General features: G+C 40.5%; 2 protein-coding genes across 3 annotated transcripts; both read right to left on the reverse strand.

Moving 5' to 3' along the window:
* Positions 1-9,775: 9,775 nt before the first annotated feature.
* TRIL (TLR4 interactor with leucine rich repeats) lies at positions 9,776-18,968 on the reverse strand. The gene has a single exon (XM_075212286.1). The coding sequence runs from the start codon at positions 18,302-18,304 to the stop codon at positions 15,656-15,658; it is 2,649 nt and encodes an 882-aa protein (XP_075068387.1). The 5' UTR covers positions 18,305-18,968; the 3' UTR covers positions 9,776-15,655.
* Positions 18,969-20,842: 1,874 nt separating this feature from the next.
* CPVL (carboxypeptidase vitellogenic like) lies at positions 20,843-118,771 on the reverse strand. 2 transcript variants are annotated; one of them, XM_075212287.1, is made up of 13 exons: positions 118,604-118,771; positions 102,724-102,917; positions 101,149-101,267; positions 94,738-94,852; positions 91,712-91,770; positions 90,095-90,174; positions 87,879-87,945; positions 70,222-70,344; positions 69,807-69,938; positions 61,833-61,931; positions 59,575-59,748; positions 43,987-44,169; positions 20,843-21,372 (listed from the first exon to the last, which is right to left on the reverse strand). In XM_075212287.1, exons 2-13 carry the CDS (start codon positions 102,899-102,901, stop codon positions 21,367-21,369), a joined length of 1,335 nt encoding a protein of 444 aa, XP_075068388.1. In that variant the 5' UTR covers positions 102,902-102,917; positions 118,604-118,771; the 3' UTR covers positions 20,843-21,366. The 2 variants fall into 2 exon arrangements, with proteins under 2 accessions (XP_075068388.1, XP_075068389.1); XM_075212288.1 differs by lacking the exon at positions 20,843-21,372 and adding an exon at positions 26,384-26,878 and having other exon boundaries at positions 118,604-118,707.
* Positions 118,772-126,228: the final 7,457 nt, after the last annotated feature.

The raw sequence follows: 126,228 nt of genomic DNA on the forward strand, positions 1-126,228 counted from the left end.
CAAATTCCTATAATGCCTCTGGGAATAATAACACTCTGCCTTGTAATGCTATTCCATCTGGCAAAAAAAGACCAGCAGAAATGATGAGCAGAAAAACACTCTCACATTTTATTGACATACGTATGCACAAGCGGTCTGCTGTGCCCACATGGCCGCCAGTCTGCCAAGTCTTTCCTCTTATCAATGTTCATAAACTTCTCCCGCATGCCCTGGGTCAGTGAAGTCTCACAGCTCACAGATGCAAAGTGCCTTTATACAATGACGCATGTTCCAACTTCTTCTGGGACCAGATTACATTTTGTTTGGGACAAATGATGTAAGACAAGACAAGCCCCTAGGTTTCACCCAAAATGAATTGCTTATATAAGCTCAACATGAGCAAATTGTTCTGTACAAAAACTAAACATGTGCCACACATGGGACTCCATGTGAGAACATATTATTGTTATGTCAACAGATTACTCAGACCATTGTAGTACACGTGCTTAAATCTCATACGACCCAAACCCTAGAACTGAAATAATAAAATGTGTACAAAATACAACAACAAAAACATATTTTGTGTAATATATAATGATAATCTCATGCAATTCAATCCTCGTGAAATGCTGAAAAAAAATCCAGTAATTTACATTGATAGTGCAGGAAGTCATACTAGCTCAAGGTGAGCCATGCAAATTGGAACATGTTATTTTTTATTATTAAATCATTTTCCAAAGACCACAGAGTATTTGGTGTAATGCTCATTACTCATGTTCTGTATTTCCTTTGTTTTGGAGCAGTTCACTGACATATGGTAAAAATTAAGAAAAAGAAAAAAAAAAAAGGATAGATTAAAATACCGTATGCATTCTTGTAGTGTTGCATAGTTGCCAGCTGTCACTAACTTGCAGGTAAACTCTCAAGTTGCAAAATTTGTCTGTGGAAATGCCGGTGTTAGGCTGCCGGACTGATACTGATGGAAGAGGTCTTCACCTATAGCAGCCGCCTTTCCCGTAGAGCTTTATGTGCTCACAAGTACTCGGATGCTCCCAGGACTTTACTCTTAATGTAGTGTAAGTTCATTAACAACATCGCAGTGACAGGGGCCGGAGGAGGCTGTATAGATCAGTGTTGGCTAACCTGTGACACTCCAGGTGTTGTGAAACTACAAGTCCCAGCATGCTTTGCCAATATATAGCAACTTATTGCTGGAAGGGTATGCTGGGAATTGTAGTTTCACAACACCTGGAGTGTCACAGGTTAGCCAACACTGGTATAGATGGTAACGGATGGTCAGACATAAGCCGAGGTCAGGGGTCACAAGCAAGCAGAATAGTCAAACAACACGCCAAAAGGGTCAGGGTCACCAGCAGAATCCAGAAACAGAGCAATAAGGTCACAACAGGAGGTCCAATAGTAAACATTGGAGCTGTCAATTCGGCGTCCGGCGCTTGCTCTGGCCGAATACCGGAAGCGGCGTCCTGGTCGTCATGGAGACACCCGCGACGCCAGGAGGAGACTGGAGCGAGATGCGGCTCATGACAGTACCCCCCCCCCCCTTGAGGAGGGGTTAAGGAACCCCGACACACTGCTTTCCTAGGAAATTGTTTAGGAAACATTTCAATAAGCCTGTTAGTATGAAGGCGTCTTTGTGGAACCAGGGACCGTTCTTCCAAACATTGATTCTTCCACTGAATCAGAAGATGGACCTGTCCTTGAACTTTTTTTAGAATCGAAGATCTTTTCGACTACGAATTTCTGGGGTCCATCCAGATTCGGTGATCGAGCACTTGAGGGCTGAGGATATCTAAACTGATTTGAGTATAACACCGGTTTGAGAAGGGAGTAGTGAAAAGTGTTTGGAATTCTCAAGGAGCAAGGAAGTTTTAATATGAAGGCTACAGTATTAACTTGTTTGGTGATAGGCAACCCTGCAAAACACTTGGGCCAAAGTTTATTGGACCCTTCACTGAGTTTGATGTTGCGAGAAGAGAGCCAGACCTTCTGTACTACTTTAAAAGGAACAAGTCATACGATGGCGGTCAGCAAATTTTTTTAGACTGAAATGAGGCCTGCCTCAAAGAAGACGACTTTTTTTCCAAATAATCTTGAGATCTGCAGCTGTGGAATGTATTTCCGGGAGGCCAGAAGAACTGAGCGAATACAGAGAATTGGACCTAGGGTGAAACCCAAAATTACAATAGAATGGAGAAGTATGGGTAGAAGAATGATGAGTTATTGTATGCAAATTCTGCCCATGGTAATAGAGATGACAAATTGTCGTGGAATTCTGAAGTGTTTAAACATAAAAACTGTTCCAGGGATTGATTAACCCTCTCCGTCTGACCGTTATATTGAAGGTGGTATGCGGATGAGAGGCAGATATTGATCCCGAGTAAGGTACAGAAAGATTTCCAAAACTGCGCAAGAAGTTGGGAGCCACGATCAGAGACAATATCTGTAGGGAGCCCATGGAGCTGAAACACATGTTGAGCAAAAAGAATAGCTAGATCTCGTGCACTGGGAAGTCTAATTAACGGTATGAAATTAGACATTTTACTAAAATAGGTCCACAACCCCCCATATAGTGTTATGCCCTGCAGAAGATGGAAGATCAACGATAAAATCCATCGATAAGTGCGTCCAAGGTTTCGAAGGAGTGGATAAGGGAACAAGCTGGCCTGAAGGACAGTTCCTGGGGATCTTACTCCCTGCACAACTTTCACAAGACAGAACAAAGTTCCTGGCATTTGAGAAGAATGATGGCCACCACACGGAACGTGAAAGGATTCCCACTGTCTTAGAGAAGATACTGGGATGCCCGGCGGTCTTGCTGTCATGAGCTTCAGAAAGGACCGCTTTTCTTAAGTGAAGTGGAACAAACAAATGTTTTCACCAGAGTTTCTGCAGGTGCTATCTTTTGAAATCTACGGATAGTGACGGAGTGTTTTGGGAACCGGGACTGTAGGTAATAATGAACTTAAAACGGGTAAAGAAGAGTGCCCAGCGGGCCTGTCTGTGATTCAACCTTTTGGCAGACTGGATGAACAGAAGATTCTTGTGATCAGTTATCACAGAGATTACATGAATGGCTCCCTCCAGCCATTGACGCCATTCTTCGAAAAGGCCCATGTAAAAGGCCAAAAGTTCTCGGTTACCTACATTATAGTTAGTTTCAGCGACAGAATATTTACGGGAGAAATATGCACAAGGATGTAAACGGTGAGTATGAGGGTCTTTCTGGGAGAGGATAGCGCCAGCTCCTACAGCAGAGGCATCAACCTCTAGTACAAAGGGTATATTTGGATTAGGGTGTCTGAGAACCTGATCAGAGACAAATGCTTTATTGAGTGTTTAAAATGTGGTTACCGCCTGAAGGGGCCAATCAGTGACATCCATTCCCTTATGGGTAAGGGCGACGATAAGGGCCAACAGATCTGAGATTTAGCGGATAAATCTTCTATAATAGTTCGCGAAACCTAAGAATCTCTGGACAGCTTTGAGGTTTTTGGGTTGTACCCAATCTAGAATGGCTTGGAATTTAGTTGGTTCCATGAAAAAACCAGCAGAGGAGATTATGAACCCCAGGAATGACACCTTCTGTACCTCAAATTCGCATTTCTCCAACTTGGCGAAGAGATGGCGATCAAAGTTTTTGGAGGACCTGCTTAACCTGACACCAATGTAGAGACAATGACTGTGAATATATTAGGATGTCATCCAAATACACGACAATGCACTGACCGAGAAATTCACAGAGCACTTCATTAATTAGATCTTGAAAAACTGCAGGTGCGTTACAAAGACCAAACGGCATGACCAGGTACTCGTAGTGGCCAGAATGTGTGTTGAATGCCGTTTTCTATTCGTCCCCCTCTCTGATGCGGATGAGGTTGTATGCTCCACGGAGATCAATCTTGGTGAAGATGGTGGCAGTCTTTAGTTGATCAAAAAGCACAGAGATGAGGGGAAGAGGATAGGTGTTTTTAATCGTGATTTGATTAAGACCCTGGTAGTAGATGCAGGGCTGCAATCCACCGTCCTTTTTTGATACAAAGAAACATCTGGCTCCTACTGGAGATTTAGAAGGCCTAATAAAACCTTTTTCCAGATTTTCTTCTATATACTCCTGCATGGCCTTGGTCTCGGGACCAGAGAGAGAACAACTTCCCTTTGGGTAGTCTAGAACTAGGAATCAGATCAATGGCACAATCAAAGTCACGATGTGGAGGCAAACAGTCAGCCACATTTTTAGAGAACACATCCTGGAACTCATGATATTGAGGAGGAAGCTGTTCTGACACTGGTTGCAAGATCCGGAGGGGCAAGGTCAAGCAGGACTGCGAACAATAAGGACTCCATTGAGTAATCTCCCCTTTAACCCAATCCACTACAGGGTTGTGGAGGAAGAGCCAGGGATGGCCCAAAATTGATGAAACAGATGTGCAATCGATGAGGTAAAAGGACAGGGCTTCTGAGTGGAGAGCACCCATGGTTAACTGCAGCAGAGGAGTGTCAAACAATTTTACCGCCAGCAACGAACTACCATCCAGGCCACAAACAGTGATAGCAAAGTTAAGCTTCACCAAAGGAACCCCAGGGAATGAGCAAATCTGATGTCCAGAAAGTTGCCAGCGGCACCACTATCAATAAAGGCTGAAACAACCTCAGAACAGGCCCCATGTGTGCAGGTAATAGAACTGCATTTTTGGAGCAGATGATTTGCAGACCTAGGCAAACTTCCCCCTCGTTCCCTAGACACTCTCTTTTCCCGATTTATTAGGACAGGAGCAGGAAAAGTGGCCCTTGATGCCACAGGAGAGACAGAGACTTTGAGTCCGTCTTCTAATCTTTTCTTCAGACGAAAGACGGTATGCTCCTAATTGCTTCAAGGTCCGTTGATATGGGAACAAAGGCAGATGAAAAAGATGGTGACTACTTTTCCGCCTTCCACTCCTTGATTAGCTCACAGGTTGGTGGTGTGCGCGCCCGGCTGCCCTGTGAGTCCCGGAGGTGCCCGTGGCCGCCGCGGCTCATAACAGTCGGTCCCTAGAAATGTCCATATTGGTTAATATTGATCAATTGCCCAGTACATTTACGTGTATTCCCTATAGAGTATGTAAACCTTACCATCTGTTCTTATTCTCTGAACTTTGTTATTGTTTTAGAAGGATTATTTAATACGCACTAAAAATGTTATAACTAACATCAGTAAAGTAAGTGGTGCTAATTATTTCACCTGTCCTTCTGTAAGGAAACCTGGATAACATCCCCCAATGTACTACACCCAGAATTTGCTAGACCAAGCTTGGCCAACCTGTGGCTCTTCAGGTGTTGAGAAACTACAAGTCCCAGTATACCCTGCCAGCAATTGGCTGGTTATTAACTAGTAGAGTACAGGGTCTTGTCATTTCACAACACCTAGAGAGCCACAGGTTGGCCAGGCCTGCACTAGACCATTGTTTCTCAACCATAATCCTCAGAGACCACTGTGACAGGAAGGACCGCCTATGCCACCCTGTCTGTTGTTGCTGGGAACCGGCTGGGCTTCATCATCATCATCATCCTTTATATAGCGCCACTGATTCCGCAGCGCCGTACAGAGAATTCACTCACATCAGTCCCTGCCCCATTGGAGCTTACAGTCTAAATTTCCTAACACACAAACAGACAGAGAGAGACTAGGGTCAATTTGTTAGCAGCCAATTAACCTACCAGTATGTTTTTGGAGTGTGGGAGGAAACCGGAGCACCCGGAGGAAACCCACGCAAACACGGCGAGAACATACAAACTCCTCACAGATAAGGCCATGGTCGGGAATTGAACTCATGACCCCAGCGCTGTGAGGCAGAAGTGCTAACCACTTAGCCACCGTTCCCTTTCGTTATCCCAAATGCGCCCTCTTGCTGCAGTAGGAGGGTTTTATAATGTTGCCACCACTGAACTCCTTTATGGCGCTCAGAACCACGTTCCTTCTGGGTAATTGTCACTGCTAGTGTACTCCTGTGCTGGTACACTTGGGCTGGTAACTCCAAACCTCTTACTATGGATCCGGGTTGCTGTGGACGGATCCTCCCTGGCCTATCACCCTGACCAGAGCTGCAGCTAGCAGGCAGAGCGGTGGTACTGAAAAAGCTTGGGTCCAAACCTCAGACAGCCAGAGAACGGATTAGATTTTAGGGTCTAATCGGCATGTCAAAGGATTACAACAATATTGAAGAAGTTGTCAAGCAGGTCTTTGAAGCAGAGTGATGTTTTTTGCTCAAGTGTCCTGACAAGGACAGTCCCATTGATTTAAGGTATCAGTGGTCAGGTCAGATGGAACTTCAGAATGATACATTACATGCTCACACAGCTCATCTTTTATACAGTTCCGAAATAGTCTATTTTTAGAATCAGGATGTACTCTATTTACACAAACATGGATTTACTTGCTTTACAAAGGCACTAATATTTATACTTAGCTATGAAATTCTTAAAAACCTTGATGTAATATCCTGCATATTTGTTTGAGACGCAGGAAATGTAGCAGCACGTTTTAAATTAAACCTTCCTGTCTCCAAGTTGAACCTCACACATCAAAAAGGCTTGATTAGCATTAGACCTTTTTGTTCCGACAGTTGCAGAATATACATCCCAAAAACATGTTTAAACTTCTAACAGGTCATTTTCCCACATCACAATACACAGCAGACTTTCTAAACAAAGGCTCATTGTATCAGCTATATACATCAGAAATAAAGTGTTTGCTTTTGAAAGGTTACAACAGGAAAACTAAATTTTCTACCCTGGTCTCAAAAATAAGGAATTCCTATCTCAAAATATACACAATATCAAAAAATAAGTGTATTCGCAATTTATATAAATCAGCGGCCTGCGCTATTTGCTTTAAATAAATTTATACCAAAAGTTATTTAATAGTCATCCAGTAACAATCATCAACACTGTATTTTTTACATTTCCTGTCTGGAGCCCTGGTATATTATTAAATGATTGATCTATTTGTGTAGTACTAATTATTCACAGGTGATTCTCTGAGGAGAGCAGGAAACTTGCACCGTATGCAGCTGGGATCTTCGAACTCCTTATGCTAAGGCTACATGTACAAGTCACCAAGCAGGCAGGATGACTCCTTCTGTGCTTCGGTCTGATCTTATTTCTTTATGTGTATCCAAAAGTCACTATTTGTTCTGAATGAATTATTGCAGGAAGTACAAAAAGACATATGCACAAAGCACAGGTACTCAGTGTATGGTATTTGACTGAGGTGACTGACAAGTTGAAAAGATCAAATATAAGGCAGGGGGGACACTTCCTCTCCATCACTTATACTTTCACTCAGACTGTCAGTACTCTGGTTCCTAACACAGTGAGGTATACTTACTAAACTGCGGGTTTGATAAAGTGGAGATATTGCCTTTAGCAACCAATCAGATTCTAGTTATCATTTGTTTAGTACATCCTACAAAATGACAGATAGAATCTGATTGGTTGCTATAGACAACATCTGCACTTTTTCTAATCCGCAGTTTAGTAAATATACTCCATTGAGTGCAGGAGGAAGCGTGGATTGCTTGTGTACATCACATTGAGCAATTACTGAGCACAGTGACGGACTCCACACATAGAGGTGCTAGAGGTAATACCCAGAGGACATAGCAGAGAGGAGCTGAGTGCACAGCTGGTAGTCTCCAGTGCAGCTTCCACTCATACTAAACCAGTAGTTACACCTGCGGAATGATATATGTGTTATTGTCTTCTATATAGATTTACACTTCTTAAAAGTTACTGTATTTTTGGCTGCACAATTCTATAGCATAAAGTGTCATTTAGATGGTAATAAACTACAACTAAAAACATTTGTACTTTGCATTATTAGCATTGAGCAGCTGCATACCATTGCTTGTTTCTTTTTTTATGGAATGCTCAGTATATATATGAACCAACATACAGAGGAATTTAAATTACATTGATTACTAAACTTACCAAACATGATATAACCACCGAACGTGACCCTAATACAATTTTATTATACACTATGCATATAAATGGATCTACAAAATGACCTGGTCATTGGACACAACCAGAACACAATTCTATTATACCCTATGCAAATTTAGGACATCACACATACCTAGCCTGGCAAGTCTACTGCATAGGATCATAATACATTAATTGTAGCTTGTAAAATGGAAAAAGAACAGATGTTGAGAATTAGACGTATAAACCTGGACACTTGTGAACCTAAGACGTGATTCTGTCTGATTGGCTTGATATTGGATTCAAGAATTCTTAGATATGTAAGACCAGGTCTAATTAATAGACATTTCGTATAAATTTTCAAATGCACTGTAGTCTATCTGATCGCAAAGAAGCCGGTAGTTCTAAAAGAGGTAACAGGAATCTGTGTTCAACAACAGCAAGGGAAGATACCGCCAACACACGCTACATATACCTGGCTGACTATGAAGCGAACTGGATGGTGGTAATTAATATTTTATAATTAAATGTACTATTGACACCCTTGAAACTGACTGGGGAAAATGAAAGATCTTTATTTTTTCTTGCCGATAACAGCCATTGATGATAACTGTGGTTTTGATATTTAACGTGGAGACTTCCCCCTATGTGCACTGAAGGGGAGGCGTTTTGGAGCAATACAAACAAGTGTCCTGGTTCTCATTTTTTCTATTGTTGGTAATAGTGTTTTCTTTTAGGTGTATGTTATATTTGTTTTTAATGTTTATTAAAATGTTTTAATTTAAAATCGCTGATGAGTATTATATGGTGGCACCCTAGAGTCTAAATAGATTGGATGCGCCTCTTAATTTTTATGTAGATGTTGAGAATTGCAACCAAAGTAACGTTGGCAATATAATAAAATCAGGTGACAGTGTGTGTGGGACACAACCTGGAAACGCCTAAAAATAAAAATCACCAACAGTTTGCAACTATTTATCTATGGAATCAGCCCAAATGTTAGCACATGCCAGAAGCACAACTCTACAACCTTTCACAAATAGCACTGCAATGCTTACACTAACTTGTGGTGCCCATCAACACATTGAAAGTATGGACCTGAATCAATGGACAAAAAGACCATTTGACAGCAATCAGTTAGGGCCACAATGTATATTTTTGAACACATATGTTTAAGTAACCTCTAAACACAAATATATATACAAAATAATATGAATATATAGTAGAGGCAAATATCCTATTGAGTTTACCTGGCCTATCCAGTCCAGCATTGGAAAACTTCTTCATCCTTCATAGTAAACAGGAAGAGATGCATCCCTCATCCAGCAGTGAAGAGGTTGCTGATATGAGTCAATAAGAAGGGAAAACATATCGCTCCAGTTGAAACCTCCTGTCCTATCATTGTTAATGTTTACAATAGTTAATGTTTACAAAAACCAACCTGTACTGAACATTTGTGTTACCTAAGAGACTGCAAGTCAATCACTGAAATGTATGAAGCTTTAAGTTATTGTGCACCGTGTTCCTTCTTTCTCCATAAAAGTAATGCAATACAAACAGCCCCTCCCTGCTACCCAACATTGAACTAGTGTATGGTGCAGAATTCATACTGGATAGATTCAGATCATTGTACACACTTGTCATATTTCAAGTATGTCATTTAAACTCAACTTTACATATGCTTTCACGTAGATTAACGACCATTAGTGATTGTATTGGCTTGTTCACACTCACACAAGCAGACAAAAAGCAGAAATCATACAAATTTCTTACAAAAGACATTTTATTTCACAGAAGAACAAAATAACTGCAATATTCAAGCACCATTTTATTGAACATTACAAACATGTTATTTAAGAAATACAAGTAAAAATATCATTTTCGCATCTCCCATTGGAAGAATATCCAGTGATATGATAACATGAAAAAATAATATCATACAATTTATTGCTAGTGGTTCTCTCTATGGTATTAGTCTTGGATATTAAAGAAGGGAATCGCTTCCACTAAGGCACCATTATTATGTACAAACGTGGAAGATCTAGAATAAAATGATTAAATAAAAAAAAAACATGAAATATGGCATAGAAACTAAAAGCACCAGTCTGCAGTACACATCTTACCAACTGTATACTTTATATAGGCAGTAACTCCTTGTAGAAGACCAACATTGTAGCTTGGGAAATGTAAGTTCAGAATAACTGAAAGATTGAGACTTAGAGATCTACTTATTAAAGGGTGAAATTCCCTATGTACTACTGATGTTTTTGTCAGAGATAGGGCTGCAGTAAGATTTGCCGGCTATAGCTTTCCCATGCAAACCATAAAGTACAAATACCAGCGCAATCCTTCTACTGTTATCGCCATGCTAGGATGGATATTTAAACAAGAAAACATTCATCCACGAACTGAAACTAAAAGCCCACGTCTGGGCTTTCATGTCCTCTGTGCATGGGCATATCAACGCTGACTGACCTGACAAAGTATCCAGTATTGCTCAGTTCCACTGGTGATCTTTTATTCATAGATTGCAGTGATAAGCGATTTTCGATCACCATAAGTGGTGATAGAAATTCAGCCCTTGCTAGATGTAAATCCCTATACCTGGGAAGTGAGTCCTTCTGATTTTAACCTCATCTTAATGCTGTTCGAAATATATACGTCAGTGTAGGACCTGCATATGAGGCGCCCTTGACGCAGAGATGCAGGCTTAAATGCTTTGATCAAAATATGAACCAATACCTCATCTTTTCATCTTGCTAGATACACAGATATGCAGTCTTCAGGATGAACGCTGACAACAACTGTCTTTTTGTTTTGAATACATATAGAGCATTTATATTGACAAGCAGTTTGTACCATGTATAATATGGGATTAACAGAGCATGGCCTTATTTCTTCTCTGATAGTTTTTAATTTGTTGGTACACGATTGCTGAAGCCCTCTTTCTGTAATGGTAACCTGCCTTTAAGCACTGAGTAGGTCACAGTTTTATCTACTAGAGGCCGATACTAGAGAGCATGGAATTGTGGGATTATGTTGGTCCACTAAAAGGAGTTACTTGCTACAATATGGTTTTCCTAAAATAGGACAACCAGCATATTATATACAAGACACATATGACACTTGCAAGCCTCTAAGTATTACAATCATATAGTAAATCTGACATCATAAATGACTGATACATATATTACACAAACATAAAAACCATATACAAAACACAATTAGTTTATCATATTTAATTAGTTCAATACTCAAAATATGTCTTACTTATTTCAAATTGGGACTTCTGATTATTATGTAATAAGCAGTATGTAATATGCCTTATTTATATTCATATGGGTCTTTACTACTATCAATTGCTGTATGTAATATTTACTTTATGGTCATACGGTAACAAGTTAGAGAATAAAATGATTGTATAGAGAATAAACATATTGTATTTTTAGGAGAGTGTATTTGTTAATAACGCTAAACATGAACACAGGTTAGTTTCACAGCAGCAAAGCAAATGTAACAATCATAGCTGAAGGCATCTATGTTTACAGATCAAGTCACTCAATGAAACAAGTAAAGTTCCATGATGTTTATAAACATTGACGGAATCTTGAGATAACATTTTCATGTACTGTTAAATATCAGGTATTCCATTCCACCTGAAATCTGATACATGGGAAGTGAGCTTATCATATTAGGCAGTAACAAACTTGCAACACATGCCTTGTAATCTATGACCCAAATGATTTCACTTTTTGATTGGAGGTAATCATAACCATTGTGTTCTAGATCAGCATAGCCAACTAAGCAAATAAATACTGCACAATTGCATTTTGTTAGCCAGGTTTTCAGAACAAATGTCTGGAATCTATTAATACAACAAGTAAAATGGTCAGCCATTCTCCATTATGTGGGCCGAACCAACATTCTTGAAAATAAAGCCGGTCAATTCACTATGAACTTGTGATATCACTAAAGAATGAGGCACCTAGTGAAATGAGAGTGTGCCTCTCGCTTCCACACCATGTAGTCGGCCATTTTGGACCAGTGACAATGGTGAGTCATAACACATAAACCAAGCTTTATTGACAAGTAATCCCTGCCACTACAGATACGTTTTGTCTAAGAGCATAAATCGTTCTTAAACTCATTCAGATGGCAACCAAAAGCAAACAAAAGTTTTACAGTTACTCAGGAACATAGCAAAGACAAATATAATACTTTAGATAACCAAAAATGACAAATAAGATGGGAAATTAGTCAAAAAAGTAGCAAGTAAAGTTACATTAATAAAAAAAATCCTAGTTGAATTAAATGGTAGTTGAGTAAATGTCAGGAGTTATTTACCAATATAAGAGTAGTAAGAGTAGCCCATAGCAGCCAATCAGATAGCGTAGTCAGTGTAGTGCTAGTTAAACTAGGAAAGCAGACATTCTATTGCCTGATATGGGTTACTGTTCTTGTGTCCCTATTACAGTCAATGAAATCAATGGCAATGCACATGTCACATAGCCTAATGAGCGTTTTGCAACATGGGACTTCCATACATTTTGTAAACATTGCTTCTCCTTGTGCATGTCAGAGTGACCAATAGGTCAAAGCATTCTAAAAACACTCAACGTGTTACATAACAGCACTCTACTACACTCTTGCTATATATATTATTGTGCATGTATCCCCAAATAATTAAAAAGACAATAAAACTACAAGTTGCTATCAAAACAAACAGACTCATAACACACTTTAGTGACAAGCTTTTTAAAATATTTTAAAACTAAAAAATTAAACTACTGAGGTATCAATAAGATTAAATTAGGAATAGGTGCAATTGAAGCTATTTAAATGCTTACTTTGCTTTTTTTATTCATATTAGTGTATTAATTTTGTTAGAATGTGCGTCATGCAGTGGTTAATTACAAAATGTTAGAACTTCTGATGACAGACAGCAGTACCTCCCTGCCACCTATAGGGGTGCTGTACACTGTTTTTGTCTAGGAAGTATCTAAGGCACAGGCTACCCATAGAGAAAAATAGGAGACAGTATAGCATCCTTTATGTACCTGTTTATCAATATAGGTCTAAAGTTAGAATAAATCTGTAAATCCATGTCACTGAATATTAAATTCCCTGTATACTATATTATCATCAAATGGCAAACTTATCTCACAGAACAACGCATGCATTGTGGATCAGCAAACTGAGAGCCCAATGTCTAAAATAGGGTTGTCCAACTTGAGGCCTTGGGTTGGGAAAGATACACCTAGGGCTAGATTTACTAAACTGCGGGTTTGAAAAAGTGGAGATGTTGACTATAGCAACCAATCAGATTCTAGCTTTCACTTATTTAGTGCATTCTACAAAGTGACAGGTACAATATGATTGGTTGCTATAGGCAACATCTGCACTTTTTCAAACCCACTGTTTAGTAAATATACCCCCAAGGCTTTTTGTGGTCCCTGAAAAGCTCAACTGCTTGTTTCACTGTTAAGAAATAACTATTATAGTACAATTTTGTTTAAGTGTGGTGTTCATGCAATACTTGGACAGCACTGGTTTAAAATATAATGCATCAGGTAACACTAACTATAGTTTTGTGATACATTGTATACAGTTTATCTTAAAATAGCCCCATAATTGTAAGTGGAAAGGCACAGCCACATAGACTTATACTGTGCCTAACAACACAGTAATACCAAACTTCTCAATAGGAGGCTGTATATTATAAGCATTTGGTAGTGCAATAACTGGGCAGTGAAGTCATTTCTGTGATTGCACTGTGAAAGAATCTGGTGATACGTAGATTGGCTCAGTGAACAATGCAGGAACTAGAGCACTGGGGACTATGTAAAAACTAGAGGGTGTTAACCCCCCAAATCAATTACATTAATAGCCACACATGCATAAAATGTTATAATATTGTGCATTGTAATATTCTTCCACACATTATACAGTGTGCATGAACAGAAATGTAAGTTTCTTCCCTCTGTCTATCCAGCTACTGTGGTATTATAAATCAAATTATTATTAGCCACCCGTGAAGGGTAACTTACAGTAATCTTTGTGTGTGCATGTGTGCTCACTCCAGATGCGGCCATCTTGGTCTTGTCAACCTTCACTGAAAGGTGAAGTATATTGGGTATTAAAACTTAACAACCGCTGAAGAGCCAATAGTTTTCCCTGGCATACACTATTACCACCATGATTGATAACATGTTAAACTACTTCAGCAACATCAATGTTAAAGAACAATTTCTAAAACCACAGAATTTTATACAAGGAGAAGTTGTCGCTATCTCTTAAAAAAATAAAAAAAAATTAGGAGTATACTTTCTAAACTGCGGGTTTAAAAAAGTGGAGATGTTGCCTGTAGCAACCAATCAGATTCTAGCTGTCATTTTGTAGTATGCACTAAACAAATGATTGGTTGCTAGAATCTGATTTGTTGCTATAGGCAACATCTCCACGTTTTAAACCCACAGTTTAGTAAATATACCCCTTAGACTTTGTTTTGGAAAAGTTTATAAAACATTTGTAAAGAAGGTGGAGTATTTATTTCGGCTCAGTTCAGGTTCTCTAATGTCCCTAAGATATCCAGTTTGCAGCTCTGTTCCTCATAAGATCCCTGAAACAGTGAGAATGCACTTTCCTCGATGACTGTGGGGTCAAGAGGTTTTTTGTGTGTGTGTGTGTGTGTGTGTGTGTGTGTTGTGTGTGTGTAATCCTTAAAGTGTACGCATCACTCACACACATTGGAGACAGACATTTTGGTGGCTGAACAAATATATTAGTGAGAACGCAGCTCACTAGGAACTAATGATATCACTGAATCCTGAGGCACTATGAGTTCTCACAGATGCTACTAGTAAATGGAATGTAGATTTAAAATTGAAGCCAGCAGCCTCATATGAACAGAAAGAGAAATACAATGAGTTTTTAAACAGTATAGGACTCTTTGAACAAACGTACCAATTTTCTGAATGTACTTTACCTCTTTGCAATATAACAAAACAATTGTCATTTGTTTAAAGCAGTTTATCAGGATACCACCACTGAACACAATCGGTACCAGAAGACTTCTGACTGTAATCCTATTAAAGGGTCTTATAGTGGGAGGATCAGTCTAATATGGAACCTACATGTCATATATGCAAATAATTCAGTTGTCAGCTGACAGAAGAGGCTGAGAATTCAACAACTGCTGAGGAGCTAATTATTCTTAAGCACCATATACATTTTGATAAGGACTTTGACGGTTATAGAATGCTCACTGTAATCATTATTTCTATATTCCCTCCCTAATGTATTACAATGGTAAAACATCCACAACATGCTATTATTTACTGTGGTTACAAGTGTTGTGACCAATAGTAACCAATCACAGTGGCTGTCATAAGTTTAACTAAGTGGGTCAAACAAAATGGCATTGATTGCTTTGGGTGTACAGCACATTTCATTATAAGCACCAGGTTAATTAAATAAGTCTGGTAGTGCTCACTTATAGGTATTGTAAACAAGTGATTTTATTAATAGCATGATATGCACCTTTACTTGTAATCATACATTTGATCATAAATAATGTCTAATTCCTGCCGATAACAAGGACTGGGGTCAACTACCCAATCATAATTGCAGCAGAAACCATGCTGTGTGTTTGGTTGCCAGTCAGTGACAGATTCTGGCCTGATATATGAAATGGTCAGTCTGTGAATCTCTGCAGCAGATCCTCTCTGTGTATATTCCCCACCTCTCTGAAGCGGTCACAACCGGGAAACTCAATAAGATCTGCTTCTCCCAGAGCACACATTGCGGTGCGGGGACGATGTGACTGAAAACCTGAGAAATCAGTGGACACTCCAGTACCTATAGACCTATGGGGACGACGTGTAGAGTACATCTGCCGAACATGGACTGGAGCCCTCCTCCGCCTCCATTTCCTGCGGGCCATTCTAGAACCCCAAGCAACCAACCCTACGAAAAGCAACAGAGCATTGAGGGCAAGGAGTCCTAAGGCCAACATTTGGTAATTTAGCAAAGGTCGTTCAGCTTCTGAAGGCAAGGTCACAAGACCTACACAATGGTCCCTTGGGGCCACAGGACAAGCTCGTCCACCAATTATGCTCTCAACACATACTAAATATGGAGTATCTCCAGTGAGCTCCTGCAAAGTTAATGATTCAGCCTGGCCCCGAGGATAGACAAAACGTTGAAAGCGTCCACCCTGCCCAAAGCGTTCATACAGCACCCTGAATAGGACAGGACCACGGGTGTGATGGACCAAGGTCTGCCAACGTACCCGAGCTGTGCTGATCCCTACAGACTCCACAGACAGATTCAGTAAATACAGCTTGTTAAATTCACATGGGTCAAACAGGGCTGAAGGATAAGGAGCTACTTGGTGCAAGGTCTCACTTTGTCCGTGATGAACAGAATCCAATGATGGATGCAGGGAGTCAACATGACTTTGGTGCAAGGTCTCTGCTGCTGAGCTGTCCTGGTGCAATGTTTTTATTTCAGGATGCAAATCACCAGTATGTGACATTTCAGATGGAGACTGCAAGGTACCAGTGACCTCTAATTGCTCAGATTCAGAGGGACCCTGTAAGGGATCAAGTAAAGTTTTAAGTACTGGGACAGTATGATGCAAGTTGTTGGATGCTGGGACAAGAGTCTCAGATTGCTTGAGATGCAGCTGTTTAATTGGCTCAGTTGCTGGCTGGAATGTGCCAGTTTGTTGCTTTGCAGTCACTGGGTGCTGTTGGCTGGAGCTCAGCTTAGTTTCAGATGTATTCCTAGTTCCACCAGAAGTCTTTATGTTTTTGCTTTTACCTGTTTGTAGCATCTTTTGATGTGCATCAAAACTTTTTCTTTTTGTGTCCAGTGGCCATTTTGTAGCTGGTGCTTTTTGCACCGATGCCAAAGTTTGAAGTAAAGAGGGGGCTGCTGATGGAGGGGTTGATACAGGCAGCGACAAATGTGATTTGGGATCTTTCAATGTCTGTTCCACAGGTTGAATACTTGGTTTACTTTTCACTTTTTCTCTATAATGTTGCAAAACCAGATCCTTATCTATTATGGTGCTTGCCAGTCCTGCAGGAGTGGTACTGAGAATACAACCTCCTACTCCTTGTAAATATTCATCTTCCAAGTAGTCTAAATACTTTCCTGCAACTTCCTGAGGCTCTTTGCACTGTACAAACACAGTTAGCAACCGACTACGTGTGTGCAAGGTTCCCAGAATCCAGTGCTTAAGCCCCAACAGGTGACAGTCACAGCTCCAACGATTTCCATCCAGCTGCAGCCGGTAAAGGGCTGGGTTCCCGGATAAAATATCCCCGGGCAGGAAACTCAACATGTTATGCTGCAAATCCAGCACCCTCAACCGGTTTAATCCATTGAATGTTCCTTGGTGCAAATTGGACAAGGCATTAAGGCTCAGGTTCAGCACCTCCAAGCTATGTAGTGATGCCAGTAGGCCTTCAGGGAGCGTGCCCAGTGTGTTCCCATCCAGATGTAGTTCTTGCAGCATCCCAAGTCCCTGAAATGTCTTGCTATGTAGCAGAGAAATCCTGTTTGAGCTTAGAATGAGCTTGGAAAGCCGCTGTAATCCATGGAAAACACCTGGTCCCAGTTGTTGTAGATTATTTCCAGCCATGGTTAGTGTGCTCAGAGACCGCAATGGTAAAAACGTAGGATGTCGTAAGGAATTCAAGGGGTTCCCTGACAGGCTGAGTAAACGCAATTTTACAAGCCCTACAAAGGCATTTTTACTGACATTACTAATTTTATTGTTTTCCAGGTGCAAGTAAAGCAAATTAGAGAGACCCAAGAAAGGAGAACCTTGCAGGGTCTGGATGCTATTACTATCCAGTCTCAGTTTAATCAGTGATATCAAGCTGGAGAAGCTGGCACGACTGATATTATGAAGCCGGTTACTATTCACATTGAGAACTTTCAGTTTTTTAAGCGGCGACAAAGCACCAGGAGCAAGTGTAGAAAGCAAATTGTTACCAAGGTACAGCTCTTCCAGGTGAAGGAGCCTCTCAAAGCCTTTGGGATGAATAAAATGTATCCGATTGTACTGCAGATCCAACCTCTGCAAATTATAGTAGTTTGAAAAGTCTATGGCACTTATGTTGGAAATAAAATTGCCTCCCAAGCTGTAGGTTTTAGTTCCAGATGGGCTCAGAATGTGGCTGGATTTGGGAACTGAAACCAGTCCTCTGTTGGAGCACAAAACATGTAGGTGATGCTGACAGTCACATGGTTCTGGGCACTTCTCCTCCACACTCCAGCAGAGACTGCAAGTCACCAACATCAGCAGCTCTATCAGGACAGTCTTCTCCATCTCACCTGGAGCAATGTACAAATGATCCCAGCTCTGTGCATTCCCTCCCAGCCTTCAAGCTTGTTATCAAATCCCGACTAGCAAGGTTAACATTCAGCTGAACAGGTATGCAGCAGCTCCAATGTATTAGCATCTCGTTCAATCCTACATTACTATCTGACTCACTTTCAAAAGTAGCAGCTCAAGAAAATAAATGTATTCTTCTTACTGGTTGCGGGAGCACATAGTCGGTATAGTCATCTACAGCATGAACACTCACTGTGCAATGCAGACTTGCTGTGTCCGGGGGTCTCTGTTAGTGATCAGGAGGGGCTGAGAGTACAAACTGCTGGTGTCCCCTCTCTTCTTGCAGCATTGAACACCAGAGTGACCAGATGTTGCTGGAAGATCTGCAGCTCGTTAACAGTCACTCATACATCCAGGGCAACCTGCGTCTTTACTGTTGGTCTAGAAATCCGTCCAAGTTTGCACAGCTTCTCTTTAAAGTTCATACAGGGATCCAGGTGGCCATGTGACTCCTAAAACAGCACAAATCCCCCTGACCTCTTCTCAAACACAACTCTAGGAAATCCAAGGTTGCAGCAAGTTTTGTGTAGAGAACATCCCGTGCCAGGGAAGGTTTATGCATCGGAGGAAGAGGCGGAAATACGCGCTTCCCACACTGCGTCCCTGGAGATTGTGAGCGAGGAAAGACGATCCAAGTGAGGCAGCTCAGAGCTGCTAGTAGGAGGAGGAAACATGTGTGAGAGAGAGCGCACTCTAATAGGGGAACAACATGCCCCTCAGAACAAAGGGGGAGATCTGAGCCAAAGGCAAATGATCTGCTCAGAGTCTGAACCAATAATCCTTCAGTCCTGGGTTGCTATTGTGTTCTTGCATATTGATTTCATTAAAGAACGTCAATTCAGGTTGAAAGACTACCTCTAACTTGGTGACCAGAAAATGCCTGGAGATCCTCTCTCCTCCATTCACGTACATCAGGCTTAGGCAACATGGTGGATCTGCAGCAGTTGTGGAACTAGAAGTGTCAGCATGCCCTCATTCTGGTACTTTTAGTTCCACAACAGCTGGGAAGCAACCATGTCGCCTCCTTTTGCATGTAATAGCTTTATATGGGTATTCGAGTTCATCTGATGATTAAGTTTGAACGGTCACAGAGATGCTGCTTGTTTTCATCTTTTATTAGCCCAATTCTTACCTGACATTACTGGACACCATTCTGTTCACCATAGTTTGCAGCCATGCAATTTATTAAACGTCAGCAATAACCTGTCATTCCAGCAGCATATGCGGCAATGGTGTTGCACAATGTGAGAAAAGATGCCCAAGTGAAACCTATATTATTTACACACACTTATTTGGAATATTAATTTTAATGGGATTGGGTAGTGCAATTTTTAATTTGCAATGGAGTTTATTCAACTAAAGCTGAAAACAGAATACAGGTTTTTCATCCAATTATTGTACCAATCACACAATAAACAACTATATGGTCCACTCCACTATTGCATTATTGTGTACTCTCCCACAATCATGTTATTGTATCAAAGCACATTGTATCGTTTCTTTTGATTTTATAACTAGATTAAAAATCACTATAAACGATGGAACAATGTCAGGCAAATTCTACTCAGCAGTGTGTATGCACTCACAACCAGCAGTGTAGGCAGATCTCCATAGAGTTTAGTCAAAATCTTTTCCGTCGATGGTTATGACAGATAAAGAACACAGATCTGAAGACAAATCATGTAAATGTGTACACATGAATCAGCATGCTGATCTGGACGTTGAGTCGTTAGTAAAATCATTAACAATATTGCATTGGGAAACATTTTCTATAGTGAATTCACGAGAATTCAGGACACAACTGTCAATGATTTCAATAGTTTAGTTGTGAAAGGCCCAAAGAGAACCACTATTTAATGAACCACAAAATGACAAAATTACATTTTCACATTCTATTTTATTTGTGCTTGCTTTGCTTTTATTGGTACAAACCGATCAAGGTTAAGAAAAACAAGTCTCGCGTAGAGAATCAAATTAAATGTATAGTTTAAATGCCATTTGATTCAATCATCCATCATCATGATCATCAGCTATTTATATAGTGCCACTATTCCCACAGCACTGTACAGAGAGCTCACTCACATCAGTCCCTGCCCCATTGGAGCTTACAGTTTAAATTCCCCAAAATACACACAGACAGAGAGCGACTAGGGTCAATTTGATAGAAGCCAATTAATGTTTTTGGAGTGGGGGAGGAAACCTGAGCACAACCACGCAAACACAGGGAGAACATACAAACTCCACACATGATCGGGAATCAAACTCATTACCCCAGGTCTGTGAGGCAGAAGTGCTAACCACTAGGGCACTGTGCTGCCCATAAACCCCTAATCAGTTTTACCAGCAGATTTTAAGTTCATTTTCTTGCAGTTTATACTACGCTAAGAAATAAGAATCATCACCCAATCTCTGTTATCACCCAACAACATTGGAAAGAGCCGTTTCATTTGTAGCATTAAAATCAAAGACACATTCTCAAATTCTAAAAGACAGTCCGTTTTATTAGCATTCCTTCATGACAGTTTGGTCTTAGTCATTCTTATGTCTTCGAGGACACCAGGAAAAGCCTTAATGACAACCTGGAAAAAAGTAGTATAATCTGCTGACACTATATAGAAAGGCTGCAGCATATGGTTGCTAAACATTGCACAATTATATTCATCGGTGTTCAAACAAATATGTTAATACAATTTGACAAGTTGTCCTAAAATACCTACTTTTGTAAGTTTAGAATGCAGGAAATCCAATTTACAATCATCGTAGGCTGGTAGTATGAGAACACATGATGAGTGTTAGATCACTAACATGAATTGACACTATACGATCTGAAATAAATCCTTGATAAATGTTCATATGAACGCCACATCTACTATACGAACCGTTCAGTTCAGCTATCACACGTTGTGCCTGGTTTAGAATTAGGGGTAAATCCAGCTTTACACCTTGACAAAACATCTTAAACTGCAGTGGGGCACATTTAAAATGTGCCGACGGATTTAGAGCTGGGAAGAGGGGGAGGGAAGGAGTCAATCTTGAATTGTGGTGTCAAAATAAAGTTGCCCAGTATTTTATAATAATAATTGTATTATTTATAGGGTCCATTTTTGTCAAAAGCCAATTCATCTAACAGAATGATTTTGGGCTGTGGGTAGGCAACTGGAGTATCTAGAGGAATCACACGCAAGCACAGAGAGAACATATAAACTCTACAGTTGCCAAAAAAATATACTATTTACATTTCCAATACCTATGTAAAAGTTCAAGCACTTTGGATACAAATTTTTAAATATGGGTAAGGAGATTTTCTTTACACATCATATGCAGTGTTTGTTTACTGAAAGATATAGACAGTGGCTTATAAAAGAACAAGTGATTGCATTAACAAATATAAATACAATGTCAGACATCTGTAGTACTACTATGGTATTAGGAATTATACAACTAGATTAGTTGATGCTATTATCAGCTATTTTTATATAGGACAACTTGATTTTTGGTATAGGTCTGTTGCTGTACTGCTGTACTGTAGGTATGTCATAATTTGTAAGTGAGCATAATCCGTAATGGAATTCGGAGGAAATAAAGGGCAGACCTGTACCTACACCATAATACTATGATAAAGTCAAACAAAAGCCAGCTCTCATTATACAGTATTTATATAGTATGGCTGCAGATCGTACTGTCAGCCCAAGGCGTTACTAGAGCCTAGCACCAGCTGTCCATGCCCCATCTCATGCACAGTGCCCTTCATCATTATTAAATATATTTTTCCAATTCTAGTTCACCTATAATAAAATTATTTGTTAGGCTTAAATGTTGTGCAGATTCAAAACCATTATAGTTATAATATTAGTGCGACTTGTAACCTCAAGTCCAGGGGCAGAACTATAGCGGGTAAAGGGGGCAGGGCAGCTAGAGCCATGAAGTGCTGGGTCCCCCCCACCACTGTGGCCACTGCACCCCCTTCAGGCAGAAGTGCAGAGAGGACGCCTCTTCTGAGCAGGTACCGGTTCTGTGCAAGTGCAGAAGAGGCCCCAGCTCTATTGAGAGCAGAGAGTGGGGCCGGGGAGAGAAAGGCCTCATCTGGCTCATACCCAAATTTTGCCATGGTGCCTGGCTATGCAATATTCTGCCCCTGCTTATACATAAAGCTGGTTGTGGGTCTAGGGTTAAGGGATTTCATCTCTTGCTGCAGCAATGTCCTTTCACGTACTTCCTTTCACCAGTAGGGATGAGCAGTCCACCACCCATTACTCACTCCTGAGCGTTCTGCATGTTACTGCAGCAGCATATAAAATGCTACATGCATCATTTTTTGTGCCAGAACCTACAATTTTCTATAGGGATATGCTCACATGTGTTTGAGTGTTTATATTTAGGTAGCCATTCGGGAGAATAGAGATGTGTTTCAGCAGCAGACACTTTATATATGCTCCAAACCCTTGTGCCCTTATAAAGTATTCTCTTCAAAAACATTCTGATAGACCAATTTAATAGCAGTCAATTAACCTGTGTGTCTGGGGATTAAGATTGCAAACTCCAATGGGGCAGGGATTGATGTGAGCGAGTTCTCTGTACAGCGCTGCAGAATCAGTGGTGCCATATAAATAGATGATGATGATGGGATGCTAAATCCCCATGCGCATTCATCCTTTTTTCCCGCTAAATCCCATGTGACATAAGGAATAGTGCAGTGTTTTTCAACTCTAGTCCTCCAGCCACTCACTCCCCCAACCCCCTAACAATGATGAGCTGTAGGCAGCCCTGTGAGCCTTCCCCTGCACCGCCCCCCCAACTCCTTCTGTTTGTTTCCAGATTTGTTTGTTATAGCTTGTAACAATTGTTTACAATGCCTGCTGATGTTATTACAGTTAGGTGTCTCTTTCTTTGATAACATGTATTGTTTTATCTTATTACTGAGATTAAGGGTGATGTGAGGCCTTATTGAAGGATTGAGGGCTGCATCCTGCTGCCCCCAAAGTGTTTCTCTAGGGTATCTGGGCTTCCATACAGGTGACAACTAGCGCTGCAGACATCTTCATCCAATCACCAGTGCAGGGATATTTTTAAAACCTGGACTGTTGGAGCAGCAGTGTTTGAGGACTTGTGTTGGCCACCTCTGTAGTAGATTTAATAACTTGACTATAGAGATAATTTATTATATGAGCCATACAATTGTTACCTCCACATAAGAATAATAAGCGAGATGAAATGGTGAAATGACAGGATTCTAACATTAAACCGCTGAATGTGGAACATGGCAGCAAATGCTGGTGAATAATTATGTACAAAAATTCCCAAACACTTAATAGGATATGAATGTATCCCAGAATATACTAGAGATGCTGCACGTTACACATACATCATATGCAATATATTTATAGGTTACTGAGTGGCTTGTCTAGAACATGGTATTATCCCTCATACACCTGGAAATTTATTACCATTCTGTTTTACACAGTGAATCATTTATCTAGCTTCCCTAACTGGTAATGCTCACAGAACACACTTTGTTCTTATCAAGGGTTTGTTAATCAGATGCAAACGGTATTTCCTAAGAGGTGTTTGATAAGGAATGAATGGTAAGGGAGCTGTTGATTGACAAAAAGGTAGTAAAGATAAAAAGGAGCCGAACAAACATTAAGCAACTCAGCAAATGGTGAAAATCAGACAAATGTTCCAAGTGAAGCAATACAATACAATTTCAATTAGACCTATACTCAATTACAGGTAGTGCTTTATACAATGTATATTCTCCCTTTGCATCCAACATCATCTGCTACTATATGGAGTTACGAAGCCTGCACAGTGGGATTGCCCTATCCTCATCATCATCATCTATTTATATCACTATATTGCAGAAATATGTTCTTATCAAAGTAGCATAGCCTACGGGCACAGGTAAAGCTAATAGAAACTTATGCAAGTATGATATAAATCAGAAGGTGGCCTCACATCCATCTTCCCATGCCTTATTTAAATGTAAACTACAAGACAATCTGGAATGCAAAAGGTGTCTTGTCGTATTCCCCAAGGCATGTGTAAAAACACAGGAACTGGTTTATTTGGCATTACATTTACACCCACAAGTTCTCCCCACATTTAAAATAGCCAAAGGGGGATTTGTAATGAAAATACAAAAAGAAAAAGCCCTTTTCTCTTGCTTTCACAGGCCTTTGTTTGGGTTACATCATAGCATTCAGCTAACAATACACAACTGCAAAACACGCAAAAGTGCTAAAATATATAATAAAATAAAGTGTTTGACTGAATTAAAAAAGAAAAAAAGACAACACACAAGCTCTATTAGATGGGTTTTGTCCCTACACATTTATATACAAGGAAAGTGGGAATTTGGGGTTGGAAAGATGAAAAGATGAAAAGATGAGCCATTAGTTACACATCCACGTTAAGCACGGCTTGGCTTCGAGCAGTGGCCTTCAATAGACTTACTGACAGGAAGTGTCCTATACATAGGATAAAAAAATATATATAAAAAAAAAAAATCTCCCATGATTAAAGCTGTAGCCGAAATATTTTAGTCCGGTTAAGAAAATTGTTTACATTTGTGAATGTTATTAGCAGTTCTTTTATATAAAAAAAAATTGCATGTTTAGATGAAGTGGTCCTTTAAAATTAGTCATAAACTGGTAATTTAATATATACCCAAAGCTTTGAGGCTTACCCCTTTTCACCCTTTGATGGTACATGGGGGGTCCTTTTGCAGCGGGGCCCACAAATGTCTATCTTAGCCCATGTATATAGCGCACTTCCAGCATACATCAGTAAAGTCTTACACAGAAGCAGCAAACGTTTAAAACACTTCATGCTCACAAAATAAAACAAAGTTTTTAAAATTGATAGAATAGAACCAATGTGGACGTCTATGCTGGGCTGTGAGGGGGTAGGTCAGCAAGGCTTGCTCTCATGCTGCTTCTTACTGAAATTAGAATTTATGTCTGAAGGAAGAATGCAACCTTAGTATGCAGAGTTCAGGAGGACAAGTAAACAGACAGAGTTAGGGGGAAAGGGAGCTGTATAGACAAGAATAGTAAAAGCCTATGGAATGGAGCGATATACGGATTTAAAAAAAAAATAATCCTGAAATATGAAGTTTTATATTCAATGGAACTAAAGAGAACAATGTATGAAGCAAAGCAGCAAATAAAGAAGAAACTATAAAGGAAGACTATTGAAGTTATAAGAAAGAAGAAAAAAGTGAAACCAAGTACAGGACTGGGATGTCTTCAACTATAAAAAAATAAATAAGAAGTATGCGATATTCCATAAAATCTATATACACATCATAGCATACTGACTGATCACCCACAATAAATACTCAAAGTATTGGTGAGGTGGGTTGCATCTTAAAATTGCAATTATACTTGGGCAAGTTTTTTTTTTATTATTTTTTTTTTTTTTTTTTTTAACATCTGCAGTTGGGGAAATAATATACATATGGTATACAATATATAAACCCAAGTGTTTTGGAAAGAACGGAATAATTTAGTTTTTAACATGTATAAAAATATCTATGGATGATATTGAATATCCTATTTAGTATATACAAATAGGATACAATGATAATTGAAATACCCTATCTTCTGTGAAACGCTGGCCACACACACAGCCACATTGACAAATAGGCCTGATATCATCACATGCGTCTCCAAAGTGATTGACATGTACATAAATAAGACATTCCAGCTTGTGTGTATGGTCATCTTTGGACTAACAGGCCCGTTGGTGATCTGGCTGCTTGCTGAGCAGTTGGTTCTGTCCAATGTGATTACCAAAGTATTTGGCCAAAATGGAAAAGAATCCTGTTTGGACCGACTGGCAGGACCAGCCCAAGTAAAGTCAGCATAACATGGATTATAAAGCTTTTGCTTCTTCTTTGGTACAGAGTGTAAGTTTATTGTACAAGTTTGCAAACTAATGATAACATAGTTGGTCTTTACACACGTGAATCACACAATGTTAATTCATGATGAGAGATGGAGCAGTCATATGCATGAGAATGGATGAAATTACTTTGTTATAATGACCGGCTTCTTATGAATTTTGTTTCACACCAACAGATGGCTGCATGAACTGTAAAATAGGTGCGCTTTTACGGGCTAATGGCACACACATACTATGCCTTGTTACATACTATGTACATATTAGGAAAAAAGCAGTTTTCTTCTTCTTCACAAGAGAGGATAAAGTATAACCTCTATCCCACCATCCATAAAGATCATGAATATGTTCCTTGATCCCCAGACTAACAAAAAAACACTTTTCCTTTCACTTTTACAACAAGACTTTATTAACAAAAACTCTTTAAATCAATACTTAAAGCAAAGGCCATTTCATTTAAAAAATTAGATTTTAATCAAAGTGTCAAAACTAGAAACTGGTCTCACAGTTCAAGGCCTTACATTTACTTATAAACCTGTCAATCAACACAAAAGATCTTTCAGGCTGGTCATATGGAAGGATGTGTCCACCTCCTCTGACTATTACCTAGAAGAAGCAAGGATAACAAGTTATAATCATGTGTAACATATTAATCATCATAGGTTTAACTGTGCTCTAGTCACCAACATACATATAATTCATTAGGAACCAGTGACACTGATCCTCAATGAAAGATTAATATCTTTCACAAAATGTCTCAGTGATGTTACAGAACTATTGAATGATAACAGTACTATAAAGTATAGTTAGTTTATTACAAACTATATTTATACATAATCACATATCATACTGAATAGGTTATGCTGGTCTGACACAGTGTGATTATCTGAAGGTATGTCAGACAATTGGCCCTCTATCACACCGGACGTTGTCCCAAAATGACCCCATGCCAGATAATAATCCACCTGAAATTATAACACTGGTGTGCAAAAATCCCAAATCATCTAAATCACACTTAGAGCCACTAAACCCAAAAATGTTAATAAATTCAGATCTGGTTTATGAAAGTAAAATAAATTGTTCATTGTTAACCAAACATTCCACTGCAGTTCAGATAAGTTTTACCTCCCCAGTCCATTGCAAGCAAAGATAAAAAAGAGACTGCATGTGCGATGACCCTAACTCTTTCCGAAAACATATCTCCCCCTCTGCTATAGGCTCAACACACCCTAGTTATCCTCTAAATACTTACAGTGCTTATCTTTGTGGTCCTACCCCCTCCTACCTCCCCCACAATCCCTTTTGTTCCTACACCCATTTTATATTACTCTTTAGACAAAAATGACCGGTTTTTACATTTTTAAAGGTTTCCTAATATGCGATACACCACAATAACTGTTGTGATTTTACTGTGTATGCTACACAGTGTTATCGTTTTGCTGTCTGTATTTTCTTGATTGACCACTGAAAATAAAAAAAAAATAAAAAAAATAAAAAAAAAAGAGACTGCAGTCATTTGAGCTGCTGTGAAATGAGTGGCCCAGCTCTACTATTACCACTGCACATTTCTGCAGCGTAAGTCTGCAAACCTGTCAGGTGATTTACTCTCTAAGCAGAAAGTCATTTTCTCCTAACAAGGCAACCGGCTGCAGAAGGGTGAAACAGTGGACATAGGTAAAAATATAAATATTTCATATACATTATTCAGCTCTGTAATACTCTATCTATTAATGACAAAGAGTGGCTTTATGTGCTCTTTAAATCCATGTACCATGTTCGTTCACCAGTACTATGGGTCCAATATATAAAAAGATAGCAGAAACATTTACATTTAGAAAGGCAACAGAAATTCATTAAAAACAAATGTGCATTTTGCAGATCACAATGTAAAAGTGTACCTATAAAACATAGTAACTAAAATCAGGCAAAATGTCCACCTCTCCATATACTGGGTTTCTATACACTAGAGCAGAGGTGCTCAAACTCAGTCCTCAAGAGCTACCAACAGTTCATGTTCTCAGGATTGCTTTAATAAAGCACAGGTGTGAATGTATTTTTCTAGGTCAGTAATTATACCACCTGTTTCTTCAGACAGTAATCCTGAAGACATGACCTGTTGGTGGCTCTTGAGGACTGCGTTCGAGCACCTCTGCACTAGAATATTGTGTTGAAAATAAATAAAGTCAGCACAATATTGTGGTCCCAGCACCACAACTGTTTGAATAGATATTTTAAATCGGCTAAATTTAGAAAGCTGGAGAGATGAGGGTCAATTCAAGGACATATCGCTAGATCGCCATAACCCTGCTCTGGAGGGCCCAGCTCACCTCTTTTGAGGGTGCAGTGAAGCCAAAAACAGGCACCTCTCACTGCCAGGCCCCGTAGCATTGCATGGGCTTCTCCAGCACTAGCTTAGACACTAGGTCAATTTAATATTATAACCAATCAATGCCTGTATTACACTGGGCCATGCTCCCTCCAGTGGAATGAGTAGGGTGGGAACCACACTGAATACTGCATTGGGACTGGAAACCTCCTTTGCCAGCTCTTGCATGATATTATTTGTGACTGTTCTCAGATGCTCGCTCCTAATTCATGTAAAATACCTGGAGCCCCAATAGTGTGTCACTTCTTCTGCCTGCCCTTTCCCCTGCTGGCATGGATCACACAGCATGGCAGCAGGGCAGAGAGCAACATAGAAAAAAAAAAAAACCCTCACTGGATGGAAAGCACAGTGGAGATGATGCAGAGTTGGTCAAAAAATAGGAGTAAAAACGAACAAAAACAAAGAAAAATAGCAGACTCCTACCAATATGCAGAGCCGTACGCAACTGGAGATGCATCCGTCTCTGCATCGGCAGCATATACGCCTGGTTTGCTATAAGTCATCACCTCCCAACAGACATATATACACGTTTTTCTGCATTACCGTATGAGCTACAAATGTGTAAATACACATTCACTGTACTTATCCCACGTGCCACCTCTACAAGCAATTGCAGGTGCAAGTGCAATAGCATCCAATGCCTGGGCAAGCACAAAGCAATTTCATGCACAATACGCCACGCAAAGTGGCATATGTCTGCATCAGCTCCAGTGTCTGCAAGGCTATCTGGGGGAGATGAGGGAGTCTATTTGTAGTGAAATCATGATGAAAGTAGGTTAGGAGATTTAGAATGGGATGAAAATACTATGATTGGGGGTGCCAAGAGAGCCAAAATGGTGATGGAGTAGAATTATGATGGGGTGAAATGCCTGTGGTGCAGACCCTAATGAAATGTGCTGCACACCTATGACATGAGAATACAATGCTACTCAATTCTAACTTCTATTTTTTACTAAAGCAGACATTATTGACCTCCGATTGGAAGTGCTGTCGTTTAAGAATACCTGAAAAATCAGACTAATGACACAGTAGCACTGCAATGACTATTACCGTTATTACTGTAAATTTAACCCAGCTTTCTGTTCACAGCTCAGGAAACTGCAAGCAAAAAGCCGGTATTGAAACTACCGTTATAACGGTATATAGGCGCACTATTACTAGAATGGTAATAGTGCGCAGGCCACGTTACTTTTTACAGTAACGCGGCCAATTGAATTCCCCCAGTATGTGGTTATCAAACATTCATACTAGCTGGTCCCCCAAGTGATCCAGTCACATGACAGGAGTGCCAAGCAACCCAATCTATCTGGGGGGTAGAAAGCCTTTCAAGCAGTTGGCGTTTGGCTCTCTGTGAACCAGTAGGCTAATCCAGTGACTAATGTGCATTGAATGGCTACATATTTGTTTTTTGTTGATAATCTGGCTACTGAGGATAAGTCATCACCTCCCAACAGACACATATACACGTTTTTCTGCATTACCGTATGAGCTACAATTGGGTTAATACCGGCTTTTTGCTCGCAGTTTCCTGAGCTGTGAACAGAAAGCTGGGTTAAATTTACCGTAATAGTCATTGCGGTGCTACTGTGTCATTAGTCTGATTTTCAGGTAGTCTTAAACGACAGCACTTCCAATCGGAGGTCAATAATGTCGGCTTTAGTAAAAAAAATAGAAGTTAGAATTGAGTAGCATTGTATTCCACTGAAGTAATTTCAGGTTAACCCAAATTGGTTGAATTGAAAATACACATAACAAATGTACAGGTTTTTGTAGAAAGACCTGTTGTGTAGCAACAGATGGCTGGGCTGTGACCCCATATGCAGCCATCTGACAGAGGTTCTAGGTGTATTCATCATGGCACCTTACTCAAACCCCTCTACCCTACATTTACAAAGTCCTGCGCTGTGGTGCCCACTACTACCGCCATGTGACTATCTGGAGATCTCAGGCATATTCACAGTTAAGAGACTCTCTAGAGCAGCCCTAAACAACCTGTGGCTCTTCAGGTGTTAAAGTACAAACCCGGGCAAGCTTTGATAGTAGATAACAAGTTGATAGCTGACACGGTATGCTGGGACTTTTAGTTTCACAACACCTGGAGAGTCACGGGTTGCCCAGGCCTGCTCTAGAGCATCATGGTTCCCGGTAGAAGTAAACTGCTCCATTGTCCAAGTAAAGTGGTGGAGCGACGGCTGGGAACTGAGCATTACATGTTTAAAGGAGATGGTACAAGGTAGAATGGTCTATAATGCATTTTATATTGCCCAGAATGTTACAATCTACATTATATAATGGGCAACAAAAGGGGTACATGCGGGTTAGTGGGACATCACGGTATAATACTATACGCTACTGACCACTGTGTTTTTCTGGATATACATAGAAAGTGAACATACACTTTGCTTTTAACTAGGATATTCTCTCTTTACAAAAAAAGGACTGTTAAAAAAATAAGTATCATCTAAAGCAGAAGATTAGAAAGAAGGAAAAGTAAAGTAGAACGAAGGTATTTTTTAATAGTTTCACCATACATGCCCACTTTTGAGATTTCTCTCCCGAGAGATCCGGGGAAGAAGTGATGTGACATGGGGTAGGAGGAGGGCGGCGTGGTAACATTTTGCATCACCATAGCCACCCACTATAAAAAGCCGAAAAATAGCGGCATTGAATGGAGGGGGTGGGGCTTATTGACATGATTAAGCTCCACCCCTCCATTCACCGTCGTGAATTTCGCCAAATTTCGGGAGTTCTGCCTACTCTTCCGGGAGTCCGTGAGGACTCCCTGAAATTCGGGAGCCTCCTGGGAATTCCGGGAGAGTAGGCAGGTATGCTTTACACTAATCCCTTCCATTTTAAGGTCTTGTACACATTTGAAAAACAGCTTGTTTAATCTTGTACTTTATCCTGGACTTTAACAGTGTTCAAAGCGTTTTCTAAAAACCTCCCTGCAGTATAGAGTACTAAATATACTAAGTACTGAGCATTAACACGTTGAAACTGATGTGAGGCAATAACACATTTGTGCGTACAGGTCTATTTACTTACATTACTTTTGTACTATCAGCAGTAAAGAGCGTTTTGCAGGCTTTATGATGGTGCCATGTGTACAAGCCCTAATCATTGACCAGTTTCGATGTACAGCTTATTCATCTTTTTGAATACTTAATACAAATATATCCAGAAATCTACATTAATGCAAGTTTGTCTTCCCTGATGAAGAAAGTAAATATTGAGAATTGGCTACATTTAAACAGCTGCGGAAGTTCTTGATATTGTGCCAAAACATACTAGACAGAGGGGCCTCAGTACAATGAGGGCAGCAGTCGTTTCTCCAGGACCCAGACAGACATGGAGATCCAGAACAAACTAGTTCCAGCACCTGTGTGAAAATCAACAGCAAACTGCAATGACATTAGCACGCACGTGACAGGGGCATCCAATTAACTCAAATACAGACAGAAGAAAGATCAATTAGATAAACCTATCACCAGGTTCCACCTTATACACGGAGGACTGCTGGCAGATATGTATTCTACACGGAGGACTGCTGGCAGATATGTATTCTACACGGAGGACTGCTGGCAGATATGCATTCTACACGGGGGACTGCTGGCAGATATGCATTCGACACGGGGGACTGCTGGCAGATATGCATTCGACACGGAGGACTGCTGGCAGATATGTATTCTACACGGAGGACTGCTGGCAGATATGTATTCTACACGGAGGACTGCTGGCAGATATGTATTCTACACGGAGGACTGCTGGCAGATATGTATTCTACACGGAGGACTGCTGGCAGATATATATTCTACACGGAGGACTGCTGGCAGATATGTATTCTACACGGAGGACTGCTGGCAGATATGTATTCTACACGGAGGACTGCTGGCAGATATGTATTCTACACGGAGGACTGCTGGCAGATATATATTCTACACGGAGGACTGCTGGCAGATATGTATTCTACACGGAGGACTGCTGGCAGATATGTATTCTACACGGAGGACTGCTGGCAGATATGTATTCTACACGGAGGACTGCTGGCAGATATGTATTCTACACGGAGGACTGCTGGCAGATATGTATTCTACACGGAGGACTGCTGGCAGATATGTATTCTACACGGAGGACTGCTGGCAGATATGTATTATTCTGCAGAGGTTACATCCAACAACAGATTTTTAAAAAAATTTCAAAACCACTCCACAAAATATTTTCCTCATTTCACACTTGGCGCAAAAAAACTTTCCACGTTTCACGGGTGGAATTTGGACATAAACGTCCCCAGTCCTATTCCACCTACACCATAATGACATCACTGCTCTATACCTAGACAGTAACTTCCACAGAATTCAGTAGCATAATGTAATAAAAGTGGAATTCTAAGACCCTTGAATCTCACCCATCTATGTAACGGCCTGATCTGTCACAAAACTGGATTCACACAAAACTTCACTCTAAGGGGGGAAATCAATTGGCCACATTACTCATGAGATTACCGCTGCCCGTGCACTATTACCGTTACTACAGTAATAATGCGCATTACCGTAAATACAGTAATGTCAACAATGATTTTTTCTCGCAGTTCTGAGTCGTGGGCAGAAATCCACATTTGTATGGTAATTTTAATGGTAACAGCGCGCAGTACTGTAGTAACGGTAATAGTGCGCTGGCCGAGTTACTCTCACGAGTAATGCGGCCACCTGAATTCCCACCTAAATGTAACAAAATACCAGAATGGAGGCAGCATGTCAAAAGACATGAAAAAAAAAATAAGATACCCCTTTCTAGAAAAGCTATATTTTATTCTCCTATATGAACATGACACATAGTTGCCTACTCTCCTGAAATGTCCTGGAGACTCACAAATTTCTGGGAGTTCTCCTGGATTCCCGGGAGAGCAGTGCAACCTTGTGTATCCTGCCCACTTTATTGTAATACAAAATTGGTGTAACCCTTTTTCTTACATTGATGCTTTGATTACAAAATTGGAAGCCTATTTTATATACTTATGTATCCTACTTACAGGGAGCCCATTTTCATAATAAACTTCATTACAATTATTAATATTTTTTAACTCTGCTGATTTTCGTACTGTATTCTTATTGTGCCTGTTTCTCAGACATTCCACTTTTTGTTCATTGTTTGTTTCTATTTGAATATTCCAAAATAAAAAAAAATATTTTGTTCTTGGTGACATATTCAAAATGATTTTTAGAGCTTTCAGTCAGTTACCAAAGGTGGTGCACAAACAATGATTTGTAATGAAGTGTACAATTTAGAAACTTAACATTACATCCTACTTAATAAAAACAGACTTTTTTCATTTAAGTTTCTTTGCACAGTTAAAAAAAAAAAAAAAAAAAAAAAAAAAAAGGAGCCAGGCAAAGCAAACCAGCTTTTTAACACCTAAACCCCACAAAATGTCTGAAGAGTCTGCACTGATTGTAATCAGCTACTTGTGGTAAGAGAATTTTATGTGCACTCAACTTGTAAAATGACAAAACAAAAGTTAACATGGCTAGAGGGAGCATATGTGTAACCACTGGCCTATTTAATCTCCACAAACACTGTACAGGAGGAGGAAGCAACATCTGCCAGTAAAATGGCCTGATCGCACACTAACATCCAGTGTTCAACAAATAACAAAGGTGAATGCAGACTGCGGACCTGGGGCCAATTAATCTGTGACCCTCATTTCCTGTCTGACCTGAGAACCAAAAGGTCAGATTAAAGCTGCCTGGACATTACCTTACTCACTGCCTAAATAAAAAAAAAAATGAAAAACAAAATATTTTAATAAATAGCCCTGTACAGTATTAAAGGTATATTAATTGTAAATAAAAATCTCTCATCTCTATTATCTTTGGACAAATACCAGAAACCAAGTCGCCAAAGAGCCTACAAAATAAATTTTGTGATATTTCAGCAGATCTTTCCTGGCTCCTGTATTGTACGTTATTTTGTCCACTAGTTTTTGGGATCCCACACGCTGCAATATTAAGTCATTGGACAACATCACCGGTGGTATTACAGCTTGTGGCCAGCATTGTTCCTTTATGACTGGCTGCTGGATCATTGTTTAACCAGTTGTCAAGGAAAGCCATTGCATTCTATAAATCGTCCCGGTGCCGTCTCATTCAGATGGACATCACAAACCCCCAGTGCAAAGAGCTTGCCATTTTGTGTAACCGAAACTCGGCATTGGGGGGATGGTGGTGTGCAGGGGAGAAGACGACAGATTTCACACCAAACATTCAGTTATCTCAGACTGGCTTTGTCTAATGCCACATTTTTTAAAACCGTTCGTTCTGTGGATGATTTGCCTCACTCTGCATGTGGCTGCAAAATGTTGCACATTTCATCAGCAGAAAAGACTCTTAAATGATCACAAGCCCACACCAAGCACATCACACAGAATACTGAATGACCGTCAGCCCAACTCCAGGCACAGACTATAAAATACACGAAATAAAGTGAGAAATGATCATTCTGTAGCATGGTGTAACAAATGGCTGCTCCACCTCAAAATTACACTGCACCTTTACTTATCTCTAGTCTACATAACTATACCTATCAGCAGTACTTTCCCTTTTAAAAGTAGTATTTAATAGGTAAACCCATCTTTCTCCCTTTTTTTCAGACCAAATAATAGTTCATCGCTTCCTCCCTCTTAATATCTATTTATAAAAAAAACCAGCATAAAATCCTTGGGAAAGATCTAAAAGTGCATCTAATCTGCTTTCTAAAATATATTGCATGCGAGTCTAGAACTATTAAAAATATATAGGTCTCATTTGTCATTATGAATATGTCTCGCATGAAAACCAGTATCCTCTAAAACACAAAAACGTACTATATACAAACTAAACCCACAACACATACAAGAATCCAAACCACTGAGAAACTTCTAAAAGAATGTGGCTCTGCTAATGGCGCTTTAAGACACATGGTTACAATATAGGCCAAGGAAGCTCTCCTGGGGATGATTTCTAAGAAAAGCTGTCAATAAAATAATAGCATGACAAAAGATGAACAGACCTACAAGCAGCTCACATATAAAAAAAAAACAAAAAAAAAACGGTTAGTAAAATACAAAACAAAAAATCAAACGATTGTATTGGGAGGCACGATTGTAAGGATGAATGATCAGATGAGGCGCTTTAAAGTGCCCATGATACCACAGACTTGAATAACTGAGAGACTGTGGAGGAGAGAGAGGGTTTCTAAACAATGTACCTGAAGCTGATCTTGCTGTGATCAGCTTGTCCATTCTGTACTAGAGAAATGAACGTACCAATGTCTATAGTATAGAGTTGAAACTACTATGTCCTCCTCCTTTGCAAATGCACTACGAGAACAGCCTACAGCGCCAGAAGAAAGTGTGTGCGCAAGAAGAGTACCCCTATTTGCTACATGAAGCGCTGCTAATACAGAGGGGTTTCAAAAACTGGTTTCTAGGTAAAAAGATTTTACCAAGATGCCCCTATCTCCAGCTGATGCTACATGTAGACTGTTCTCTTAAGGGACTAGCAGCTCTTTATTACAGGATCGGCAAGTTAATAAAGCTAACAAACTTTACATGTTGGTGATGGCAGAGGGAGCAGGTAGACTATTCGCAGCCTTTGTATTTTGGCCTGTAGGGGGAATGGAGAGGGCCTGGAAAAAAAAGCCTGCATCTTTGCAAAATCTTACATTAGGTGGTTGAGATTCCTGCAAATTTTAAATTTGCTCTAAGTCAACTCATTTATGAAATCTGGAAGAAACTAACCAGTTTGCATTATACAAGTTTCTTGGTAATTCTGCAACTAAATTATCTATCAAATCTGATCACAAGAATGTGTATTTTAATATTTACATTCTTGTAATTAGGTGCTGGGTAGTCAACCCAGTCTGCCTCCCCATTAGATCAGACCAAACTTCAGAAAATACATCCAGAACACTAAAGCAGCAGACAGACTCGTCCCTTAGCAAAGTAGGGTTTAAATCTAGGATTTGCTCAATGTAAAAGGAATAAAATAAATAAACATCCTTTTGCAGTCAATTAAGATTATAGCTGTCCAAAATGTTTTGGCTCTTTGAATATCCCCCTACACCTCTTACAGTTTATATTACGCCTACTCAACCTGAGGAAATACAATCTCAGAATGGATATAAACACTGCAAAGCGAGCACAAAGTGAATGAATGCTACAGCTGGACTACACCAAATTGGAACAAATTGAGACATTTTCCACTTTATGTGTTCCCCTAACCACAGTCATTTGTTTGTTCTGATTAATCTATCATATATCTCAGCAAGATGAAAACAAAGACATTCTCTAGTACAAATTAGATTTCCATCCAGGTCATAAAGTCTCCTGGGACACTAGAAGGAAGGAATAATAGGGATATATAAAATATAGCTATATCTGAAACCACAGACAAACAAAGTATTCATTGTTCAAATGAAGAGAAACCCTCATCTGCATTTAAAGGATAAAAACAGAAGTCGCAGCGTGAACAACATGAAAAACACTCCGTCCCCAGCTCCCCAGTGTAGACCCGCACCTTTCCTATTTTACTGTACTCATTAAATAATCACACTTTAATTTTAAGTCTCTCCTAACAGCACATTCACAAGTCACAGCCAACAAATCCTCAAACCACCCGAACAATGAGTGTTGTGTAGCCAGAATGTCCATATGTGCCCATGGTAATCTGACCCTAAAGGCCGATCAATCACACAAAGGTCATCTTTTTTTCTGTAATTTAACTAGATTAATTGATAGACCACACATATTAAATTATTGCTGGGAACATCCGGTAGACAGCCATTTCTGTGTGCTACTGAAGCCACTGTCTTCTAGTCTTAACGGTATAGAGTGGGCTCAATTGCAATGATAATCATTGTGTGATCACAGAGTTAGCACTTTTGAGTCATCTTTTGTACAAATCGCACCTGCTTCTGCATTGTGTGCATACATAAATTGTCAATTTTAGCTAGAAGAACAGATTTATGTGGTGACCCTTTTGAGCCCTACAGATACACATGTGCAGTGTCGGATCTCAATAAGGGGTTGGCCAGGCGACCTTGCTAAGAGACTTTCGTAATGGAACAAAGACTTCTCGAAAGCAAAACTTAGCATTTTGTGCCGCACTGTACTTGTGTGTTAAATGTTACATTTACTCTTTAATGTCTGGTCATTTCATGCTTTTATTATTACTACTGGTCACTGTCCAGATATCATCTAAAAGAGGATCACATCTCCCTACAATGAAAATTAAAATAATTATTTTAACTATCATCATTATTACCATTTATTTATATAGCGCCACTAATTCTGTAGCGCTGTACAGAGAACTCACTCACATCAGTCCCTGCCCCATTGGGGCTTACAGTCTAAATTCCGTAACACACACACACACAGACTAGGGTCAATTTGTTAGCAGCCAATAAACCTACCGGAATGTTTTTGGAGTGTGGGAGGACCCCAGTGCTGTAAGGCAGAAGTGCTAACCACTTAGCCACCGTGCTGCCCACCTATGTTTATTGCTACTTTTAACAGAAGCAGGATTACATTTAGACAATATGTAATTTGAAGATTGTTGATGTTCTAGTTTATGGGACAGATCATATATTGGGAGGGGTATCCTTTGTTCCTCCGAGATGATGGGAGGACATGAATAAGGGATAAGATGGGAAGAGTTTGTTCCAGGCTCAAATGGGGAATGATGGCGGAAAACATGACAATAAATGGTGAAACACATTAAGGACCCAGAGTATACATGTTTTGTTAACTAGTAACGTCCACACAGCTCTTCTCTTACTGGATAGACTACTCTGTGCAGGAAAGTCAGTATGCAAGAAGCAAAAGCTGCCATTAGGAATTGTCAACCTTCAGGCACCATATTCCCCAGACCACAGTTCAGGGATGTGGTGTGTGCTGTAATAGAACGCATTACATGGTCTTGTGTATACCAGGGCAGCCATGGTACTTCTCTGATTTGCTTTTACATTTCTTTCTAGCTTCTCCACCTACTTGTGTATGGATTCGCAGTAATGTAATTGTCATTTGAAGGGACAGCAGAGAGATGACATTTACTTTGGAAACTTTTTTTTAAAGAAAGGAGTAGCACAATACATTCAGATCTGTCAGTCTGCAGCATCACTTTAAGCATTATACACTGTTTCATCAATACGTTTTTTTACTGAGCTTGGCTACCAGTATCAGAGAACATTTACAGCGATTCAGTGCAGAGATGACATGTCACATCCATTCAGACCCAGGCTTTCTGCTTTGATTATTATGCTGGAAGATCTAGGACAGTGTTGTCTAATCTGTGACACTCCAGGTGTTTGTGAAACTACAAGTCCCAGCATATCCTTCCAGCAATAAACTACTATATATTGGCAAAGCATGCTGGGACTTGTAGTTTCACAGGTTAGCCAACACTGATCTAGGAGATGGGGGAAAACAGTGTTTTCTGTAGTAAATTATTTGCATGAATGGAGAACTCTTACCAATGACAGATGTTCAGTAGATAAGAAATTGGATAACTCCAATTTTTGGGCAATACCTAGTTAATATTAAATGCTCCGCAATATACATTAATACATAGGACGGTTTGGAAATAAGCAATGATCTCCAGGAGAATCTATATGAGTATAACAAACATGAAACTATCAAACACAGATTTAGTAAATATAATTTGGAAATCCCCAAAGAAAAATATGCTTGAAACCAGTGAAACCCTGAGAGGAGATCAAACTCGGCAAGATGACAAAGCATTGAGCCCATTCATGTCAATAGTGTTTCTACATGAGCCCCATTAACCCCACTGAAAAGCTAAGATTTTTGAACATCGCTGGTGAATTCACGTATTTTGAAATCAACAAAGAAATCTCATTTTGTGTGATTTCTAGCGATTTTAATAGAGTTAAAGCAAAAAGGTACAAAACCTTTATGAAACCACTTTCCCATTCAAAGTTAATACCAGACACTCTGATATGACACTTTGTATTAGATAATCTGAATAGAAAGTGTAATTACTTGGGCTGAATGAATTGACGAGAAGACTCTTAAACATGCAATATATCGGTGCAGATCACTGGAGCAGTAAATAAAGTAAGTTATTCAGGAATAGACCATTTATACCAGGTGCAAGGGGTGGAAGGGGTGATGTAAGACAGTCTGTGGTATGTTAAGTTCCTATGTGTACACAAACAACACGAAAAATAAGAATCTATTTCCAACCCTGGTGTAAGCTGGAGACTTTAAAGTCAGTGCTGTGGACAGTATGTGGATGCAATCAGCTATTTGTGTTTGTTCTTCTCATCACAGTCAAACAAAAAGCTCTCAATGTCACCACGCAGACCAGCAACAGCATCTAAACTGTGCAGCAGATGGAAACCGTAAATGTAGTTTCTCGTCATGCTTATAAATTAACTCTATGTTCACATGCATGGAAAACCCAGGAGGGTATATTACGGTGTCCTGAATCTCATATTTCAGGCAACAAATGCTCCTAAATTCCAGCAGTGAATTTATGTGCTGTAATATCAGAACAAATTGTGTGGAAAGAGATCTCTGTTTCTCCAGGCTTCTGGATTACAACCTCACTGATGTATTGACAGCACTCCTACGTTTACCTGGAACTCCTAGATTTTCTCAGTTTCAAACAAGAACACGTGGTTGAGAAGTATATATACTAAACTGCGGGTTTGAAAAAGTGGAGATGTTGCCTATAGCAACCAATCAGATTGTAACTGTCATTTTGTAGAATGCGCTAAATAAATGAAAACTAGAATCTGATTGGCTGCTATAGGCAACATCTCCACTTTTTCAAACCCGCAGTGTAGTAAATATACTCTTCGGAAAACAGAACTGTTGCAAGGGATCTTACAGAGCACAATGCAGACTATATAAAAGGTTTCCTTTATCAGATTATCTTTCCTTATGAAGTCAATCCCCAGCATATGGTATATATGAACGTTAGACGGTGGGCTTAAAAACATATATAATGATAAAATGTAGCACAGTATAAGAAAGGGGATTAAAAACTCCAACCAGGTAAATATCAATGATTTGAAAACAACAAACCCCCCCCCCCCCCCCAAAAAAAAAGCATTCTCAAATAAAATTTGCTTTACGCTTTATTTAAATAACCACATCCTCAGAATAATTAATGTTCTTGTGCAATTGCAAATAAATCATATACTTTGACTATTTTTACAGAGCTATACACACATGGTTACAGCTTATTGTCTATAGAGTGACCAGGCTGACGTTCGTTTATTATTCCAAAAACTTTATTTTTAAAGGATTAAATCAAGTTGGATCACTGATTTAAGATTAGATTAGCACAAACGGGTTCCTTACACAAATTGCAGTTGTATTTAGCCTGGCCCAATACAGGTTAGGACATGAAATCAAGTGGCAAAGTGGGCAGAGTCATCAAAGTTAGATCATTTTTAATAAGCATCTGAAGCTTTGCAAGGGTTAAATCACAATGGGCCACAAGTTTGACAGTGGGAAACACAGGGTGGCCTTCCCACTTTCTCCTCTCTTTCTCTGGCTCCCCTATTCTTTTTTCATTCATATAAGGAAAATTGTGAGGTTGATAAATATTTTTGTCACCGATTGTCTTAATGTACTGGTTACATTTGCTTGTTATCGCCTCAATAAAGAAAGATTAATAAACAAATCAAAACAAAAACAGAGGGTGGTCAGTTACATACAACCCACTTGTATTTTGCCTGGCCTAACAAGGTTATGGCCATGAAATCAAGGGACAAAGTGGGCACAGACATCATATTTTAGCATTTTTAATAAGTATCAATAGTTTTGCAAGGGTTGAATCATGTGCTCTACATCTGCATTCATACCCTTACCGACAGGGGCATAGCAAGGATCTATGCCACCTGAAGCATAGGATACTTCAGAAGGATTTCCCTGTCCTCCTCACAAAAGGACTTGAATCCTAAAGCTGGTGTGGGTTGCAGTGTTCTCCCCAGCACCTATTACCTGGGTGCTCCACCCGGCTGTTCTTACTTGCCACCTGACTCTTGGAGTCCAACAGAGCCCTATTATAGTAGAATAAACCATTGTTTCTCCTATTAGAACAGGCACTATGTGAGCACTACAGCCAGCAGTGCGTGTTAGACCATTGACCACCAGTCTAACCAGTCCTGACAGGTGTGGGCAATTCCCTCCAACATTTTTCATTAGTATTGTAAAGTATTACAACTGCCCCTAACCGACTGCTCCTTAATGCCACCTGACTGGCAACATTTTCTGGGGAGAACACTGGAGTGCTTAAAAAAAAAAAAAACATTCCTAAACTTTTAATTGGGTACCACCTTTGTACCTTCCAGTTCGTCCAGATTCAAAATACACCAAAGTAAAACATATAACAACCATCCCAATTTCCCCTTACACATAATTAAATACATAAATGAGGCTAAACAGAGCAGCACTTTGCGAGGACGACATAAAATGCTCAGATTAGTGAGCGGGTGTTGTCAGACTGCAGTTTCCACAATACACAGTATCCGGAGTATTCACAAATGTAGATACAAACTGATTTTATGGGATGATTCCAAAAGCCTAATACTCATAGGTTTGTGTCACCAAAACTTTCACCATAGCCCTGAGGGACAATGAGGCTATTTGAAAACAGAAGTATTTGACAGCAAACTGGTATGTAAAAGACAATACAGGTGATGTTTAATCTTTAAATCAGCAGGCAAGGGTAAAAAGAAAAAGAAAAATTTATACCTCCACCTTTCAGATACTCTTGGAAAACGGAGTATTATCTCCCCTCTAGATACGAGATTGACATAAAAAGTGCAGCTTCCATATCCTGTGAAATCACTATTGTTATAAATAACTGAATATTCCCAGAAAAGAATCAGTTTTATGCTGTGCCTCCACAGTGTTCAGTGTCAGCCCCCTATATTGTTTCCCTGATACACTTACAGATATACCCCCACTTTCTGGAATTTTGATCAGGTCCCTGCACTTATTTATTAATAAGATCAAGAGTAAAGCAGTCTTCTTTCCTATATGTAACCAGGGCGGACGTAACCACGAGGAGAAACCTGGCAGTAACCAACCACTGACACTGAGAAGGAGCAGCTGGCAGCTTCTTACCTGGAGGAAGGGGGGGGGGGGGAGGGGGTAGATTTGGGCTTGTTTCTGTTTTTTTGAGAAGTAATTGCAACCTTGTTTTTTTTTTTTACTTTGTTTTTTTATTGTGTTTATAAACTAAAACAAAAACAGGCACAACAATGTTTGCTGGATACAATCTGTAATCTCAAGAACATGAAAAATCAACATTTCTGACATGTAACAAAAACACCATACAGAAACATAAGACTTAAATCAGAAATAGGAGTGGGGGCATATCTAAAGACAAACAGCATGTTAGAAGGGCACATTCGAGAACAGCAGTACATTAGGGCCCAGAGATACTAAGGTTCCTGAGGGGCCGATGTTCCATGAAGGGCCGGATTAAGAGAATGGAGGCCCCTGGGCTAAGGTAGCCACCATTCCCCCTGTGAGGCCCCCCCCTGAGATCCGTCCCCCTGAGATCCACCCCCCCATGAGCTGCCCTTTCCCAAGCACTTACCTTTTTCTATTCTCCTCCTGTCATTGTAGTCCTTCTGCAGCGCGCTGTATGCTCCTTACTGAGGAGATCTCGTGAGATTGAGACTCACAAGATCTCCTCAGTAAGGAGATCACTGAGCACTGCGGAAGGACTACAGTGACAGTGCTCAGCAGCATCGATAGGCACAGGGGCGCCCCCACGCACCGATCAATAATGCCGCTGAGCACTGTCAAGGTCCCCCTGGATGCCCGAGGCCCCTGGGCTGCAGCCCAGTTAGATCAGTTTGCTGTCAAATCTCGGGTTAATCCGGCCCTGGTTCCATGTAGTATTCATACCACATGAACCACTTGATCAGCAGGGAGGACATGGCTGTAGAATATTTAAAACCATCTCATAACTACACTGAGTTTTGGCAATAATATTACAAAGGGGTGGAGGTAGTAGAGATTTCCAATGTAGGGCGGCGTTGAGTATATCCCGAGTGAAGTAGGGATTGTGACACGAAGGCCGAGGTGGGTAAAGCTATAAAAGTACCACAGCAGGACAAGGGAGGATGCAACCTTGTGCTTTATAATAAATAAAATACACATCTAAATGAAATACACCCAATGATACAGTATGATGATGCAGCTACTCTGGCACACACTATTCCACCTATGGGGGTGGGGGGTGGGGCAAAGATTAAATAAATATCCAGCCCTAATTGAAGAGACCATTATCTCTTCCTCTCTTACCTGAACAAATTCTCCTGCCACACGTACGTAACCCGCCACTTCTGTATCCGACGGCCTGATCTTCCAGACTACTCTCTCGGCCTTCTTGTACTCCTCTAGTCTGGTCCAAGGTACAGTTTGCAGAAATCTCTCGGTAAGAGGAGCAGCCACTATAACATCCAGCTGTCCACTGTACAGGAGAACCTGAAGACATGGAGAATGAACACTGATTAGTGTATGTTATCGTCCTAGACAACTGACTAAAAGTTACACATTCTTCATATCGCTAGTAATGACTCAAAATCACAAAGCAGAAATGAAATTAGTATTTATATATACACTGAACACACCCTTCATTTCTAAATGGATACTTTCAGCAGACTAAAATTGGTTGCTAGTAAAAACTAGTTTGTGTGACATTTGAACCAAAGGGTCTCTTTAAAGAGATTAGTGCTACCCCCTTGTAACACATGGAAAAACGTGTGCTTTGATGCGGTCATCAGCACTCAAATTCAATAGAGTCCTGCTGAATGCATGAAAATCGCACGTACTTTGCATTTTTTGTAACACTATTTCAGAATGTTTTTTATTGTATATATTAAAACAATTTCTGCTTTTAACAAAACGTATCTACAAAATCACTCAGAGAATCAGCATTGTTTATAAATTAAGTAATTAAGTAGAACCAAAACAAAAAACAATGGCGGTAGTCATTGCAGGCGAGTAACACAGTTCAAACCATCTTGGACCATAAAGGTCGATCCCAAGGCATCCAAACTTTACAAACCATATGTTTAGCCATTATTATTATTTATTATTATATATTGGTAATTATAAATCACCAATATATTACACAGTGCCTTACATTTAAGAGATCATGACACAAATGACATACAATAAAACAAGGTAGAGATGCCCTGTCCAAATAAGCTTACCACTAAAAGGTGTTGGGAATACTTCATATATAAGGTAATGGAATAACTATTGCAGCTGCTGGTAGGGAAAGTGTGCGTGGCTATTGTAAGGCAGCAATCAAGATAGTACTTAGGAAAAAAAAAAAAAAGGAGTATACAAGAATTATTACCATATTGATTTATGGCATGTACTACAGCTTGTAGTATTAATGGATACTGCTGAAATGCTCAGCTACACAAGTTGTATTAATATGTCCAAAAAGAAAAAAAAAGGCAAATGGAAAACTATAATAAGAAACACATTTGTATAATTCTGGTGAAACGTAAATACCTATGTTAGAGATTACATAATCAGCTTGTCTCTCTAAGTCTGCAGTTCCATAAGAAGGGAGCAGCACGGGGGGGGGGGGGGGGGGGGGGGGGGGGGGAGTGTCTTGTGTCCAGGTCAGGGACATAGCAGGGGAAAGTGCAGTGCTGGTGAGGGCTTTGAAGTAGTTTGAATAGGATTCTGGAGATTATGGGGAGCAGTGTGGTACAGAGGATGTGAAATGATACGAGAGGAAGACCATTCTTGTTGCAGCATTTAGGATGGATTTGAAAGATAGGAGGAAGTTGTAGAAGTCAAGGTTTGAGATAATGATAGAAAGGGTAAGGGTTTTAATAACGTCATGAGTGAGAAAGGGAATTATTGTGGCAATATTTCGAAAGAGGAGGCCACAAGACAGTTCAAGGGACTGGATGTGTAGAGTGAAGCCGAGGGCAGAGTCAGGGATGACACCAAGGCAGCCAGCCCAGGGGACTGGAAAGAGCGTGACGTCAATAGTAACATTGGGGAGGGCAGAAGATGGTTAGCTCAGTTTTGGACAAGTATCAATGGGACAGTCAAGTGGAGAGAGCAGAGAGGAAGTTGAACAGATGCATGGGCGGATCTAGACTTCTCTTATTTTTTTGGGTTTATCGGTTAATCCCAATTCCTCCCTCCATCCTACAACACTATGGGGTAAATGTACAAAGCTGCGGATTTCCAGTGGGTTTGAAACGTGGAGATGTTTCCTATAGCAATCACATTCTAGTTATCGTTTATTTAGTACATTGTTCAAAATGATAGCTAGAATCTGATATTCTATAGCCAACATCAGCACTTTTTAAACCCGCTGGAAACTTACAGCTTAATACATTTACCCAGTGGTAGGATTCAGCTGGTTCTCACCAGTTCGCGAGAACAGATACCTAATTTAGGCTTGGATCGGCGAACCGGTGACTATGGAGTCCACCCTCTTTGTTGGTGGGGGGAGCAGGCCCTGTAACAAAAACAAAAAAATACTCACCAGTCCGCAGCGTCGGCACTCCTCCTCTCTGTCCGCACTGAATGTCGGGGGTGACATCATCACGCCCGATGTTCAGTGAGGAGTGGCGCAGAGAGGAGTCGCCAAGAAGCAAGAAAAGAAGAATAGAAAGAAGCAGATAGAAAATGTAAGTGAAGGAACAGAAGCAAGGGGGGAGCACAGACAGCATGGCAGAGTGTGAAGGGGGAGCAAAGGCAGCATGGCAGAGTGTGAAGGGGGAGAAAAGCAGCATGGTACAAAACTATCTTATAACAATATAGTTTTGCGTACCTCTTTTATTGTTCTTATTTGAGCATCAAATATCAAACTACCTTTCGTTATATCTTTTTGTATACTTAAAAAACTCATTAGGGCAGTGAACCGGTTGTTAATTTGAATCCCATTACTGCATTTACCCCTATATGTCAAACTAATAAATGTATGTTCCCCCTTTCATCACACTGGGCCCCTTCTCACACTATTCTTTGCTCCTAGGACCTTATTTTCATTGGTCTTATTTTCTGTCAGCTGCTCCTCACTGATAGCATCGGCACGTGATGATGTCACACCCGAAAGTCAGTGAGGAGGAGAGAGGAGTGTCTCATCGTGCCTTGATCCGGCACTGGAGCTGGCAATGTGCTGGGGGCTATCATATGTACCAATCGCATCTCTCTGAATATGGCCCTGGACACATGCACGCAGAACAAAAAAAAAAAAGGAAAGGGGTCAGGGGAAAAAAGGTATATGTGGGTGTGCTCTGCATAGATGTTGTAGTGGAGGAAAAAAAGAGAAGTTACCCAAGAAAGATGCATTAGGTAACAATCACAGGGCCAAGAAGAAGAGAGTCTTGAGGACCCAGACATACAGTGGAAGTGTAGGGAGGATGTACCTGAAGTAGACACTGTAGAAATGGTCAGAAAGAGCCCCTGCACTGAAAAGCATATCATCATACAACATTCCATTGTTGTATTCTAGGTTTAGTACTCTTTTTGTCATATTTATCTGTCATTGCGCTGTTATATGTTTCCATGAAAACATAACTGGTAAAATTTACCAGGAACAGAATTCAATCAGCCGCAAGGACACATAAAAAAGGAACTCTCAGGAATTCTTTATACTCCACTGAAAGCTAAAATCCACATAAAAAGTCAAAGTGTTTGCAGATGCAGGATGAAAACATATTTTGGTCTATACTGTGCTTGCAAGAGTGGCAAAGTATAAAAACCACAGCCAGATACCACCAGGAACACAAGTGCTGCTGAAACCCTAATGTGTATGTGCCCTAAAAGGGAGTGCAATGGAGAACGTTTCACAAAAGTTATGCAGATAAAAGTAGCATCATCATTATAGCACTCTTAAGTATGTGAATAATTGAACCATGTAAGGCCGACCTTAGCCAGGAATCCGTATCTGATAAATTCATAAAGGAGAGGGATTGGGGAGAGCCAACTTGGTAGAAAGTAGCACTTCACTGGACTGAAGCTGAGGCCATCCAAAATCAGAATTGTTTTTATTTAATGTTATGAACCTCGCTTTGTGCACTGTCATGCTGAAACAGGAAAGGGCCTTCTTAGAACTATTGCCACAAAATTGATAGCATACAATTCAAACGGCGCTGCGGAATTAGTGGTGCTATATACATAATTGATGATAACACAATTCTCTAGATTGTTATTGTATGCTGTAGCATTAAGATTTCCCTTCCCTAGTACTAGGGGCCCATGTCAAACCATGAAAAAACAGCCCCATACAATTATTTCCTCTCCTAGTATCCACCAAACCCAGATTTCACTGTCAAACTGCCAGGTGGTGAAGTGCGATACGAATTTCCAGTGCGCCGGAGTCCAATGGCAGTGTGCTTTGTACCTCACCAGTTGACATGGCACTGTGCATAGTGATCTGAGGTTTATGTGTGGCTGGGCCATGGAAACCCAATCCATGGAGCCCCTGAACAGTTCTTGCACTGATGCTGCTTCCAGAGGCAGTTTGGAACTTGGTAGTAAGTGTTGCAACTGAGGACAGACTATTTTACATGCTACAAGAAAATTGTGGTCCTGCTCCGGGAGCTTGTGTGGCCTAACGCTTTGTGGCTTCTAGACTTTTCCACTTCCAAATAACAGCAATTACAGTTGACCAGGACAGCAATTTAATGAACTGACTTATTGGAACAGTGGCATCCTATGACAGTGCCACTTTGAAAGTCACTAAGCTCCTCCTCATTATGGACAACTCCACTGCTAATGTTTGATTATGGAGTTTGCATGGCTGTATGCCTGATATTATGCACTGGTTAGCAATTGGGGTGACTGGAATTACCAAATACACTAATTAAACGTCCACATACTTTCGGCCAAATAATCTATATGTCAAGGCTTGTACACATATAGAAAGCATATCGAAAAGACTAAAGGTACAACAGATCAGCTTAAATAATTCTATTAAGGTATACTTTTCAAAATATTTTCAGCTTCTTGCCCATCATTAGTACACATCTACAGAAAAACTAAATTACACATAACTCCCCTCACCACCAGCCAATCACATCGTGGCTAGCAAGGGAAAAAGTGCTTCTGATTGGCTGGGCAACTAAGGGGAGTCCTGGTGAATTCAGGACAATCGTTCTGTGGGGTAGCTCCTAGCGAGTTGTTCATGTCATCTCCTATGGTTTCATTTTTCTCGTCATTGGTTTACATGAAGACTGTTTCCCCATTGATTTGGAGAAGATCCCACTGGACCACTAATAAAAAGAAGTTTGTTGTTTTTATTAATAAATTGGTGAACAGGGGTTTGTGGTATTTTTATTTCACTAAAAGTTTACCAATCATGTGTGTGTGTTTTTTATATAACACATAGAGATATCTACTATTTTAGCATAATGAAACAATTTCTTACCATCACACAGGGACCATGTAGGTAGTTAAATGGCCACTCTAGGGGTACCATTATTCCTCATTTATCCAACCTCACAGCCCATGTGGGGGGGGGGGGGGGTCTGAAGAGCCCCAGTACAGCACAGACTGGAAGGGTAGCAGGCATGCTATTCTTTTTTGGTACATGCCACCCTCTATGTCCAGGACAGGAGGACACAGCAATTGAGGTCGGTCTGATAATAGTGGGAAGCAGCCCAGCCGGTCTACTGCTGGTTAAGGAATTGGGGGGTGGTGCATGCTGCCCACTATTTCACTATTTGATATAAATTGGAAACCTGCTCACATAAATAATTTAAAAGGTCCACTGAAAAGAATAGGACTGAATAAGGAAAACTTTGCATTACTACTTGCATTCTGTACATATTGTAGACACATGCAAATGCATCAAATATATGCCAACCACATCAAATAATGGATATATGCACAAATGCAGAGCTTTTACATGCATTTTCACATGCAGCTTGCACCTGCATTTTGTATAGAAATGCAATACCAGTGGGTTAAGACCCTAACATAGACACCGACAATAAATGTAACATTACAAGTAACCTAAGCATTGAAATCACAAAAAAAAAAAAGCACAAGATGAAAATATTTGCCATAGCGCCACTAATTCTGTAGCGCTGTACAGAGAACTCGCTCGCATCAGTCCCTGCCCCATTGGACGTTACAGTCTAAATTCCCTAACACACTCAGAGACACACAGACTAGGGTCAATTTAATAGCAGAAAATTAACCTACTAAAATATTTTTGGTGTGGGGAGGAAACCCACACAAACACAGGGAGAACATACAAACATTCACATACTCCAGACAGATAACGCCATGGTCGGGAATCGATTGTTAGATTTGTTTTGTTTTTTTATAGCTTGTAACACTTGTTTAAAATACGTGCTGATATGTAATCACAGATTGGTGTCTTTTCTTTGATCAAATGTATTGTTATAACTTATTACTGAGATTAAAAGGCACTGTGTGGCCCTTTTGAAGGTTAGAGTGTATTAGGTTGTACATCATTGGTCTAGAGCAGCAGCTCCCAAAGTGTGCGCTGCGGCTCCCTGTGGTGCCACGGCACTGTCACAGGGGTACTGCGATCGCCCTCACAAAAAAAAAATAAAAATACTAATCATCCAGCACTGGATCCTCTTCCTCACTGTTCTCACTGACTGCCGGGCATGGCGTCATCACGTCCGTCAGCCTCAGTGAGGAGCTGCAACAGAGAGGATGTCAGGAAAGAAGACAGCAGAAAATGAGGAAAAAAGGTAAGTAAAGGAACGGAGAGTGGGGGGGGGGGGGGGGGACACAGCGCGAGACGGCAAAGAGGGGGACACAGCGCGAGACGGCGAAGAGGGGGACAGAGTAATATAGTGATGGGGCGCAATAGTATGATAAAGGGGCCTAAATACATCTTACGTCATTTTGACCAAACTACTTAAAAAACTGGACTACCCGGTAATTATTTTGGCTTTGGGGTGCCTTGGAAAAAATATGGTGACCCTAAGGGTGCCTCGAACCGAAAAAGTTTGGGAACCAGTGGTCTAGAGGATGCACATTGTCTCTTGTTGGGGCAGTAGTAGATTATTTTATCCACCCTGTGTAAAGGGTTTAACCTAATCAGTGATCTGCAGGTATAGTTATTCAAAAGTTTTGCTGCAAGCAATTATCTTAATACTGAGGTATTCTATATAGTACAGGTATAGGTGCAAAATTTGTAATACATAATAATATGTTATGTCTAGATCAAGTGTGCCACGAGCATTTAAATGCATAGATGATGCGTGTGAACTCAGAACTTAAGTAGCTATTGGTGCAACTCCTGCTTTACTCAAGGATGATACGATCTTTAAAGAATGAAATACTCAATCCTATCAATGCTCAAAAGCATAATGCTAAATTTCTATGAGTACATGAATATTACAAACATAATAGAGCGTGTATATGTGGAAAGCAGGACCATTTACAGAGACGTTTATGTTGCAAGAACCCCAAGAGTGTTACTTCTGGTCCAGCGGGTACCCCAGCCACGTTTCCATTGTAGAACTTCAGATTCTTATTAATCATCTCTTACCTATTCACATTTGCGGTGACTGGTATTTGGATATATGCAGATTGCACCATATTGGATAAAATATTTTCAACTTGTGGTTTACTGCTGGCTTTTTGATGTTTTTGTTACAACTATTGTCAATGCACTACTTTTATGTAGCGCATTGATAATAAATGTAAGACGTTATGTGCAGTAATACAACAATCATAATATAATTACTTGATATTTAATATGCTATTTCTGTTATATGTAGAGTATTTGTAATCCTTTTCTGTACACTTCTTTTCAACGATGAGTAAAAGCCTGAAATATATTGTACAAGTGTACCTTAATAAAATAAATATTTTAGCTGGTTTGTTGTCCCGTCTTTCTTTTCATGATAAAATTAGATTGGTGAGCATTCCTATTCAATTCTAGCTTGAACCTACTTGGCATTTTTGCTACACATTTAGTAAACACAAAAGGCAAAAAAAAATAAATGCGTGTTGGATATATACAAACAAAAGTTTCCATGCCATAGTATATACAAGCCGCTTTACAAAATCGAGTGCATTTGATTTGCACCTATAAAGAAAAACTGCTGTAAAATTCAAGAAAACGTAAAGTGAGGAAAAAGTCTAAAAAACACCCCAAAGTTCAAGTAAAATAAAAGGAAAGCACACAAAGCAAAATTAGATTACCCAAAGAATCCATTGTGGACAAACTATTTTTTCCAGCATGCTCACTGTATACATGTGATAGACGTTTCATGAAAAAAACCCATTAACTGTACAAGGAAAGAAAATGTTAAACAAATAAGACTAAATAAAATGTAAATTCCAACAAACAAGGAATGTAAACTGGGATTCTGAATGATTATATAGATATATAGGGAACACAAAAGCTTTCAAAATATACACTTTAAGAAGATGCCTGTTCATGTGTAGTTATAGGTGGACTTTACATCATACTTGCCTACTTTCTCCTTGCTTTTTCCGGGAGAAGGGCGTGTCTGGAGGGCAGAGGGGGCGGGGCTTGGCCACTTGCGTCATTCGGGGGGGGGGGGGGAGAATGACGCGATTCACCGCAAATCACGTCATTTTGGGGTGCCAGGTGCGGGAGATTTGCCAGCTCTGCCGGGAGTCCGTGAGACCGACACAAATTTTGGGAGTCGCCCGGACATTCCGGAAGAGTTGGCAAGTATGCTTTACATTCAAAACAAGCCCCATTCAAGGTAAAACATAGGGGACAATTTACCTTCAATAAAGCTAATCCGTATTTGCAGATAGTGTTCAACTTGATATTTATTGAAAAAAAAAAAAAAAGAGAGAAAAGACGAAGAGGGACTGCAAACTTTCCTGAACTAAAACGAATCCATTGACACTGACATTTCTCTGGAAAATGCTATATTATATTATATGACTCAAATAACCTCCTACCATTTAATGTCAAGCTAGACTAATTATATATTTATGTAAATATTCTGTGTGGAAAAACAATAACTCACCCCACGCAAAAACGTCAAACCTGTTTTTGTCATCTGCAAGGTAACAAATGGTATCTTAATATCCGTTTCATGGCAAACAGGAGCCTATTTTCTTTTAGATCTGCCATCAGGGCAATAGTTCAGGCAAAAGGTAAACCGACACGTCTGCCAAAAGTGGCAGCAAATTATTTGCTACATTTGCATTTAACATGGTTACATTGGAACTTACAAAAGGGCTGTGATCCACCAAACTGCAGCAAGAGTGTGTCATGAATTATTCCATATATTCTTAAAGCCTATTAAATGTGATTTAACATGAACAGTCCAAAAATATGTAATGAATTGACTTTTTTTTGTTTGTTAAAATTTATTTATAAATGTAGCAGTTATAACAAAAAAAATTTTTTTTTTAATATACTTGAATTTTCAGATAACGTTTAACTAAAAAAAGAGGGGATAATCTACATATAGAACAAGATATAAAAAGTTAAAGGGAAATATTTTTATATTTTCATTTCCTTGATAAAAAAAACCCCCCAAAAAAAACACATAGGCTACAACGGTACCCAGAGATTAGATTTAGATCGCATCCCACTTAACAAAAAAAACTACTGATTGAGAACAAAAGACCTGGTTAAAAAGCACAGGAGCCAAAACGTTATAAAAATTAGTTTAAAAAATTATTAATTTTTAGTACAATTTGTACAAAACAAACTGTAATCATATTCTGATGAAAACCCTCTGAAAAAGGCCAGGTGAATGTTATTAAACACCATATTGGTTTGTAGATAACTTCCTTATCACATCACTACTCTGGCTGAAATAACGGTTTTTGTTTTGTTTTTTGTAAGTGAATGTCCCAACATACTAAATATTAACCTCTCTGAAAGATACCCTGAATAATACATTTGTATATTCCCTAAAATAATAATGTCTCTTGATATCAGGATTTAGAAAGGTTTTATAAACTGCCAAAAAAACATAAAACCACTAAAGAAGCAGAACAAGGATGCAATTAGTTGGGGTTTAACGAGCTGCAGATGAGAAAATGACAGTTTATACAGCTTTATGACCATCATTTCCTGGCTAGGTAATCTCTAAACAGCCTACTCCTGGTCCTAAGCTACATAAGCCAGCACATCGTGCCTACAATGTCATGAGCTACAAAGTCATCATTCACAATGGTGCAACAATCCTATTAGAATGATGAACATTTCATTTAGGATTCTGCCTACACTTAGAAGAACTGGACAGTAAATGGACACTTTTTCTCCAAATTTTAAGTGCTAAAATATGTACTATTTGGTAACTTTAGAAACATGTGAGATGGTCAAAAAACTTCTGCAAGTCTTGTAACTGCAGCTAAGATGTCACAAGACACCCATGTGCAAGTATTTATTGCCATCAATTATTTATTTATATAGCTACAGAATACTTCACAATTGAGAACAAATATGGTAGTAAAGCATGAATGTGAATTAAGCAGACAAAGAGGTAAGAGGATCCTGCTCACAAGCTTACAATCCATAGGAAAATAAAATATTGAAACATAACTGAATATTGTTCCACCCAGATCAATGAGAAAGTGTTTTGCAGTTATATTATCCAGCCACATAGCAATATTGGTTGGGGGGGGGGGGGGGGGGGTAGTCATAAGGCTGTTCGGGCAGAGTGCAAATATGTATTTTAAAAGTTTACAGTTCACTGAAAACCTTTCAGAGCAGCGGTCATCAGGTATGATAGCCTATGGAGGTTATTAATGTGGTTTGGGAATTTGAGAGGCTCGACTAAAGAGGGAAATTTTCAGGGAACAGCTGAAGCTTTGGTAGACAAGGGGACAATCTTGCAAAGGGAAGATAATTCCACATACTGGGTGGAGAATGGAAAAGTCCTGCATTCAGTAATGAGTGGATGAAAGGTGCAAATCTTGGGCCGCTCAGCTAATTTGTGGGTGGATCGCGAACATGTCAAGAGGTAGAAGAATAGGAGAAAAGAAGGGTAGAGATGTCATCATCATTTGTGGAATCAAATAGACAGAAGGTGCTAGAGGGCACAGGAACACTTTCGATCGTGTCAATCTAGTCCTTGAAGTAGGAAGCAAGTGATGGTGGTCAGAGGGGTTAATATTGGAGCCACTTGACCATGGGTTGTTGGTAGGGTGTTATTAAGATATGGTACTCAAGGACAATGGAGAAATGGAGAAGAAAGGTTGTTGCAGAAAAATGGAGAGTTGAAAATAATACAAAGATTTCTGTGGGTGTAAAGAGGCCTGGTTGAGTTAGAGGGCAGAGAGGTCAAAGTGGTGGAAGAGAGACTGCAGATGGTCAGGTCATTGTGTAGTCAGAGTATGTTCATTTAAATAAAAAAAAAAAAACCACATTGGTGACATTTTTAGCACTTCTGCCTCTCAGCACTTGGGTCATGAGTTCAATTCCTGACCATGGGCTTATCTGTGAGGAGTCTGTATGTTCTCCCCGTGTTCGGGAGGAAACTGGAGCACCCAGAGGAGACCCATGCACACTCCAAAATCATACCAGTAGGTTAATTGGCTGCTATTAAAATTGACCCTAGTCTCTCCTTCTCTGTCTGTGTGTGTGTTAGGGAATTTAGACTGTAAGCTCCAGTGGGGCAGGGACTGATGTGAGCGAGTTCTCTGTACAGCGCTGCAGAATCAGTGGCGCTATATAAATAAATGGCGATGATTTTCAGACCAAAAAAAATTAGCCTTATCGAACATATTCAAATATGTCCCTTGGACCAGGTTATTTTTCTAAAAATAATTTAGTTTGTGATTTCTGTGTTACTCCCTTTGATGACACAGGCTCGGATTCAGCCTTGGGTCCCATAGACCGCCCCTGGATGTTCCTTTATTTCTTAGAATTTGTTAATCTGTAGCATACAGAACAGCAGCCAAATTCAACTAGGCACAGTATCAATTGTAAAGATGGCTTACATTGTCAGTCTTATATTTTCTCCATGCAATATGCACCACTTCTTAAAAAAAAGGGTGGTTTACTTTTGGGCAACACCTTTTCTTTGAATTGTATCCTCCATTTAATGATTTGGCAGTGGTCTCCCCCCTAGTCTGAACCATCATCATCATTTAGCCAGCAAATTCCGTAGTGCTTTACAATTGGGAACAAACATTAATAAAAAACAATACTGGGCAATACATACAGACAGAGAGGTAAGAGAACCCTGCTCGCAAGCTTACAGTCTATGGGACCAAAGAATATTGCTGCTAGCAAGAATGCACCTAAATCAACCATTTATCGGATCATCAAGGACTTCAAGGAGAGAGGTTCAATAGTTGTGAAGAAGGCTTCAGTGCGCCCAAGAACATCCAGCACACGCCAGGACAGTCTCCTAAAGTTGATTCAGTTGCGGAATAGAGGCACCACCAGTGCAGAGCTTGCTCAGGAATTGCAGCAGGCAGGTGTGAGTGCATCTGCACGCACAGTGGGGCGAAGACTTTTGGAGGATGACCTGGTGACAAGAAGGCCAGTAAAGAAGCCACTTCTCTCAAAGAAAAATATCAGGGACAGACTGTCCTTGCCGCAGTCCAATCCCTGTACCTTTTGCAGAATATTTTCTCTGATGAATCCCATTTCAGGTTGTTTGGGACATCTAGAAAAACGCTTGTCCGGAGAAGGAAAGGTGATCGCTACCATCAGTCCTGTGTCATGCCAACAGTATAGCATCCTGAGACCATTCATGTGTGGGGTTGCTTCTCAGCCAATGGAGTGGGCTCACTCACAATTTTGCCTAAGAACACAGCCGCGAATAACGAATGGTACCAAAACATCCTCCAAGAGCAACTTCTCACAACCATCCAAGAACAGTTTGGTGAAGAACAATGCCTTCCCATAAGGCAAAAGTGATAACCAAGTGCCTCAGGGATCAACGCATCAAAATTTTGGGTCCATGGCGAGGAAACTCCCCAGACATTAATTCCATTGAGAACTTGTGGTCAATCCTCAAGAAGCGGGTGGACAAACAAAAACCCACAAATTCCTGACAAACTCCAAGCATTGATTAGGCAAGAACGGGTTAGTCAGTCAGTATGTGGCCCAGAAGTTGAGTGACAGCATGCCAGGGCGAATTGCAGAGGTCTTTCAAAAAGAAGGGTCAACACTGCAAATATTGACTATTTGCATAAACCTAATGTAATTGCCAATAAAAGCCTTTGACACTTATGAAATGCTTGTAATATTACTTCAGTATACCATAGCAACATCTGACAAAAAACTTCTAAAAACACTGAAGCAGCAAACTTTGTGAAAACCAATATTTGTGTCATTCTCAAAACTTTTGGCCATACCTGTAAGACTGGCCTTATCTAACCTATTCATGTCATATGTGTGCATTCAACTGAATTACCAAGGATTTATTGTAGGCAGTAATCAACAGTCACAGCCGATTGAAATTCTCTATGAAGCTTCCTTAGGACAGCAACTGATCAGACGTTTTGATACAGAAATCTGTCACTTGTTTTCTTTAAACTATATAATTTGTTACATTTAAGAAGCCAGGTCACTTTATAGGCTGTGGTAATTACCAATGGCATCAACTTCATTGGAAGGAGGCAAAGGCTTTCTTTTGACAGCTGGAAGTAAATGTAATTACTGTTCGTTGCTGAATGGCCGTCTGCTGGGAAACTCACAACCATAAATCACATTTGGATCAAATAGCCTCAATAAAAGTAGAGTCACTGACTTTAAAATGTTTTTCTTTTAATAATTATTTCAAAGAACAGAAAACACTAGCAGTCTGTAGAAACTAAGATGGGATGGCCATATGTTCACCCAAGCTTTGAAAACTATCAACACAAATGAGCAAGAACAGAAAACAGCGGGCTTGTAAACCCTAGTCATTTCTATTCAGAGCTGGCTTTTATTTGCCATTTTCTTGCAGCTGACATTTGTAGACTAGGAAACTGCTCTACATGCATTGTAAAGTGTATTGGTCACCTAGTCACAGTGGAGGCGCTCATTCTGTGAGCAGAACCAATATTCAGCCTGGCTGGGAACTAGTTTCATTACTACGGCAAGAGGCAAAGGTGCTCATACCTGTGGGTCCTAGTGATAAGAACTTCTCATGAACATTGGTCATGAAAAAAGGCTGGTAACATTCAAAAGCTAAGACTTAGAGGTATGAACCTTCATAGCAAGCTGCATCTCAAACAGCGAGTTTACAGGAGGCATTTTACTATCTTTTAGTCAGTGGCCTCTATTTGCTTCCCAACATAATGAAACAACTACACATGAGGACAGATCACTGGCACCTAGCCTGTGCTATGGTGAAATTTCCTAAGAACTGATTGGCTACAGACATTTACCTCACAATTGGGAATACGGGATAACTGGAGATCAATGATTCTAAAAAAGAAAAAAAAAAAAAAAAAAAAGTGTTTGACCTCTAATTAGAAACACATTAATAAAATAAAATAAAAACATGCCACAGTTGGCAAGATTCCAGGGGGCGATTTACCCTGGGTCGTGGTCAGGCATATCTTTCCTTACTATAGCTGTTATTGAGTGTTGGATTTACTCTAGATGTTTACTAAACCTCTGAAGTCCATGCTAGCAGTCTTATATCCTAATTTCCACATGACGTTAATCCTGGCACTACCTATTTTACCTTATGCAGTAAGCTGGTGGCTCAACTTTTGGCCAGATAAACAAGTACATACTTTTAAGGGATTGAGAAACATGCCAACCTCCCTCTGGAGAGCATCCACCATTAATTTACTGATTTAGCCACAGTGTGGCGAAATTCCATTATTTTATTTACCCCTCTTGCTGCTGTTCCAGACAAAGCATATTCCTTGCTGTAATAACAGAGAAACAGTAAGACCAGAGCCCTAAATCCTATAAGGCCAAGTAAGAATCTCATCACAGGTGGAACTGTCCTGGGGGCGCCACTGTCTAGATGCTCATCTCACCTACTGACCTCCAGCATTCCTCCCCCACTCCTCACGCTAGTCACTAGCAGCTCCCTGCAGGAGTGAGTACACTAATGCCAGCAAAAGAGGAGTAGTGACAAGAGGGAGAGGATATATTCTCACAGTGTTAGTCCTCGTGCTCACTAGTGCAGTAACCAAAGTAATGAGAGTATGGGGGGTGAGGAAGCACAGTACAAACACCAGGAGGCAGAAGGCATGGCCCTAAGTCAGTCATGTCTATCTGACTGGGGCTTCTGTTTGTAATAATGTTCAGAGTTTGTTAGCGAGGTCCAACTAATGAATACGTGTTACAAGTGTATTACACAATACAATAGACAAATTGCTGACTGGCGCTACACTCCAACAAATTTATATCTGCTGCTGAAGCTGCGCAGGGGCACAAAACTCCAATGCCCAACTATCAGGTAAGACGAAGACAAGTGTGTGCATGGGGCCTACAGAAATTCTATTAGCGGAACACCTAGAGCCCTATACAAAAATTAAACTGCTAATAATATCAACATTTATTTTTACAGCACCAACATACTCTGCAGCATCTTACGTTTATCCCACACATTTATAAATTCTGGTAACAAAATAATCATCACAAGACTTGGGCATCCTGTGACTCCCCAGCTGTTGTGGTCCTACAAGAATGTCAGTACATGCTGGTACCTGTAGTTCCACAACAGCTGCAGGGCTATTTATTGTTCAGCCTAATTGCTACTGTTAACATCATTACTTTCCAATTCAAAAGTAACTTACCATCTCGTCTATTCAATGTCTCCAGCAAAATTGCAATAATTAAATCAGCCATTCTCCAATTTGTGCAGAACCCTTTTCCTGTTGTGGTAATTGGGGAGCAGTTGAACATTTTGCTTTCATCTTATTTTAAAGGCTGTTAAACACCCAAGCTTTAAAGCAATGCGGCCACCTCTTGATGGTTACTGTGAGTAATGAGATTTGAAGCTGTAGGACACTTACCCTGTAATTATTCATTAGCACAACTAACCAGGGCTTTATGGTCTTCATCACATCTGAAAGCAAATGTTTTTCAACTTCAGATCCATTATTAAAGGTCAGGTTACCCACATGGATTGCTTTCCTTACTTCTGAGAGTGCCAAAAAAGAGCCAAAGTACTCCTGGTCTGCTGGCTCCTGTAATAAACACAAGAGATGCAATAGTGTCAGAGTAATACCAACATACAATATACACTTTGACAGGTTAGCTGTACTTACATAGGGTCCAATAATCTTAAACCCATAAAAAAAATAATAAAAAATAAATAAATAAATAAAATACAATAAATGTAATAAATTCAACTAGGAGATATTTACAGATTATTTATCATCTTGTTGGTGCCATTTAATGCATCACTGAGAGCTGAACACTACATTGTTTGTACCACAAGATGTTGCTTATATCTAGATGCATTTGTTTTCACAGGTTCAGTAATGCACATCACAATTTAACATTTTTGGGAATGGTCATGAAAATAGGTAACCTGGTTATGTGATGGCTGTAGCAAAAACTACAAAGACCAGTTTTAATTACAGGGAACCCATTAAAGTATAGCAGGGTCATAACCCTTGAACATAATACGTGAAGTAAATGAGTTGGTTAAAATTCAGATTACAAATAACTAGTAAGTGGTTTCTATTTAATTCAAATTTAAAATATATCACATTTTATACATTACATAGGAAGTACATACTTAATTTGCAGCCACTTTCATGTTTGAGAATGCAATTAAATTTAATAAGCATGTCAAATGGTTTTACGTAAAAAGGGAGACTTTCATACAGATAGAGAACGTGTCATTTGGAGATTCAGAGCAATCTGCCGCTACATAATGCAAGGACGATGAGCCCAAACTAACTCCAGTGAGTGCAGAGTTAGACGCCTAGTGGAACTTTGCATCTAAATTAAAAGTGCTTCATCTGTAATTAAACAGATTTTCAGGTAGCAGCATTACTGTAATTCATCAATAATAAAATAAAATAATGCTAGGCCTATAAAAGTCACAGGCGAGTATACTGCAGCATGCAAATCATGTTGTGGAAATGTAATAAGAGCGGCCATACAAATTAGTGGAATCATGACGGTGACTAGGGTCTAGTTGCAGTACAGTTGGCTGTAGCATGAAAATGAAAATATACAAAATGATCAGAGTTTAAACATTAACATAGAAATAGAAAACTGTCAATATAATGTCACATATCCCAACACACAAAACAAGATAAGGGGCACTAGGGCCAGCTCAGCGAAATGCAGTCAGAAGTTTCGACAACCAATATAAGAATGGTCATATAAATATATTATGTGTTACTTTACATCTGTAATTTCAGCAGTGGTTGGCAATATCCTACCCATTGGTTGAAAGGAAATTTGCCCACGTGTCCTGTTTTACGTAAAGTACATAAAGTACTAGCCCAAAGCAGTCACACAGCCTATGCAGTTGGAATGCTATGATATCAAAGTATTAGGAGTATTGCTAGGCACATAGTATATAGTTACAAGTGTAACAAATTAAAGCATATAATTATGTATGTTATGGCTATACTTGTCATGTATGAAATTAAGTTTATAAAATAAGTTTCTTTAGCAGTGATGGGCAACCAGATATACTTCAAGGGCCGCATGTGCAGCACTCTAACCTCCAGAAGGGCCGCGCATTACGCTTAATTTCAAAACAACTTCGGCAACCACATATCACTCATATCAAAATTCCCCCACGCTCTAAAATTCCCCCACATGCCACTCAGATCTGCCACTTGCTCCAAAATATCACCACATGCCACAGACTCCCACTTGTCACAAAATGTTCCCACATGCCACTCTACACGTCTCCCCTCACACCTCCCTACATAGGAAGGAGGCGGAGGATGTAGTATAGAATACACTGCACTAACTCCTTCCCCTTCTCTGATTGGCTGTGCTGCTGGACCTTCCTGCAGTGTGCAGAGCAGGCGACACGATGAGGAAGCAAACTGCTAAGGGATCTTGGGCTCCGCGGGCTGGGAGCCACAGGTGAAGGCTCCGCGGGTCGCCTTTTGCCCATCAATGTTCTATAAAGTCAAGAAAAAAACCAAAACACACCAATGTTAGCAACAACCTGGCGCAATGTGCTTCAGAACAAGAGCGTGGAACCTTGGTGACATAACCTACCAACAGCCCTGGTCTTACTGCACCTTATACAATCAAATAGAGAACATTATAGGCTCAATCTGATGACCTTTACCTGGCATTGGAGAAAGTTGAAGTAATTGCTGCAACCTGTAACATTTTGATAAAAAGAAGGGTATGATGTTCTATCGCCATTCAGCAAGGAATCAAACACCTATGAAAATAGAGGGAACAAAAAAAAAAAAAAAAAAAAAAAAAAAAAAAGTCACACTGGTTCCACATAAATCTGTATAAAAGGAAAATATATTTTTAAGTATACATTTACAATGCCATTTACAATGCATAAAATATAAAGTGTTTCAAAATTCTATCCTAAGATTATACTTTCCAACATTTATTAACTGTAGAGCTTTTGGATGGGTGATGGTGATGATGTTTAGTCATGGATGTTACAGGGGCGGGCTGGGCCGGCCAGGTCAGACAAACAGACAAAGTCTGTTTTGGGCCGTTCGTCTTGGTGGCTGGCCACTCCTCCAGGACTAGCCACCTTCCTTCATTGGCCGCGGTGGGGTGTCGGGGGTGTCAGAGTGTGTGTGTGTGTGTGTGTGTATGTGTGTGTGTGTGTGTGTATGTGTGTGTATGTGTGTGTATGTGTGTGTATGTGTGTGTGTATGTATGTGTGTATGTGTGTGTATGTATGTATGTATGTATGTATGTGTGTATGTGTGTATGTGTGTGTGTGTATGTATGTGTATGTGTGTGTATGTATGATAATATAGTGTGTGAGGAACAGGGGATTTAATATAGTGTCTGAAGTAGGCTATTTAATGGTGGGGCTAATTATTTATTGAGGGTTATTTAATAGTGGGGCCTATTAATTTAAGGTGAGGTGACGGGACTTTTAATGCTGAGGTGGTTTGGGCTATTAATTAAATATGGGGCTGATTTTGGGGAGGGGAGGATAGCTATTTATTAAATGTGAATATGAATTATATAATGGTTGGAGTTTTCTAAATTTCATGTACCCATTTTTATTCCCAAATAGGGCATCCAACATTCCAGGATCCAGACAAGCAGCAAATGAGCTAAAAAGACACCAGCAGCCACAGGTGGTAAAAGTGACAAGACAGGTAGGAGAGAGCAGGACAGTCTGCTAACTGTCCTGAATCTGGTGGGGCAGTCCCAAATTTAGGCGAGTTTCGCTTAGGACAGTTGGGAGGTATGTCCCGCTCCACCGTGTACTGCTCGTGAAGGCAGAACTGTGTGAGCCTAAAAGTAGTGCACACAGTATTGTCTGTGTATTTATCTAAAATGATTACAATATTACATCATAGGGGGTTACCCTGTCTAAAGTGCCCAGGCCCCCCCAGAGCCTTAATCCAGCTCTGGGCTTGGGCATAATATATATATATATATATATATATATATATATATATATATATATATATATATATATATATATATATATATATATATATATATATATATATATATATATATATATATAAAGCAACACTAAAATAGCCTCTTTTTATATAAATATATATTGTACCATAAACCACCCTTTAAGGATGGGCCGCTACTTATGGGCCAGTGCTGTGTGCTTGCCCCCAGGATAAAGTCTACCAGCCCTCCCCTGGATGTTTAACACACTTTTCATGAGCTTTTACCAATAATATCTATTGTAGTTGTAGCGTGTATGACAAATAGGCTTTGCATTTTCTAAAATCTTTCACAATTAAACTTCAGGCTGTAATGGTGGCAATGGCACCACTGACCTGCATTTAACTTGTAAAAACTGGCACAAAACCGGCTAATTGGGCTGATGCAGAGGCCAACATACGACGGTTTTGGAGCGTGAAATCTGTGCCTGGAGAGGCGGGACGGGAAGGGAGTGAGGGTTCAAATGTCAGCAGAGTACAATGAAGGCGTGTTCATGAAACGTGGCTCATGCAGACCTGTTAGGAGGTGCAAATACCTGCTGATGACTTTTCGGATGCATCTCAAGATGGGTACGGCTCTATTTTTGTAAGAATAATTTTTTGGTCAACTCTGCATCAGCCCCAATTTGTTTACAAACCCTAAAATAGGACACATGCTTACATACTAAACATTTTTGAATGCAGTACTAGGAACAACAAATAGGATTACTCTGCATTTCAAATCTGAAAAGGCATATTTCCATATTTCTCCCGCTAAGACTCACTAAGAGTGCAATAGTCGGCAAAAGCAAAACAAGAAAAAAGCGCATGGAAAAACGCGTTAAAAAGCATCACTAAACCAGCCCTTCCAGTAGGTTTTCTGTCCTTTTCACTCATGACATACCAAATTTGTGTTACATTTGCTCATCATAAACATGAACCCGCAAACCTCTGAAGTGTCTAAGTGGAAGCTGCCAAAAAACAGCAACTAATCTAGAAAGGAACGGTCTAAATATTCTACCAAAACATTTGCTGTAATGTTATTTCCAAGAGAACCAAAGTAGCGCCACAGCCAGCCAGTATACAAAGTTTTATTAAAGTGTGATCCAGTCAAAATCAATGTGGAAAATAGTGCACGGAAAAGTAGACTAATCAAAATCAATATGAAATAATACACTCGTGTAGTTATGACATCATGGTTGGCAGTCTAGATTCCTTGCATAGTCATGATACCACCAAAACACAAAATAATCTAATACACGCGGTCTTAATTAGTGTCATGTACACAAATACAATTCTGTATTTCTCTGTTGCCTGTGTTCAAAACAATGGTTACATTACATTATTCTATTTAACTTAACTTTTACTCAACTATATTAGATTGTAAGCACTAGCCAGCAGGAAGGGTACACCACTTATGTCATGGTATACTCTGGTATTCAACAAAGTGGAATATTCTGACAATTTCATAAAAAAAATAACTTTTGATTAAGTAAAGTTTTCCTGCACTAGGAAATCCATGTACCTGTGGAGCAAAACATGCACCATGGGTTTTTTCGGTCTACTAAAAAACGTAAAAAAAATAAAATAAGAAAAAAAATAAATCATACATAACAAAGGGATGTAGCACCACCAACAGCCATGACAGGGTACTACACCTTAACAAAATTGCTGCTAAACACACCTGTTACCTGAACAACCAAAAAAAAGTATGCTTGCACAGATGATACCATACATATATTAAAAGCATATATCTTTTAATATAACATTTTACTTCAACAACAACATGCCTTAAGTCTCATAAAGCTGTGACAATTTTATACAGAATTCTTCTTGAGAATATATGACCTTCTAGATTAAATTTGTAGTGCAGGTTTTGCTATTTGGGACACAAGAAAAACAAGAGAGATTATCCCAAAACAATGAAAGACTTAAATTGGCTTATTTACCATAAAACGAAAGCCCTATGACCAGCAAAAAACAAAAAAAAACAAAAAAACAAAAAAACAAAAACACACACACACACACACACACACACACAGAGGGCTTCTCCCTATAAATCATACTAACCAACATTTCAATGTTCTCCTCTGGGATCTCCTGGAGGGCAGGTGGGGGGTGACTACACAAGAGGGCAGAGCGAATCATGTCATTTTGATCCACTAGGAAGTGGGTGGGATGTGAAAGAATAGTCTGCTCTCCTGGGAGACCTACTCGGAATTAGGGAGTCTCCCGGAAATTGCAGAAGAGTGAGCTATACATCCAGGGGTCACCGCCAGCATCATCACTGGTGGGTAATCCATGCGCATTAAAATTTGCAGTGCTTGACCAGAAACGAGCTGGGGAAGCCAATTTAACAATACTAACCTGTCTATACTGACTGGTGCTGGACCAATTGCACAGGTTTACCCAGTCTATAGTTTCCTGGCACAGTCCCAGGTTTTAAAGTTCAGTCTCTAAAAAAAAATTTGTGACCCTATTTTTTATTTTTTTAAATCATCAACTGCACCATAAGATTCCTCTCTTTCTATATGTCAAATGCCATTTTTAACACGCATTTCTTAATCCCTGGTTTAATATGGTCTAGGAGTGTGAAATGCAAAAATGTATGTGATCAACAAATTCAGTAAAAACATGACACTCCCTCAGCCTGGTCTTCTCTGGCTCATGATCCATACTTTCTAACTCTATAATCAACACCTCTACAACTTCAGTTTGACCATATCTCCCAAACCACCAACTGCACCGAATATCTCCTCTACAACGACACTTCCCCATCCTGTTCGCCTCACTCTATCAGCACTCAAATCAGCTGTAGACCTGGCAGCTACAGACACCACATAGCGCCTCTGACACTCAAAGGTCAAGTGTAGCACGCCATGCTAACACACTACCAACAAAAGTGCTCCTACATGATTAAGAGTCACAGGAGGAAACTTGCCAAAATGCACATTGCTTTCAGTATGAATTCATGCTTTCCACCTACAACATTTCCATTTCTCTTGCCAAACAAATCCACTTCACATGTATCACATTGTACCCAGTCCTCTAACCCCGACGCCTCACCTCATTTCTCCTTATGTCAGTCCTCACACCACTACCAGCAGTCTCAAACTCAATTCTCCCCTGTGACAGAGGTCGAAGTATCTGCACCAACACTATCATCTCATTTCACAACATGTGCCTTTTATTCCACCTTTTCCACTCTTGCTCCCTCACTGTTTACACCACACTAGATCACGTCTTCAACCTTACACACTACTAACACTTTCCATTCCTCCTTAAAAACATCCATTTATCTCACCAATCCTGAAGAAACCATCTCTCAAATTACAGCCCAATCTGTCTTCTCTTTATATCTGAGCTACTTAAAGGATTGCCTACAACGAACCCTCTTTCTCTCTTCACTGATCCTTTGCAATCTGGAATCCACCCCCCAACATTCCACCAAAACTGCCCTTACAAAGAAAAGTGTTCAACGATTTACGCACAGCAAAGACCACGGGCCACTTCTTACTAAATACACCTGGAACTCTGTAAATTTTTACAACATTGATCACCCGTTCTCATGCACATTCTTCAGTCTATTGGTCTTTCCTGGTTCACATCCTATCTTTTCAGCGCCTCCTCTTCTTGCACAGTCTCCTCTCCACTACCACATATGTTGAGGTTCCACAAGCCTTTGTTTCTTGTACTCTACTCTAACTCTATACCTCACCTCTCAGCGAACTATGGCACCAAAATTTACCTCTCCACCCTGACCTCTCCCTCACCCTATTTCGTGTGACCAATTGCTTCTCCATACGTGTCAGTGTTACAATGATCCGATCGCCCGGTATATAGACTGCAAACACACTAGCCTCATTTTAGACAATAAAGGGAAGAGCGACCATTCCGGTATTTTCATATAGATAAGGCTGACACCTGGACCTTTAGGGACCCAAGTCGCAGACCTACGTCAAAGCCATTGTGGAGAAAGGCTGATGTCAGTTTCCTGGCTCGCAGCATGGTGTCTACCACTCTGGAGGAAAGACCTCTGGACTGCCAGAGTTTGGCCTCGAAGACCATACATCAAAACCCACAGAGGTAGGTGCTGGTAAAGAACCGGGCCCTGCCATAACAGGTCGCCACAATGGAGCAGAACCATCTTGGAACTGCTACCCTGCTTAGAATGTCTGTGGATCTGATGTGTCGGGGCCAATTGGGAACCCTCAGGTTCAGCAGAAGCTGCCCTAGAAAGGCCAGCAACTTCTGGGGCTCTGTGAGGGACGGAAAGCCCCTTTGCCTGCTCAAGGGGCCCTACAGGAAGTAGCGAGACAACACCCCCCCCCCCCCCCCCCCCCCAGGGATTTGTATCTGAGATGTATAAACTTTCATGCCCAGTCATCTCTTGAGAGGTTCGAGGGGCTAAAGAAGTGAAAGGAACCTTCTCCCGGTCATATGTCGCGGACGCTTCTTTGACAGCGCCGCGGCTGCTGTACAGTACCGTTGGTTCGCGGAGGGGAGGGGTTTCTGGAGAACCAGAAACCCCCCCCCTGCGTGCGTATATATATATATATATCTATCTATATCTATATATCTATATCTCCTATATATGTTGTGCATGTGCTGTGTATAGCACATACACCTTCTAAAAAAGGTAATGAGTAATATTTAGTATTTAATAAGGAAATGGCTACAGCACTCCAGAGGTCCTACTCCTCTGGCACTCAAACATACACTGAAGTTCACAGGGGTTGCAGAGGGGATATAGCCTGTCAGCAGGAAAGTTAACTATTTGAGTGCCTACTCCAAGTTCCCTCATACAACCCCATGGTAAGCAAGGTTCCTCAGGTGGAGCTATGAGAAAATTTCTCAAGGCCCTCAATATCACAAGAACTATTGGACTTCACAAACAGGGTAAGTTTAATTTTGTGACCAACATGTAGAACAAATAAAAAAAGTCATGGTTAGACAAGCTTGCAAAACTGATCCAGAAACACATAATTACACATTTGCATACAGTATATCACAATTGTGGATTCCAAAGTGGGGCATGTTTTAAATGGCAATTGAAAGTACAAATAAAAAAAAATAATAAAAGTAAATCGGATCCATTCAGGGGAGGGCTGGCAAATTTCAGGCCGGGGCCAAGACTCGACTCAGCAGCCTGTTTTAATGGGAAAAAAATACAGGTGGCCCGGTGACCCAGCCCAAGGTAGCACACTATGGGACCGGCCCAGGGGGGGCGAATGTCCCCCAGCCCAGCCTGACCCTAAATCCATTTGTGGGTCCCAAGCTTACAGGAAAACTCCACCCATATACAAAACCCATCTACATAACATTTTAAACAACAGCAATAAGTACTTACCTTTCTTTGCCTTGCAATTTTAACTTGGACAGTTTGTTACCACCTGGTCCTGACCTCCAACATTAACTAAGCTAAAACTTGGACAACTATTGTTTATTTCACAAAGCCAAAAGTGGTTATATAGGTCTAGTCAATTATATTTCAAAACAGAGGATAGAAGAGGTTTACAGGGACTGGACATAAACACTGCACATGTACAGTGTTCCTAGACAGTCATTTCCCTACATGATGTTTTTGCAACACACTCCTTGTTACATTGCCTATATGTCAAATAGGTCTATCAGTTGTTGATAAAACGGTTGTTGCTGCAGAGACTTACAAAATTAAGAACCCAAAAACCAGACTGCTAAAAAATACTAGCTATTCGCAATTAAAAAATTACACACTTATCCTACTGATACTTCTTTAAACTTATATACTGTTGTTGCCTGGAATTGGTCTTTAAGCAAGTCATTTGGCTTCTTTCACAATAATATGATAAATGTTTTTTCCATAACCGTTTGTCAATCATCTGTATTATTCTGTATGTTATCCTGTTCTGTAGACATTAAAACACTGCTAAATTTTATTTTCACAAGATTTCCTAGTGGGCCCTTTATACACTGAATGACGGTCTATAGAAATGTATTACCAGACTGGTCAAAACCATCTGTATACTAGACTGCAAGCAGCAAGATCAGGCGAAATCAAGTTTGATGGGATACATAATCCAGAAAGTGTACCTAAATTTTTATCTCTAGATAGCCAAATAAAACTAGTGTTTCTTTACTGCCAACACTAAAACAATTTATGAAAGTGAGTGAGCTTTGTAAACACTTTGGTAAGAAAATATGTAATGCCTAATGCTAAAACAAATAGGAAAAGTACAACTATGTGGGCTTGTATACTTAAGATTAAAAAATAAACATGTGGTTATACACAAATGGATATTACAGAGAGCAAGGCAACAAAAAAAAAAAAAAAAAAAGGGGGAGTAAATTCGATCCTGGACAAACCATGCTACAATGCAAGGGGTGCAAATTAGTTTATTATTTTGCATGCAAGGAAAATACCAGCTGCTTTTTCATGTAGCACACAAATACTTGATAGCTTCACTATTACACTGAGATTTAAAGTTGATCTAGGACATGCCCTACCCCAAATATAGATCTGTCCCCACATTTTAAAATTTACCTCCCCCTCCAATGCAACATGGTTTTGCCCAGGTGCAAAGTTACTCTTTTTTTTTTGCTTTGCTCTCCTTAATGACTCAGGCCTTTGTGTCCGCTCTGAATTCAGCCTATTTAATTGTGACGCAAAAAGGATGCTAAACACATACATCAAAAGCATCGATCCACTTCTGCTGTTGGATATAGCTTATTGCCAGATCGCTTTGCCTCTGGACAATGTCCTTCTGGTTCTCGTCTACCATGCCGGTTTGGTACAGGAAGTCAGCATAGCCACTCAACATCTGTTAAACAGACACAGCAATCATTAGCATAACTTATTTCCCTTGCCATATACAAGTGTGGTTTGTGTTTAATCCTAATCAGTTAAAGCAATCAGAAATGTTAAAGCCTTTCTAGCCTGAACTTGATACAGCAACTTACTTATGATCTGAAACATTTGTTAACAATGCCTTACAAAAGTCTTTTGGGAAAATGCACTTTATCAAAACAGTGTGCAAGAGGAGAAAGGAATTTCACCTCCTTTTGTAGATCAAAAGAATAGAAAATTGAATTAAAATGCCCTACCACTTCAGGATCACAGAGCCCGTCTCCAATGGCAATCCCCTTGAAGTTGATTTTAACCTTCGCAGTTGGATTGAGAGTGTGGATGTAATAGCCGATTGCCGGAACATATTTCCCTGCATAAGACTGACAAAAAAACAGCCAAAACAAAATACTTGGTTAACATTATATTCATAAGAATAAAAACAAAATAGTGGTATTTATAAAATAACTAACATTACAATAGAATACTGAAGTAACAAAGAAAAAGCCACAACAACACATTTTAAACATGAACAAGCACTCACACCAATTCAAAAAGACAGTATAGACTGTGGACTTCTATCTAGTCTTGTTTTATTACTGTGTTTATTTCCAAAAGTAAAGCACTGTGGGGTATTCTGGTGCTATATAATGGTTAATCAATGTACACTGCACTATAGATTGTGCCATTATGTATATTGTATAGATGTTAGATATTAGTATAGTGTAGTACTGTATTCTTAGCTACCCACTACACAACAGGTGTGTAATCAGTATTTCACCAGCGGTGTGACAGTTCAACAACTGGAGAGAAACAGGTTGGATAAGCCTGCTGTATGTTACACACCAGTTTAAAACATGTGGCACATGTAACCCCAGACAAAAGAGTCAAAGGGTACATCCACCATCTATACATTAAAGGGTTATTCAGAGTTTAATTTAAATCAATTAAAAAAACAGATTTAAAACTAAAAATAGTTGGGATATTATATTAACAATTTAACGTGATAAAGGGTTACTTGGCCCATATTTATACACATTCTGGGATACTTGGAATAAATGTACAAACGTTAGAGAGTTCTCCTCATAAATTAATACACAATAGGGGTTACTTTGCAAACATTTCCTTTTCCTGTCCGGGGTACATACAGTTGAGAAATCTTGGTATACACAAAACCTGTGTTGTTGATCTTAATTTCTTTTACATTTAGCTGGGATCCAAATTCATGCGTTTGTAACACAAGCTAAGCGCATGTAAATACTTATTTTGTGTTACTTAAACTGATTAAGGGGCAGCCTATACATATATCAATCTCTCTCCCTAAAGATTATTAAAATAGTAGTAGCAGGTGAAGGAACAGGAAGAGGTATGGCTTTAGACATAAGCACCTGAACAAAATGAGAAATCAGTCATGTGAATCTCTGACAGGGTGAGATATTGACAGGTGAAGTGCAAGATAAGCGCAATCATGGTAAATAAAAAAAAAATAAAAAAAAATAAAAAAAAAAAAGGAAGAAGAGAAAAGGATTATTAAATTGAACGTTGTGCCAGATATGTTAGTAAAAGGAAATGCGACTCTGCGGGACCAGGCGGTCCACACATGTGCACTTCAGGCCGCCGGGGGAGAAACTACATCTCCTGGAAGGCCAAGGGCATGTGGGAAGCCAAAGAAAAAAAAAAAAAAAAAGTGTGATTGGTCTGAAGGAAAAAGAAAAAGAGGGGCAGAGAAAAATGAAGCTGGAACTGAGGAGAAGAAGAAAATGTAAAGCAAAAGAACAGACAGGATGCAGAAGTGGGAAGTTGGATCAGAGAAGAGGAAGAGGCGAATGAACAAAGCGACATATAGCAGCAGGCTGAAATTTAAAGACAGAGGCAGAAGAGGAGGAGGTGATAAACAGTTATAACAGACTAATAACAGGTAATAAACAGAGTGGGAAAAAGAAATCAGATTGCCAGAAGACAAAGTACATTATTAAAGCTGACAAGCAAAAGATAAGACATCTTTTCACATCACTTTAAATACCTATATCACAATGTTGAGGAGCCTGAAACTCTACCTGAAGCAATATATTGATAAGTACCCTTTAGTTTTACTATACTTCCTGTTTTACTAGAAAGACTGAGCCAAATGTACATATTAATGTAGTCAGGAACCAGGTGGGAAGTCCCGAAAATTAGTGACCTATACCCTTGTTCTGGGACAGAGTTACATTTTAAAGGGTAAGTTTAGGGATAGTTAGCCAAGCTTATGGACTGAGTGATATAGGAAGTTAGTTATAAGAGTCTGGTATTGTTATGAAAACCACTCAAGAGAAGCTGGATGTCACAAGTTCTATGGATATTTAGTGGATCCCATGTAGCTGCCAGATATTGCTCATTCAGGAGCGCAGAGTCTAACGAGTAGGTGGTGTTTGCCAGTGACCCCCGCAAGAGGGTATGGACTTTGCTGCCCCTATTCCGCAGGTCGCGGTCCCCTGGATGAGTAGTGGCAGAGTAGTAGGCGGAACCTGACGCAGATGAGAGATGACAGCGGCTCAGAGAAGCACTTGAAAATAGTAGCAGAGAAGCTGGCCACTAGTAGTGCTGAGCAGAGGTTCAAATAGAGAGGATAGTGGAGTAGAGCTTAGATGATCCAGAGATGGTAACTCGGAGCAACAGCAGGTGAGTCACCAGTACAGCGGTAGTTCAAAAAGAGGTAGTAACGGAGTAGAATAGCTGGTCCATAGATGGTAACTCAGAGCATAACAGGGGAGTCAGACCGAAGGGAGCCAGATCCTTGCAGAGAGTGAATGAACTTGAAGAACAGGCATCGGACAGGAAGAAGTGGGAGGTTTAAATAGTGCTCCAAAATGCCAGGACCAATGGGGAACAAGTAGAGGTTAATGAGAGAGGGGAAGAGGTTTGCACATGCACAGAACAGATGGTAGATGCATCCAAGGTGTAATCAGGATACCGGAATCACCACTTACAGGAGGAAGGTAACACCGCCGGTGCCCGTCCGCGGGGCCGGCATGTGACACTGGAGTTCGGCTACACGTGACAAGCATTGAAGAAATCTGTTTTTATTACCATTTTATTATTGCTTGCTGGAGGGATCTCTAACATAGGAGTATTGCAGTTACCAGTTTACTTCTACTGAGAACTCATATTGTATTACTGAAAAGTAACTGAGGCTGTATACAAAAATACCAAATACACTTAAGAGATGTGTGCTACATATTGATATATATTGGACAGTCCTATTTATAAGTGAAAGTTATAACAGCTGCTGTTTTGTTTTTGTTTTTTTTGTTTTTTTACATGTCACTGTTTAGTGTGAACTGCTCGCTAGAATAATGTTCACTGCGCACCGAGAGTTAAGATAAACTAGTGGGGCATGAACCGGAACACAACCATATCTATACACACCCTAATACTAGGAAAAGAGGTGTTACAGAAAAATAATGAAAGGCAATATGGTTTACCATACACATGGCATTTTTTAGAAGTAGTAACTAAACTTCAAGTGAGATATATAGACAAACACAAATCAAGACAAGATAAATAAAAACCTGATAAAATTAGTCTAATAAACACAAAAAAGGTGATAAAGCAGAGAGAGAAAAAAATATTAGAGATCTGGGGCCTGATTAATTAAGGATCTTAACTTAAGAAACATCTTATTTCAGTCTCCTGGACAAAACCATGTTACAATGCAAGGGGTGCAAAGTAGTATTCTGTTTTGCACATAAGTTAAATACTGACTGTTTTTTCATGTAGCGCACAAATATCAACTTTAAATTTCAGTGTACAAATAAGCTATCAAGTATTTGTGTGCTACATGAAAAAACAGTCAGTATTTAACTTATGTGCAAAACAGAATACTACTTTGCACCCCTTGCATTGTAACATGGTTTTGTCCAGGAGACTGAAATAAGATGTTTCTTAAGTTAAGATCCTTAATTAATCAGGCCCCTAGTGATTAGCCATTTAGTTTATACTTTACGCGTAAATAAAAGCCAATTTCATTCTACACTTATGGAGTCCCCAGCAGGAGGGGCTTATCTATTTATTTATATAGTGCCACCAATTACGCATCACTGTACAGAGAACTCACGCCTCAGTCCTGCCCCAATGGAACTTACAGTCCAAATTCACACGGGTCAATTTGATAGCAGTAGTGACTGGAAGGAATACATCATTGTTCACTCATATGAAAACTAATGTTGCATTTAATTAGTACCAGATAAAAACTACATTTGTATGACTGCCCTCAGTTCCATAACAGTGTGAGGTGTCTGCGTACTCTCTTTTGCAGTAAGACCTGCCTGAAAAGTGTATTAAAAATACAAGACATACAGCTTCAATATGAAAAACCACCTGTGCTTTCATTGATCAGAAAGCCTACAATTTAATTGTATGAAATCTTAGGGCTACAATTCCTTAGACTCTCTGCATCTGTAGTGATAAAGAGATGTAACGCTAAGTACGAGGAAATGAAAATGATTGGAGTGGTTGTCATGGGTCTGAATGTTGTGAGTACTGAATCTGTGCATTGTTTGCATTGGATATAAGGCTGTTTATCTGGGAACAGGGCACTATTAGATAGATATACAAGGCTTTACATTCGGGCAGAGGGCTGTGAAGAGGCTGGTATGGTTGAATCAAGCTCAGGGCTGTATCTGATGGCCTTCAAACTCAAGCACAAGACCTTATGCTTGGCATGGAAATTGTGTTGGTCTTAAACTGTTAATCTGGACACAGGGCTATACTTTTTGGTATGAGAATTGTGGTTAGAACTTGTTATGTAGGGAACAAAGCAGCAATGATGGTCATATGATTGCACTAAGCAGGAGGCTGGTATCCTAGTCAGGGCTGTAATGGCATGAAGCGGTCAACCTGGGCCTAAGGCTGTTTGTGGTGGGTATAAGACAGTTAAGCTGGGCACAGGGACCACCGTGAACAGGAGACTTTTGGGCTGGGCACATACCTATATGTAGGACATCAGACTATATGTGGTAAGCATTAGGCCACTATGCTGGATATGGGGCTGCATGTTGTGGGTTTAGGTCAGCTCTGCACAGTAGTTTTTATTTTACTATATTGTGCATGCCCTTCACTTTTCGGCTGCGCTATGCACAGAACAATAACTATCTTTCCAGCATATTATCTATATCTATTCGTGTTGTGCATCATGCTATAAATAGAACAATTTGTATAGCTGTATCTCTGTACTGCAAAAGCTATTTACCTTTTCACCTTTTTCAAATTAGTAACTGTGGACGCCACATTCTCATATAATCTATTCACCATCTCTCCTCTATATATTTTCCATTTATGTGATAAATAAACAAGTGCTCAGGAAAGGGAACAAGATAAAACCTAGTGTGAATATATTAAATCCTCACAAAAACACAAAGACACTGTCTCCCTTAAACAAGACTAGAGAAGAACAATACTGAAAACCGATACATTCAAGGAACATTTGTGGCCAATTATTTCACAGTAAAAGTAGGCTGTAAAAATACAAAATGAAGAATTGTAAAGAATATAGTGCAGTGGATGAACAAGGCCGACATCGGAGTCAAAAAGGTAATGTATGCCCTTGTATAGAACAATGAATAATAACTTGGAAATGGAATAAAAAAAATAAAAAATGGCGTAGCATGTGATTCAATAAGTCTCCATGTACATAGCATATTTATAACCTAGGGAAAACACATCCATACAGAGGCATGTGCACAAAATACAAGAAATATTTTTTAAAGTCAGTGTTAGCAAAGTCAATGAAAAGTAATGAGTGTTTGTCTAAAAACATCTACACTTACAATGCTTCCAGATAAACGGGCATTTGAACTGGATCCGGTCTGCTCATTTTCATAGAGGATTCTTAACCTTCGTGATCAAATCTACAGTTTTGCAAAAGGTTAATAACCCCCCTTGCTGAAAGAGGCCCAAACACAATTTCTGCACAGGGGCACTCTGTTATGTCCCCCATTGGACTGTGTAGAAGTGTCATTTCCTAACATCGGTGTCAGACAAGTTCCATTTCTTGGGGGGGAATCTACAAATAAATACATCAAATAACTTTGGTCATGTGATCTGCCATACAGCAGAAACTCATTAAATTGTGAACAATGGATAATGAACATAGGAAACAAAATCATATGCAGTACGGTGGCGTAGTGGTTAGCACTAATGCCTTACAGCACTGAGGTCATGAGATCTATTCCCGACCATGGTCTTATCTATGAGGAGTTTGAATGTTCTCCCCGTGTTTGCGTGGGTTTCCTCCGGGTGCTCCGGTTTCCCCCCACACTCCAAAAACATACTGGTAGGTTAATTGGCTGCTAACAAATTGACCCAAGTCTGCCTGTCTGTCTCTGTCTGTGTGTGTTAGGGAATTTAGACTGTAAGCCCCAAAGGGGCAGGGACTGATGTGAGCGAGTTCTCTGTACAACGCTGCGGAATTAGTGGCGCTATATAAATAAATGGTGACGATAATGATATTTCTCCAGTCCCTTGACTAAACAAGAATGGGAATGGATCCAGGAGAATCTGCACCAAGTAAAAATGTTTGCTCATATTGCAAGTAGGAAACAATATATTGTAAAATGGATTGTCCTAACAGTAATTTGTTTTATAGAGTTGTACTTTGTTAATAGAACATTTATGCCTGTTCCTACACATTTACTATTAGAAAGAATTATGTTTTCCCCAAGTCTGCTTAGATTTGTAGGTCTTCAAGAACACAATGATAGAATAGATAGACAGATGTGATTATTCAATAATCGAATAATAAATAATAATAATAATAATATTAATTACTATTATCATCAACAATAACAACCTCTCTAAGAAACCAGCCTCACCCCATTATCTAAATATTGGAAGAACTCACTACACACGGCTTTCTCAGCACTTAAAAAAACAAATCTAGCATATAGCAGCCATGGAGGAAGTTACTGATTACCGCCATGATATAGGCCATGTATTTACCCTATTATGGACTTACTGGCTCTTTGTAGAAAGCAGATCCAGGTCTCCTCTTCATCTCCCTGAATCTCCTCCCTGACCCATGTGTGATGAGAAGATACCCTCCATGCAATTCCTCCCACCTAGCACCAAGGAAATTGCCTTCACGTGGGGCAAGCACACAGCACAGCCCCATAAGTAGTGGCCCATCATTAAAGGGTGGTTTTCAGTACAATATATATTTATTAACATACAAAAAGAGGCTATTTTGATTTTGCTTAACCCAGCGATACTTTATTATTCCCTTACATCACCCCTTCCTTCTCCCATTCATAACCACCCTAATCAGTCCCATCTCTACTCCTCCCCCACATCCTGCTCCCCTCCCCCCCATCCCCTGCCCATTGACAGGTCCCCTCCTAGTTCTGTTTCTCATCCAATTTCAACCCTCTTACTGTCATGCCCCTTGCTCAATATCATGCACACCCTTTCTAGTTGAGCAACCCCAACAACCTCATCCATATCTCTTCGCTCTCCTCTCACCCTCTATCTTGTGGTCTCTGTAACAAATTGATCTCTATCCATGATCTCTTTACTTCTAGATCTTTTAACTTGCCTGCCATCACTGAAACCTGGCCATCCCCTGAGAACACTACCTCTTCCGTTGTTCCCTCTTTCTCTTCCTTCTCCCACAGCCCCAGACCAGGGGACCAGCAGGGTGGCAACATTGGCATACTTCTCTCCCCCTACTGCTCTTTCCAGGTACTTCCCCTTGATCCTTCCTTCTCTTTCTCCTCCTTTGAGGTGCACATAATCCGCCTCTTCCACCCAGCCCACCTCCATGTTGCTGTTATCTACCATCCTCCTGGTCCTGTCTCAATGCCTCGATCACTTTCTCACCTAGCTCCCTCACTTTCTCTCCTCTGGCCTTCCCAAAGTCATCTTGGAGGAATTTAATAACCCTATAGACAATCCCTCAGACTCTGCTGCTTCCAAACTTCTCTCCCTCTCCTCCTCCCTTAGTTTCTCTCAATGGACCTTTTCTCCCTCCCACTGCAGTGGCCACTTTCTTAATCTGGTCTTTTCACCTCAATACTGTCTCAGACCTCATTAATTCACCTTTTCCTTTCTCCGACCACCATCTCCTCTCTTTTAGCAACTCCCCACACCCTAGGATTACTCTCATCAGGTGTAATGTTGACACCATTGATCCTACCACATTCTCCTCCTCCCTGGTCTCACTCCTCTCCCCCCCCCCCCCATCACCACTCTCTCTTGTCCCATTGAGGCTGTCTCCTTCTATAATTATACCCTTACCACTGCATTTGACTGTCACCATCAAGCTTAGTCGGTCCCCCCCTCAACCATGGCACTCAAAACTTATCTACCATCTTCAAAAAATGCTCCTGCAGTGCAGAATTGCTCTGGAGAAAGCCACGCACTCCTGCTGACTTCCTTCACTTCAAGTTCATACTTGACTCTTACAGTTCGGCCCTATCACTCTCCACAATCCTACTTTAAGGCTCTAAATTTCCTCTTAATCCTCCAACCCCTTGACACCTTCAACTCCCTCCATTACTGCTATGAACTTTGCTACCCACTTCACCCTCAAAACGGAGTCACTACGTCATGACATCTCCTCCAAACAGTCCCTTCTTGCCACACCCTCTCCCCCCTCCTCTATGGATGCCATCTCCTTCCCCTCCTTTTTCCTTCACTCCAGTATCTGCACCATTCTCTCCTCCTCACGACCCTCCACCTGCTCACTTGACCCCATCCCCTTCCACATCCTCCGCTCAGTTTCTTGAGGCCTGCTCCCACCCCCTTAAACTATTCCTCTCCTCTGGAATCTTCCCCTGCCCTTTAAACATGCTCTTGCTACCCCCATACTCAAGAAACCATCCCTTGACCCTTCCTTATTAATTACCACCCTATTTCCCCCCTTCCTTATGCCTCCGAACTTCTCATACGGGTTGCCTACAACCGTCTCACTTTTTTTTGACCCACTGCAATCCTTTTTCCATCCCCTCCACAAAACTGCCCACAATAAGGTCACTAATGACCTGCTCTTCGCAAAATCCAAAGGACACTTCTCCCTTCTTATTCTACTCGACCTCTTTGCTGCCTTCAATAAAGTTGAATACTCCCCCCTTTTGCAAACTCTCAAATCTATAGGCCTCTGTAACGCTGTTCTCTCCTGGTTTTTCTCTTACCTCACCAACCGCTGTTCCTCTCTCTCTACACGACTCCACAGCCCCCCCCCCTTACCTGTTGGAGTTCCCCAAGGTTCAGTTCTTGGCCCCCCTGCTCTTGTCCCTCTACACCTCCTCCCTTGGTGTCCTCCTCCGCACCTTTGGCCTCCAATTCCACCTCTATGCTGATGATACCCAAATCTATCTTTCATCCCCTGACCTCAGGGGCGCACCTGGGGGAAGGGGGGGGGTTTCTGGCTGCCCCCCCCCCCTCTATATCTGTTAACACTACCCTCCTATCTGTCCTTTAAGTCCGTTGCCTTGGGGTGATCAACTCTACCCTCACCTTCAAACTTCACATTCTGTCCATCTAAAAATCCTGGCACTTCCTCCTCTGGAATATATCAAAGATTTAGCCTGTCACCACGGAAGCCACCAAAACTCTTATTAACACGCTTGTAATCTTTTGCCTTGACTGCTGTAACCTTCTTCTCTCTGACCTTCCTGGCTCTCAACTTGCCCCTCTTAAATTTATCCTCAATGCTGCTGCCTGCCTATCAGGCACGTCTCCGCACTGACACTAGATGCAGGAGACAGCCGCCTGTCTTCTCCCAACAGTCGCGTCCCATTTCCTAGCAACGAGACGCTTCCTAACTTACCAGTCGGCGGTCAGCTGTGTCTGAACGCTGAAGTCCTCCTGCTCCATCAGGGTTCACTACGCTGGTGACCGTCTCAGTGAACTACAAACTGCACATCCCCTTGCAGCGAAGCCCAAACCCCTCTGCGCCTCCCTGATTAGTTGTGCCAATACAAATTAGTGGCCACTCCTGCCAATTCCGTGACACAGCCTCATTTTTCACTCCCACCGCACTCTCTCTACTGTCCCCCTCCACCAGTCCCTACACTGGCTTCCCATGACCTACAGAATTAAATATAAACTACTCACCATCAAAGCTCTCAATCAATACACCCCCCCCCTACATCTCTACCTACACTCCTCGCCGCCCCCTCCACTCTGTCAATGACCGACGCCTCACTACTTTACTGATCACTTCTTCCCACTACTGCCTCCTGGACGTTGCCCGGGCTGTTCCCTAGCTGTAGAACTATCTCCCACGCTCCATCAGGTTAGCTTCTACTCTCAAAGGCTTCAAACGTGCCCTTAAGACTCATTTCTTTATTCAAGTCTATCAGCCCTCCTCCTAACTCCCAAGTCCCAGCTTTCACACCCCAGTCGGGATTACCCTATTTGTGTCTTCCCCTTTTCTTTAGGATGTAAGCTCACTGGCAGGGCCCTCTTTCCTTGTGTTCTCCTTCTAATATTTCATCACCCTCTGTACCTCATGGTCTGCTTCCTTAGCCCTGTTTTCTTAACCTTAGCCCTACTTCTCACAGATTACCATAATCCCTTTCACTCATTGCCCCACAAATAATTTGATCTGTACTACCATGGTGCCTGTATTTTTTTTATTCATTCAGTATGTCTGGTCTTTGTATTTTGTTCATCATGTATCATGTTATGTTTTATGGATCACTTTCTGTATATGTAATGTTAAGTTATTATAAATCTTAAATAATTAAAACAAAATAATGAAGCAATAAACAAACTTCACTTTATATTACATTTTATATACTACTTCTTTCCACCTGTTCTTCCCCCTTTCTTTTCCTTTAAACTGATCATATTTATTGCTTTGTTGTATTCTTATTGTTCCAGTGTTCTTTATGCATGGCTGTTTTGTTATAACTGCGCTGCACACTCAATTTTAGTACCATTGTTCTGTTACAGCATTGTATGTATCTATGTTTGATCATGCAAAATAAAGAATTATTAAAGCTTGATCCCCCAGACGACATGTGGAAGATCCTAAGAAATGTTAAATAGTCCTTTATCTACAGATAGAAGTGAGCAAGGAGTATAGAAAATCAGAAGTTGCTTCAGGTAAACCAAGACCTAATCTGAAATCTGCCATCTTACAGGCAGCCAAAAAAGCAATGTGCCATTAATACATAGCAACAAAATTTGTTGGCAGAAAGGATGTACATGTCCACGAAGTCTCCCTTTTTGTTTAATACTTAATGTATTTGCCCCATGTGTTCTTTAATTCTTCTACTGTACGAATCTCGTTCTTCCTGAACTATAATATTTCAAAAATATATAACATCGGTCTCTACTCTCCTCTAAGCTGCATATATTCAAGTCTTTCCTTACAAGCTTTTACATGCACCATCTTGGTAGCTCTTCTCTAAACTTTATTTTTAGTCATCTTGTTTTGGGGATACAGCTACCAGAACTGTACACGGTACTCAAGTTGTGGTCTTCACCCCAACCTAAAATGTGGCAATATAGCCTTCCTCTTTCAGCTACTACCTCTTCCTATCCAAGATTAGTGTATAGGTCAGTTAACATTTACCCATCCCATTTTTTTGTTTTTCCTTTACTGTTTCTTGATAATGCAGAAAAAATAAACAAAAAAAAAAAAAAAAAATCACCTATGTCCAAGGAAATATGCTGTACAGTGAAAAGGGAGAACACACACAAAGAAACCATAATTGCAGCTCTAATATTTTAAGAAATGTTCATAGATGTTAAAGTATATACTTTGTTTTTTCTACTCTACATTGGTTTTACACAGATAGGAGGAATGTGTTACCGTAAATAAGCATTACACCCACTTGTTATTGATGTTCACTATAGAAGCATCTTGCAGTAACAACTCTTGCTGCTGCCTTGTTTTTCAGAACTATATTTGCAGCCATTAGTGAGGACAACTTAGCTGACCCTCTTGAAGAGAAAACAACAACCCCAAGTCATCTGATCACTTATAGTTTTCGCAACCCTGTCATGAACATCTTTAGGGGCTGGTGCCAGGGTGAACTTTATTCACAATCTGAGAGTGACAGCATGACCTTCTGGTCAGCTCACTCTGCTACCACTATCACCAGATCCTGCCATCTGGAGACACCAGTTTGTCTACTTACAGTATCACATGGGAGGTTGGCCATGGTCCCTTGTGTTAGTGAGGTGAGGAAAAAGTAAAAAAAAATAAGTTAATTTTATTGTGGCCAACACACATGAAATAAATACTTTTAATACACTTTCAGCATTCCTATACATGTAAACGGCTACAGAATACATTGTGGGGGGGGGGGGTGAATCTCTTTCTTGGACAAACTAATTACATGAAAATTAATTTTATAAAACCGCAAGTCATGGAAAATCTTCTAAATAGGTAAATGGCACTTAACAATGCCTGCAGTATTGCTTATTTCACTAGTACTCATACATATAAGACATGACTAACATATGTACGTTCTGGCGTACATTACATATCTGTTCTCGATATCTCCTGTATTAGTTTACACACACCACAGTCATCATTTATGTAACTGTAGAGATGAATGGCTCCCCTGATTCCTCTTCTAATGACCCGAACAGGAAAAAAAATGTTATCCAAGTATTTTATGTATTTTTATTTTTTAAACCAAAGTTTGGTTTAAATCAGCAGTCCACTTCAAGCATGGAAAACCTGATCATCACTCAAGCGGTTCATTCTTACAAGGGCTCTGGGCAGCAAGAGGTAAACATTTATTTCCTCGGCTTGCCTCCTTTCCACAAAGCACAGCGACTGGTTTCAATTTGAGTGAGCAGAATGAAATGTGTCTGGCAGGCGCTCATCTCAAGGCAAGGAGAACCAGAGAAACAAAGAGTGCACAAGCTGTTTTATATAGAACTAATTGTTTGAGCCAGTTATGTGCTGGAGGGATCTGCATGCTATTCTTTGTTATATCCCAAATAATAAACCTATAAAGAGTCTGGTCTGGATTAATTGAGGTTTAGATCCAAGATTGGGGTCTGACAAAAGATTATTTCTGCATCATGTGGTGTACCTCAGGACTCTTGTGAGGCAGTAACGCTGACAAATCTTATCAGGGGCATTTTGTAAACCCTTTTAAATATGGAGTCACTCCCGGTGTTTGGGATGTAGGATGGTGAAGTCTCAAGAAAAGGGTAAGTATTTTTTTCAATGCTTTGCTTAAATTTTGACGGGGAGGCTGCAGATAATGGGAAACCAGATTACTTCAGTATGGATGTTATTTTCTCTAGTAATCCTGAGCCAAGTGGTCTGGCACGATAAAAGACTTGTGGGGTGTCCCTGGTTCCTACTGAATTAATAAGCTGCATTTACAAAAGATGCTTTCTAGGTGTGTAGATGGCAGATGCACAAAACCGTGCACCTCAAACCATCACATCATTCACTAAGCCTACAAACCGTACCACAGGTACTATGTATGGTCCAAAAACCAGTAGTACTCCAAGGATGGGCCTTTAAACCACAAGTCAGAGCAGCAGGGCAGGATCTCTCTCTACCCTTCAGCCGACGGGGACAAGAATATAACATGCGATTGCCCCGATGGCCACCACTGGACCCACCACTGTCTCTTAAGTTTGACTTGATGTCAAGTGACAAGACAGCGCTGTGCTCACTTATCAGTGTGAATATTTTCATTCATTTTTTAAAAGACTAAGAACTGCCACTTGAGCTGACTACGTATTCACAATCAGTTGTGTTTTTTACATACGTGTCTGTTGTAAACGTTACATTTGCCTTAAACGTGGGATAAAGTATGCATGTCAAAAGGTAGTGAACATATTTCCAATATGCTGCAAATCCTTGGGTCATGGAAAAACAAATAACGAGAAGACCAAAGATATGTAGTAGATATCACTTATTTTCATAGATTCCATCAGCTTCTCTCTAGTTTAAGAGATACGACTTGGCTCAACTAGCACTGTTTGAACCAATTTCATCCATTACCATTTAAAAAGGTTCAAGGTGGTTTCAAAAACAGACATGATTCTCCAGTGTGCAGTAAGGTAGGATGTTCCTCCTCTTCCCATCTCATGGCTTGCTGCAGTTTATCAAGTTGCTGAACATATAGAAGATTGAATTCAGCCATTGCATGCAGTTGCCGAATGCTGAAAATGGAGAGAAATTTTATGAGCCACAACCAGAGCCTCTTGTTTTTCGAAAATCCTGGGCAAACAAGTTTACTGTGTGCGCGAAGTATGTATTGTCCAGTCATAAGAGAGACAAAATTAGCCATTATCAGAAATGAGAAATCCCGGGATATCCAGGAAGGAGCGGAGGGAAGGGGTTTGGCTGCGCTACTTTGCTATGACATTCCAGAGTTTCTCCCACACACAGGCACTGGTATGCTTCTTGCCAGCGATACATAAAGTAGCTTACTCGTAAACAACCTCCTGTGAGCTAGTACTGGGCTGAGAGGAGGAACAAGACTTGATGTGCTACTGCTGATGAAACAGATTAACCTATCCAGTGGACTACCACGGTAATGTAGTCCTTAGTTTCACCAGTACCGCTTGTCCACATAGCCATACTTAAGTGAATAGCTAGTTCAATGGCATTTTTAATGGATAGTATGACTTTCTTAACCACCATCTGCAGCTGAGGAACTACTGTTCAAGAAAAATAAAATCAAGATGGAATTTGGTAGCAGGACTACTTAACCTCAACTAGCTTCAGAGTCAGCAACAGCAGTCTTTAAACCCAGGGAGCAAGACTCAACACAGCAACCTATTTTAAAAGGGAGAAAATGCAGGAGGCCCAGTGACCCAGCCCAAGGTAGCCCACCCCGGGACTGGCCTGGGGTGGTGGTGGTGGTGGGGGGGGGCAGATGCCCCCCTGTCCATGAGCTGGACATAGATTGTATGGGTTTTAACAGAAAGATTTCCACAAGCAGAAGGTGGATCTGTTTGCCTTCTGCCATCACCCAGGTGACACCGTATAGGGCGAACCTTCTCATCCTATAATTAATAGACCCATTGATAAGAGAATTGTTCTGGTCTGTCACTAGTGACCATCGGTGATCTTATAGTTTCAGTTAAGTGTATCTTATTGCAACTACAGTGGATATAAAAAGTCTACAAACCCTGTAAAATCAGGTCAGCCTTTTTCCACACTTTTCAGGGGGGAAAAAAAACAAAAAAAAACAACCCAATAACCCGCTTGCATAAGTGTGCACACCCTTTCATAAAGGGGTTATAGCTGTGTTCAGTGTTTACCAATCACCTTCAAAATAGTGTTTAGAGTATACACCTGCCAGCCATGAAAGCGATTGGGATTAACCCTCCAAAGAGATCAGCTGTTCCTGCAAGATTCCCTTGCAGTTTTCTTGGTTGCATCCTACTGGGATAAGCATGGTCTGCAAGGAGCTTCCAAGACACTTCTATTTTAATCCCATCTGAGTATTCAGAGTCCGATTTTGTGTTCTCATACTGTAACTATCACAATTACAGGATTTCCACAACTGGAATACATGCAAGTGCACACTGCCCCACTGTATACAAAGATAGTGCTGTAAGGTTAAACAAGGATACGGATCTTATTACACGAAGGCCGATTTAGAATATTAAATGAATATGATAAATTGTATGGAAATTACAACGTCACTACATCTCTAAACATTCAGCCAAACTTTAGGGAGTTCTCGGGCAAAGAGCAGCAGCAGAATAAATTGTTAAATTAGAACAAGCATTCTTAAAGCCAAGTCATCAACCTTGTTATATATAAAGAGCATAAATACCAAGCAGAACAAGATATTTATTGCCAGAGAAAAACATGAATCCAAGTTTAGCAAAAACAAAATACGTGTAATAAGCCGTCATGCAAGTTTCTAACACTAAGAATAACGGAGACGATACTGTACTATTAGTTCAGCATCACATACAGTAATTGACTGTTGCTGCACCAGTTTGTTGTATTATTAAATAAGGGGTTGTTGCGTGCCAGGACTTTCTTAGAAGGAATAGTCTCCAGAGGAGTTCTACTGGAAATCATATGTACAAGCAAATTCAGAGCACTTTTTCCCCCTAAAGAATTTTTTACAACAAAATCTAGAGATGTAATATCATGCAGTTAAAATCTAATAGGGGTCACTGCACTCAAGAATGACAACTAGAAGACAGACTATACATTTGTCAGCAGGAAAATGGGCGTAGCGAATTGTGGCAAGGTTTAAGGGTACGCCCATAATTCACGTCATTATCACCTGCACCACCCAAACAAGTGAGGGTACTGCCAAGATAACGCCCAGATCATTTCTAGAACGGTCAGGGCTTGAGGAGCTGAAGACCGTTCTCTATACATCTATGCAAGTACAGTTTGTGTTGTGTTTTAACTCCAGCTTTCTTCATGTCTATATTGTTCAGGATAAGATCAGAGAATACATATAATGTAGCCTTTGTATAACATAAAGTAACACAGGGATCCAGTGTTACTCAGTCTATAGCAGTCTAAGGTCACAAATATTGTGAAAAAATAAAAATAAATAAATGAAAGTAACCAATGAGGTCACACACTCATATTAATATACCCCACTAATTGTCAAAAAAGTTATAATAATTACAGTACAACTGTTTTCAGACCAGTGCTCGAAGTGGGGCAGTCTGTGCCGGTATGACATAATGGCACTTCTTCTCAACTTCATTTTAAGATTATAGATTTATTTATTAATATTTCTCTCCAACCAGGGCTAGTTGGAGGGAAATAGGTCTACTTATTAAATGTGTGAATGCTATTCACTTCATTTATTTAATAGTTGGGGCTGGCTGCCGGGAGGGAGGCCTAATTATTAAATGTGGGTGTTATGGATTTAATGCCGGGGCTTGTTGGGGTTTTCTATGTTTCAGGTACCTGTCTTTTTTACCCCAAATAGGGCCCCCAACATTTCAGGATCCAGATAAGCAGCCACATATAGTGAAAGCTGCAAGAACAGGTAGGAGAGAGCAGGACAGCCAGTCAAGAGCTATTTTATCTTTACAGAAGTCATATGATAGTACAACCCATTCTACTGATAATGTTTGACTATGGAGATGGCATGGCTGTAGGCTTCATTTTATGCACCTGTTAGCAATATACAATAGCATACTTTTTGGACATGTAGTGTATAAAGCAATATTGTCAGTCTAAACTAGTGGAGGCCAGCAGCCAGGCCACAACCAATGCCTACCACCACCCAGCCAAGAAAGACCAGCTTGTGCCAATCTGTCTACCACTCTCCAGTTTTCCATTATACAAAGTATAGAAAAGCAAAACCCATACAATATTGCCATACCTGAAAAAAATAAACTGACAGCAGTAAACCACAGCATTAACCAGCATTCCACACACTATAAATATATACATTCTATATTTAATTGCTGTATGACATAAAAAGCCAGCACCATAGAGAAAGTGTTTGGAACTAACTATCCAGAAGTCTATTCTCCTGAACAGGACAAATTCAGATATTCTTACTACAAATGAGTAATCTATTAAATTTGTTATTTTTATATTTAATGCACACTATAAACATAGATGCAGATTCAGTAGATGAACAATTAGCTGTTGTGAGGTATGTAGGTGTACACAGATTACTGTCATTATAAAAGATAGGTATTAAATGCAACATGATTTTATAGGGCCTGGGCAGCACTTAACACCATGCTACAGTGCAATACATCGTAACATCAGTGAATGTACAAAACGATGCAGAGGACAGATTTGTAGGTGCCTAAAGAGAAGTCTGATCAAAAACCACATCCACATACATTTTTAGGCGTTGAAGATAGCTCTTGAGGTTTGCATGAGTGTACAGAATGTACTATACAACTAGAAAGAGCTTGCCGTTTAGAGATGTATGTTGACAAGTTACTCAGCACTTTTTTCCCCGTTTTTAAAGAACTTTACAAAAGATTTTATACTCACTTCTCCGGTGGCATAAAACTCATTTTGCTGATAGTCTGGGAAGATCTGAAAAAACTGTGTGAGCGCACTGCAATGAGAAACAAACATTAAATATTATGTATGCACACACACACATACACGATACTGCAGGAATGTAAACACCTTCCCTGGTATATTTGCTATATGCAGCTGTTCCACTGGGTCCCCTGTAGAAATGCCACTTGATCTGTTCCTCCTGTCCTCTTACTACTTTCCAAGCTCTCTGCAGGGCCATCTTAACAACATTATGGGCCCCCGGGCAAAGCAGTGCACCGGGGCCCCTAGATATAGATATATAGAGATACAGATATAGATATATAGAGATAGAGATAGAGATAGAGATGTACTTGCTCAGTGACCCTTGTAGGTTTTTTTTTTTGCAGGTTTTTTCTTTTGCAGGATTCTTTATTCTCATTAAGAGCCGTGCCTATGGGGCCCCTTTGCCCGTGGGGCCCCCGGGCAGCTGCCTATCGTGCCCAATGGAAAAGATGGCCCTGGCTCTCTGCCTGCATCACTCCTCAAGGTCAAGGTCTTACCTCTACACTATATTATGAACTAGAATTCCCTACTTTAGGCCTCAGGGACCACCACGAACTGGCTTGGAAACGACACCTCTGTGAAACGCCATTAGATGAAGAACGGTCAGAGATCCATGAGAATGCGGCCTTCAGTTCCATCTGCATAAAAATGCTGTTTCGCTGGTACTGGGTCCGTTTCCAACTACACAAGATACTCCCCGACTCCTCTGACCGCTGATGGCTGGCGGTGCTCCCAAGAGGGTACTTTCCTCCATATTTGGTGGACTTGTCCTAACATGGCACGTTTCTGGACGGATATCAAACACCTGATCCCCTCAATTCTTCATATTAATGTACCTCTGGAGCCAAAAGTTTTCTTTTCTACCCTTGGGCACCCCCCCTCTAAGACTCATCAACAAAACAAGCTAGTTTGACATATTCTTTCAGCAGCCACCTGCCAAATTGCAGTGGACTGCGGCAGCCAACTCCCCCATTCCTCCAGGCTATAATTAATAGAGTCTGGCAGGTACAACACAAGGAGTATATGACTAGCATTCTTAAAAACTCTACCAACTCTATCACCAAGGTTTGGGACCCCTGGCTGTCTGTCCCCTCCCTCTCTTTGTGCAGTTATGGTTTACTTCTTATTTATGTACTTTTACCCCCTTAATGTCAGTTGTAATTTTCTTCATGACCTTGCAAAAACAAATTTTTTTCCAAAAAAGAATAAAAAAATAAAAATGAAATTCCATTTGAAAGACGCAGAGTGCGATACAATGCTAGAAATGACAGCCAGCTAATTAGATGGTTGTGGCACTAGAACAATTAGGAGATAGTGGTCATCTACAGGGGGATTTGTAGCTTTTAGACTGCACTCCTGAAGCTCTATTACAGTACTTGAGCTACAAGAGAGAACAAGAATACAACTACAGCACAAACAGCAGAGGGGCCCTCCTACGTATTTGTATGGCAGAATGGGTAGAGGATCCCAGGACAAAAACAAAACCAAACCACCACAACACATTAAAACCATTGGTAATTTTTCAATAGGTACATTACAAAGAAAATATATTTTGTAATATATGGTTTAGTTGCTGAGGAACATAAGGGTAGGAGCCTGTACACACAGTAATTAGAAATGGGAGATTTAGGGACCTATGTTGCTAACCAGCAGCCATAAGGCTGATTTTCCAGCACACTATAGAACGTCAATTATTGTTGCAATTTATTAAATAAGTTGAAGGAGAGATGGAATCTCACACAAAATCTTTGATCACTATGGAAAGACTCCGATGTTGTATATGTTGCCACCTTAGTAAGGCAGATGACAGAATACAGAAAGCAAAGCATCATGTTCTACTTTCTCTGGTCCCAGTTTGTTCATCCTCTTTGAAAAGCCCATTGTGTGTACTGCACAGCGATCCTCCATAGAGATCAAAGATCGACAAGATTCTGGCTCTCCTCCGCTGTCAAATAGATAATGTAGACAAAATGTAAATAAGGTCTGAATGCACTGGTCTAAGGAAGAACTCCACAAAACTCAACACACATATATATACACCCAAGCCTTTACCAAACAAGGATAGATTTACAAAAGGGTTCATTTTTATTGCCTTTTTCGAACATATATTTACACAATTCAAGAAGTTAACCCCGGCAACAATCACTAAAAGTTTCTACCTGTACAGATCTCTTCCTACATCATCTTGGTTTACTGCATAGCCTTTGTCATCTCTTGTAAAGCTGAAACCTGTTCCAACCTAAAGCAAAAAATAACCATGAAGATTCAGAACATTAAAACATCCATCCACTGTTCCTTTGGGTAGACACACAGGCAGTTTATTTCAAGGAAGTGCAAGGGCTTCTTACCCAGATGTTAAAAACACAAAAGGACGTGAAAAAAAAAACCAAAAAACGACCTGGTGCCCTAAAAGTTTCACTCAATCCTGGAAAAAAGATGCTATATTTCTATATTTTATAGAGCATGTTCAAATCTTAATTTAAATATTATGCAAATGTGTCAAAATAAAAACATTCACCGCTACATGGATATTGCACAACTTTTTTCACTAGCCAGGAGGGGGGGTTGTATTCCTCTGAATTTCACGTACAGAGAGTCCTGCATTGTAGACAGAGAGCAAACCCCCGCACAGCAAAATAATGAAAGTGGTAGAAGAACAAAAACAGGAAAGAAAATGAGAACAAAAAATACCCCAAGGGCAAATACCGATATAAATAATTCCTTTTTATAATACTGTACGTCCACAGTCACTCACAGGCCTCTTTTTACTAAACAGATGATGAGCCATGAAAGCAAAACAAGCCGCGTTCATGCTCATTCATCTTTTTGGAAAAAATCCTGCAAAAACAAACCTGTGTGTGAAACATACCACGTGTAACTAAGACCTACCTCTATGCTCACTAAGCAACACCTACTGTTCCTAATCTAGCATTGAATTGCATTTCAACAATAGGTAGAATGATGAAGTTGCTTGCAAAGTTCTAAAAGGGAATGTATCACTTCTTGAAAATGGTTTAGGTTGTAGTAGAGCTGGGTCGAGCAAATGCGGGCCCTGTGCAATGTCCATTGTGGACCAAACCCCTAGCCCACTGGAGGGTGCATGGCTATTGCAAAAGGAGGTTTGGCTGGATTCAGAGGCCTGTAGCTAGAGTTTAACAAGGTCGGCCAGCTCTCCATCCCTGTTTGTGAAATAGGTTCTGGCTTATTCTACAGAATAAAAGTACCAAACTGTCAAATACATCTGCCAGACGGGGTGTGTGACCCCCATGGACTAATAGGAAGCAGCGCACTCTCTGCTTGTGCCTTCCTTTTGGTCTGTTCAGTCACACCACAAACACCGGCAGGAGAGGAGCATGAAGTGTGGGGCGGCACAGAAGTCTCCCTTTATAATCTGGCCCAGAGTTGTAGTGCTACTCCCAAAAGGATAAACGCTTATACTGCTGCATGGTGCATTATGTAACAAGTTAAAAGCATATTTTATAGTTTGCAAGTACCAATGCCGAGAGTGGAGAGGTCAAGCCAGAAGGCAACATGTTTTCTATAGACAGCAAATGCAACAGTTACATCAGCAGAATAAAAGCAGCAACTGCACAACAACAAAAAAGTGGGAGGAGCCAAGCAATACAATCAAAATCATGAGTTTATTATTCTCCAAAACTTCAGTTTATTATTTCTAAAACTATAGCACTGGCATTTTTAGTAACAAATGGTTTCCAACCATTTATACTCTAAAAACAAAAAAACAAACAAAAACAGACAACGTAAATAAGACTTACAGGATTATCAATATATAACATTGAATAACTGTTCGTCCAAGAAAAGTCCCGATGAACCACTATAAAAGGGATACAAGAACATATGTTCTTTATTAAACAAAAATACAAACAAAATATTACTCTAAAAGACATATAATGTTGCTATACAAATAAAACCCAAAAAACATTCATTTTTGTTTGGATAAAGTCCCTCAATGACACATACAAATTCCGCTCTGGATATTTACACATGCTTTCAGGATACAGAGATGACATAACCTCTGCATATTCTACATTTTTAGCTCCACTAAAAACAAAAACCTCATTTTTGTAAACTGAACACATCATTTCAGGAGTCAGGCTCATGTCTTGATAGGTCAGTACCTGTAACTAAATTCTATATTTATATGCACAGATTTATACCTATCTGCAAATATAAACTACCTAGAAACAGGTCTCCATTTGTGATTCATGTTAATGTATACTAGAATGTCCCTAATATTACTTATTTGGTAAATATTTTTTTGACTGACAAGTAAAATGGCTTTTAACAAGGGTTAGTGAGACAGCACATTCATTTCTCATGACACCACCACCTCATTTAGTTATGCATCTTACTTAATCGTGCAATATAACCTATTTTAAAGCAGGAAGAGGTGTGGGCCATTATTACAGTGTGGTTAACCTCCCATACAGGGTGCATTTCCCGTTACTATAGCAACTAATATAATGCACCTTCACACATACCCACAGCGATAACCGGTGGGGGCGGTTTTCCTGAATGGCTGGAACTGTGTATATAGAGGAATCATAACCCATATTTTTTTAAAACATATCTAAAGTGTTTGCCAATACATCTTGAGCCTCTTAAAAATAAAAATAGGAGCTAATTCTGCAGGTCTATGAGAAATAGAGATGGGCGGGCTCGGTTCCCCGAGATCCGAATTCAACCGAATTTAGGGTATCCAAGTACCGAGCCTCTCCCGCCCATTCGGTTTTGAAATCGAGGCAAAACGTCATCGTGACGTATTCGTTTTTCTGAGCTCGGATCTCGTGAGATTTAAAAAGCATAAATACCAGCCTCAACTGCAATCCATTGCCATTTGACAGGGAGAGAGCAGGGTTAAGTCACACTGGCTATATCAGCGCAGGGACAGTGATTGATTGTATTAAACAGCATTGAAAGCTTAATACCAGATTGTTACAGCAGTAAGAGAAGAGAGGAGGGTTTTCAGTTTCTGGCACTCCAAGTGCTATTGGGGTGTCCCCCATTGTTTTGCAGAAATGTATCTGGCTGTGAAAAAAGTACTATATTGCAGCAGTGTCAAAAACAATTTGTAGCACTACAAGTGCTTTGGGCTCAGAATGGATTCAAAGCAGTCCACATATGAGCAACCAGGTTCTGTCACCAGTCCTCATGGTAGTGTTCCCAGTACGTCATCTGGGAAAGATGATGTCAAACTACACCGTCTTTTGAAATCATCCAAAAAAACACACACCCAAAAATTTTTTTACCATGTTGAAGCGAAAAAGTAGTGTGAGGAAAAGTTAAGTGCCGATAAAAAAAAATTGCCAACATGCCATTCTACACATGCAGTGGCAAAGAGAGAATGAGGCCTTCACCTTTCTCTATTAGTGGCAGATCCAAAAGTGTTACCGAGCCTACAAGTGGTGCACAACTACTGTTACGCGTCAAAGCCGAGCTGCAAGATAACAGTAAGGCATTAGAGGATAATGTTTGTTCTGAATCAGAAATGACACCAATCCCTGGGGAGAGTCCATCCAACAGTGGTATGTCTAATCGTGAGCATTCTGTTAGTGACAGTGTACCCATAAAGAAGGGTCCTTTCAGCAGTTCTGCTGATGTGTGCCTTAACAGCCCGAGTGTAGTCGGTGATACACCAATTGAGGATGCCACTTTTGAATTAGAAGACAATGAGGAGGAGATTTGTGTAGGCGACGAGGGCACTAATGATGATGTTGATGATTATGATGCAGAAAGATACCAAATTGCCTCTCTCAATTTCTATTTATATTCTAGACTCTATAAAGGCTGAATAGTTTTCTATTTTACTCCTAGTGGAGAGGGGGTCTGATGCAGACAGATACCAAACTACTGTGGTCCATTTATTTTTACTTTCTAATGCCAGTGTCTATGCAGGCTGCTTTTTTTTTGTATTCATTGTCAAGTGGAGGGTGTAATATACACCCAAAGATGATGGCTACATTGCCAATAATCAGAGATGGAGGAGGTAGACAACCAGGTTTATCTGTATAATTTGCAGGCAAGTGTTCGCATTAAGGACGGCCTACCAGGGATTAAACTGTTTTTTGGATAATTTATTAGCTTTAGAATTACCTCACTTATCTAAGAAACTGATGGAGCACTAAATTATGTTATTTTAGACCAAAAACATTGTATTTTTTTCAAAAATGGCAAAACAAAACCAAAACCAAAACACGCAATGGCGGTTTTGCAAAACCAAAACACGAAGGTAATCCAGATCCAAAACCAAAACCAAAACCAAAACACGGGTGTTAGTGACCATCTCTAATGAGAACGTTCACTAAACAGATTTTTTATTTTTACCTACTATCACATATCACCATCGCTGCCATTGATAAGCTGCAAAATAAAGTGATCAGTAGCAAGTTTAACCCCAGCAGCAGTTAGCTAGAAGGAGAAGTGCTGAGTAATGGATGGCCATGGACACTCAGCAAGCCGAGCCTCTTACTAACTAGCAATGTCTGTATATGCTGCCCAGTTACTGACCAGCAACCTACTGTACAAGTACTGCGTGCTCTGCACTGCTCCCGGGTCATGGCAGTAAGCAGTGACTCTTTGTTGCTTCCTTCTCTCCCGACGCATTTTGCTCATTTTCTAGTCCTCTATTTCAGCACACCCATACATCTGGCTTTCCAGTACTGTAGCCAATATCTCTCATTATGAGAACATAAACTAAATTAACACCCTCTTCTATCAGCAGCATTGCATGGATTGTATGTAATGTACTTTATAAACTGTAAAATATATAGTCATTGCTCACAGGTCAGGTTCTTCTGAACTACGTAAGGTCCATGCTCCACAAAGAGGCCGAACATTGATGTCCCTCCGGGTCCTCCCTGCAGCCAAAGTAAAACTGGAGCGGCCTCTGGTCTGAGCTGCACAGATCACAGAAGAGGACAGGAAATTAGTTTTTCAAGTCATTATTTTGTAAAACAAAACCGTGAGTTACATGCATCTCATAGTACATCTTATCCCGCATATATTCTCAAACCTATCTTGTGAATATCCTCATTGTAGCCAAAATGACCGTAATACCACCTACAGGTACTGGATCTATCCACCATAGACGTGACATTAATATAGTAAATACCTACCTCCTAGGTGTACAATGTTCATATCCTATCAGTACCGACATAATGATTGAGCAGTACACCACATGGAGAAACTAAAATGCTGTTTAAAGCAGCATGCACTGCGTAATAAACTGTACAGGGCACAGTCCTCTGCACAAAACCCAACAGCGAAGGCGCAGTCAGAACATGATTCAATTATATTGCTGGGTGAATCCATACTGGACTTTGTTGTAGCCATTAACAAAGTGTGCACAAATCTCTATATTATAAAATGCAACTTTCATGGAACTGTAACATTAACTCACTGGACCTGAGCCATTAAGGAGAGCAAAGCAAAAAAAAGCCAGTTTGCACCTTGGCAAAACCATGTTGCCAGGGCTGGTGCTAGGGTCCACGGCGCCCTAGGCATTTTTAAAAAAGCGGCACCCCCCCCCGGCAAAAATCGCCGCCCTCCTCACCCAGTCTCTCCTTATCTTGTCTCACCACCGCCGCCTCTCTGCTCCGTCTCCTCCTCTCCACTCACTGACACTTGTAAGTGGAGGGGAGGAGACGGAGCAGAGAGGCGGCGGTGGTGACAAAATAGCCTCTTTCCCCCCTCCCCGTGCATCTGAATGCTGTGCGGCGGCCGTGACAGGTATGGTCAGCGGTCGCCGCACAGTTTTTTATTCTGTGGCGCCCTCCAGAGCCCGGCGCCCTAGGCAAGTGCCTAACCTTGCCTAATGGGAGCGCCGGGCCTGCATGTTGCATTGGAGGGGGGAGCCAAGTTTAAAATGTGGGGACAGGTTTATAGTTTTGGTAGTGCATGTCCTAGATCAACTTTACTTTTACACTGAAATTTAAAGTTATCAATTATTTGTGTGATACATGACAGGACAGGCAGTATTTTCTGTATGTGTGCAGCACGGTGGCTTAGTGGTTAGCTCTTCTGTTCTGGTTTCCTCCCACACTCCAAAAACATACTGGTAGGTTAATTGGCTGCTATTAAATGGACCTTCGTCTCTCTCGAGGTGTGTGTGAGTGTATGTGTATGTCAGGGGCTTTAGACCATAAGCTTCAATGGGACAAGGACTGATGTGAATGAGTTCTCTGTACAGCGCTGTGGAATTAGTGGCGCTATATAAATAGATTATGTGTGCAAAACAATAAAACTAATTTGCAACCCTTGCATTGTACAATGGTTTGTCCAGGATCAAATTTACTCTTTTTTTTTTTGCTTTTCTTTCCTTAATGACTTGGAGAACTCTTAAATGAAAAGATTTGTGCATAGTGGGCCTAACAGCAATTTGTTTCACTCACACAACACAAATTTAAATGTTTCCTTTGAAAAAGGTTTGTATGAACTTGGGATATAAAAACACTGTTTTAGAACCAAATGAACATTTTGCTGTCAATTGGTTTGTAGAGTTAGATCCCCAACTTATCTTTTTTGTTGCGTATTACAAGTGGTTCCTTATTCATGTTTAATTTAAAACTTAAAGGAGGCTGAACCAAGCTGTGTTTTAGCAACTAAATGGAAAAGCTGAAATCAACGAATGGGTGTTTTTAAGTGGTACGAGGATGGACAACGATGTGATGATTATACTTTTGAACACTTCGCCTCTTCACATTTTTTCTGCCTCCCGTCAAACCTATGCCTGTTTCCAGAGGGGTCTGCATAGACTGGAAAGTCAGCATGCACCCTGGAGAGCCATACAGCAGTGTAGCGCCAAAGTGATTTACAGAGCGCACGTAGCGTGCACCTTACGGATGTACAGAGTGTGTGCAAGGACATTACATTCAATTGTAGTTTTTTTTTCATACAACAAACCCTTGGAGTTAGTGTGTAGACATCACATCATATATTGAAGGGAGGATAGGATGTGAGCCTTAATAGGCTCAGGAAATGATATTTCAGACAATGTTCAACATCGAACAAATGCCCAACATAGAATATTTTATTTACAGTGTATGAAACTACAGACATCAAATTCTTAGCTTCTGTTTACAGATGGCTTCCATTACAATGTATTGCAAAGCTTGTGCCAGGACTGGAACCCTAAATAACCAAAAGGATACCCCGATCACCATACCCTACCATATGTCGTACTGATGGAGACACGAGTGTGGGCCATCAGTGTAAATCCTTCAGCCAGTAGTGCAACGGGGACAGAGCACACTAGGGCAAAGCTTTAGTACTTTGTGGCTGCTGAGCGACTATAGTAAGAACCCACATTATGTTTATCGGTTCCAATTTGTGCACTGATAAACGCATAGCGCCACACCTGGTTCTGTATGCTGGGATGGTGGTCAAACAAAGATTTACGTTTCCAGTTTCATGAACATTTTCATCCTCAATTAAACTGCACCCAAACCGCCTATTATGCATGACTGCCAACGCTGCCTTTCCACAATGCGCTTTTTGAAGCTCATGTTACTGGCATAGCACTAGCATTTCTTCCGTACAAGATTACAAGACCAACCAAAAGATTGACAGTAAAAGGTTCTTACAGAGGTAAATTCACACTCACCTCAACTTCCTTTCCCAAGCTACTGAAAACCACCCCTCTGCCATTGTATACATCAGCATAACCAATCCTGCTGTCTCACATTTATAGCTCTGAGAAGGGCACGCTGTATTGTTTTCCCCACTTTGTAAATGGCTGTATGTAGGTCTATCTAGTACCAAGGAATGTCTGGATAAAAAAAATGCTCATAAACAAACTGCTCATATTTTGAATTTAAATATGCATATGGTATTAAATAAATGTGCTGCAGATAGACCTGGAATTTGGCATAGGATAATGGTTCAGATGAACATGAAACCCTGTTTGAATATAAAACCTATAAATATTTTGTTACAGAACGGAGTGTGTTAGCATATGTTAAGTCAGTTTGTTAGTTTATAGAGCATTATACAGGTAACACATACTGCATTGAACACAAACATTTTCACGATTTTTATTCTTATAAAATCAACTTTATAAACAAATTCTCAATCCCTCCATGCTTTAGATAAACAGTGCCCCCTGCTGCATAGATTTGAAATACAGCTGTATGCCAAATTAAAGAAAAATAAAAAATTTGACTATGCTTTTACTAGGGTTGTACAACGCTAGAAAAAAGCATATAAAACAGGTAAGGGAATGAAACAAATTGGCACTAATGACCCCATACCCACCCGCATTTCTTCCTGCAGTCCGTCATGTTAGTGTTGCAGCACTGGTTTTATTTGGATGTTGCCTGCTCCATTTACGCATGCTGAATACAACCGTAAGTGCTCATTACCGCTAGGTCACACAAGACACGCAGGATCACTGGTGTTTAATGAAACGCCAGTGGATAACCAGCCTAAAGCTCTAAAATTTCCAAAAAATAAAGTTTCCTCTATCTGACTGGCCCAATCAAAAAGGTTCACACACACACAAGATAATCCTAAGAACACAAGTTGTCATAGATACGCAAGTTAACTGTGCTCTAGAACTATTGATTTCATACCTGTCCCCAGAAATCACACAATAATTGTGTCTCCTAGATCCTCACACAGAAGCACAGGTGGTTTTCTAAATCTATTTTATAGTGGGCATTGAATCATGGCAGTTTGCGTATTGTAAATTGCGCAAATTCAGACTTTCGTCTGCTCACAAAGAGAACGCCAGAATATGCGCCACTGTAGACTTGTCTGTATCTGACACTAGCACTTGCAAAGGCAGAACGGGGAAGAAAGGGGAGCTCTGAAATAGGTCAAGTACAGTTAAGGCATGTTAACAGAAACGCGGCGCATACACACCAGCGCGGGGACCCGTGTGTGTCTATTAGGAGGTGTATCTTTTGTACCTGCTGAAAGTTGATGACGACAACGCCACTACTTAAACCTCCGCCGACGCGGAGCCGGAAGCATCTTGAGATGTGCAGGGCTCTGTATATGGGTGGAAATACTCGATTTTTGCATGCACATTTTTCTAGCTGAATTTACGCAGATTTTGTGAACAACTCTCCATCAGCTCCAATACGTTTCAACCCCACAAAAGTTTTCTGTACATATGCACTGTTAGAGTACATGTTCATCCTATCCAATCCCATGCAGGAAAAAAAAACATTTTTAATTGAACCTTTACATGTAGATTTCTGTATCTTGCAATACAAATGATAACTGCAGTCCCTATGCTATTAAGAAATATATAGATTGTGTAATGGGCGCAATAAGGGATAGGAATTTTGGCACAAATAAGGGAATGATTCCTACTGATAATATTTATATACTAAAAAGTATGTTTTCAAAATGTATAGATAAAAGAGATTTCCTAATGGATCACATCTAGCGTTATAACATTTCTTATCATAACATAAGTAAAACATGTAATATTGCTTTTTCAGTATCGTAGAGTATATTTGCAAACTATGTGCAACTTATCTGATTAACAGATCAGTGTCAGTCCAAAATTTCTTTGATCTTCATATGTAGATCAAAATAAATGCTTTGCGATTCAAACTGCGTCCATTCCCATCAGAGCTTGTGATGTAAGGTGTGCTCGTATGTTAGATCATAGGGAAAAGGGAAGAGCAGGAAAACATATAGTGGTGTAGGCCTGCAGGAATCAACATGTAGTGAGTGACGAAACGCGTTGTACCAATCCAGACATTTGACACGCCCCTTTGACATCACAGGATTCCCTGGGTGCTCGCACACACAACCAGCACGGCTGGCTCCGGTGAACGCTTTGTCGCTATCTGGAGGAGCATGTAGAGGGATAAAGAAAGGACTCTAAAAGATACCTTTTGAGGAACAATACTTCACATACAATGTGAGTTCTGATTTTAAAGTTTTAATAAATAGTTTTAAAACGCACTACACCATCATATGTTTTCCTGCTCTTCCCTTCTCCCTATGTTCTAACATACGAGCACACCTTACATCACAAGCTCTGATGGGAATGGAAACAGTTTGAATCGCACAGCATTTATTTTGATCTACATATGAAGATCAAAGAAATTTTGGACTGACACAGATCTGTTAATCAGATAAGTTGCACATAGTTTGCAATATACTCTAGGATACTGAAAAAGCAATATCACATGTTTTACTTATGTTATGATAAGAAATGTTATAACGCTAGATGTGATCTATTAGGAAATCTCTTTTATCTATACATTTTGAAAACATACTTTTTAGTGTATAAATATTATCAGTAGGAATCATTCCCTTATTTGTGCCAAAATTCCTACCCCTTATTGCGCCCATTACACAATCTATATATTTTCTATTGTTAAACGAGGAGTGTCAGGTAATCCTCAATCTGTGTAACTAGTGGCAGCAGATCCAATATTCCTTCCCCAATCTGTTATAGACAGCCAGGGAGCGCTCACCGAATCAAACCTACACATGGTGAAAACCAGTGAAAGGTTTTAATTTTTTAACCTATGCTATTAAGGTTTGTTTAATTTTCACTTTCAAACAATTCCTGCAACACTGATCATAGTAAGACAGAGACCCAACATCTAGCAAATGTCCAACTATTTCACTGTCCATCTCTGGCCCAGTACCGCATTCCTTACACACGCTCTAATGCTTTAATGCCCTCCACTCTGATCAGTGCCGACTAAAGCAGAAGGATGACCATTATGCTATACGGAGGCTGCACATACACAGGCGCTGGTAGAAAGTGGATGATGAGCCAGAACAGTCACTGCGTTAACCCCCCAGAATTTGTTTCTTTACCAAGGTAGTTGGCGTTTGATTGCCAGCTAGTGTGCAATTCATGAAAGGATTAATGTTTATTTATGTAACCTCTCGATCTGTTCTAATCAAATCACATTTAGCACAGATGTTAATATGTTCTAAAATAGTGGGGGGGGGGGGGGGGGTTTATTCTCAATTCTGTACTAAAATCAGTTTATGAAATTTAATTTGGTTCTTGCAGTCTTGGATGGTATTTTACTACATGAATAGAAAAATTAAAAGGGAAAGGGAAAAAGGAGAGACTTCGTTAATGTAAAGTTTCAATTTAAAAAGGGGAAAAAAAAAAATTAAAAACCATTTTTTTTTTTTTTTTACCCCCACCCCCAAAACAACACAAAACAACCCCTCCTAGATGATATAGGATGTAATTCTGTGGTCCTACCTCAGAAGGGAAGAACCAGAAGAAGAGATTGCTATCATAGGTTTTGTTCACAGTGAGATATCCTGAATAACTCTTCACATTTGACCCCGGGAGTTCTCCTACAAGGCTTAACTCACGTGCTGAAATAGGAGAATACATTTAGCTTTGTTAAAACATGGCGACCATGAAGAATTCATGGGATGAAGGTTCAAACAAATAAAAATGACAAATAAAATATATTAAAATCTGCCTACTGCTTTATTTCAAAAGCTGAATATTTATATAGTTTACAATGCATACTGCAAGATTTACACCAATTTGTCTGCATGTTTTACATAGTTTCTCTGCTGCAGTTTATTAGTTCCTGTCCTTAGTGGATTTCAGGACTTGTGGAGGAGAACAAACTATAAACTGGATCAAACAGTATCCTGATGTGCACCTAAACCCCCATGTCTTCATGTAGACAGCATGGTGGCTTAGTGGTTAGCACTTCTGCCTCACTGCAGTCTCCATATCATCAACATCTCAGAATTGTAAGCGAGGACACTGATGACAACAATGCACCCAGACAATACTACAGAGATATGCTGCGCCACCTAAAAGTAGCCCAACCCTTTGCCAGATTTGAAGACTGGGACTATTAGTGGCTATAAGAACTGAAGGATGAAGTAAGCATGAAGGAAATTGAAAGCTGAGGCTGTGTCACTAAGCTAGTCCTCTGGGGTGAAAAGTATAACTGAGGAGGAGTACGTCCATCTGATGTCACAGAGGAGGGCTAGGTATAGTCTATAAGATTGATGGGCGTGGAGGAAATCATTAATTTGAGCTCAGGAAGTTGCCTGCCCACCCTCCCTGGTTGACTGAACTCAGGTGTCTGTTACGGACTCTCAGTCTGTTCTATGGTAACGATGGCCAGTTCCTGGTATGTTTGACGTTACTGGTGGAGATCCAGGATGGCAAGTTGCTGAAAAATGCAACGTAGTCGGCGGCCAGTGGTTGGGGCTCACATTATGGTAGCGGGCACATTGTACCCACTTCTCCTCGATGAGTCAGCTATAGTCTCTCTCCAAGTAGCACCCGTGTGTCGGTTTGTGGCTGCGTTCCTTTTATCCCAGAAGGGCTGCAGGTTCTGTAGTGCCCGTGGCAGACTGTCCCGGTAAGGAAGATATGTGCGCCCAGGGTGAATTTGGTTATCCCCCCATTTGTAGATGTCCCATGATTAATACTGGGACACCCTGGTTGCCTGGCAAATGTTGTACAGACAGTTTTTTTCTCCACCACTATATTTGCAAATAAACTCCTTTTAATTTTGCCACATTTATGTCTCGTGTCATTCAAAGAAGTTAAATAAGTATTAAGAGAACGTATATCAGCAGTTAAGCATTTCATGCACTGAGCAGGCGGTGTCAGAGCAGAGTTTGTCCTTTAACACAGGAGTACCGGCCGTAGAAACCCTGCAATCCTGCTGGCTGGGGGAGGGGGGGGGGGGTTTACTGCAGTAATCCAATGCATGAGCTAAAGCGACCAATAAAAGCCATTTCCCCAGAAACTGGAATTAACACGAAAAGCAATGTAAATATAACAATACTTTTTTACCTTCATCGATCTTTCCACTTTCCAAGTAAGGGGTTAGGAAGAGTGGCTTCCCTGGATCCCCTCTTGTTGTTGGGGGGACTTTTACTCCATTAAACATTTGACTGAAAGGACCAACAGCATAACCTTGTCTGAGGTTTCCCAGCAGCGCCAGTAACAACAGACCTCCTAAATTCTCCATTCTGAGACCGGACTTCCTACAAAACAAGAAAAGGTTTTCAGATGTCAATATATTCAGCAACATCTTTGTTACAAAACTACACACAAATTAAATGATGGACCCAGAATCACTTGGAGAAATATATAAAAAAAAGTTTCTTATCATTGTAAATCTGCAGTCCCTGAATGCATTTGGTATTACCAAAGGTATTCAGGGGCTGCATATTTAAAAACATCCATGTTCACCAACTAGCTACAATCACATTTCCCTTCCTAATAAAAAGCCTGAGAGTCAGCTGGCTCTCATAGATATTATACCAGAGAAGATGACCAGTGTTGGATCTAATGTAATAATAATGGGTCAGTTAGAAACAAAGAGAAGACATGGCTCTTAAACCGAGGATCAAGCACAGTCGCCAAATCTAGTGATCAGATTTCAAGATTTTCATAACTCTTGGATCATGGCGAAGGTAATAAAGTACTCGATCTACAAGCCCGACAAACTTAGCATAATTGCTTTGTTTAATCTTCTCCTTCAGTTTCTCAAGCTGCTTTTCCAAAACTCTAATTAAGGGAATCACTTGACTCAAGCTAGCAGTGTCTGAACTCACATCACAGGTGACTACTTCGAATGGTTTCAGCACCTTGCACAACACGGAAAGTATTCTCCACTGCGTTTGACTAAAATGCATCCCCCTCCTTTCCCAACGTCATGGCTTGTGGAGTAAGCATTGATGGCTTTTCGCTGTTCCTCTATCCACAGAAGCATATACAGGGTGGAATTGCTCTTGTATCTGCTGCAATCTCCTACATGCTGTTGCCAAATGCCGGAAATGTTCACATATTTTACGGGCCACAGACAGCATCTCCTGCACGTCTGTCATTTTTTAAAAAGCTCTGCACCACCAAGTTTATTGTGTGAGCAAAACAGGGAATGTGATGACATTCCACCAGCTGTAATGCTCTCACAATATTGGTGACGTTATCAGAAATGACATATCCTCAGGAGAGTTCAAGCGGGATAAGCCATGTTGCAATGACATCCCTTTTTTTTGTAACCGATTGTCAGCTGTATGCCTCTTAGTGAAGTCGGTGATACACAGAGTTGCCTGCCTCTGACCAATGTGACGTACTTGGGTACATGCTGCTGCTGTTCCTGCTGGTGAAGGCGAATCCCCAACCCAGTGGGCTGTCACAGTCATAGAATCTTAAGTTTGACCAGTTCCGCTTGTCCACATATCTGTGGTTAAGTGTACAGTGGGTAGAATGGCATTTTGTAGCCCAATAATTCCATTTTTACGAACCTTCTGGTAGAGGTGAGGAATGACTTTTCTAGTGAAATGGTGTTGTGATGGAAATTGGTAACGGGGACACAAGACCTCAAGTAACTGTCTAAAACCAGCTGCATTAATAGTGGATATTGGACGCCGATCTAATATTAGCATAGTCGCCATGGCGTCTGTGATCGGCTTTGTGACTGGGTGACAGATTTCATACTGGCTTCCTCTTGCAAAGGATTGTTTAACAGTCAATCGTTGTAAACTACTAGTAGTCTTCTTCTTGGTCTGCTTCTGGGATGAAGATTCACCCCCAGCAGCAGCAGCAGTGGGACTAACGCTCAAGAATTCTTCTGAGGAATCCAGGATAGTGGAGGAGTCATCTAGCCTTAGCAACTTTGATGCAGGACTACTCCGATCGCTACGGAGGGTATTGATGAGGACGGTGTTGTGCGTGTAGATTGTGTGTCGGGATCTAGCTGAAAGAAGGGACCTAGCTGATGGACTGCTTGTTGGTTTTTTTTTTAGCATAAGTTTCCAATTTTCCCAACAGTTTGCCATGAACTCGCTTCAAATGGCGCAACATGGATGAGGTTCCTTGATGGTTAAGGTCCCTACCTCAACTGACCGTGGCTTTACATACGCTTCAAATGGCTAGACAACTGTTGCCAGGATTTGGCTAAAAATAATTCCACATAAGAGGTGGATTTTTTGGTCTTATGCCCAGGCATGACAATGGCCTTCTTTTTATCATGTGCAATAACGGCTTCCACCAATGCAGGACTTACACAAACAACATCATCCTCATTAGCGCCCTCACGGCTACACAAATATCCCCCCCCATCCAGTTGCAATTCCAACGTGGCATTCTCAATTTGTGTATCACCTGCTACACTTGGGCTGTTCATGCACACATCTGCAGAAAGGTTTATGGTAGAGATGGGCGGGTCCGGTTCTCCGAGAACCGAACCCACCCGAACTTTGGGTATCCGAGTACCGAGCTGAGCAGCTCGGTACTCTCCCGCCCATTCCGAATCCAAATCGAGGCCGAACGTCATTGTGACGTCGTCGGATCTCGGGACTCGGTTCTCGCGATACTTCAACTTTATAAATACACGCCTCCACAGCAATCCATCGCCATTTGACAGAGGGAGAGAGCAGGGTGTAGTCATAGGCTAATTAGAGCAGGGACAGAGAATACCATATTGTTCTTGCAATTGCTCTAACCAAAATCGCTAGTGCAGAGAGGAGGATAGAGGTTTATTATTTTTTCTTCATATTTGGCACTCCCCAGCGCTTTTGGGGTGTCCCCCATAATTGTGCATTAATATTTCTGGCTGTCAAAAGTCATATCTGTCAGCAGTATCTACTAAATAATTTGTAGCACACCTCAGTGTTTTTGGGGTGTCCTCCCTAATTGTGCATTAATATTTCTGGCTGTCAAAAGTCATATCTGTCAGCAGTATCTACTCAATAATTTTTAGCACTCCTCAGTGTTTTTGGGGTGTCCTCCCTAATTGTGCATTAATATTTCTGGCTGTCAAAAGTCATATCTGTCAGCAGTATCTACTCAATAATTTTTAGCACTCCTCAGTGTTTTTGGGGTGTCCTCCCTAATTGTGCATTAATATTTCTGGCTGTCAAAAGTCATATCTGTCAGCAGTATCTACTCAATAATTTTTAGCACTCCTCAGTGTTTTTGGGGTGTCCTCCCTAATTGTGCATTAATATTTCTGGCTGTCAAAAGTCATATCTGTCAGCAGTATCTACTCAATAATTTTTAGCACTCCTCAGTGTTTTTGGGGTGTCCTCCCTAATTGTGCATTAATATTTCTGGCTGTCAAAAGTCATATCTGTCAGCAGTATCTACTCAATAATTTTTAGCACTCCTCAGTGTTTTTGGGGTGTCCTCCCTAATTGTGCATTAATATTTCTGGCTGTCAAAAGTCATATCTGTCAGCAGTATCTACTCAATAATTTTTAGCACTCCTCAGTGTTTTTGGGGTGTCCTCCCTAATTGTGCATTAATATTTCTGGCTGTCAAAAGTCATATCTGTCAGCAGTATCTACTCAATAATTTTTAGCACTCCTCAGTGTTTTTGGGGTGTCCTCCCTAATTGTGCATTAATATTTCTGGCTGTCAAAAGTCATATCTGTCAGCAGTATCTACTCAATAATTTTTAGCACTCCTCAGTGTTTTTGGGGTGTCCTCCCTAATTGTGCATTAATATTTCTGGCTGTCAAAAGTCATATCTGTCAGCAGTATCTACTCAATAATTTTTAGCACTCCCCAGTGGTTTGCGCTCAGAATGGATTCAAAGCAGTCCACATATGATCTAAATGAGCAACCAGGTTCTGTCACCAGTCCTGATGTTAGTGTTCCCAGTACGTCATCTGGCCAAGGCGATGTCAAACAACAGAGTGTTTTCAAATTAGTGCAAAAAACAAAAACCAAAAAAAAATTTACTGTATTGAAGCGAAAAAGAAGTGTAACTGAGCAAAAGTTAAGTGACGATAAAAAAAAAATTGCAAGCATGCCATTCTACACACGCAGTGGCAAAGAGAGAATGAGGCCTTCACCTTTGGCTATTAGTGGCAGATCCCAAAAAGTTACCCAGGCTACAATTGGTGCACAACTACTGTTACGCGTCAAAGCTGAGCTGCAAGATACCAGTGAGGCATTACAGGAGAATATTTGCTCTGATTCACAAATGACAACAATCCCTGTGGAGAGTCCATCCAACAGTGGGATGTCTAATCGTGAGCATTCTGCTGATGTGTGCCTTAATAGCCCGAGTGTAGCCGGTGATACCCAAATTGAGGATGCCACTTTGGAATTAGAAGAGGATGAGGGGGAGATTTGTGTAGGCGACGAGGGCGCTAATGAGGATGTTGATGAGGATGAGGTTGTTTGTGTAAGTCCTGCACCAGTGGCAGCAGTTCTGGCACGTGACAAGAAAAAGGCCATTGTCATGCCTGGGCATAAAACAAAAAAATCCACTTCTTATGTGTGGAATTATTTCTACCCAAATCCAGACAACAATTGTATAGCCATTTGTAGTGTATGTGAAGCCACAGTCAGTCGAGGGAGGGACCTTAACCATCTTGGAACCTCGTCTATGTTACGCCATTTAACGAGAGTTCATGGCAAAGTGTTGGGAAAAGCTGAAAGTTCTTCCCAAAAGAATACAAGCACTCCCTCATCAGCTAAGACCCTCCGCTCACCGACATACCGACGGCTACAAAATACACCCACCACACCATCCTCATCAATATCCTCAGTAGCGCTCGGAGTTAGCCCGGCATCCCACTTAAGGCTGGATGACTCCTGCACTATTATTGATTCCTCTGAAGAAAGCGTTAGTCCTGCTGCTGCTGTTGCTGCTGCTGGGGGTGAATCGTCATCCCAGAGGCAGGTGAATAAAATGAGCAGTCCTACATTTCAGCAATTAACTGTGAAACAATCATTTGCGAGGGGAAGCAAATATGACAGCAGTCACCCAGTCGCCAAGCGAATCACAGACGCCATGGCTGCAATGTTAGTGTTAGATCTGCGTCCAATCTCCACAATAAACGCAGCTGGTTTTTCACAGTTAATTGAGGTTTTGTGTCCGCGTTACAGAATTCCATCGCGACACCATTTCTCCCGTAAAGCTATTCCACAACTATACCAAAAAGTGTGTAAAAATGTAGAGATTGCGCTGAAAAATGCCATTCTGCCCACTGTTCACTTAACCACAGATATGTGGACAAGTGGAAGTGGCCAAACCAAAGACTATATGACTGTGACAGCCCACTGGGTTGGTCATTCACCTTCACCAGCAGGAACAGCAGCAGCATGTACACCACTACGTAACATTTGTCACAGGCAGGCCACTCTTTGTATCACCGGCTTCACTAACAGGCATACGGCTGACAATTTGTTACGCAAACTGAGAGATGTGATTGATGCATGGCTTATACCACTCGGACTCTCCCCAGGGTATGTCATTTCAGATAACGCCAACAATATAGTGCGAGCATTACAGCTGGGTGATTTCCAACATATTCCCTGTTTTGCTCACACCATCAACTTGGTGGTGCAGAGCTTCCTACGAAATAACCGTGAGGTGCAGGAGATGCTTTCGGTGGCCCGTAAAATTTCAGGCCATTTCAGGCATTCAGCCACAGCATGTAGGAGATTACAGCAGCTCCAAGAGCAGTTTAACTTGCCCTGCCACCAACTTAAGCAAGAGGTGGTAACTCGGTGGAATTCCACCCTGTACATGCTTCAGAGGATGGAGGAACAGCGCAAAGCCATCCAAGCATATTGCACAAGTCATGACATTGGGAAAGGAGGGGGGATGTATTTCACTCTTGCACAGTGGGGAATCCTTTCAGTGCTGTGCAAGGTGCTGAAACCATTTGAAGTTGTGACATGTGAGGTCAGTGCAGACTCTGCTAGTTTGAGCCAAGTCATTCCTTTAATTAGACTATTGGAAAAGCAGCTTGAGAAAATGAAGGAGGAGCTGAAAGCAAGCAATTCAGCAAAGTATGTTGGCCTTGTCGATCAAGTACTTAATTCGCTTCACAATGATCCTCGAGTTATTAAGATCTTGAACTCGGATCAGTACGTTTTGGCCACTGTGCTTGATCCAAGGTTTAAAACCTACATTGAGTCTTTACTTGTAAATGAGCGAGATGTGAACTTTTGCAAGGAGCTATTGCTCAGCAAGTTGGCCGCTGAACTGGGCCTCGGCTTGACGACGTGTCCTCCTTCACTTTCTCAAGCTGTTGCTCGTAAAAAATTAAATTTCCAAAAAAGAAGCAGGGAAGACACAGGGGGCAGACGAGAACAATTTAACATCTGGGCTGGTTTGAAGGATTTTTCAAAAAAATGTGTCACTTTGCCCATAAGTCCATCCAATAGGAGTATAAACATGCAAAGGATGGTGGAGGATTACTTTCAAGAGGTAGTTGATATGGAAATGTCAGACAGTCCCTTTCCTTACTGGGAAGAAAAGCAGGCCATTTGGAAACCCATGTACAAACTTGCTTTGCAATACCTAAGCTGCCCACCCTCCAGTGTGTACTCTGAACGAGTGTTCAGCACAGCAGGGAACTTAGTCAGTGATCGCCGTAGAAGGTTACTTCCCAAAAATGTGGAGAAAATGATGTTTATAAAAATGAACTACATCTTCCACGAGGAAGGCCTTCACCATCCAAGACATCCAAGCACTGACTGTTCTCTAATGGCGGATTCAAGCGGCGATGAATTGATAGTCTGTGATGATGACGTACACACTGATGAGGGTGAGGATGAAGCTGAAGATGATGCCGATAACATCTTTTTAAAACTTTCTATGTAAGTGTAGGGTGCAATCTACCCCCAAAGAGGAAAGGGACTTGTGGCATTTCCATATCACATACCATCTTGAAAGGCTGCTGTTAGGGCAATTTATCCTTAAGGGTAGGGTGTCATAGACAGAGTGACCCTAAACTGGCTTTGTCCATTTTTCATAATATTGTACAGTCTATAATGGCTGAATTTTTTAGTATTTTATACAAGTGGAGGGGGGCCTAGAGAGACAGAAACCAAACTGGCTTTCTCCATGTCAATTAATATTGTACAGTCTATAATGGCTGAATTTTTTGGTATTTTATACAAGTGGAGGGGGGCCTAGAGAGACAGAGTGACCCCAAACTGTCTTTCTCCATGTCAATTAATATTGTACAGTCTATAATGGCTGAATTTTTTAGTATTTTATACAAGTGGAGGGGGGCCTAGAGAGACAGAAACCAAACTGGCTTTCTCCATGTCAATTAATATTGTACAGTCTATAATGGCTGAATTTTTTGGTATTTTATACAAGTGGAGGGGGGCCTAGAGAGACAGAGTGACCCCAAACTGTCTTTCTCCATGTCAATTAATATTGTACAGTCTATAATGGCTGAATTTTTTAGTATTTTATACAAGTGGAGGGGGGCCTAGAGAGACAGAAACCAAACTGGCTTTCTCCATGTCAATTAATATTGTACAGTCTATAATGGCTGAATTTTTTGGTATTTTATACAAGTGGAGGGGGGCCTAGAGAGACAGAGTGACCCCAAACTGTCTTTCTCCATGTCAATTAATATTGTACAGTCTATAATGGCTGAATTTTTTAGTATTTTATACAAGTGGAGGGGGGCCTAGAGAGACAGAAACCAAACTGGCTTTCTCCATGTCAATTAATATTGTACAGTCTATAATGGCTGAATTTTTTGCTATTTTATACAAGTGGAGGGGGGCCTTGAGAGACAGAAACCAAACTGGCTTTTTCCATTTCTTTACATATTTAACTATAAGTGTAGGGTGTAATATACATTCAAAGACGATGGCTGCATTGCCAATATGCATAGATGGAGAGGAAGACAATCTGTTTTGTGTGTAGAATAGGCCTACCAACGAAGAATTAAACTGTTTTTTTGGATGATTTATTACCTCAACAATTAGATTACTTGTCTCTAAAACAGTTGGAGCACTAAATTGGGTTAATTTAGGCCCAAAAACATGGATTTTCCCAAAAAATAGCAAAACAAAACCAAACAAAACCAAAACCAAAACCAAAACACGCAATGGCGGTTTTGCAAAACCAAAACACGACGGTAATCCAGATCCAAAACCGAATCCAAAACCAAAACACGGGGGTCAGTGACCATCTCTAGTTTATGGGAACACTATCAGAAAGGTCAGGCTTACACATAGCACTCGTGGATAGACTCCTCAAGGATTTGTGTTATTTCTGAATCTGAACATACATTTTCCTCTAATGCCTTACGGTTTTCTTTCAGCTCGGCTTTTACACGTAGAAGTATTTGGACACCACTTTTGGAGTCTGAATGACAAGGTCTTGCATGGTCACGACTGACCTTACAAGAAGATGCCTCAATGACAGTTGCAGAACTAGCACTCAGAGAAATTTGAAGGCCTCATTCTTTCCTTGCCACTGTGTGTGTGTAGAATGGCATGGTGCCAATTTAATTTTTTTTCTGCAGATAACTTTACCTGGATTACAGGCATTACAGATAAGGTGAAAGGTGTTTTTTTACATTTTGGTTTCCCTGACTTACAAACACTATGCACTTTAACATAGGCTTTACCAGATGACGTAGAGGGATTACCATCATCATGACTGGTACCAGCAGCTGCTTGGTGCTCCTGCTTTTCTGTGTACTGCTGTGAATCCATTTTGATAACACTGTACAATTTGACTGCAAATTCAGAAGACCAAGCCTAGAATCCCTATTTCTATTTCAGCAATGGAGTTCTCCTGAATGTCACTGGAGACTTTGAGGAACACGGCTACCCCTGCTCTTTCTTTTCTACCTACGACGCTGCCCAACTGCTCTAGAGACTGCCAAGAACTGTGCTACCCCTTCTGTGTCCCTCTGTGAAATGGCACTGAATCGCCGTGGAGGGCGATACTTATAGGATCCAAAACTCGCGAAATCCGATGACGCAAAAATGACATTTGCCTCATTTTCAATTCCGAAGGCGCGCAAAAGTATCAAGGTGGCTCGGTACTCGGATCCGCTAGGTTCGGTTCTCGGGGGAACCGAGCCTGAGCATCTCTAGTTAAAAGCTTAATTTTGTAAACCCAATGTTTTTATTTTTTTCCAAAGTAGAAAGACGAAACTGTATTAGCGGTGATCTTTGTTTCCCTAGGATATAGATATAGAGATATATATATATATATATATATATATATATATATATATACACACACACACACATATATACATACATATATATACATACACACATATACATACATACACACACACACAAACACATTGTTTTCTGGTGATTGCAAAGTGTTTGTGCTTTTATGTGTCAAACATCTGAGAGCTGCTGTACCTATAAATAAAATCCTGCACACTTGCATTTACAGGAAAATGCAAACAAACAATTTAATAGTTTGTGCTAAGCAGGCAATATGTGAAGGGAAAAAATAATAGAAGTCTATTTAAAAAAACAAAACAGTTATTCGGTTATTAATGGTGCTCAGTTCAGCACTTGAGCCAACAGCATTAATGGGTGTTCCCTGAATGGATGGCTGTCAAATTGTATAAAAAGACAAATTTATCGGTGATACAACATATCAATAATAAACCTGCTAAGCAAATCTATAGTTCAAAATATACAAAAAAGTTCATTAATGATAAAAAGTCCTTAAAGTAAAAGGATGTCCACTAATATCGATACTCAAAATCCCTGGTCAAATGAGTGGTAGAGGGTCGAGCAATCAGAATTGTGGAGGATCAATGATTGATTGACATTAATAGATGGTCACAAATACTAGATTTGCTTAGAAGGTTTATTATTGATATGTTGTACCACCAATAAATATGTGTCTTTTATACAATCTGACAGCCATTCATTCAGAGAACACCCATTAATGTTGTTGGCGCAAGTGCTGAAGTTTGTATTACTATCAATCTATTAACGGGGAGTGGGCTCTCCCCTATTTTAGCTGCCGAGTCTTAGTTACCTTTTCATATAGTGACCTTAGACACCAATTCAATCCTGCTACGCGCATCCCACCTTATATATTAATGGTGCTCAGATGCACAATTCAGGGGTCATTATATGCACCACAAACTTCAATAGAACATCTGTAATTTGTCCAACTATTTAAAAGTAATTTGCTTCTATGAGTGGTCATCTGAATACCTCTCCCCCTAGAACCACTTTACCAACCTAAACAAGTAGCAGTAATTATAATGCTCTAGTTCTGTAAAATTCCAATTCCTGCAAATGGAAAACTCAAAAAGAACAGTAATCAGCAAGAGGCCCATCTTAGTAGTGCAAGTACTAGTTAGAGTATTTTGGATGAAAACCCGCTCCAGAGCGCTCTTGACCTCAGACTGGGGCCACAGTTCATCTTTCAGCAGGACAACGACCCTAAGCACACAGCAAAGATATCAAACGAGTGGCTCCAAGACAACTCTGTGAATGTCCTTGAGTGGCCCAGCCAGAGCCCAGACTTGAATCTGATTGAACATCTCTGGAGAGATCTGAAAATGGCTGTGCACCGACACTTCCCATCCAACCTGATGGAGCTTGAGAGGTGCTGCAAAGAGGAATGGGCAAAACTGCCCAAAGATAGGTGTGCCAAGCTTGTGGCATCATATTCAAAAAGACTTGAAGCTGTAATTGCTGCCAAAGGTGCATCAACAAAGTATTGAGCAGACTGTGAATACTTATGTACATGTGATTTCTTAGTTTTTTATTTTAAATAAAATTTGCAAAAATCTCAAAAAAAACTTTTTTCACTTTGTCATTATGGGGTTTTGTGTGTAGCATTTTGAGGGAAAAAGGAATTTATTCCATTTTGGAATAAGGCTGTAACATAACAAAATGTGGAAAAAGTGTAGTGCTGTGAATACCTTCCGGATGCACTGTATGTCAAGAGATAAAGAGCAAGAATGAGAAGAGGTGAATGCCTGGTCAAGGGAGAACTTATAACGCATGATGGACTATACAAGATTGCTAGTTTGCCGCTTCACTGTTTTTAGACCTTTTTTTTGTCAGATGTTGCTATGGTATACTGAAGTAAACTTACAAGCATTTCATAAGTGTCAAAGGCTTCTATTGACAATTACATTAAGTTTATGCAAAGAGTCAATATTTGCAGTGTTGACCCTTCTTTTTGAAGACCTCTGCAATTCGCCCTGGCATGCTGTCAATCAACTTCTGGACCACTTACTGACTAATGGCCGACCATTCTTGCCTAATCAATGCTTGGAGTTTGTCAGAATTTGTGGGTTTTTGTTTGTTCACCCGCCTCTTGAGGATTGACCCACAAATTCTCAATGGGAGTTTCCTGGCCATGTACCTAAAAATTAATGTCTGTGTTCTTAGACAAAATTATGAGTAAGCTCACTCCCTTGGCTGAGAAGAAACCCCACACATGAATGATCTCAGGATGATTTACTGTTGGCATGACACAGGACTGATGCTCACCTTTCCTTCTCCGGACAAGCATTTTTCCAGATGTCCCAAACAATCTGAAAGGGGATTCATCAGAGAAAATGACTTTACCGCAGCACTCAGCAGTCCAATCCCTGTACCTTTTGCAGAATATCAGTCTGTCCCTGATGTTTTTCCTGGAGAGAAGTGGCTTCATTGCTGGCCTTCTTGACACCAGATCATCCTCCAAAAGTCTTCGCCTTACTGTGCGTGCAGATGCACACACACCTGCCTGCTGCCATTCCTGAGCAAGCTCTGCACTGGCAGTGCCCTGATCCCGCAGCTGAATCAACTGTAGGAGACAGCCCTGGCTCTTCCTGGATATTCTTGGGCACCCTGAAGCTTTCTTCACAACTATTGAACCTCTCTCCTTGAAGTTCTTAATGATCCGATAAATTTTCAGGTGCAATCTTACTAGCAGCAATATCCTTGCCTGTGAATCCCTTTTTGTGCAAAGCAATGATGACTGTCCCATGTTTCCTTGCAGTTAACCATGGTCAACAGAGGAAGAACATACATTTCAAGCACCACCATCCTTTTAAAGCTTCCAGTCTGTTATTCGAACTCAATCAGCATGACAGAGTGATCTACAGCCTTGTCCTCGTCAACATTCTCACCTGTGTTTACAAGAGAATCAATGACCTGGTGTCAGCTGGTCCTTTTGTGGCAGGGCTGAAATGCAGTGGAAATGTTGTTTTGGGGATAAAGTTCATGGTTATTGCAAAGAGGGACTTTAAAATTAATTGAAATTCATCTGATCACTCAGAATGTCATGAAGGAGTATATGCAAATTGCCATCATAACAACTGAGGCAGCAGACTTGTGAAAATATTTGTCATTCTCAAAACTTTTGGCCATGACTGTAGTAGATTTCTCATACAGAAGCATGGGAGTAGTACAGGGTTATTGATTGTCACTGTGCATAGATGAAGTGCCTGCACTGTACTCATTCACATGCCTGCTCTAGGGTTTTTACTTAAACAGGCAACATATTATTGTGTGCATATGGCTGCAGGCTTCTGTAGATAAAAGGCTTAGGTGCAGTCAGTCATTCTCGTAGAAGATAAAGTCAACACCATTCGCTAGTTAATGGTACTGCGCTATCATGTTCACACCATGCTGAAGAATTTCTTTCCTAACGGTAAAGGTGTCTTCTTAGATGCCAATGCCCTCATACACTTAGCATCTGTGATCACCTAAGGATTTGAGGAGCATGACACAGATATGGGCAGCACGGTGGCTCAGTGGTTTGCACTTCTGCCTCACAGCACTGGGGTCATTAGTTCAATTCCCAACCATGGCTTTATCTGTGTGGTTTGTTTATTCTCCCCGTGTTTGCGTGGGTTTCCTCCGGGTACTCCGTTTTCCTCCTACACTCCAAAAACATAGTAGTAGGTTAATTAAAAGAAGAAAAAAAAAAATCACTAGGCGCTGATTTGGGAAATGCTAAGTTTAACCGGTGGTAGTCAGCATATCGATGGTGGTTACACCGACAACACTTACCCCGACATCTTGAGTCCGGACAGCTGCTTCCCGACGAGGATCCATCACGACTCTTTTGTGAAGCAACTTGAAGCAATCCCGAAGAAAGACGACGCCGGCGGGACTGGACTTCACAGACATAGGCAACGCTGTTAACGCTGCTCTTAAGGGGGTAATGTAACAATGCGGCCATGTACAACCCTTTGTAAAGTACATTTTACATGGCCGCATAGTTAGGTGTAATAGCATTATCTGTAGTGTAAGTTTACATAGATGTAAGTGAGGTCAATAAGCAGAGGGTCAGTTAAACACCGTCTGAGAGGAACAAGTGCATCTACCAGGAGATAGAGGGGATAAGTCAGTGAACATCACTGACAACGAGACAGACAGTAACGGAAAGGGGAGAAGTGAGAGGAGAGTGGAACAGAGTAGTGGAAGTGGAAAAACAGAAATAAACATGTTAGTGAAACAAATGGGGAGCTGATGAGAGGCTGATGAGAGAAAAAGTAAGAGAAAATTATTGTGAATGATATGACTATTTCTCTATAACTCCGAGAACATAATTTAGAAGGCAGTTGTAAAAGATACCAAAACTATGTGTTCAGAGAAATAGGAAAAATAAATAAGAACATTTTTCTCCATAAAACTTATAGATGGTAAAATTACCATAGAAAAGCAATCAGAGAAAAAAAAAAAAAAAGCAGTTCTGGTCACAGTGAAGTTAGAGTAAGGGTCTTTTAAATTAGACTGTCAGGGAAGAGAGCAATCATGTCTACACTAATCTAAAGCATACATGTTAATCAGAAAAGTAGTCCAGATAGAGAGAAAGAAGTGATGGCAGAGTAGACTAGTGATAGATACACAGATAAAGGATTGGGAACAATGGAGGTGAAAACTACTAGAGAAAGTGCAGGCGAGAGGAGGATCAGAGAGCGGCAGCAGATATAGAACCATAAAAGGGACTTTATCATCACATAATCATTTGCCAAAACATGAAGACAAAGTTGCTCACTCGCATCCCATCTAACAGAAAGTCTTCCAACCAGGATTTGCAGCATGAGACCGCACTCCGCACTACATAATGCCATGAACCACGGCACTGGACGGCAGGCGGTAGAGTCACTGTTAAGCAATGGTGTCTCCAAGCCTTCTCCTACACTTGACAAGTATAAGCAGAGCACTGCACCAACTCCATCCACAGCAGATAAGTTGAACCACTTGATAAACCATTAACTTAGCTGGTTTTATGCACTTTTTATTGTGAGCATCCTTGCCAAGTGAATGCCAAAAACATTATCAGGTGATCGCATTTAAGGAACAAGAATGAACATCAGGTTTCACCTACTCCTTCCCTTACAGAAAGCACTATATATTAAATGATGATGATGAGTGTATATGCAAAGCCCATGTGTCAAGCACATTTATAGGAACAATACATTGAATTGTTGAGAAGTGCCAAAATGATTTTACAGTTTGCATATTAGTGCATCTGCACTAGGAAAACAATGGCATTTGTACAGTGGAAACGTATTTTTTTAGATCAGTGAGGTTTGGTTCTTGTTTGTCGAATAGGAGAGCCAGCAAAGAAACACACATTTCAGGAACCATTACAGTAACTTATAGTCTTGCACTGTGAAATTGAAATACTGGAATGAGAATGTTTAGGTATGGGACACAGAATGCAATTCTGTAACAATTTGTAGCCGCCACATACGATTTGCCAGTGGCATAACCATTCACAAAGCAAATGAGAACCACTAGAGAAATGGAACAGCCGGGAGGAGATCCATCAATCCTTATGACAAATTTATTCACTCTAAAATTTATGCTGCTGAAACAGCAGCATACTGCTTTCAGGCATGTGGGCTTTCAACACACAGTTTGAATGTGGAGGGGATGTCACCATAGGTATAAATTGGCAAAAGTGACCAGTTTGATAAAGATATTGAAAGAATGAACAGCAAAGTATCGAGCAGTATACAGCAGTGCATTTACGCTTTTGTTTTCTGTGTTTATATAATACATGTATAGAACAGTGTTCCAGCATTGAATTAATGTGTATTTGTACAATACAAAGAGATAGCAATGACTGTTTAAGTCATGGTTTGCATGAGAAGGGAAAAAAAAAGAAATAAGAAAAAGATTTTTTTCCCCCCAGAGACATATGTGTAGATTCATGCCATGGAGCCCAGCAATATGTGCGTGTGTTTATATACGCTCTGAAGGACCATGCTCTTTTAAGAATGCATAATTGTTGTGACTGTCACCTGTGTGTCCTGACCTGACACACATGCGAAAAAAAGCAGGAGGCAGAATGCAAAAAAAAAAAAAAAAAAGCTCATGTGGGTAGTTTTTGGCACCATGACAATAAACACTTGTGTAACACAAACCGAATGAGGATAGAAAAAAAAAATTGTTGAGGGAGAGGTGGATGAGCAAATCAACAATTTCCATTTTTAATTTACTTCACATAATTCAGGGTTAAAAGAATGGCATGACAACTTAACCCAGTTACTGCAAAATAGTAAAAGCAACGTGGTGGTAGAGCAAATTATTTGTTGAATATACAGTAATCATTTCACAATTTCCAGTAACACTGGACGGCAGGATCATCAAATCACATGATATAGATCACAGCTGGACATAGGGAAACTACAAAGACTTATTCTACTCCACTTCATAAGTTCGAAATAAATGATAAAAACATACCGGTCCCTGAAAAATACTGGCGGGTAGTAGACAATAGAGAAGATCTCATGTATGTGACTGAAATTAATAGAGAACAATAGTAATGCTAATAACATTAGCGATCAGTCACTAGGAAGTAACATACACAGCAGCTGAGCTATACCCAGCTGAGACAACCAGGAAGCGGTGTCAGTAGTGTACTGCACATCTCATGTAAGCTCAATACACATGCACGCACTGCAGTCTGCATGTCACACATTAACTGATCCGTTTGATCACTTACCGGGCGATACTTGCAGGGTGAGTGCCCGGCACAAACACTACGCACAGTCGGACATGGACGGACGATATATGATTTAGGAGACAGAGCAGCACCACATTCTCACTTCCCTAATTTACCAACAGGCCGTGACCAGCAGAGGCCTGTCTGTCTTATGACAAGCACGTGAAGAGTGTAATTAGGGGAATTTATTGCAATTATCTATATATCCACTAGGTGGTGCTACAGATCGATGTGTGATCAACTCGCCACTTGTAAACGGGGATTTTCGAAAGGGAACACTTGATTAGGGTGTGCACAGGACACAGGTTCAACTAAAAAAGCAAATTACTAAGATAAACGTTGTGCCCAGACTTGTATGTTGCAGAGTTGGATCATCCACAGTAAATGGCAACCTAAACTCTGTGAGCACTGAGGCACCGTTTTTATGTGTGTTTTTTTGACATGTTGGTGAGGGGACACAAATCCGTATCTTGCAGTAGGGCCTCGTGGGGTCTGTTAATCAGGCTCTGGTCTGTTATATATTGGCATGGCATAGGCAACATGTTGGAGCAAAATAGGTCCATTAAAAAAATAAAGTATGAGAGACTGAAGACCATGAGATCTCAAATGGTGCAATATTCAAGCCGTTTTGCAAAAGTTAAACAGTTTAGAAAGTTATTTGCATTGCAAGAAATACCCCTAAATAATCCACCATTTCCACCACTGTGGCTCATTTCAATAATTATGCTCTGTAAAATTAAAGTTTTCCACAAAACCGTTATTTGAGAGGCAGGCATTTAAACATTGTTGTGCAAATAAAATATGCATCTGTCCATTTTTGGAAATTGCAAGGACCAAGAATCAGTCTGTCACTTGGACGACATGGACCATTCCATGTAAAACCTCCTATGGGCTGCCAATACAGTGAATGACAATAGGCATTCAGGAACTGCTGAAGGCTGTCAAATTGGAAATTATGGCATTGCCAGGGTGCTGGTGCTTTTGAGGATGGAAATATAGTAGCTTATTCCTGTGAAGAGGGCGTTGTACATTAGTTTGCTGTGTGACACAATAGGAAGAAGGAAGGAACCCCATAATAATGCCTTGCCTACAGCTCCAATGGGTCTTTTTCATACTTACCTACATTTGAAAAAACTCCAACAGGAGAGCACGGGGAGGTGGGCAGGTTGAGGACGGGGCCTGATGGGTCACGGCATTTGGCCCCACTGCCGAACCATCAATCACTGTTTTCGACCAATTACAGCGGGGGGCGGGGTCACGATGACTCTCGATTCACAAAATAAGCCCCGCCATCCATCACTCCACTATTGTGGCTATTAGAAACTGTGAGGTTTGCCTGCTCTCTCGGGAGTCCGGGAGGACTCCCAGAAATTCGGGAGTCTCCTGGACATTCCGGGAGAGTAGGCAACTATGGTATTATTCCAACTGTACGTACCAGTACATACATAAGCTTTACATATCAATAGGGAATTAGTGCTGGAAAGTAAAGGGGACCCGAGCACTATTCCTACACTTAATCACTTGACTGCTGGGATTCGTAATATTAACACTACATGAGTATTATTCATTTAACACTTCTTTATATAACACATACATATTACAGAGTATAATTAACCACTCACATCAGTCTCTGTCCCAGTGGAGCTTACAATCTATATTCCCTTTCACATGGACACAAACTAGGGTCAATTTTGTCAGACGCCTATCAGTGTGGGAGGAAACTGGAGCACCCAGAGTGAACCCAAACAAATAGGGGGGAGAATATATAAACGCCACACAGATAACTTCCTGGTTAGATATGATCCCATGACCCCCATGAAATATTTATCTATTGCATCCTGCTATATATACTGCAAGCAAAGAAAGTCCTGTGATACTTCACATGTTCTGCTTTGGCTATCTACCTTTTAAAAATAAACAGCATTCTGAGGTAAATCAGTATGCTGTCGCTGCAAGCAGGCTGTTTGGTTTTGCATCCAAATCTGTGACTAAGGATGTGGAACAGACATCAAAGGACTATGTAGAAGCATCCTGTAAACAACTCATAGGTTTTTCGGTAAGCAGAGCTGCTCTGTCATATGAGAAAAAGAAAACAGTAAAGTTTATCTTCAACTACAAATGATATATATCTATATATATATAAACAGACATTGTTCATCATAATGAATATACTCCAGTACTCCAGACACTGCTGTAGCTCTTCCAGACACTACCAATAAGAATCCCTACCACAACCTTCATCATCATCATGAACATTTATTTATATAGCGCCACTGATTCTGCAGCGCTGTACAGAGAGCTCACTCACATCAGTCCTTCTGCTTCCTTTAAAAGTTGCTGATGCAATTTGTCTGTTCCGGGAAACAATATATTACTATGCTGCTTGTACAGCGCAGTGTGTATAGTGACACTCCCCTCTGAGTACTAAGGAGTGGATCTATAATGAATTGCCAATTCTCTGTTACCTCCCTTTAAGTCCTTCTGTGGCTGACACCAAAATCAAGGTTGTCTTCTGCGCGTTCCCATCACATTATCCTTTTATACCTTTCCATATGAAAACATTGTTGCAGATTATAAAATCTTTCCGCACACCCCTCCCTGCTCATTCCATTTTTTAAAATAATCCCAGTGCCGTAACTAGACATTTTAGTGCCCTGGGCGAGACAGGGCACCGGCGACCCCCATCGAAGTGGGAGTGACACTTGCCAAGTGGGTGTGGCCAACCTAATGTGGGGGTGTGGCTAGCACTTTACTGAAAGAATTCTGCTATACATATTTGCAATATATATATATATATATATATATATATATATATATATATATATATACACACAGGGGTGGGATTCAAATAAATTAACAACCGGTTAATTTAACAGCTGCTAAGACAATATTTTGAGGCAAAAACAGAGAAGAAATAAGCCTGCACTCAGTATATCCCATATTATAAAATGAAATACAAATAGCTCTCAGAAATCACTGTTTTTAAACTACTTACTAGCTAGTTATTGCTCTAACACTCCTCTCCTATATCAATTCTTCTCTGGCCCCTGTCAACAATATTGAAAAAGTACCAAGTATTTACGGATGATCTTAAGGCACAATCTCGCTATTTTAATGAGCCAATTGAAATGTGCACATTAAACTAGTATGAAATTTGCTCAAAACAGCACATGTTTTGGGTCTCTCAAAACCACCAATCATTGTATGCTATACAATACAAACCACAGGTTTACCTCTCTGTCTGCCTGTGTTACCCAGTATTGTTTTATTACTGTGTTTGTTCCCGATTTTAATGCGCTACGGAATTTACTGGCGCCATATAAATAAATGTTGATTATGATGATGATGAGGTTAATAAATAATGTGGTTTTGGGCTTTAAAACTGCATCCAATTTATGGTTGTTTTGAAACTACTGTACATTCACAGCTGCTGCTTTATTAATACTCTCTGGGGCAGATTCAATTAGCCGCGATGTTTGAAGGAACATTGAGGCTGCACATTTTTACAGTTTATAAGGTAAAAAGTAACACTCACTTTTGCTCACGTCTCTATGGGGTGCGAAAAAATTGCTGCCTAGTGTCTCGCGCCTGTTTCGGGACACTACACAGCGATTTTTTTACAATTGAATCTGAGTGTCTGTTTGGAGTGGGTTTGCAGACATAGAATGAGTCCTATTTGGATTTTATATGAGTGGAAATAAAGATGAAGGTGCAAACTTAGAATAACAGGCATCTGGCTATGTTACAAGCCGCAGCGATGTCCATGCGCTGCCGCGGCTCGCACTCTCCTCTGCCTGGCGTCCCGGCCGTCTCCTTGAAGACAGGGACGTCACTTCTGGTTCCGGCCTGACCGTTGCCAGGGCAACGGCTGGACACCAATCCTCGCTGCGGCGCGTCCGGCATTACAGGGCAGCCGGGCGGTGCTCAGAAAGTGTACTTAGCTGGGGGATAAATAATTATTATTAATGAGTTGTTAGGCAGTCGCTGGGACAGTTTCAGGGCTAGGTCCTGATTGGCCACCTTCAGTATTTAAAGCAGGTTCAAACTGGCGGAGTCCAGCGAGCAGCGGAGGCGAGCCATCATCATCATCATTATTTATTTATATAGCGCCAACATATTCCATAGCGCTTTACAATTGGGGACAAAAACAGTAAACTAATAAACAAACTGGGTAAAACAGACAAAGAGGTGAGAAGGCCCTGCTCGCAAGCTTACAATCTATGGAGCCAGCAACGGGAAGTGAGCTCTGATTGGCTCGCTTGCCCGCTGCCTCCAGTATCTGCAAGAAAAGAGGAGGAATACTCACTGCTGGAACGGTGAGTACCTTCCGTCTTCCTTCTTTGCCCTCTTCACGGGCACAGCAGCTGCAGGGCCCCTCTCCACACCTGTATATAGCTACGATGTGATGAACTACAAATGTTAGATTCTTTAGCGACCTTTTGAAATTGGGTGGGGGGGGGGCGTCTTTTTTTAGATCGTCAAAACCTGTATGGGTTTTCATTTAAATACACCAGTACCGACAGATTATACTTCTCTCATGCCTCTAGAGACAAGTTGGGTATGAATTTCCAACGGTGGATATGCCGGCACTTAACCTGTAGACACCAAAATTGTCAACACATCCATGCTGTCTGCACGCTAAAAAAAATTAGCATGCCGCTCCCCCCAGCATTAACCAGCATTAGGCTTTAGTAGGGAAACCCGCAACATAGGGTTCCCCTGCCATAATGACTACTAGCCCTAGGCTGGTCAGCATGGGCTGGATTCCCTAGGGAGATGGGGTCCACAAAAAAATGTGGGCTGAAAGCACTAGGGCTCTTCCCACACCCCTGGGGAGGTGAGTGGGTTAATAAAATTATTTTTAATTTTTAAAGACTATTTTGTGTTGGTGCACTACATGTCCCACAAGTGCCAGCATGCACTGACACCCATAACCTGCTGTGACCTGTAGTGCTCCAACACAAAATTTAAAGAAACCAGTCACCTCGTTTTACCATTAAATTTATTGAAGAATAAAAAAGCCCAGTAATAATTACCTATATCTGTGTTCTTCATCTGTAAGGGATCCAACCTTGTAAACTTTGTTATGGATCCAATCTTATAAGCTTTAACCCCCAAAAATATGCAAGGGAGTAAAAAAAAAAATTTCTTGCAGCTTGAAAACCCCCCATAATCCTCTGGAACTTGCTTGGCAAAGTAAATAACCCGATTCTAACGACACGTACTAGCCCCTCCATTGAGGAACTCCCGCCCCATAATAACAAAATGACAGCCGCTAGGTATTTTTATGACCTGGGACTTTCCCACACTATCAGAACTGAAAGTCCCTAGTGATAAATAAACCTAGCGGCTGTCATTTCTTCATTATGCAACAGGAGTTCCTGGATACAGACCCGAATCCAAGATGAGCCCGCCATCCGAGAAGACCTGGCAGATCACCAGGATACCAGGTTTAGCTTAAATGCAGATAACGCTGGATACCAGGAACAGCAGAAGAGACTTGGATACAGGATACAAGCGAATCAGGGAACCAAACAATTCAAAACTACAGATCTGACACTCTCTGGTCAATCCAGGTGCCTTAAATAGGGGTAATGAGGAGGAGTGAAAACTAATAAGCCTGTAGCTGAATACCAAAGAATATAAGGATAAGAAGAGTCTGCACATGGTCATGGTTCTCACCTGATCCCCACCATGATTTCATACCCCGCCTACCACGCCTTATTTCCATTATTTTTATAAACATTTTGGCATTGGTTATCCTGTATTCCGTGTGAGCTTTTTATTCCGAGCTGTTTGGTTGCTATTACAATGTTTTTGTTACCAATATTCAGTTGGAGTGATTGTATGCGCTTCCTATACAATATAAAATATAACATAACATATGTGTCCACGTTTCTCCACTATGGAACTTGTTGCTCACTGTATTTCTTGGTTGTTCTCAATTCATTTGTATGCCCTCATTAAACAAACTATAAAAAAACATATGTGATTATCATAGTTTTGTGGTTTTAACAACCGAAACAGGAAACATGAAATATTTAAATATGCCACAATCATGTTAAATGCATTTATCATTGTGTATAGATCTAATTACCTGTCTGGATCTGACTGTGACATACCTAAGCATGACATTGGTAATTATTAAGGAAACTATATTTTATATATCCTCTATCACCCCCTTTCTGGTTCCTCAATTTCTGCAGCATACTTTTTTATGGTAACGCTCCCCATTTTCCATTTGCACCAATAACAAGTTTAGTTCAGTATAGACGACCTGGTGTATCTTAGGATGTCATCTGTGCCCCTTAGTTCCTTGCCTTTCCATTATTAACCTAACAGCCAAGTTTCCTCTGATACTCATTGTCGCTCACAGACAAACACTATTTTTTAGAAGAAATGGCCCTGATACCTACTTACAGACAATGGACAAAAATACCAACTAACTCACTTAATAGGGTGTTGGGCCACCACATGGTCATAGAGGTCACCACTGAGTCTACCACTGTCTAGAACTGACAGAAGGAATGCAGCTCCAAGCTTCCATAAGAAAGTCACTCAACTGACACCTGGTTAATGGTGCTGGACAATATTATCTCAATCTGGCAACAGAAGTTGATGACACATAGATAATATCAATGTTAAGCTCATGAAACGATTTAGCGACCACACATGCTGTGTGGGTGTGAACATCAACATCCTGGAAGACACCTCGTTCATCAGGAAAGAAATGCTGGAGCATGTGGCAAAGATAATCACTCAGTACTACTAGGAAGCAATTAGCACTGACGTGCTTTCTAAGGGAATGACTGCACCCAAACCATGCAGGAAAATGCACCCATTAACATTACACAACCACCAGAACCATTAACTTTTGGAAACAAAGAACAAGGACTGTAGAGTTCTTTAGATTGGCACCACATATGCACTTTTCCGTCGAGTTTTGAGAACATAATTCATCTGACCATATCCTTCACTGCTCAGTAAGCCATTCTTGTGGTTTCTGCACCAGCAAATTTGAAAACATGCATTGCCAGGTGTACTGGTGACTGTTTGTGCTATGCAACCTGTGGTGAAACGAGGTATTATTATCACTCTAACCAGCCTGTCCCTCGTTTCTCACAAAATGTGGATTATAGCATGTACTTTTTATAGCACTTGCTTTTGTTCCCCAGTGCAACAGAGTACAACTGCAGTGTCTAATTGCATGTGGATAAGGGGACATTGTAGCTCATTGTAAATATGTATATTGTTTATTCTATATTGCTGATGTGGCAGTGAGGTTGTCAGGCTGCAGCCTGGGGCGCTGGGTCCTGGAGGGCGCACCCGGCACACTAACAAGCTGGGGTTTTTTTGTTTCTTTTTTTCTTCAGATGCCGTCAATCGACTTTTTCCTCTTCTAATAGGGCCGCCCCTGGCCTCAAGGGGGCAGTCCTGCATATCCCTGTACCCAATCAGGCTGAGGCAGGCAGCTAACTGCACATCCAATGCTGTTAACTGCCCTGTCAGAGTGGCTATGGACCGTAGCCTACGGTGTACTGCTTAGTGTGGTCTCGTGAGATCTCACATCTCTGTTGTTAACTGTTGAATCAAATCTGCCCCTTAGAAATTTATACAAGACAGTA

The sequence above is a fragment of the Mixophyes fleayi genome, chromosome 5, assembly GCF_038048845.1.
Source record: "Mixophyes fleayi isolate aMixFle1 chromosome 5, aMixFle1.hap1, whole genome shotgun sequence".
NCBI lineage: Eukaryota > Metazoa > Chordata > Amphibia > Anura > Limnodynastidae > Mixophyes > Mixophyes fleayi.

Coding starts and splice junctions, on each gene's coding strand:
- TRIL (XM_075212286.1), bottom strand. CDS start 18,304: ATGGAGAAGACTGTCCTGATAGAGCTGCTGATGTTGGTGACTTGCAGT.
- CPVL (XM_075212288.1), bottom strand. CDS start 102,901: ATGGAGAATTTAGGAGGTCTGTTGTTACTGGCGCTGCTGGGAAACCTC. Junction 61,932..69,806: donor AGTGGATCGATGCTTTTGAT/GTATGTGTTTAG, acceptor CTATTTTCATAG/GTGTTTGATTCCTTGCTGAA. Junction 44,170..59,574: donor TGCTAATGAATAATTACAGG/GTAAGTGTCCTA, acceptor CCATGTCTTCAG/GTTCTCCTGTACAGTGGACA.